General features: G+C 47.0%; 3 protein-coding genes and 1 non-coding gene across 4 annotated transcripts; 3 read left to right on the top strand and 1 right to left on the bottom strand.

The window, feature by feature from the left end:
- The first annotated feature begins 2,957 nt into the window (after window positions 1-2,957).
- On the top strand, window positions 2,958-24,819 carry CCDC62 (coiled-coil domain containing 62). The gene is made up of 12 exons (XM_056859092.1): window positions 2,958-3,027; window positions 3,352-3,544; window positions 5,153-5,319; window positions 7,843-7,944; window positions 8,814-8,985; window positions 11,745-11,846; window positions 13,299-13,387; window positions 14,884-14,984; window positions 17,471-18,187; window positions 21,950-22,127; window positions 23,154-23,285; window positions 24,748-24,819. Exons 1-12 carry the CDS (start codon window positions 2,992-2,994, stop codon window positions 24,817-24,819), a joined length of 2,061 nt encoding a protein of 686 aa, XP_056715070.1. The 5' UTR covers window positions 2,958-2,991.
- A 9,279-nt stretch (window positions 24,820-34,098) lies between these two features.
- On the top strand, window positions 34,099-102,788 carry HIP1R (huntingtin interacting protein 1 related). Its single transcript, XM_056859091.1, has 32 exons — window positions 34,099-34,197; window positions 62,448-62,511; window positions 64,684-64,826; window positions 65,573-65,629; window positions 66,217-66,297; window positions 67,220-67,296; window positions 68,607-68,668; window positions 71,356-71,496; window positions 74,387-74,444; window positions 75,273-75,348; window positions 76,339-76,476; window positions 78,540-78,598; window positions 79,280-79,352; window positions 80,259-80,442; window positions 81,260-81,348; window positions 82,915-83,031; window positions 83,421-83,522; window positions 84,420-84,614; window positions 85,721-85,868; window positions 87,355-87,441; window positions 88,002-88,109; window positions 90,205-90,341; window positions 91,282-91,392; window positions 94,033-94,091; window positions 94,648-94,678; window positions 95,387-95,449; window positions 98,198-98,298; window positions 98,480-98,585; window positions 100,535-100,658; window positions 100,805-100,866; window positions 101,736-101,933; window positions 102,741-102,788. Exons 1-32 carry the CDS (start codon window positions 34,105-34,107, stop codon window positions 102,786-102,788), a joined length of 3,192 nt encoding a protein of 1,063 aa, XP_056715069.1. The 5' UTR covers window positions 34,099-34,104.
- An 8,711-nt stretch (window positions 102,789-111,499) lies between these two features.
- Window positions 111,500-135,267, bottom strand: VPS37B (VPS37B subunit of ESCRT-I). Its single transcript, XM_056859674.1, has 4 exons — window positions 135,163-135,267; window positions 118,641-118,812; window positions 116,992-117,074; window positions 111,500-112,087 (listed from the first exon to the last, which is right to left on the bottom strand). Exons 1-4 carry the CDS (start codon window positions 135,265-135,267, stop codon window positions 111,596-111,598), a joined length of 852 nt encoding a protein of 283 aa, XP_056715652.1. The 3' UTR covers window positions 111,500-111,595.
- TRNAS-GGA (transfer RNA serine (anticodon GGA)) lies at window positions 130,624-130,698 on the top strand. The gene has a single exon. It is a non-coding gene; the product is annotated as a tRNA-Ser (tRNA).
- Window positions 135,268-142,604: the final 7,337 nt, after the last annotated feature.

The raw sequence follows: 142,604 nt of genomic DNA, 5'->3' as shown, positions 1-142,604 counted from the left end.
TCAGCAGATGACCCCGTGTTCTAGTATTATGAGAGAGGGAGAAAAGCTTCTCCCTGTCCTCTCTCTCCAAACCATGCATAATTTTATAGATCTCTATCATGTCTCCCCTTCGCCGCCTTCTTTCCAAGCTAAACAGCTCTAAGTGTTTTATCCACTCCTCATAGGGCAGTTGCTCCAGTCCCCTAATCGTTTTGGTTGCTCTTTTCTGCACCTTCTCAAGCTTTGTAATATCCTTATTTAGGTATACAAGCACTGGGGCTCCAGAGACTGTCCCCTGCAAGAAGACATTCAGTGGTGCCCGGTCCAAACACTGGTTGTGGCATCACTGGCTTCTTTTTGGGTCCGTCCCCCCCCCGAAGCCTGTATTTCAAAGAAGCGTTGAATAAGGAACTGGAGCAGTTGTGTGCCTTCTACACTCCCAAAATAAAGTTTGGACCACCACATATCATACGCCCCCACATTCAAGGGACTATGCCTTCTGAGGGGGCGCATGCTAGGTCCTGGTCCAAAGTCCAGTTTTTGTGCCAGCTGCTCCCAAGTAGGGTGCCCCCAAGACCAATGCACATACAGACACTGGGCCCCAGCTTGGCATTCAGAACTTGATTCCTAACAATTCTGAACCAATTTTCAGCATTAGCATTACTGGCTCTGGTTTGGGGGCACTGTTTGTCCTGCAGCATAACTCCACTCTATAATGGCAGTGTCCGAATGTATTTGGAGAGGAGTTTCTTCATTTCAGTGTTGTAGTAGACGTTGGGTTGTAAAGCACTGTTCAGTAACTAGGGTTGCCATGTCCCTCCTGGCAACCGGCGGGGGCTGAGAATGGCGATTTGTGCCGTGCTATGTCGACGTCACGTCGCACGCCTTGTCCTAGCACTCCCGGTAAAGCTGCCAGAAGGCTTGGGGGAAAGCTGCCATAGAAAGGAAGAAAGAGGTCCAGTCAGTACCTTCACAAGAAGTCAGCCTCAGTTGATCAATAGGTGATGTGAAAGACCTGTGCCCGAGCCACTGCCAGTCAGAGTAGACAATACCGATTTTGATGGACGAAAGGTCTGATTCAGTGTAAAGCAGCTTCCTGTGCGTCCTATGTGACGGAGAAAATGAAATACTTCTTCACACAGCAAGTGATTGAAATGTAGTGATGGCCACAGGCATATATGGCTTTAAAAGGGGATTTGATAGATTCATGGAGGACAGGTCTATCAGTGGCTGCTAGCCATGGTGACTAAAGTGAACCTCCACGTTCAGAGGCAGTCAACCCCTGAATCCCAGTGCCAGGAGGCAACATCAAGGGAAGGACTCAGCCTCTGTACCCTGTGGCTGGTCCTCCGGAGAGGCTAGCCGGCCACTGTGAAAGGCAAGATGCTGGACTAGATGGACCACTGGTCCAGCAGGGCTCTTATGTTCCTTCAGTTGGGTGATTAGTAAAAAGACTCCGTCCATTTAATGTCTGCTTTGTGGGGTGGGAAGGGGAGGGTGACACCCGAGCCCCCTTTGCTTCCCCCCTTCTCACAGGATGTAGGGATGGCCACTGGTTGGGTTGGCTGGGAAAGGGGGTTGGGTTAAATGATGGAAGAGTGGACCAGTGAGTGATCCTCCATGTTCAGTGGCAGAAAATTTCTGAGTATAATTTGCTGGGGGGGGCAACAATAGGGGATGACGTTGGTATTTGTAGCCTGCTTGTGGATCTTCGGTGGGGGGACAACTGTGTGAAATAGGATATTGGGTGGGATGAACCTTTGAACTGATTGAACACAGTTGTCTTTATATTACGTGCCTGTCTGTCTATCTGCTGTGTTTACTCAAAAGGAAGATGATTTTGAATGTAAAGCAACCCTCTAAAATGTTACACACACACAAATTATTAAACGTAACTGTAACTTGTTTGTCGGTGTAAGACAACCTCCTCTTTTTTGGGTGGATGTGAAAAAAAAAGTAGTCTTGCATTTATCTAATCTAACCCAGTGGGGACCAAAGCTGTTTACATTGTTCTTGTCTCCTCTTCTTTATACTCCGGCACAGTAACCACTATGTCATACTGGCTCAATCTATCCATGCACCCCCAAGGAATTTAGGGTAGCATGCATTGTCTCCCCCTCATTGTATGTTCACTACACCCAGGCAAGGTAGGCTGAGAGAGAGAGAGAGACTGGTTGATCCATCGTTACCCCCAGGAGCTTGATGGCTGGGGGAGGACGGGGTCTGATCCAGGGGATCTCCGTGATTCAGGACCTCTGCATCGCTCTAGCTTTCCTTGGTATAGGAATTATTTCATTCTTATCTCTCCCTTCCTCCAAGGAGCTCAGAGAGGCGTAATTTTATCCCCTACAACAGCCCTGTAAAGTAGGTTAGGCTGAGACAGAGCGAGTCACCCAGAGTTACCCAATAAGTTTCATGGTTCTGCAGGAATATGAATCTGGATCTTCTCTGACGCGCTAACTGCCGCTGCCCCCGTGCTGTTCTGTAGGTTTATCAATCTGTTGCCCACCCATCTTGTTTGCACCCAGGACTGTATGCATGTGTTTGCCCTATCTTAACATTACAACAACCCTGTAAGGTAGAATAGGCTAAGAGATGGCAATTCACTCAAGACCACCCAATGAGCGTCACTGCTGAATGCAAATTTGACTATGTGGTTGCCAAAGCTGGATAATACCTGCTAGTGAATTTCTCCCTCCCACCCTCGTCCCTTATGTATGTGAAGTCTATGAAATATCTGCCTTATTATGTTTTTGCCCTTTCCTTCCTGAGAGTTTAAGAATGTACATTTTCTCCAAGATCGTACTTCCCGCCTCCCAGGATGTGTGTGACCCCTTATTGCTGGCGGATTTTAGTTTTCCATATATTTTCCCCTCTCCTCTCTTATCCATACAGATGAGGTGAAGCGCCCAAGAATAGGATTTGTTACGTCAGTAGATAATGAAACTGAATCTTGAAAACTGCCTACTGTCTTTTTTAAAGCCTGAGTGGATACCTGATACGGGAGTCTCTATGAATTCATCACTGCCACCCTCCACTTCTCCCCAGGTAACAAAACAAAATAAAATCCTCTTTAGGATATAAATTGGGTTTTACCCAACTTTGTAAACTGATGGATCTAATGGATAGACATATTTTGGGAGACAAGGGCCAAGATTAAGTCCTTTCTTATGGTTTGTCTTAAACTTAATCGCGGCTCTTTTTGGGGGGGCTACTCCCAAGTACATGGGTTTGAAAATTCTGGTTTCTGAGGTTTTAACGGGAGTAGCTTACAGTTTTCAGAAGCGCTTTATATTTGATCCAGAGAATTCTGTAACAACTTTCTGCTTCCTGATCTGACAGACGCCTCATGTTCCCCTCCCCATCCTGTAGAATTTCCACTCCGAACCAGAGAGCATCACTATTCAGAAACAGAGGAAAGAACTGCAGCTGTTAATTGTGGAGCTGAAAGACCGTGATAAAGAGCTCAACGAAATGGTCGCTGTGCATCAGAGGCAGCTGCTGGCTTGGGAGGAAGACCGTCAAAAAATCCTGACTTTTGGGGAACGGTGTAGCAGGACAGAGAGTGAGTGCCACCCAGGCTGAGGAATCAAGCTGCTGGAATACTACTGTATTGTAGATTGAAGGTTTTGAGGTAGAGAATCACTTGCCTGCCTCTACCTAGTGAGCATGGCAGAGGCAAGATTGGAACCCTAGAGGTTCTGGTCCAAGATTAGTCATTATCCTACACTAGATGATATGATAAACCAGGGTTTGTTGGTTGGCACCAAACTAAGGTTTGTTAACCACATTGTTACTAACCATGGTTTGTTGGGACGTCAGGATTCATAAACGGTAGTTTGTTGAGTAGCACCCACCTGCTGTGGGTACTGAGCCACTGTGGAGAAAAGACTAAAGGGAAACAAGTGGAGATTTTATGTACAAAGCAGGATTTATTACTTACATGGGGTAGACTGACACAAACATTGGTTTAAACAAACACCAGTTGATCGCGATGTCTGAATGCAGCATGCTCTTTCCAGGAACTGTTTCAGGATGGAAGAGATAACAAATGTGAAAATAATTGCATCACCTTCAACAAGACAACATTAAATCTCTTCTTAAGTGGTTGGGTGCAATTTTTTAAATGTCTTCAGCAATCAGAAAGCTATTGTGGGTGAGGTGGGGAGTGGTCTCTTTGCTTAGCTGCACAAACGGTGGCTGACAACAGAATGGAGATTTCACCTGAATTGGAATGCCATGGCAATGCTGGAATGTTGTGGGTGACAGGAAACGTGGAATCTTTTGAAAGAGAGTTACCACGCTTCCTAAGATGACCAATATCATTGCTGGCCTTCAGCAACTATGGTCCATTTTAGCGCTAGAATAATTTAATATAATGTGTCTGTGTGTGAACCACTGGGTAAAAGGCCCCCGTGTTCCAGTAACCATTTGCAGATGACCAAACGGTGCAGTTGAGCGAGGAAGAAAAATGTCAGGTAACAGTCTAGAAGAGAGGGAAGGTGGCATGGTATAGCCCGATCTCATCAGATCTCAGAAGCTAAACAGGGTTGGTACTTGGAAGGGAGACCACCAAGGAAGGCTCTGCAGAGAAAGGCCCTGGCAAACAACCTCTGCTTCTCACATGCCTTGAAAACCCCTTGCTTTACACACAGCAGTTTCTAGAACTGCAGAAAGCTTCTGTTAGGCTTTCAAGGCATGTGAGAGCCAGGCATGTTAAGAGCAGTGGTTTGGAGCTGTGGACTCATCTGGAGAACCGGGTTTGATTCCTCACTCCTCCACATGAGGGGCGGACGCTACTCTGGTGAACCAGGTTGGTTTCCCCACTCCTCCACATGAAGGCTGCTGGGTGACCTTGGGCTAGAGCTCTCAGCCCCACCTACCTCACAGGGTGTCTGTTGTGGGGAGGGGAAGGGAAGATGATTATAAGCTGGTTTGATTCTCCCTTAAGTGGTAGAGAAAGTCGGCATATAAAAACCAACTGTTCTCCTCCTCCTCCTTTTTCTCCTTCCTCCTCCTCCTCCGCTTTCCCCAGGGCAGGGAAGCAGGTCTAAGGGAGCCAACCCAAGTTGTTTGGTTTTTTTAAAAAAGTTTGACACCTCAGCTTTGCATGATGCCTCTTTTACACCATTTGGGGCGCATCCAAGTTTAAGTCGCTGCTCTTTTCCCTCAGACGAGCTGCACAAAAGGAACGAGATGATAACGACGCTGACCAAAAGGCTGAAGCTCCTCGAATCTCAGCAGAGCGACAGGAAGATGACCCTGGAGACTACCCAGAGAGAGCTGCAGGAGCTCTCTCGGAAAGCGACCGACACGTCGCTTCACTGCCAGGCTCTTGAGGTAGGTTTCGACTTGCGGGCCCCGGTTCCAAACTCCTCCTCTAGTTTTGAATATGCCTGAGGCAGAAATCCCGTGCTCACCTTCTTAATCATCACTCGGGCGTCCTCCATTTCAGTTAAAAGTGGGTTATGGCTGTTTGTATGTTATGCTTCTCCCAAAAAGGAAGGCCGCCTGAGGGAAACCTGCCTCTCTTTCCTTGCTGTATTCTCCATTCTCACTTGCCCTTCCAAAGAGAAGGACTAGTCTATTTCAGGCAGATTTTCTCAGATCTCTAGGCCTAATTGTGGATCAGTTTCAAGCAGCTTTTTGAAGGATTTGTGAGTTCCTTACCACTTCACTGCAAGTACAATTCAGAATTGAAATTTGCAAGGAAAAGAAAGCTACAAGCTCAAGAGAGAAAAGAGGTTTAAAAAATGTGTAAATAGAAAAGAGTTTCAGATAGAACTTGTTTAATGCCCAAGCATAATTTTTCCAAGTCCCACACAAACTTGCAATATGCCCACCCCCTGTCCTAATAAATTACACCCACCCCCAGCTATGGGCTCTCTTGCTTGGGAAAGGTGGTTAATTGTTTCATCGTTGTCTTTCATCAGAAATTAATTGGTTTCTTAAATAAATAAAATCACAATAAGCTTGAAATCCAACTGCAAATTATTAAGCTTCTCTTCAGGTCTGTCAATTGATTTAGAAACCTGAAACAACCACCAGTAAAAGTTTGCCTTTAATCTATGCACTGAAGGAGTGGGAGAGAGACTGAAAAGCCCCCGCCCCCTTTCTTTTAAGCATTTATATCCCACCCCTGAAGCAGAAAAAATCTGTTTAAAAAATGTGAAACTGCACAGAAATAAAACTGCTAGCAACGAAAAGCTATTGGAACTGACAATTTAGTCATCAGAATTTAAAAACAGCAGAAATAAAATGCCAATTTAAAACCAATTTTTTAAAACCCGAAGCAGCAACAACCTCAGATAGATGCAATAAGCAAATTATACCACAGAGTTAGGGGCAGATGAGAATAAAACAAACCTTGAAAAGCCTTGGGGGACCAATAAGTAGGGTGGCCAACCTCCAGGTACTAGCTGGAGATCTCCTGCTGTTTCAACCGATCTCCAGCCGATAGAGATTAGTTCCCCTGGAGAAAATGGCCGCTTTGGCCATTGGACTCTGTGGTCCTTCACCTCCCCAAACCCCGCCCTCCTTAGGCTCTGCCCCAAAAACTTCCCGCCGGTGGCAAAGAGGGACCTGGCAACCTTACCCATAAGTCTTTACCTGATGCAATACTAGAAAGAAAACCAATTTTGCACCAGGAGCACTGGGCATCCACGAGGAGAGCTTTCGAAAACTGAGGCACCTCTGCAGACGATGCCCTCCGAAGAAGAGGCACATGCAAATTCAGACTAAGTAGCTAGGAGCCGACCTGAATTTCTTTATGGCTTCAAACAGAAACAAAGGTTCTCCGTGTTACAAAGATGCCTGTGTGTCACTGTTGGTGTATCGATACAAGGGGAGAACTCGAGTCCATTTCTGGTGTGTTAAGATCATAACCGTTCTTCTTGTACAATGGACTTTGTTTTTTGTTTTTTTAAACATTTTATTTATTCCAAAAAGGGGGATACAGAAGGGAAAAAGGAAAAGTGGGACATAGGACCATCTAAAAATAAAGTGTATATGAAAAGGAACGTTTCAGTATAAGAAATTGCATCTGTTTCTCCAGTTAAACAAATAATATGTCTAGTAGTATTATCTTTTAATTTTTCTGCTAGAAAATGATTGTACTGTACTTTAAATAGTGTTGACACCTTTTGTTCTGCTGCTATTAATATAATAAATTTTCAGCTGCTAGATTCTATATATCTGTAAAATAATTTCCATTTTTTAGTAAACTGTTCAAGAGTCTCCTTGTCAGTTGTATTCGTCATATGGGTCATTTTAGCCATTGTGGCGTACTCCCATTGTTTTATCTTTCCAATCTTCCAATCTTCCAGTCTTTCCAATCTTCTACATCTGGCAAAGCTGGATGTCTCCACCTTCTTATAGGGGAGTTTGCATTGAAACCTTAGTTCTATGACTTCCCTGTGGGCACAGGTTGTGTGGGGTTGTCATGCTCTTCTCATCCATAAGCAGTCTGAGCATGAATATTGGCTTCAAATGTGTTCATATGATTGGAAGGATAGAAAAGGAAAACATCCCCCATCAGGGTAGTGTAGTGGTTAAGAGCAGTGGTTTGGAGCGGTGGGCTCTGATCTGGAGAACCGGGTTGGATTCCCCACTCCTCCACATGAGCGGCAGAGGCTAATCTGGTGAACTGGAGTTGTTCCCCCACTCCTGCACATGAAGCCAGCTGGGTGACCTTGGGCCAGTCACAGTTCTCTGATAGAGTTCTCTCAGCCCCACCTACCTCACAGGGTGTCTGTTGTGGGGAGGAGAAGGGAAGGTGATTGTAAGCTGGTTTGATTCTTCCTTATGTGGTAGAGAAAGTCGGCATATAAAAACCAACTCTTCTTCTTACTTTCTGTGTGCCAGGAGAAGAATCAGGCTCTTAACTGCTCTGTGATGGATCTCTCTAACAAAGTGGGGCACCTGCAAGCCAGAGAACAGGAGCTGCTCACCATGCTACAGTTAAAGGTAATTTGACGTATCCCAGGGGTGTCAAACTCATTTGTTACGAGGGCCGGATATGACATAAATGTCACTTGGCTGGGTCGGGCCAGGCCTCGCCGGCCCAGCTCAAGAGTGGGAGGGGGTGGCTGCCTCAGCTGGCTCGCAGGCCGGATAAGAGCTCTCAAGGGGCCGGCTCCGGCTCGCGGGCTTTATGTTTGACACCCCTGACGTATCCCTTGGGAGCACCCTCGCTTTGCCTGCATCAAGAGACAGCGGTGCCAGTCCAAAACGCAGCTTGGGAAGGGGGAAACTGAACCCTTTCCTCCACCTTCATATCCCAAGCCTCTGGAAGAAAAACAGCTGAGAGGAAGCAGTCATTGGGGGTGGGTGGGTGTTCAGCTTCCATTCTGTGCTTTTAACACCTGCCCTGCTCTGCCTCGCAGCGCTGTGCTTTTGTAGGGATTTGGCGGCTGACCCAATTCTGCTCTCCCACCTGCTACCCTCCCATCTAGTCTTGCTCGCTTGCCCCTTACAAATAGATAATGTCCCATCGGCCAGATGAGCACTGTCAAGGTCTGAGCGAGGTAACTGCTGGGGAATCGGAGGTTGTCTGGAGTTTGATAAAACCATCCTGTTCTGCGTTGGGTGCCCCCACCCCCACCTCCACCACCCTGATTGACAGTATGATCACAGCCAGGCGGGCCTTGCGGAACTGTCCCTGCTGTGTGCCTTCCTCTGAACACTGGAGGATTGGTCCAAATAACAGTGCTGCTTTCCAGCTGGTAATTGATGCTGTCAGAAACCATAAGAGGAAGACTGAGAAGGCATAGACAGTGGGAGGTTAGGCTTCAGGAGGGTAAATGGTTTATTTTTATTTCACTTTCTCTGGTTAGGATGACGATATCCTTGAAGCGACCAATTCCATTACTGAATTTGCCTCTAAATTAAAAATGTTAGAAAGTGCTCTGCGGGCAGCAAGGATGGAAGAATCGAGCACTAGCAAGGAAAAGCAGGATATTAAACTCAGGCTGAAAGAACTGATGTTGGAAATTGGCAAGGTAAAAGGTAAGCGATGTGAGGGGATTAGAATTTGGCCCTGAATCTAGACTGGCTGGCAGCAGAGCACGGGGCTCATGTCCTTTTCCTGGAATTATCCTCAGGGCTGTCCGGTGATTAAAGACTGTTTAGTTTGCCTTCAAATAAACGAGACTGTAAAAGTTATTTATTTAAACAGTGCGTGTGATGCTGCCTTGTCGCAATGGGGGCTTGCAAGACAGCTTGCGGCACAGTCAAAAAGACAACACAATATAAAACCTTCTGAATGGCAGTAAAAAAGCAGTGACATGAAAAACAGCAGTAAAAACTAGAAGTTGATAATATCTATAGCCCCGGAGAAAATAAAATGAGTACCCATCTTGCTGGGGGTAAAGTGTAGATGACTAGGGAAGGCAATGGCAAACCGCCCCATAAACAGAGTCTTCCTAGTAAATGTTGGGATGTGACATCACCCCATGGGTCAGTAATGACCCGGTGCTTGCACAGGGGACTACCTTTAAAGAAAAATCCCCCAAATTTCCAAAGAGGTACCTATTTGAAACAGTTAGCATTTAACAATACAAAAAGAGACCAAGAAGAAGAAGAACTGCTCTGGATTGGAAGGGAAGTCTATCTTTAATTTTTTCTCAGTCCTTATTTTTCATATCTGTTGTTTTAATTTATATAGGGTATGTGTGCCCTGCTTTTTGATTGTAGTCCTAAAGTGGCTTGTGGCATTTGTAAAGCACAACATTCTAGTGAAAAAACTGGAGCGGAGTTTTTGAGAACATCCACACGCTGTTATCCTTTAATTGTCTACTTTCCACCTTTTCCTCTGCTGTGCTGCAGCCTTTTGCAAACCCAGTTGCGTATGATCTTTTTGCAAAGATCACAGGTAGGACCTTCTGCAGGTGCCAACCTGCAAATGGGCAAAATCAATAACTGCTGGTACACATGCCTTCTCTGTTGTGGCACTCACCTTGTGGAATGGCCTGCCTTGTGGAATCTCCTGGCTTTCCACAAACTATGCAAAACTGAATTATTCAAGAGGGCTTTTCCATGCTGGCAGTAAGGTAGGACTGTACAAAATGATTTATCCAAAGTTACTTGGATAAATTATCAGGGGCTGTGGTCCATACTGTGTATAGTTTGCTATAAGTAGGATCCTACTACCGGTATGTAGTTTTGCATCATTTAAAGTGCCACATTAACACTTATGCTTTGCTTCCGTTCTGTTTGTAGACTTCTGGTTGGTTCTATAACCCAAACCTTATTTAATTTTTTTTAACAACAATCTCCTTTATTGGCATAAAATCGAAACATGGGTGTCTGCATAGTAACATAGAATTATTGCAGTTGGACATTTCTGACAAGGATAAAACATAATAGCTAAAAGAATGGCGGAATTAATAAAAGTCCTCTACTTAACTTGCTGACGAACATTCATAGCAAGTCTCAGGAATTGTGCTACTATCTCCAGTTTAGCAGGAGAGTGATTATTCAGCAAGAAAAGACCTTTAAACAATCAGGAAAGTTTGACTTTTTTGTCAAAATAGGGCCTAAGAATTTGCTGCGAATTTCTGCATAAAATCTGCAGTGGGATAAGACATGTGCGATTGATTCAGTGCAATGATTACCACAGGGGGCAAAGTCTCTCTGAGAGGGGGATTTTACAAAATCTTCCTTCCAAAATCGCAGTTGGCATGACATTGAATCTGGCCAGGGAGAGGGCTCTGCATTGCTGAGGATCATAAAGGTGGTGCCTTATTTAATTGTTTATGGAATGCCCCATCTTGTTGATTGTCTTGACTCATTCTGTGTAATCCACCTTGAGTCCTAGTGAGAAAGGTGGACTATAAATGATGTAAACAAATAATAAAGTGTGTTTGGATGCCTTGTGGATGGTAAGGTGCCACCATTTCTCCCTGATAAAGGTAAAGGTAGTGCCCTGTGCAAGCACTGGGTTAATGCTGACATCACGACGTTTACTAGGCAGACTTTGTTTACGGGGTGGTTTGCCATTGCCTTCCCCGGTCATCTACACTTCACCCCCAGCAAGCCGGGTACTCCTTTTACCGGCCTCGGAAGGATGGAAGGCTGAGTCAACCTTGAAACTGACTTCCTGAAACTGACTTCCATTGGGATCGAACTCAGATCGTGATCAGAGCTTTGACTGCAGTACTGCAGCTTACACTTTGTGCCACGGGGCTCCTGTCCCCCCCTGATACTAGGAGGCTTTTACAGGTTTTTTAAAATTCAGCAGTTGACATATCATTATAATGTTATAACATTATAATGATCTGTCTCTTAGGTCCTCTGAATTCCCAGCTTTCATTAAATAAAGTTTCTAGCCCTTTGCAGGGATCTGCCTTTCCCCATATATCTCCACAATAAAAGGGGCTAGAGACTTACTGTTTTTTAAAAGAAAAGCTGGGGATTCAAAACACCTGGTACATAGATGCTTATAGCAACATGTCAATAGCCAATTTTTAAAAAAGAAACCAGAGAAAGCTCTCCATTGGTATGTGGGTGTGGAGAAATGCAGGGAAATACGAGCATATTAATTGTGTAGTGTGTAATTTTAATGGCAATACAATAACCTATAATAAATAATGAACTTGGGGTCAAATTTTAACTGAAATTGCATTCCCAGTTATTTATGCTATTGCTGTTTTGGATGTCATAACAAAGAAAATCCTGGCTGAAGATGGGAGCTGCCTTCCAATCTAAAGGCATGGTTTTCTGTGGTCAGGGTTTTCATCTTAGCAATGCTTCTCTTTGTTTTAAAGATGACCTCAGTGAAAAAACAAAAGAGAACAATGAACAGAGGGAGGATATCATACGGCTCAAACAAGAAAATAATTATTTAAAAAACGAATTGATGTTTTGTGGTGAGTAGGCCAAAAAACAAAAGCTTTTTGGACTGTGGCTGTCATGGGGGAGGGGGAAAGGGGGGCGCACCAAGAGAAAATCAAAGCAGAGAAGGAGAAACGGTGTAGTGGGGAAAATATTTTTATATTGTAATTTATTCAGAGATCCCTGTGTGTTTCACACAATGCCTCTTGCTCATGAACAATAGAAGAAGGGCAGTGGAGGGCCAAGGCCTCAGCCCCCCACCCCAGTGAAGTGCTTGTAGCAAATGCTTCTGTTGCAGATGCTGATGCCTTCATACCCCTCTTTTTGCCCCTGACTGGGCAGTTGCATGGGGTTCTGGACAGGAAATAGTCCTTACGGGCCACTGTTGGCCTTGAGACCACCAGTTGCTGACTCTTGTTACGGGAAAGTGTTTTTTGGACTGGGTAATCTCCTGTGTGAAGAGCTCTGGGAATCTTTCGGATCAGTTTGCATCTAATTCTGTCAGCTGAGAAATGCCATAAATGTAAGGATTGTTTCTCCCTGAACTTGTAGCATACTTTTGGCATTACATGCCTGTGCAGCCATGAAGGGTAGAAACTTGTGTTCCAGAACTGGAATATCATGATTGAAGATGAGCCCATCTGATTGTAATAAAAGGGTTTTGGTGCAGGCAGCAAATTATAACTTATTTATTTACTTACAAAATTTATATCCCGCCTTTCCGCCATCACAAGGGCCACTGAGGCACCTAACAATTTAAAATCACGCATGGTAAAATCACATTTTAAAACCATTAAAATCAGCCCCCAAAACAAGCACACACACCATTAAAACAATTAAAAACAGAGTTAAAATACATACAAAGCTGCAGTTACAACATTTCACATTCTTTGCTTCTATTTTTTATTAAAAGCTTTAAGAGTTGAGCCAGTGTGCAGTGATCAGCAGGTCCGTCTTGAACTGGGTTCAGATCCCCACTCTGCCAAGAGCCAGGCATACTTTCAGCCTAATCTACTTCGCAGGGTTGTTGTACGGATAAAAGAAGGAGGGGGAAAAACATGTGTGCTGCCCTGAGCTCCTTGGAGGAAAGACGTGTTTAAAATTGCTAGGGGTGTCTCCTCCAAAAACTGTGATTTAAATCAAGTTCCTGTCCCGATGATTCACGACAAGCCGCCACGAGTTTTCTCAAGCCATTAATGAGCTGAGGTTGTTTACTCCAAAGCCAGCGAAAGCTTTGGCCAGTCAACCAGCCCGGCTGCCAGTCACTGACATAAACAAGCCGGTTAGTGATGGACGAGCCCCTGTCAAGCTCTCATTAGTGAAATTAGCAGCCACTTTAAGGCTAAAGAGTGACACTTTTTGGCATCTCCCCGAGCAATTGGAAAGCAGCCTCAGCCCAGACAAGCGACAAGGTTAGCGTTTAGCTCTTCGGCGTCTGTTGCTTCTTAGCTGATTGTTTGCTTTGAACTGATTCCTCCGCCCAACAGCTGAAAGAGCAAACCGAAAAGATCACCTCCTTCAGTCTGCAAAATCCAAGCAACTAAGGACTGACACAGAGCTGAGCAATTTGCGACAGGTTTGACTCCAATTTCTGTTGTTGTTTTTTCTTCTTTTTGGGAGGGTGCTTTTTGTTTTGGACTTGGAGGCGGTTTATGTCAAAAGGGAACAGAATCTGAGGCGGACAAACAGCCGTCATAATGCTGGACTGAAAGGAAATGAGCCTGTGAGTGCGTGCACTAAACCGTATTTGAGCTTTCCATGCACAAATGGTTTGGAACCTATCTAAACTCTTGAGGATCACTCGGGACTTGGATAAAAAGGGGGAGCTGTTTTTTATATTGCTCTGGAAATTCTGTATGTTGCGTTCCATTTTTCTGTTTCTCCCTTTCTTTCGGTCTCTGTGAAAACAAAGCTGTAGGGGTGACAAATTGATTTGGGAGTCCATGTTTGCATGCTTTCTCCTTGCCTTGTGCACTTCAATTTAGTCGCTTCCAATTTGGTGCAAACCAGAAAACTGTGGCTTGTGCTTCTCCTTCCAACCAGAGTTAGGAGCCAACCTCAAACTGTACTGGGAAGGCCTGGGCTGGAAGGGAAGTCCATCTATTGTATGTATGCTGCCACGAACTCCCTAGAAGAAGGGGGGGGGGATGCATATGTACTAGAATGGCCAGAAGATCCGATCCTTAACTCTGAGGAGTTCAGGGTGACATACACTGTTCTCCACAATTTTATTCTCTCATCAACCTGGGAAGATAAGTTAGGCTGAGTGAGAGTTCACCTAAGGTTGTCCAGTGAGTTTTCATAGCAGAGTGAGAATCTGAACTTGGGTCTTCCCAATCTTTGTCTGACACTAATGGTGCTTTCACACATGCTAAATAATACACTTTGAATCCACTTTCAATGCACTTTGCCAACTGGGTTTTACTGTGTGAAATGGCAGAATCCACTTGCAAATGATCACTAAAGAGCCAGCGTGGTGGTTAAAAGTGGTGGTTTGGTGCCGTGGACTCTGATCTGGAGAACCAGGTTTGATTCCCCACTCCTCCACATGAGCGGCGGAGGCTAATCTGGTGCACTGGATTTGTTTCCCCCACTCCTACACGTGAAGCCAGCTGGGTGACCTTGGGCTAGTCACAGCTCTCTTCGAGCTCTCTCAGCCTCACCTATTTCACAGGGTGTCTGTTGTGGGGAGGGGAAGGGAAGGTGGTTATAAGCTGGTTTGAGTCTCCCTTAAGTGGTAGAGAAAGTCATACAAAAACCAACTCTTCTTCTTTTTCTTAACGTGGATTGGAAGTGCATTATTCAGCATGTGTGAAAATGGCATAAACCACACTGGCTGTCATTTAAACCGTAGTTTGCCAGTTCGGCACATTTTGGTTTGCTCTAATGCAGAAGGCTTGGAAGGCAGAGGAGGAAGGGTGTGAACATGAAGTCTTCTTTGTGTCACGATGAAACCCCATTTACCATTCCATCTTTTAAATAATGTCTGGGGGAAAAGAAATGCCCCAGAAAGGTTATAGTTCTTTGAGCTGCTGAAATTTGTCAGTTTTTTTCCTTCTCGCCCATCGCCAGATCTACATGAAGCAGCAGCAGGACCTGCAGTTTCTGCATTTCAGCATGGAAAGTTCTCAGGAAACCAAGCCAAAACCCAAGAAGGAGGCCCACAAAGCAAGGTAGGCCTGATGAGCGGGTTTCAAGTTATTATCAATAAAGGAGCCTGATGCGTAGAGCACAGCTGCGGGGCTGGAGAAATCTTTCCAGATGCACCATTAGAGGTGTTGGAGCCAGGGCTAGCTGGAAAAGAAGAGATCTGGATGCAGAGTGGATTAATCTGACACCTCAGAGCCTACCGGACATTTTCCCCCAGCCCTGCATGTGGCGTGATTGAAAAGTAAAGTCAAATACCTCCTAAAGCACAAGGCTTCTGAACACTTGAGCTGCAAGTATAGTGTCCAGATCATGCGAAGTGATGGCATCGCTTTACTCTGCTCTGGTTAGACCTCAACTAGAGTATTGTGTTCAGTTTTGGGCACCGCAATTTGTCCTGGGAGTGTAAGGTACTTCACCTAGGCAGAAACAACATAAGGCACAGGTACAGGATGGGAGAGAGTTGGCTTGACAACAGTACATGTGAAAGATCTGGGAGTCTTAGTGGACCACAAACTGAACATGAGTCAACAGTGTGATATGGCAGCTAAGAAGGCCAATGCAATTCTTTGCTGCATCAATAAGAGTATTGTGTCTAGATCAAGGAAAGTAATACTACCACTGTATTCTGCCTTGGTCAGACCTCACTTGGAATACTGTGTCCAGTTTTGGGCTCCACAATTGGAGCATATCCAGAGGAGGGCGACCAGAATGGTCAAAGGTCTGGAATCCATGCCTTATGAGGAGAGACTTAGGGAGTTGGGTTTGTTTAGTTTGGAGAAGAGAAGGTTGAGGGGAGACATGATAGCCATGTTTAAATATTTGAAGGGATGTCATGTTGATGAGGGAACTAGTTTGTTCTCTGTTGCTCCAGAGACTAGGACATGGAGTAATAGATTTAAACTAATAGAAAAGCAATTCCACCTAAACATTAGGAAGAACTTTCTGACGGTGAGTGCTGTTCGACGGTGGAATTTGCTGCCTCGGAGGGTGGTGGAGTCCCCGTCTTTGGAGGTCTTTAAGCAGAGGCTAGATGGCCATCTGTCGGGAGTGCTTTGAATGTGGGATCCTGCATGGCGGGGGGAGGGTTGAGGTCACTGGGGATGGGGGGGAGAGGTAGTTGTTAATTTCCTGCATTGTGCAGGGGGTTGGACTAGATGACCCTGGTGGTCCCTTCCAACTCTATGATTCTATGATTCTAAATCAGGGGTGGGGAACCTTTTTCCTGCCAAGGGCCATTTGCACATTTATGACATCATTCAGGAGCCATACCAGGTGTAGATCTCCCGGTGTGGGGGGAAGAGGCTAGGATTGCCAGGTCTCCAGCCACCACCTGGAGGTTGGCAACTCCAGGGGAGGCCACACAGAGAAGGCCCGCAGGGTGCCCCCACTCCCCCTCCCAGGCGGAAGGGCAGCCAGCAGTGGGCCCGAGCAAACGAGGTGCCAGGGGGGCGCAGCCCACAGTCGATCGGCAAGGGAGGAAGGAAAACAGAGAAAGAGGAGGAGGGAGGGAGAAAGGGAGAGAAAGGGAGAAAGAAAGAAAAGGACAAAGGGAGACAAAGAAAAGGACAGACAAAGAAAGAGACAGAAAAAGAGGGAGAAAGAGAGGGAGAGAAAGGAGAAAGAGTGACAGAAAAAGAGGAAGAAAAGAGAGAAAAGCCTTTCCCCCCACACACACATGCGCACGCTGGCCCCAGCCTCCCCTGCCCCCCCCCCCCCACACACACACACACACGGCGGCGCATAGAGCCCCGTGTGACCGGGCCCAGTCTCCATGCCCTCTCCTCCCCAGAATCCACAAAAGGGCCCCCCCGAAGCCCGATCAACTCCTGCATGCATGCTCTGCCTCCGGGAGCCACCAGCCTCTTTCCCCCTCCCTCTCGCTGCTCAACAGCCGACAGTCGGCGAGAGGAGGTCCAAAGGGCGCCGCAGCACCGCTGTAAGCCATGGCACCAGGAACACTCTCTGGGAGGGCCACCCTGCGCCCCGCCTCTGCAGCAGGGCCCCGGAGCTCCCGAGGGCCACAAAAAATGTCCTCGGGGGCCGCATATGGCCCCCGGGCCTGAGGTTCCCCACCCCTATTCTAAATGATTTCACGGGCCTTAAATGGCCCCTGGGCCTTACATTCCCCACCCCTGTGTTAGAAGTTTGTCACAGAGGCCTGCTTGGACAGAGAAGCAAATGGAGGTGTGGTCCCTTTGAAGATGTAAAGATCAGCAGAGGTCTGGTCCAGTGCTTCTAATTCATGGGGCCTGCATAAGGCAGAGGGTAACAGGGAAAAGATGTAAAAATATTGACAAAACTGGTTGCTTAATTTTAGAACCAGAATGGGCTCAACAGAAGCCAAATGGGGCAGAGTTCGGGGGCTGGGTGAGTGTACAAAAACCTGGAACTGGCTTCATCTTTGCCTGGCGACAACAGCTCAGGGATTGGCTTTTGTGATGATAGCTTATCGTTGTAAGTTGTTGAGTGCAGTCTTGATAACGTGAGCTCCTTATTCCGCCACGTCTAGCATGGAGATGGCTTTGTTAGATCTCGAAAACAGCAGCAACAGAGAGACAGTCTGTAGCGAAATCTGTCAGAAGACTCCTCCCCGGTCGGTGCGCATTCCCAAAAGCAGCTCGCAAAGTACGTGCCCCATTTGCAAAGCTAAGAATAGGCAGCAGGCACAGCCCTCAGGCTCCGAGGAACGACTCTCGGCAAACATGGATCTGTTTCAGGAAGGGACGTTTGGCGGTTCGGGAACTCTGCCCAGGCAAGAGCAGAAGCGGGAGAGCCCCTTGAGCGTGGGCAGAGCAGAGAGCAGACCTGCTTCGCAAGCAGACAGCACCTGGATGATGGACAGTGGTGAATTTGCTCGGGCGTCCGAGCGAAACCCTATCGCCTCCCTGCCTATCCACGAGCACTGGCTGGGCCTGGATTCCTTCACGGAGCCCACAAATGGCCACGGCCCCACGTCGAAGCTCTCTGACAAATTTGACCAGGGTCATCATGCCACAGAGGCAGATCCTGTTGGAATCTCGAGCGGGCAGAGTCCCCTGAACTCTCCCCGTCCGTCCGTGGTTCTGGATGCCTCCTGCTTCTGTTGCTGCTCTGTGAACAGAACCTTGCGGTACCAGCCCGTTACGGACCGAGAATGGATGCGGATTTTCAAGCCGGCCAAAGCAGGAGACATGCGGCACAGAGCACTTTTCAGCAATCCCCAGGCTAGTTGCACCAAGGCAGAAAGGTTAGGTATTTTTCTAAATATGCCAAGATTAAGTATTCTGCTGTTAGCTGTAATTGTCCTCCCCCAATGAAAATCATAAGAACATAAGAAAAGTAATGCTGGATCAGACCCAGGCCCATCAAGTCCAGCAGTCTGTTCACACAGTGGCCAACCAGGGGCCTCTAGGAAGCCCACAAACAAGATGACTGCAGCAGCATTGTCCTGCCTGTGTTCCTCAGCACCTAATATAATAGGCACGCTCCTCTGATCCTGGAGATAATAGGTATGCATCATGACTAGTATCCATTTTGACTAGCAGCCATGGATAGTCCTCTCCTCTGTGAACATGTCCACTTCCCTCTTAAAGCCTTCCAAGTTGGCAGCCATCACCACATCCTGGGGCAGAGAGTTCCACCATTTAACTATGAGTTGTGTGAAGAAATGCTTACTTTTATCAGTTTAGAATCTCTCACCCTCCAGCTTCAGCAGATGACCCCGCATTCTAGTATTATGAGAGAGGGAGAAAAGCTTCTCCCTGTCCACTCTGCCCATGCCAACATAAACCACGCAAAATCTTTTACAGAACCAGTGAGTAGTTTGAAACAGGGTACACTTTCAAACTATATATGTTTAATGAAAGCATTCAAAGCAAAATGTGGGGAACTGTAGAACACATGAACACATGTGACTCAGGGGAAGAACCTCTGCTTTGCATGCAGAAGGTCCCAGGTTCAATCCCCAGCATCGCCAGTTAAGGACCATGCAGTAGGTGATGTGAAAGACCTCCACCTGAGAACTTGGAGAGGCGCTGCCGGTCTGAGCAGACAATATTGACTTTGGTCGGCCGATGTTCTGATTCAGTATAAGGCAGCTACATGTGTTCAACCCTAGAAGGTGTTACGTGTCCAGGTTTATGGTTAGCTGGCTGGGTCTGTTGCAGCCTTTAGAACAAAGGAGATGAGAGCAGGTGTATTCATGAGATTTTAAAGAATTAGGCTTCATCCCAAGAGAGGTCAGAGGCCAGAATTTCCAGGGCTTGCAAAGCCGACACTGGGTGTTCATTGGATGACTTTTTCAGGAGATCTCACAGGCTCGTGAACACGGCAAGTTACGATTGGGTGATTAGCTGGGTCATTTTTCAGTGAACAGGAATCTAGAATCTTATTCTTGGCAATGATCCCCCAAAAAGAATCCTTCTGGCTTAGCCCAGCACCCCATCTAGTCGAGCACTATCTTTCCCGCAGATGCCCCAGAAGGTCCACTGGCGGGGGCCGGATGCCCAAGCCTCCCCCCTGTTGTTGTCCCGCAGAAATTAGTATTCAGAGGTAGACTGCCCCTGAACACAGAGGCTTGATTTTGCCTTCATGGCCATAATTGGATAGCCCTGTGCCACCAAAATCAAGCACCTTTTGCCCAGGCTGCTCTGTGTGCAGGATGTGTTCAGGCTGCCGAGAGAGAGGGATGGCTAGCAGCGTCATTAGAAAGGCTCTTCTCATTCTCTCCCTTTCGGCTTCGGCCCTTTTGTAAACCAGTGGCGACTCTGCAGTGGGAGTGCCCGGAGCTCCCACGTCCTGAGACTGCATTGATGGGATAATCCCTCTGCTGAGCCTTCGAATGTGGTGCTAGCAGCTTTTTTCCCCCCATGTCATGCCAGCAGGGTTCTTTGCCCGGTCATCTAGGTTTGATGACTTTTCGGATGGCGGAACAATGGCTGTCCTTTTCACGCCATTCTGTTGCTTTAGAAAATAAACCGGGTTGGAGTTTCCAGGCAGGCAACTCGCATGGGACTGTTCCACGAGGATTCGGGGTCTATGCTCTCCCAAGTATGTCCAGGCACACTCAGATGAAGCAAAGCAAGCCAGATTTTGCCCAGGAAGTAAGTTGTGGCTTGCAAGATTGGAACCACGCTAGCGGCATTCATGTGAAGCCAGGGCTGAGGACCTTGGGTAGTAGCAACTAGATCCTGCTCGGGTTCAGGATACGCTAATTAAAAAGAAACCAAACATAGCACTTTTTCTTATGGGAGCAATTCAAGTAGAAAATGGCTGCTGTGTTTTGTCCTAAAAGACAGGAATTATAAAGTTAGAGACAGTTTCAGAATTTCGTGGACCAACTTTTGAGGACACAAGCTTTCCAACAGAACTGTTCTTCAGACACACGCTGTCTCACAAAGAATCCATTCAAAGTTGAAAGCTTTCAGACTCCTGCTTGGATCTAGTGTCATTTCACCTGCTTTGTGTCTCCTGGATTCCCTGGAACAGTTTGTCGGTAGCTGCCTCCTTCACTTACTTTTGAGTTTCTAAAATAGGGAAGAACACACCCAAGACATGAAAGAGATAAACTTGCTTAGTGAGTGATAACAAAGAAGTTACAGCAGTGATAGAATCTGCGAGCAAAGCTGGCAAATAACCACGGCTAAACTTGGGAGGGTCAGCTTCTCTGTAACAAACCGGGGATTTGATTCATTGTTTGGAATCAATGCTAAAACGCTGGCTGGCAAATGCACACGCATGCACCCCTCTTTCAGCAGTTTGAAAGTTGCTAATAAGTTGCTTTGTTCTGAATAAAGCAAAAATTGACTGTGCATTTAAAAACTGTCTGAGCCCGACTTTCTTTGGTGCAGAATACTCAGCCACAGGGCGGCCTGAGTCAGATCTGGGACCCCAGTAGATTTGCATTTGAATCTGAACACAGGTGCTGTTGGGTTGGCTTCCCCAGATCCGTTCTGCTCACAGTGGTACTTTCCCCAGGGCAAGGAGTTCAGTGATGGGGTGGGGGGGACACCTCTGTTAGGCAAATCTTTGTGGGTCCCGATCGCACTGTTTGTGGGATGCAGGGATTCCAATGTATGCACGTCAGGGAGCTCTGTTTTTGCAAACGCCCAGAAGGGCTTGCAGCAGCCACCTCTGGTCATCCAGCGAAGTCTTGGCAGAGGGCAGGGGGTACCTTGCATGACACGACAACCTGCCTGTCAAGGTACTTAGCAGATCTGGCTTGAGAGAGTGCTGGGCTCCTCTGTTGTGGGCCAGGTTCCTAAGTTTTACACTATCTTGAGAACTAGGAACTTAAACACAACACAGGCATATAAAAAAAGGGAGAACATACATTAGGAGAAATCAGAGTACAAATAAATAAAATTGGATAAAACCATCCCAAATCAGCCGTTAAGGAAAGCTACACACCATTCACGATACCTGATTGCTGACTGTAAGAACCTTGCAACTGATTCAGTTATTTTGGGGGTTTGTGTGGTCATAAGATAGGGCGTCCTGATTTCACCAGAGAGCCATTCCATGTTTACAAACAGCGGGTCCATGAACTGGGATCGGCTGCAAGCATAAAAGAAACCATTGAAATGGACATGCACAAGGGATTCAATTTCACCATTCCCGCAAGGGCAAACTCCGCATATGGGATTTTATAAAATCTTCTGTATTACAAGGCGGAGGGTAGTGCGTTTCGCCTGGCAAGCATATATGCTCTATGCTGTTGCGGTGCAGTTAGACAAGTAAAGTATAGTGCTATATGTTGTCTGTTTGGCCAAGGCTCCCAACTCAAGGGGGAACCTCTACTACTTGTATGGCTTCTAAGTTAATTAGGAACTTGAAACTGAAGTTTCAACTGGGAGGCCTTGGGCTGAGAAGAATTCCCCTGTGGGCTGCACGTCCCAACTGCCTGTCATCCTGTGTCTAAGAAGCATCAGACCCTCACGCTTAGGCCTTTTTAAATAATGTATACTGGAGATTCCTGGAAAAGATGACATCTTTTAAAATTGTCGTGCAGCAGCCATGACGTGGAGCTGACTTTGTCGGACTTGGGCGCTCCCTGTTTGACGTCGACACAGAAGACAAGCAGGCCCAAGAGGCACGAGAAGCAATTTGAGTTGGATCTCTCCTCCAAGCTTGCGAGCGTCATGGATGTCCAGGCGATGAATGGATGCTACCATCTTGCCATCCACCACGTGAGGTTTTGCCTTTGTAAGATTGGCCCATTGCATTGAGCAGAGCCTGAGCACTGTGCCTTCCCTCATTCCCCTCCTGCTGGCTGTCCTCACTTGATCCAGGCATGGCTTCTGGAGCAGTCTCAGGGCTTACCTTAGCTACAGATCCAGTTTGGCTGGACCAGCCATTTTGGGACAGAGCAAGCGATGGCACAGATTGTTCTGCACCCTTCTTTGGGTCTATATCTTGGCCTGCCCCAAAGCTGGGTCCTGTTAGCTTCTCTGACATCAGTCCTGAGACCTGTTTTGAGGTCTCAGTCATGCCTCCCCGTTTCCCATCCTGAATTTCTAATCCCATCAGATCCCGATTCCACCATCACCTGCCTTTCCAGTACATCTTCATGCAGTCATGGAGAGCCAGCATGGTGTGGTGGTTAAGAGCGGTGGACTCTAATCTGGAGAACTGGATTGGTTTCCCCACTCCTCCACATGAGCGGCAGACTCTAATCTGGAGGATGGGGTTGGTTTCCCCCCTCCTCCACATGTAGCCTGCTGGGTGACTTTGGGCCAGTCACGGTTCTCTCTGAACTCTCTCAGCTTCACGTATCTCACAAGGTGTTTGTTGTGGGGAGAGGAAGGGTAGGAGATTGTAAACCAGATTGATACTCCTTTTAAAAAGGCAGAGAAAATTGGAATATAAAAACCAACTCTTCTTATGGAGCTAGATCACGATGGGTAGCCGTGTTAGTCTGTCACTAACAGTAGAAAAGAGTAGGAGCCCAGTAGCACCTTAAAGACTAACGAAATTTCTGGCAGGGTATGTGCCTTCGTGAGCCTCAGCTCACTTCTTCAGATATCTGAAGAAGTGAGCTGTGGTTCATGAAAGCTCATACCCTGCCAGGAATTTCGTTAGCCTTTAAGGTGCTACTGGGCTCCTGCTCTTTTCTTCTTACGGAGTGAGCTTGCGCCCCTTCCTCTTGCTGTCTCTTGACGGCACTGGACCTTTTCAGATAGTCCCTGAACCTCTTCTGTTCTGGTGCCTCCTAGGATTCCTGCTCACCCACCTGTAAGCTTCAAAGACTGCTGGCAGAATCCCGACAGATGGTGGCTGACCTGGAACACAGCAACCTTCTCCATGCCTCTCTTGGCTGCAGTCCAAAGGAGGGCAGCACCCAAGTGGTAGGTCTTGCCATTGGAGTGAGTTCAGCGATCGGGAGAGTTCACTTTTAAGGGTGTTACAAGCTCAGTGGCTTTGACTGTTGTATTGTGACTGAGAGTCATATACTTGATTTCAGTAAAGCCTTTGATAAAGTCCCCCATGCTCTTCTTGAAACAAAGCTAGTAAAATGTGGGCTGGACACTGCTGCTGTTAGGTGGATTGGTAATTGGTTGACCAACCAAACCCAAAGGGTGCTCATTAATGGCACAACTTCATCCTGGAGAGGAGTGACCAGTGGAGTACCACAGGGGTCTGTCCTGGGAGTGTAAGGTACTTCACCTAGGCAGAAACAACATAAGGCACAGGTACAGGATGGGAGAGATTTGGCTTGACAACAGTACATGTGAAAGATCTGGGAGACTTAGTGGACCACAAACCGAACATGAGTCAACAGTGTGATATGGCAGCTAAGAAGGCCAATGCAATTCTTTGCTGCATCAATAGGAGTATTGTGTCTAGATCAAGGAAAGTAATACTACCACTGTATTCTGCATTGGTCAGACCTCACTTGGAATACTGTGCCCAGTTTTGGGCTCCACAATTGGAGCGTGTCCAGAGGAGGGCGACCAGAATGGTCAAAGGTCTGGAATCCATGCCCTATGAGGAGAGACTTAGGGAGTTGGGTTTGTTTAGTTTGGAGAAGAGAAGGTTGAGGGGAGATAGTGCTTTGACTGTGGGATCCTGCATGGTGGGGGGACTCTGGTGGAGAATAACGCCTGTGCTTTTCTCCCAGCAAATATGTTAGTCTTTGCGGTGCTGTGTGAATCTTGTTTGTTTTCTCTGCGAATTTGCCTCAGGCTAACCTGTCAAGTAAAAGGACTGAGCCAGATTTTGTCATGTTCAAAGGTCTGAACAGGCCGGGCAAGAATGAACTTGCATTTCAGTCCTGGAAGAGATGGGGCAGAATCCTAAGCTCTTCTTGATAGAAATGTTGGGAATAAGTAAATGCAAGACTCGTACTGTGTTAATTAATGGTGAGAGTCTTGCATTTACTTATGTTTTGTGTCATGTTTAGTACTCAGAAATATGTAGTGTGATTTGAGCAGTCAGATGTATTTCGTGGCCATTTTGCAGGCAGGGGAAGCCCGAATTTGCCACTGAACCTCCCCCCTGGAGCTGCCACTTCCTAGTTCCCCCATCTGCAAGAGAACTGCAACCCACTTTTGTGTCCAGACTCATTTGAGAGTTATGAACCAGGAAGGCTCTGGGTTCGAGTCTTGTCTTGTTCCATGGCCTTAGGCACGTCTCTCTCATTCTCAGCCTTCCCTCTGGAATGTGGAAGCCGTGTTACTGGCCTGCCTTACAGCAAGACATGGACAGAGAAAGGCCCACATAAATGTCAAGTGTTTCTGTTGTTGCTATCAGTATTTCTTTTGACATGGTTGTTTTCTAAAGGTTCACTGTCTTCATGTCCTTTAGCAGGCTGGGGAGTATCCAGGGATGCTGCCGGCTGCCGAGGAAAGCCAGATGAAGCTTTCTCTCTTCTCCCTCTGACCTCAGGTGAGGACTCCTGTCTTCCCCATCAGGCTCCTTTACTTTGTTGCAGTACGTGCTGGTGGGCATTCTGATAGGTCTCATGCTTCCACTGCACCTTCTCTGAGGCAGCACCTGCAGACTGTGATGCTTAGGTGGACTTTGTCAGTTCTTGTCCGACAAATTGTTGTTTTCTGTTGCCCCAGAAGGTCGGACCAGAACCAACGGGTTGAAATTAAATCAAAAGAGTTTCCGTCTAGACATTAGGAAGAATTTTCTAACAGTTAGAGCGGTTCCTCAGTGGAACAGGCTTCCTTGGGAGGTGGTAAGCTCTCCTTCCCTGGAGGTTTTTAAGCAGAGGCTAGATGGCCATCTGTCAGCAATGCTGATTCTATGACCTTAGGCAGATCATGAGAGGGAGGGCACCTTTGCCATCTTCTGTGCATGGAGTAGGGGTCACTGGGTGTGTGTGGGGGAGGTAGTTGTGAATTTCCTGCATTGTGCAGGGGGTTGGACTAGATGACCCATGTGGTCCCTTCCAACTCTATGATTCTATGAAATGAATGTCCTTTGCCAGTGAACATGTACAATGCAGAGAGGCATCTGAATGGGCTGTGGCTCCTGCTGCTCAGCTCTGCCTCTCACCTTTTAATGCTGCCCTTCTGCCAAGCTGCTTTGGGTTGCAGACAAAGTTACCCCTTCCTCCTGTCTGCACAACAGCTGGACTGAAAGAGAGCGGATGACTTGTCCAAAGTCACTCACAGTGCATTCCTAAGGAGAGTTACTCCAGTCTAAGCCCATTGAAATGAATGGGCTTAGACTGGAGTAACTCTCCTTAGGAATGCACTGTTAGTGACTTTGCAGGGCTTGAACCTGGACCTGTCTGATTCATGTTCTCTACACTAAACCAGGTCTCCTGGGCATGCCATCTCTCTAGGATATTTGACTCTACTCTTACTCCATGGAGATAAGGGCAACAGAGGTGATTCTCTTCTGGGCTGTGGCTATAATTACCTATAGCCCCTTCTGGGCCATGGCTCAGTGGTAGAGCATCAGCTTGGCATACAGAAAATCCAAGGTTCAATCCCCAGCATTTCCAGTTAACGGGACTGGGCAAGCAGGTGATGTGAAAGACCTCTGCCTGAGACCCTGGAGAGCCATGGAGAGGGGCCGTGGCTCAGTGGTAGAGCCTCTGCTTGGCATGCAGAAGGTCCCATGTTCAATCCCCATCATCTTCATTTAAAGGAACTAGGCAAGTGGGTGATGTGAAAGACCTCAGCCTGAGACCCTGGAGAGCCACTGCTGGTCTGAGTAGACAATACTGACTTTGATGGACCAAGGGTCTGATTCAGTATAAGGCAGCTTCATGTGTTCATGTGTATTCATCCATTTCTTCCTAACCACAATTCTGTGAGAAAGGTTGAAAAAGAGAAAGAGAGAGGCCTGCTTTCTCGGTGAAGTCATCCAGCAGGCTTTCACAGCAGAATGGGGTTTTCGAATCCGGCTCTCCCTGGGCCTAGTCTGACACCCAAGCCACAACGCCGCACTGGCTGTTTGGGCATCATGCTGCAGAGGCCTTTGGCTCTGCCAGAGCCACAGAGGGGCATTTATATAACACCTCCCAGATGGGAACTGGTGTCAAGATCCATCACCCGAGCCCCAGCCCTTCTCTGCACCTGCCGGGGCCAAGGCTTCAGTTGCAGAGGGCTCCAGAAAAATGTGGAATAAATGCAGAAAATGTTACGTGGTGCCTTTGGCATTCCTGGCATGCCTCCTGGCTTGTAAATCCTGCTGTTGGCAGCCACCGAGAAGTGTCTCTGTCAACATGGAAACTCCTGAGCTGCCGGCTGTTTGCAAAGGAACGGAAAAACTTTTCTGGCAGCGGCACAAGTGTGGCTTTCAGGCAGGCAGCTGTTGGGCTAGCCTGTCCTCCATCCCATGCAGTAAATATCTCCTTTAATTGTTGAGGCATCCTGGAGGTTTGCTCTGGCAGCGTTTTTCCATAAGGGAAGAACAGGCTGGTCAGAAAACGGTACAGCCTGAAACTGAATTGCGGTGTGGAGTTTCAACACCTATATGTTTTAAGACCACTGCTTCTCTTCTCTGTTGAAAACCAGTTGTCCTGTTTTTCCTGCAAGGACTGCCTTTTGTGAGACGGAACCACCCGCTCCTGAAGATCATCAGTGTGCGGAAGCTCCACAGACCACCCTACATCAGTTGCTCTGATCGATCTTGGAACGCCTTGTGTACCAGTGGCCTGGGTCTAAATGCCGGGGCTTATTCCCCCTCCCTCTATATATACATATATATTTAAAACCTAGAATTATGGGACAGTTAATAAAGCAACTTTAGAGAACAGCCACCCTAAGATTAATTGGGTAGTATATTTTTGGAAGATAATTTTAAATATGCTGTTCTCATTTGGAGGCTTTTTAAAAAAATAGAAATGCATTTTCTCTGTTTTTGTACAAATATTTTGAATTTATAGTATTAAAAACAAATGGTTCTTTTCTGCCTGAGTTTTCTTTTTAACCACTAGAGGTTCTTTCCTTGTATCTGACTGGAACAGTAACGGAGGAGCGCTCCCTCTGTTGCTGCACTGGTTGTGACCTCTTTCCCACAAAGTGGAGAAAAGGTTTCGGACGCAGCTGCATCATGTGCCCTTTTGATGCAAAGCGCCCTTCTTAATTTCTGCGGGGCTTGCTTAGGCCTGATCTACTGATTCTAGTCAGGCTAAGATCATAATGTTGACTGTTCTGATTGACAGGCTGGGCTGATGGTGATACCTTTAGAACAGAGGCCTTCAATGTTGCAAAGATGCCCCGCTTATCTTTGTGCGCTTGCAAGTCTTCTGAGCATGGGGCACATGAGATAATAAATGCAACCTCCTTTCTTTTTCGACCTCTTTGCATATCTTATCGGAATCTAACGTTAATAATTAATCTGGGCTTTGAATTACTTATAGCCTCTTCTGCAGCGCGACTTGCACGGCTGGGATGGGTGTTGTAGCACGCCAGGGCTGGTGAACATCCGGTGCGCCTGATGCTTCTGGGGATGGTTGTCAGGCCAGGCTTGGCTGCTGGATTTCCACATGACCCCATGGGAGCCATGGGGAGCAACAGCAAACAGTTTAGGGATCTTGTCATCTTCTGGGCACGGAGCAGAGGTCACTGGGGGTGTGTGGGTGGGGGGAGGTAGTTGTGAATTTCCTGCATTGTGCAGGGGGTTGGACTAGATGACCCTGGAGATCCCTTCCAACTCTGTGTTTCTATTATTCTATTCTATGAAGAGTGGGATAGTTAATTTTCTTATCAATAGGAAATACTTTTTTATGCAACGAATGATTAAAATGTGGAATACGCTGCCAGAGGATGTAGTGATGGCCGCAGGGATAGACAGCTTTAAAAGGGGACGACAGATTAATGGAGGAGAGGTCTAGCAGAGGCTACTAGCCAGGGTGACTAAAGGGAACCTCCACATTCAGAGGCAGTAAACCTCTGAATATCTGGGCCAGAAGGCAGCATTGGGGAAAGGCCTCGGCCTCTATGCCCCATTGTTGTCCCTCCAGAGGAACTGGTTGGCCGCTGTGTGAGACAGGATGCTGGACTATATGGACTAACTATTGATCTGATACAGCATGGCTGTTCTTATAATTGGAAAGGTTCATCCATGAAGGAACTGTTTTCCATAAGCTGCTTTGGAGCCGGTCATTTGTGGCTCATGTGGTCGAGGGGTCCCAGCCCTCCAGTTTAGCATGGACAACACAGGAGCTTCTAACTGAATGTGGCTCTTTTGGGTGTGAGCTGAGGCCAGGCAACTGAGAGGTGCAGGGACAGATTCTCTCCCTCCATTTGCTCCTGATTCTGCCTCCCGAGAAGCAAGAGCTGTTTACTACGTGCTACTTGCATTTACCTCTGTCCAATTCAGTACTGTCAGTGCAGCCTACACCTCTTTTGGAGGGGGGGGTGTGTGTGTGTATGAGTGCCCCCAACGCATCCTGCATGTTTCAGCTAGCTAAGAACGGGGGTGTCCTCCTGGAAACTTAACAAAACGGGTAGGACTGCCTGCTTTGTAGGGACACACTTGGCTATTATTAAAGGACAACAAAGCTTCCATTGAACTTCTGCCTGCCCTTAGCTAGGGTTTGTAGGCTTTTCCCACCCCCTGTCTTGTTTTTAATTAAAGGGTCAAGAAACAAGGCAGAATAGGGCTATTCCTCCCCCGCTCTGCCACCGCCCTATCCAATTAAAAGACCTTTCTGTGGCAAAACGTTGGTGGTTAAAGATCAAGGGCAAGGAATGGCAATTACATTAGCAAAGATAGGAGGATGGGGAGGGGAAATGGTGTATGGTCTACCCTGCTCCTTTAAGGGGACTGAGCGAGCTGTCCGTCTACGGGTAAAATCACCAGTCTTAAAAGAAAATGTTCTTTCATCGGTGATAGTCTCAAGACAGGTGGGTAGCCGTGTCAGTCTGCAGCAGAAAAGCAAGATTTGACTCCAGTAGCACCTTTAGAGACCAAGCAAATGTCCTTGGCAGTCTCAAAAGCTTATACCCTGGAAATCTTCTGATGAAGGGAGTTTTGACTCTAAAGCTTAAGATCCTGGAAATCATGGTCTCTAGGGTGTTACTGACATGAAATCTTGCTCTTCCTTCATTGGATATATCTGAAGGTGTGGTCATGCCAATCTTTGCCAAAAACATTAGTAGTTTAGTTCTGGATCAACTTCAGTGTATGCAAATTACTTCACATCTGAAATGCTAGCCTGGCCAATTTGGTGGAGAGTCAGGGGGGCTCCTCCTTTGGAGTCCGTTTTCAAAAACAAATGAGATTCTAAATCCATTTTTTCACCTGTCATAAGGCTCACAACACTTCATTGTGCAACAGTTTTGAAACTTTGGAAGAAGTCGCTTTGCCCAGGACTGTTTCTGTGTGGATGTTTTTCTCTGCCTTGGCTTCCTTACAGCAATCCTGTTTTCTGGAGTGTCTACATGATGTCGCCCTTTGTCCTGCTTTTCTGTACCAACCACCTTTGATATACCCTTTGTTGTAGACACTAAGATGATCATCTTTAAGGTCCTGCCCACCGCAGAACCTCCTGCGGCCATTTCCCTCCTCCACCCAGGACAGCTTATAAAAATTGGCAATCAGCAGATTGTTATATTGTGTGATAACATTATAACAATCTGTTGCAATAATGTGCTACTTCCAAGTTTTCATGGTATTTTTTAAAAAGTGTTGCCTTTTTCCTTGCAGAGTTATAAGAGGGAAAGGTGTGGGCTGCAGATTACTGTCTTTGAGTGCTTGATCTGTGATGCATCGAAGTCCTAAAGGGATGGAACACGCATGTGTGTCTCAACACTTTTACAACCCACCTTGAGTCCTTAGGGCTGGGTAAATATTTGTACTTGAGCCTGAACCTCAGAAGAAATGTCCAGTGATTTCAGTGGGATTTAGTTCTGAGTAAACATGTTTTGAAATTTATTTTTCTAAATAAAACAAACCCTCTTTGTTTCGTTCAGAAAAATAAAACCTGTTTGCTCAGAACTAAGGCTGTGTTAGGTCCCGTCCCATTGAGCTCACTGGAGGTTCCTTCTGAGCAAACAGGTTTAGGATAAAACTGTAAATATTTGTTTTTGAGGGTTTTTAAACGCTTTTGTTTTCAGTTAAAAAAAATTAAAACAAAAAGTCGGGGGGGGGGGGAACAATTTAACAAAACACTGGCAATAAAGACCATGGCTACTTCCGGAATAAGGGTGGAAGCCAAATGAGCTAGAGAGGAAAGTGGAGGCAGCAGCCAGTGAAACAATTTCAGTTTAGAAACCAGTAGAAAAGAGCAAGAGTCCAGTAGCGCCTTAAAGACTAACAGCATTTCTGGCAGGGTAGGAGCTTTCGTGAGCCACAGCTGACATCTTCAGTTTAGAAACCAAGCTAGGATCTTCACTCAATAAATTGGGATGCATTTAAGATCCTCCTGTCAATTGCTCACAACTCCAAGCACCAGTTTGGTACCCTCTGCATAAAGCTTTCTCATGGCCAATGAGGATCCAGATCTGGCTGTATTCAAGAAGTCACTTGAGCAATTCTGGAGTCACGCTAGAGGGAACCTGCCACAACCAGCTTGTGTGGCCTAATAATGCATTCCATCGCCTTCTGGCCTAGTAGTCACAATGTCAAATGTTAAACCGAAAGACTGGCATGCGCAGCCCTGTGAGTTACACATGCCTCATCCGATGGAATTCTCAGCAGCTTAGACATTTGGTGGCTAATGCTAATCAGGAGCACAGATTTTGATCTGCAATTAAAACTTCCAGGGATTACTCACAGCTGATTAAATGACAACTTGCAGCCATAAAAATACATTTTTAAAAATAAATGTAAAAATAGAGAACCCATCAGTGGTGAAAAGAAGCAGATGCTGCCAGGGATGGAGGACAAACGGAAACTTTAGTTGTACTCCCATTTCCTCTCCACTCTGGAGTTATAAATATCATGATATATAATTAATAGTGTTAAATTGTTTCTCAAAAGGATGTGTCCATTAAGGAGGGGGAATCAGTGTGAAATAGGCATGGTTGCAGGAGGGAAGGGGATGGTAAAATGAATAAACCCTTGTTGTACAATTGGGGCTTGGGTTTATGTGCCATCTTATTTATTTTATTATTTGAAAACATTTCTATGCAGCCCTCTCCAAGGCAGCAAACACCAAACATTAAAATATTTAAGGTTAAAAGAGCATTTAAAAATAACATATATAAAATATTTTAATAAAAACATAAACACATATTACGCGAGGGAGGAGGGCCAATAGTTATTGGGGATATGCCAAACAAAACAAAAAAGGCTTATCCCGCCGGCAACAGAAGGAGATCTTATCTGAAAAGCCCCACACACCTTAGCCTTCCTTCTTAAGGAAGGTACTTTAGATTTCTTTTTGTACTTGTCCCATTTCCCCTGCTCACTACAACTACTTACAAAGGGATGTTTATATATTAGAGTGATAACTTATGCACACTTGGGAATTTTCCGCGTTATAATAAATGGGTCTTTTAAGTAAACATGTAGAATCTGCATGCCCAGCAATTAAATACAACAAGAAAAAGTTGCAGATTTGAAAGGGGGGGGAAGGAGCTGCGGGTTTATTAGGACTAATTAAAAGGTCATGTAGCAGAGAGCAAGCTTGTGAGCTCAGAACTCTTCTTCAGGATGGATGTTATGCAAAAATGGTGGAGAAAAAATTGCAGTTTATTAGATTCAGCTGCTAGACCTAATACTCACTTGATCCTCGTGAAAGTATTTAAAGAAATTATTGCTTTAAAATACAGTTTGCCTCCAGTTTCTTGAGTTCCAGACACTGTCCTACTGCGCTATTTACTCCAAGCACTTGGTGGGAGGGTACATACTCAAAAGAGAATTTTTTTAGGGAAGGGGGGATAGTGAAAAGCGGTCTATGAAACTCTGGGTGGGTTCGTTCTAGTTATCACAGATATACTGGTGGAACGTTCTGGAAGCAGAAAGACCAAAGGGAGCCCTGTGACACTTTGACAACAAGCAGGCTGCTACATTGCTATGCAAAGCTCGAGGTGACACCTGGGGAATCCCCTAGAGTTACAGTTCATCTCCAGACTACAGGGATCAGTTCCCCTGGAGAAAAGAGATGCTTTGGAGGGTGGGCTGTATGGCATTGTCCCCCACTGGGGTCCCTGTCCTCCCCAGGCTCCATCCCCAAATCTCCAGGAGTTTCCCTACCTGGATCTGGCAACCATACCCCCATCCCCTGCTGGTGGCCGGGGGCACCTGGCAACACCTTATTAGCTATTAGCGTTCACAACTGGTAGGGTTGCCAGCTCCAGGTTGGGAAAGACCTGGAGATTTTGAAGGTGGAGCCTGAGGAAGGCAGGTTTGGAGGAGAGGAGGGACTTCAACGGTATATAATGCAGTAGAGTCCACCGTCCAGTCCATTTTCTCCAGGTGAACAGATCTCTGTCACCTGGAGATCAGTTGTAATATCAGGAGATATTGCCAACCTGGAGGTTGGCAACCTTAACAGCCGGAAATGTTACCATTTCCCTAGATGGTGGTGGTTGTAGCTGTTTTAACACATCCATGCTGGTTGTGCAGTGACTGTTCCTTATTCATGCCTCGAGTAACACAATGCAAGAGCGTAGTGCCCACCCCCACCCCCGTCCTAAGGGAGTGCTTCCTAGCAGTTGGGTTTTAATTCAGTTTGGAAAAAGAGAATCCCACCCAAGGCCATTTTAACAGCATTATAGGCCTCTGGGCAAACCAGTACCCTGGGGCCCCTGCCTACACAAACACAGGAATAAAAATGGAAATGGACGATAAAATTAAAGTTATCTTCATTGCTGCTTCCATAACGAACAAGCCCTTTCTTAAATTATACTTCAGTGTTTATTCTTAATCCAAACCCGATCTCTATTGGCTGGAGATCGGTTGTATTAGCAGGAGATCTCCAGCTAGTACCTGGAGGTTCACCGGAAGAAAAGACTCTGTGCTGGATACTATGAGAAAAGCAAAGCAACAGCACAAATATTCAATGCAATTATATATATTGGGTGCAAAAATCTTTCGGCTGTTTATTTGTCTGCAATATATTTTGGGACAATTGCACTTACCTGGAAGCTTGAACGCTGTAAAAGGAAACTGACATTTCAGTGATTGCTATAACACTTATTACTTACCTTTATTAAGTGAATTTTTGTCTTCTTTTATGTATTGTTTGTTATTTATGTAGTCACTGTATATATATATATTGCACCCCATATATATAATTGCATTGAATATTTGTGCTGTTGCTTTGCTTTTCTCCTAGTACCTGGAGGTTGGCAACCCTACCTATACAACATACACAGATGAGCATGGGGGCCCCTAGGCTCGTTTCCCCCCCACCCCCGGGACCCTGGCCCCTGGCCCCGATCCCAACCCTTTCCAGCCGTCGGTGGCCCTGGGAGGGAGGGTGGAATGGAGCGTGTATGCGGGGGGCGGGAGGGACGGCGGCGATTGGCTGCCCGGCAGGGGGCGGGACGTCTCCCGCGGCCGGCGAATGGCTGCAGCGGCGGCGGCGGCGGCGGCGGCGGCGGGGAGAGAGGAGGGGCTGCAGTTCCCCCGGACGCCGGCCGGGGGCGCGCGCGCGTCCATTCGCCGAGCCTGCGCGGGCCGCCGGTCGCTGCTGGAGGAGAAGCGCAGAGGGATCGGGAGCGACGCCGGAGCAGCAGCAGCAGCAGCACCGGGCAGGCAGGCAGGCAGGCAGGCAGGCGGGCAGCCGGGCTCAGACTCCCCGGCGCCATGAACACCATCAAGAACGTGCCCTCCCGGGTGCTCAGCCGCAGGAGCGGACACAGCCTGGAGGCGGAGCGGGAGCAGTTTGACAAGACCCAGGCAAGCCCGGGGGGGGGGGTGCAACAGCAGCAGCAGAAGCAGCAACCGGGGAGGGGGCCGCACAGCAGGCGGGGAGAGGTGATTGTGGTCCAGATGCAAGGGCATGGAGGAAAGGGAGGGAAATGCATAGTGGGGGGGGGGCGCAGAGGAGACAGCCGACCCCCCCCCCTCTGCATGCATGCTCGCTCCAGTGTCTCGCCTCCCCGACCATGCTCGGTCCTTCATCCCTTCACGCCTTTCCTCGCCGGGGGTGCGTGCCTGACCCTCCCCTTTATAAAAAGCACCCCCCCTTCTCTCCCACCTTCTGCACGCTCTTGCTTCCTTATTGGGGGGGGGGTGTCAAGGCTTGTCATACCGGCCCCGCCTTCCGCACACACGCGCACCCGTCCCGCCGGGGGCATTGCTGTTAAGGAAGGTGATGGGGGGGGGGGGAGCTGGCACAAACAAACCAACCCACCCCATACAGGGAAATAAAGGAGATGGATCCTGCTTGTGGGGCAGGAAGGAGGAAATGAAAGAACGTGGGGTGTTTTTGTGGGGGGGGGAGTGGTCCTTAGTGCAGCTAGTGGGGGGGGGGATCAGTCTGATCTCAGCTAAGCGAGAGAGATTGGGAGGAGGAAGACCAGGTAAATATGGGGAGGGGGGGAAGAATCAAAGCGGGTTTATTTCCAGTGGGCAGTGCAAGCACATGGGGGATATTTGGGGTGGGTGGGCTGGAGTGGCCTGTAGGTTGGGGGTCATGTGTGGGGGTTGCATTAGTGGCTCAAAGTGCAAGCATGGTGCATGCAGGTATTTGGGGGGGCATGAATTCTCCCCTTGACCCCCTAGATCTGACACTCCTGTCTTGAGACTCTTCCCCGCACACATACCCATTCGTGCGCGCGCGCACAGAGGCACCTTGGAGCAGTATCACACCCCAAAGGGGGGGGGGACAAGTCTGAGGTTGCCTGTGAACTTCCCTGGAGTGGGGTTATGCTGTTGGGGGTCTAGGAGAACATGTGGGGGTCTCTTGTGGGTGTGCTGTCTTGCCTCTGGAATTGAAAAAGCTTCCCCTCCCCCCGGCCGCCAGATTTCTGTGCAAAAATGTGCTGATTAATTCTGCACTTGGTTGTGTTATCCTTGTGTGAAGTGCACACAATCCACGTTGCTTGGGAAGGGGTGGGGCTGACGTTTTTGCAAATCTTCCGACAGTTTTGCAGGGAGGAGAAAAACTGGCCTGTTGAATGTTTGTGATAGTATTCTGCCTTTCCTGCGTGTGTAACATTTCCTCTCTGGCCTGGCCTGTGCTACTCTACGTGTGGAGCAGGAGCACGTGTGGAGGTTACACACAGCCAGCAGAACTACCAGCAGCTGGGCCTGTTTAGCTTTCCAGTTACCTGTGATAGTTTAGAAAGGAGTGTACATGGGGGGGGGAGGGGGGTTCCAGCTTTTAAAGGGCGTTGGGGTCTGGTATCTGCTTGGAAGAACCCGCCCCACACACACACACATCATGACCTTGAATTCCTTTGCACGGACCGTTCCTGGGTGGGTCCGGATTGTGTTGACTTCAGCAGTGATTGTTAGAGTACTCTGTACATGCTCTTGTGGCTTTACTCATTCTGCTCTTTCAGGACTGAGCCCTGGCCTGGCAAGAAGAATAGCTTCTGGGGCCCACAGGCCCTAGGCGCACAGACTTCCCCCTGCTTCTGTTGTCCAGCTGAACTGCCGTATATACACAACTGGGTGTGTTTTGTGTATATTGGTGCTTAGTACAAATATCTGCAATACCTGTCCCGTTTCAGAGCTGAATCTTGTGGCGTGCACATGTGTACTTTGGGGGTGATCGTATTTTCCCATGGCGTGTAACGTCTGGGCTGGCTGTCGGTAAACACGTTTGCGTAAGGGAGGATTTGTGTACATTTTGCTGGTTTGTAGGGACGGCTGTGTGTGTAGAGGGTGAGCGGCTTTTGCTTTCTCAACACCTGATCTTCTTCCTACCAGCGGTGTGCGTTTCGAAAGGAATCTTTGGGAGAGCGTTGTAGTACCTGAAGGACCACCGGATCTATCACAGCTTGATCTTTCAGGGGCCGGAGCTAGGGTCGCCAACTCTGGATTGGGAAATACTGCAGATTTTGGGGGTGGAGTCTGAGAAGGGCAGGGTTTGGAGAAGGGAGAGACTTCAATGCCATAGAGTCCGATTGCCAAAGCGGCCATTTTCTCCAGGGGAACTGATCTCTATCGCCTGGAGATCAGCTGTAATAGTGGGAGATCTCCAGCCGCCATCTGGAGGTTAGCAAAAAGGAACAGCAATGTGGACCACACTATTTATTATGCGTATGTTCAAATTAACACGTTAAGAATCACCTGCAAGTCACATGAAGTTTATCTGAAGGTTGGATATACATTTAAAAAAATGAGACAATAAGATACAGCACGCTTATACAATCCAATACAGTCATACATGGTACTTACCACTTCTGGTTTATTTCCGATTATTCAAGTGATGAACCCTTCCAACTCTATGATTCTATAAATCAATCTGTATTGGATTGTATAAGCGTGTTGTGTTTTATTGTCTTGTTGTTTTTTTATGTATATCCAACCTTCAGATAAACTTCATGTGATTTGCAGGTGATTCTTAACCTGTTAATTTGAATATATGCATATAGTTAGTGTGGTCTACATTGCTGTTCCTTTTTTGCTCACCACCTGGAGGTTGGCAACCCTAGCCGGAGCCCACTTAGCTTCAGGAAGCATTATCCTCTGCTGTCCAAGTGTGCTCCGGTCACAATAAATGTGGTAGTTTTTAAAGATTGTGTGTTGTGCTGCCTGCAGCCGACTGATATGGCTCTGGCACCTTTCTGTATAAGACAGTCAGTCATCAAGAATTAAACTTGCTTCTGCCCTTATTCTTTAAAGCCCCCCCTTTCCTCCTTCACCCAGAGCCAGCATAATATAGTGGATAGTGTGGTGGACTAGGACCCTGGGCGACCCGGTTTTGAATCCCCTCTTCCACCGGGGAGCTCGCTAGGTGACCTTGGGGCCCTTCACAAATTCTCAGCCTGGCCTACCTCGCAGGGATGTTGCTGTGAGGATAAGGAAAAGGGGAGAAGGATGTTCTGAGCCGCTTTGTGTCCTGACTGGGGAGAATTGCGGGGTGTAAATAAATAAATGCACGAAATGCAAAATGCATCCATGCCTGTTTTGGGCATGCCCTGTCTTTAAAGATACAATGTGATAGCGTTTATGGTATATAGGCAACGGCCGTTACAACCGATCACAATGAAGATAAAACATAAATCATAAATCACAGCATTTAAATAACCAGATTTAAAAGTACTTATTTAAATAAACATATAGGAAATATGTTTTCGGAATACCTCTGAGTATGCACAGAGTGCCTCCCCGATAGTGACATCCTGTCTCTGGGACACTTGGAATGATTGATGGAGGGAGGCTTTCTCCTGAAGCATCTCTGAGCCCTGGCATCTTGCACTTGAATAGTTAAGGGCCGTCCCTACTTTCTCTCGCAGTGTTTTGAGAACAGAACTGAAAGGTCTTTTTATCTTGGAAACTATTTATAGCTTAGAGTGGCTCTCCTGTACAACCGCTGAGCTGAGCCGTTTGCAGGTCATTTGCTTTCGCTAATTGTTTTCAAGGGGCAGTTGGTTTTGGGTCCTTTAAAAACATATGCACAATCGCTGTTGTGAGTGTGAAACATCTTGTGTTTGTTGCCTCCCCGGTGTCCCAGGTGCTCAGTTGACGGGAGCGCAATATACCTCCAGGCCAGGTGGCACAAAGGTTTTGCCAGTGGAGGCCTGGTTGCCGGGGAAGAGGAACAGCCCACTATTTACTGGGGTGTGTCAGGAAGGGGCCTTCTTTAAAAAGGGCTTAATCTCCTTCTGCTAAAAAACGGAGCAAGGAACTTTTTACAAAAGTTGTTCTGTTGTCTTTCGTTTATGTGCTGTCGCTCTTACATAGGGTTGCCAACTTCCAGGTACTAGCTGGAGATCTCCTGCTATTACAACTGATCTCCAACCGATAGTGATCAGTTCACCTGGAAGAAATGGCCGCTTTGGCAATTGGACTCTATGGCATGGAAGTCCCTCCCCTCCCCAAACCCTGCCCTACTCAGGCTCCGCCCCACAAACCTGCTGCTGATGGCGAAGAGGGACCTGGCAACCCTACTCTTACAACCTCTCGAGGCCTAACAAACAGACCAGCGGCTGCACTTCCTAGCTGAGCTAGCCAGTCCAGTTTGGCACACCGAAAACAGGAGGCATAAAGTTTGGCCTAGTAATTGGGATCAGCTCCTTATTAGAATACCTAGCCTTATTTTGAAGACTTGGGTAGCACAGGTTTTTGTATTTCGTGTTACCCCCCTCCCATTAGCAGGGTTGTCTGAAAAAGGATGCCCCCCTTTTTCTAGTAAATGAAAAAGATCCATGTTTTGGACACGTTTTGCCCCTTTGGTATATGTGCACAAAAGGACCAGAACCAACGGGTTGAAATTAAATCAAAAGAGCTTCTTTCTAGACATCAGGAAGAACTTTCTAACCTTTAGAGCAGTTCCTCAGTGGGACAGGCTTCCTCGGGAGGTGGTGAGCTCTCCTTCCCAGGATGTTTTTAAGAAGAGGCTAGATGGCCATCTGTCAGCAAGGCTGATTCTATGACCTTAGGCAGATCATGAGAGGGAGGGCATCTTGGCCATCTTCTGGGCATGGAGTAGGGGTCACCTGGGGTGTGGGGGGGAGGTAGTTGTGAATTTCCTGCATTGTGCAGGGGGTTGGACTAGATGACCCTGGTGGTCCCTTCCAACTCGGGATTCTATGAAAGGGTACAGAAAGGTAGGCCCATCAGCTGGGCCTTGATGCTTGCCGTGTTTTAGCCAACGGCATACCTGGTATGCCGCTTATTAAAGCAGACACTTTATTGGCGACCCTACAGATTGCCAATTGTTTGTTTGCCCCCTGGTGCGTTTCTGGGTGCCAAGGCTGTGAAATCGCCATTCTAGTTTTCTGATGGGGGTGAAGCCTTTGGCGGTGATTGGCTGAACTGCTGTGATGTCAGAGAGAGAAAGAGAGTGAGGAGGGAGGGCTCAAGGGATTACCAAGCAGGGAACGGAATGGCTGACGAGAAGCGTGGGAATGGTCGCTGTAGTGGTGGTGAGGGAACGAAAGGGCAAAAAGGTTGGCTTTCATTCTCCGCTGTTGCAGACTTAGTTGGTGTGACCAGAGCCCTGTTATTATCGCCATAATGACAATCGCTGGCTGAACCGCTGTGAAGTCAGAGACGAGTCACAACCAAGGCAGCTCTTGTGAGGGAAGAGGCAATTGTCATTTGGCTGGGTGCAAAACTGCATATAGGGCATGAGGACTGCTCAAAGATGGAGCGGTTGCACCAGGCCTCTGGTTGAGGGCAGTTACGGTTTTCCATCAGTGCTGGCCTCCCCACTTTCAATTTGTTTTATGATTATTACCAGTATTCAAAATGGATACTAGTCACGATGCATTCCTATTCTCTCCAGGATCAGAGGAGCATGCCTGTTATACTAGGTGCTGAGGAACACAGGCAGGACGATGCTGCTGCGGTCGCCTTGTTTGGGGGCTTCCTACAGGCACCTGGTTGGCCACTGTGTGAACAGACTGCTGGACGATGGGCCTTGGACTGATCCAGCATGGCTTTTCTTATGGTCTTATGGTTGTTTATGGGGCCGGTTTTTATGTGATTGGAACTGTTTTGGTGTCATTTTATTGTACTTTTTATTGTATTTATGACGTGGCCATGCTGTGTGCCGCCCTGAGCCCAGCTTTGCCAGGGTGGGCGGGATATAAGAGTGAATCAATCCGTCAATATTAAAGTCGGGCTAAGGAAATGGGTACTTGAGAGGCAGAATACTTGGCATGGCCAGGGAGAAGAAAAGCCATAGGCAAGAGCCTTCGATGAGCGCCAGCAAGTGGGGGGCTTTGAGGAGTAGCCGCGCCCCCCACTGCTGCCAATCCATGGGAGTGAAATTGGTGGCAATGGCATTATGCACTGGGCACCAAAGGGTGGGGGCTTAGGACTGAAAAATACAAAGCTGTCACTGTCGGGAGTCAGAGCATCGGTCCACCTGAGTGGCAGCATCTCTTGTGATGGGATTGTACCCGTGACCTGCATCCGAAGCACATGTTCTGCCACTGCGCTGTGGCCTCGTGATGCTTCTCAGGGGACCAGGAAGAGCGTGATCTAAAATCTAGGGAGCTGTGTAATCAAAGGGGGATGGGGAATACTGGCGCAGGGGTGCAGGAATGGTTGGGGGGGCATAGAGATAACGAGAGCTGGATTTCACACATTGATTCTTAATAAATAAGCAGTTATCAATATTGTGGCGATGGAAAGGGCCGTCAAGTCGCAGCCAGCTTAGGGCGACCCTTTAGGGTTTTCAAAATAAGAGACTAACAGAGGTGCTTTGGCAATGCCTGCCTCTGTGTAGCAACCCTGGACTTCCTTGGTGGTCTCCCATCCAAGTTTGAGCCACAGCCGACCCTGCTTAGCTTCCGAAATCAGATGAGATCAGGCTAGCCTGAGCCATCCAGGTCAGAGCTATCAATATAGAGCTTCAACTTTTTAAAAATGTTCTGGGTGAGTTGGAGGTGGGAGGAGATGTTGGCCTTTTATTTCCCCACTGTCCCCCGTCACGGCTGCTTCGGGGCTTCCTTTTGATTATGCATGTCTTTTCTGCCTGTCAGAGGTCTCCTCGCTCTCCCCGCGCGTTTTGCCTGTGTTTTCTAGATGCCATTTTAGCCCAAATCTGGAAAATGCGAGCAAAACGCAGGGGGAGAGGGGGCGACCTCTGACGGGCGGAAAAGCCACGCATAATCCAAAGGAAGCCCCGAAGCAGTCAGTGCGGTTTGGGGTGACCGTGGGAAAACGTCCCTGCATAAAAGGCCTCTAATGGGAAAATCTCCTGAGGAAGACTGGCCGTGTGGATTTGAGAAAGGCAATTGAACAAGGCAGATCCCTGGATTTTGGCTGCATCTTAAATATCCTTCAGTGATGGCTGTGGACAAGAGCGGTGCAGTGGTTGGAGTGTGGGAACAGGATCTGAGAGACCCAGGATCGAATACTGAAGGCCGTGGAAGCTTGCTGGGTGACCTTGGCCAGTCGCTCTCTCTCTCAGCCTAACCTACTTTGCAGGGTTCTTGTGAGGATAAAATGTAGGAGAGAAGAATGGTATAAGCCACTTTGGGTCCCTTTTGGGGAGAAGAGCTGGGTATACATGAAGTAAATAATGTATAAAGCAGTTAGAATAATTTTGTTAATCCAGCTGTTGGCCTACTGTCAGACAATAAGGACTATCCAGTCGCACGTGACCTCTGAATAGTGAGGAAAATTCAAAAGTCATAATACTATGGAGAGAATCTCTCCCCCACCCCGCTTCCATGGGCTTACCTCCACACTTCAAGTATTGGGAAAGAAGGGAAGAGAAAGTTTTATTGCAGCGGGCGAAGGGGAGGGGGAATAGAGGATTGCCTTGGGGCGGAGGCAGCTTTGTGAAGGTGAAAGCGGACACGGCAGCAGGTAACGCTGCGGCGGCGTTTTGACTGCCACTTGCACAAAAGTGCATTTGGGCAAAACGGTGACCTCTTAACAACGTGTCTTTTGCAGTCTGTAACTCTGCTTGGGGAGGTGGGCGACCGGAACTGTTTTGGTTCTGGGGATATGATAAAAGGGTGGTTAGAACACTCAGCAGTCGTGGAGCAGGAAGCTCTCCTGAAATTAATGGGAGCGCGACATGAGCACAGGAGAGTTCCCAGCTTCTTCGCCCCTTTAAATAGGTTTGGGAACCTCCTTGCTTTCCCAGGTATCTCAGTATCTGTCCAGAGGACAAAGAGCAGCTGCGAGATTTCACTCCCTGCCATAAAAATCTGCAGCTGCTTCAGAGGTTTGGGCTGGAGTGAGATATAAAACCGTTAAATCGTTTCGGCGGAGGGATCTGCTTTTGGAGATCTACTAGGTCTCCTCTGCTCCTCTGAATCAGGATGTCAACGCAGGCCTGGTTTATTGTATTTATTTGTTTGTTTATTTTATCATTCTTCTAGCCCACCCTACCCCAGCAAAGCTGGGCTCAGAGCGGCTCACACAACAAGAAGTGTGTAATAAAACTACAAAAATCACATAAAATAGATTAAAAGAGCCCTAACAGATTAAAATCACATTTACTAAATGGCACATAGAGTGGTGATAAGAACATAAGAACATAAGAAAGGCCCTGCTGGATCAGACCCAGGCCCATCAAGTCCAGCAGTCTGTTCCCACAGTGGCCAACCAGGTGCCTCCAGGAAGCCCACAAGCAAGACGACTGCAGCAGCACCGTCCTGCCTGTGTTCCACCGCACCTAATATAACAGGCATGCTCCTCTGATCCTGGAGAGAATAGGCATGCATCATGACCAGTATCCATTTTGACTAGTAGCCATGGATAACCCCATCCTCCATAAGAACATAAGGAAAGCCATGCTGGATCAGACCCAGGCCCATCACGTCCAGCAGTCTGTTCACACAGTGGCCAACCAGGTGCCTCCAGGAAGCCACAAGCAAGACGAGTGCAGCAGCACCATCAGGCCCGTGTTCCACCGCACCCAAAATAATAGGCATGCTCCTCTGAGACTAGAGAGAATAGTGATATAAGGCCACAGCTGAGCCTGCAGGCAGTTTGAAACAGGTACATAACAATCGGCAGCAGTGGAGTAAAGGTAGGGAGGCCAGCAATTATAGGAAAACCGTAGCTGATCTCAACCATAGGCCTGGTGGAACAGTTCTGTTTTACAGGCTCTGCGGAACTCCATAAGGTCCCTCAGGGCCCTGGTCTCACCAGAAAGACTATTCCACATGGCCGGGGCCAGGGCAGAGAAGGCCCTGGTCGAGGCCAGCCGGACACTCTTCGGTTTGGGGACCACCAGTAAGTTGGCATTGGAGTATCGTAACCTTCTCTGAGGAGATGCTAAAATGGACTGTACCACTCAGTGCCAGCGTGAGAGCCAGCGTGGTGTAGTGGTTAAGAGAGGTAGTTTGGAGTGGTGGAGTCTGGAGAACCGGGTTTGATTCCCCACTCCTCCACATGAGCGGCGGAGGCTAATCTGGTGAACTGGATTCGTTTCCACACTCCTACACATTAAGCCAAGCAGGGTTGGGTGACCTTGGGCTAGTCACAGTTCTCTCAGCCCCACCTGCCTCACAGGGTCTCTGTTGTGGGGAGGGGAAGGGAAGGTGATTGTAAGCCGGGTTCAAGAATCATATGGGCGAAAAAATGGAGAATAGAAGAAGTACCAACATTGCATGAATGGCATCAGAAAGATATGGAGTTGGCCAAGATAGCCAAGTTAAGTAAATATATAGAAGATAGCTGGATTTCTGACTTTGATACAGACTGGATAGTATGGTCAATATATATAAATCAGCATTTTAGGGATAGAAAGATGACCTTAGGTTTTAGAACCTAAACTTATGAAACTGTAGACTAAGATGAAAATAACTAAATAATAATTAAAGTAAAAACATAAATTCAAAATTATTCACAAAAGAAATAATATATATAATATTCTGTTCTGTATGAGGAGAGTTGGAAGTCGGTCTCTGTATTGTTTTATATTTCACTTTTTCTTTTCGTTTCCCCCCCTTCACTTTCTTTCTTTTTTGTATAATATGTTCTTTTTTATATCTTGATATATTCTGTAATTTTTGTATACTTCAATAAAAAAATTTTTTTAAAGTAAGCAGGGTTGGTTCTTAAGTGGTAGACAAAGTCGGCATATAAAAACCAATTCTTCTTCTTCTTCAGAGTGCAGGGGGTGGGTTTCAGCTTGGCAGGTTCCTGTGCATCAAAATCTCCCTGCAAATTGTGGAGTGGCCCAATAGCAAAAAAGACTCCACCTGCTCTTTGCTTGCTGGTTTTCTATTTGCAGGGAGTGCTTAATATAAGTCACTGGTTCCCAACCAGGGGTCCGTGGACCCCCAGGGGTCTGCGAGAACTAAATTAAGGCCCGCAAAACAAAGTTATAAACCCATAATAAATTAATATTTTCAATTAAAAGTTCTCTATTATAAAATATTTATATTCAAATATTATTCTAAGTTTAATGTTTAACTAACAGTTATGATTAAAATTTATTTTCAAATTCTCTGAATTTTTATTTTGAACCTTGGGGTCCCTGAACCGAACAAAAAAGTCCTAGTGGTCCCTGGTCAAAAAAAGGTTGGGAACCCCTGATATAAGTAGTGCACATGCAAACTGTGATTCTGCTCACACTGTCCGAAGCGATGCTTAGGTCTCTAGCAAGTAATTCAGCTTCGGTTGGGGATTGAGGGCGGGGTATAAATCTAAACAAACAAACAAATAAATAAATATTGTCGAAGGCTTTCACGGTCAGAGTTCATTGGTTCTTGTGGGTTATCCGGGCTGTGTAACCGTGGTCTTGGTATTTTCTTTCCTGACGTTTCGCCACAGCTGCTGGCGAAACGTCAGGAAAGAAAATACCAAGACCACAGTTACACAGCCCGGATAACCTACAAGAACCAAATAAATAAATAAATTCCTCTGCATGTATGAACCAGGCCCTTGAAGCAGAGGAAAAGACGTGGCCACAGTCTATAGGCCAGGCTAAATGCTGGTGAGTGAGGTGCTCTGGAAGAAAATGCTCTGGAAGAAAATTATGTATGGAAATGCGCCAAGGGATTAGCATTATGCCAAACTTGCTTTGGAATCAGCATGTTGTTTGTCAGAAGCGACTAGAAAAACAAATCCAAGAATCTAATTCTATTCTAATATTTAAATGTCCGGATTTCATATGCATTATTTTTACGTGTCTTTCAAAAGTGGCGTTGTGTATAATTGTGATGTTTAAAATGTTTGTTTTCTAGTTAGTTTCAGAGGGTAGCCGTGTTGGTCTGCTGTAGAACAGCTAGATCCGAATCCATAACACCTTAGAGACCAACAAGATTTTGGGGATTTGGTGGGCATTTGGTGAAGGGAGCTTTGACTCTTGAAAGCTCATACCCCAAAACCTTGTTAGTCTCTGAGGTGCTCCTGGACTCGAATCTAGCTGTTTTCTGGCTATGTCTGGTGAAGATTATGTACGGAAGATGTGTTGAGGCATAACAACATTTGTTTGATGGCACAGTTTGGGCAGAAACGGGGAATATAAACATTGTAAACAAACAAACAAACAAACATTTATTCGCTCTTTTTGAGGTTTGCCTTGTTGCTCATTGGTTTGAAGATGAGAGCCCTTTGCGCCTTCCAAAGCGATCCTCCAGGAAAATTAGTTTCTGACCCGAAGCATAAATGAAGACTATTGTCATGGTCTCTGACATAATTATGGTATTTTGTGTACATGTGCAGAATTAATTCCATGTAGCGCTTGAACACAACATACAAACTGAACCACAAACTGCAGAGGTTTGTGTCATGAAATCCTGGCAACAGCTTGCAAAATGCAAATGTCCTTAGAACAGGCTGACTGAATTCTCTCAAGGTCTGAATTCTTTCAAGAGCTAACTAACTTACCCTGGTCTTGTCCTTGAAGGGAGAAGAACAGAGTCATTCTTCACTATCTGCCAGAAAGGTGTATCTGAAATTACCCTTCCTGATTCAGCTGCCAGCTGTCAGCTGCTTATATCTCAAGAGCAGAAAAGTCCTGCTATCCTCAAACCTTAAGAAAGTCTACTCAAAGACCTCAAGGCTATAAGTTCAGTAAGCTTCTTGCTTATAGGCTATGTTTCCTACTGTCCAGATGGTTACATGTTTCAATGTGAGCAATAATTGTGTTTTATGATTTATATAGTTATATATTGTATTGTAGATTTCTAAATAGTCTCATTTAATGCATATTGTACTGAAGATGAGAATTATGAAAATTGAGTATATGGAGTGATCATGGAGCTCAGAAATGATTGTTTATATTTTAAGCAAAATAGACTGAAAGGAAAGGAAGCCCGTATTTGGTCATGGGGAGAAGCTAATAACCTGAACAGCTGCAACTGTACATTATTGCACTGCTCATGTTATCTGAAAGTGGGGAGGAAGATATCCCTCCTGGTGGTAAAATCAACACTCTTAATGAGTCTGAAACAGTATAAATACAGCCACAGTAAGCCCAGAGAATCAGAACCTTCCAAAGGCTCTCAAGAAAAGGCTGACTGGTATGTATGGCTTAAATACATTACTCTAGACTTTATGAATTAGATACTTTGAACTGAATCAGAATAATTTGACTGTTATATTTTAGAAGTTGGATTTTGAAACTGAATAGTATGTAAGACTTGCTTGCTTTTACTTCATACATTGTAAATACATACATTGTACTTTGACAAGAGTTTTTATAGAAGCGTTAAAGACTTGATAATCTGCATTTACACATATTTTACTAGAAGTATATCAATAAAAAGACTTGCTTTTTAAAAGTAGGTAAAGTTGTTGAGTCCTGTTTACTCGATGACTGGCTGATTAAGATAACTTCACTTCTCAGTAAGTGATACATTCTAAGAGCCTGTCATCTGAACAGCACGACCCGCTTCACTATATTCGTTGGCGAGCCACCGGCAGCGTCTTTTGTGAATCAGAAGCAGAGGTTGTCAGCACTGCACGAGGGACAGCTCCTAATCGAAAAGCCCAGATTGGAATCCTCACTTTAAACATGTCGCTGAAGTTGCTTTATTGTAGGCCTAATGAAAGCCTGGGGGTGGAAAGGCGCAGCTGACTGGTGGTAATCCTGTCGGGTTTTCTGCCGTGGCCTGACTCTGCGTAGAAACCCTGGACTTCCTTGGTAGTCTCCCATCTAGGTAATAACCACGACCAACCCTGCTTAGCTTCTGAGATCTGACAAGATCATAGAACCATAGAGTTAGAAGGGGCCATACAGGCCATCTAGTCCAAACCCCTGCTCAATGCAGGATCAGCCTATAGCAGGGGTGTCCAATCCTTTGGCTTCCCTAGGCCACATTGGAAGAAGAAGGATTGTCTTGGGCCGCACATAAAATACCCTAACGCTAACTTGGGCCGCACATAAAACACACTAACACTAACGATAGCTGATTCATAATGTTTTAAGTAAGTTCATGATTTTGTGTTGGGCCGCATTCATAGCTGTCCTGGGCCGCATGTGGCCCAGGGGCCGGTTTGGACAAGCCTGGCCTAGAGCATCCCTGACAAGTGCTTGTCCAGCCTCTGCTTAAAGACTGCCAGTGAGGGGGAGCTCACTGCCTCCCTAGGGAGCTGATTCCACCGTCGAATGACTCTTACTGTAAAAACATTTTTCCTAATATCCAGCAGGTACCTTTATGCCCTTAATTTAAACCCATTACTGCAAGTCCTATCCTTTGCTGCCAACAGGATCGGGCTAGTCTGGGCCATCCAGGGCCTATTAAAATGTGAAACCAGAATATCTGTTCCATGGATGGGGAAGTCTGTCTGAGCTGGGGAAAGCACCCCTGTTAGCAGACCAGATCAACAGGATCTGATCCTTTGTCTCTACACCTGTTACCCGGGTCTCTTTCAAGAGTGGGAGCAGTGCCACAAACTGAAGCTGTGCTCCCTTACCACAGTGGAAACAGCATGGCTTATTGAATGTCTGAAGCTGTCAAGACTTCCTCAGGCTGAAGCAGGGAGCAATTTCTTTCTTTCCAGGAATACAAACACTTCTGGGAGAGGGAGGCAATTCGGTCTGGTTTTCAATTCTGGTTTGGTTGGTGCTCTGCTTTTGAAAAAGTGTCCCAATAAAGCACAAAACAGACCCGAATTATAGAATCATCAAATCATAGAGTTGGAAGGGACCACCAGGGTCATCTAGTCCAACTCCCTGCACAATGCAGGAAATTCACAACTTCCTCCCCCATATATGCCCAGTGACCGCTACTCCATGCCCAGAAGATGGCCAAGATGCCCTCCCTCTCATGAACTGCCTAAGGTCATAGAATCAGCATTGCTGACAGATGGCCATCTAGCCTCTGCTGAATCATTGAATCATTCGAATCAGAACCATCTCTCTTGGGCCCGAACTAAGTTGCTGCTCCTGTTTTGTGTGGCTTCCCCACCTCCTCAGTTATGACCATGAAGGTTGAAGCTTGAACTTGGAAAAGAAAAAAATGGAGTGGGATGTTGGATTCTGGTGATTTTTTTAATGTTGCATTGTCTATGTGGCAGTGCTTAGACATGTGAAAATAAGCAGGTACAAGGGCTAAAAATGCGGTGAAAATGGTGCGCTTCCCTCCCCCAACGGACTTTACAATTTGGATTCTATGGAATAATAACTTTTTTGCTATATTTGCAATTTTTTAAAAGAAAGAAAATTATCCCTGATGTCTCCAGGAATCCAAGGGGAGAGGCTGTGGCTAGGTCCTAGGTTCAATCCCGGGCATCTCCAGTTAAAAGGGGCTAGGCAAGTAGGGGATGTGAAAGTCCTCTGCCTGAGACTTTGGAGAGCCGCTGCCTGTCTGATTAGACAATACTGACTTTGATGGACTAAGGGTCTGATTCAGTATAAGGCAGCTTCATGTGTTCATGTGTGTCTCAGCTGGAAGGATTCTGGGTACAGGTGACATCCTGGCACCCTCTGCAAGCTGCTCCCAGCCCAAGTGAAGCACACTGGGCGAAATGAATCAGGCCTTTGATTCAGTGTCAGGCAGCTTTATGTCTTCATGACTGATTCCGTTTGATGAAGAGCCTTGTTCAGAGCATTTCACCTTCCACACTTGCATGCACGCCTGATGCGGCCTTCCATGTAGTAGTATTACTTGGAAATGGAAATGCTGATGTAAGCTTTGCTCACTGGGAGGTTTCTCGCTGTCCTGCGGCTTGGCTAACACACCCAATGTGATTCTCTCTAATCACAGGTCTACTGAAGGGTAATTGTTTCTGGTGTATAGGCAGGAAGGTGGGTTGGTGGTTGGAAGCAGATCGACTCTGAAGATCAGCACGGGGAGGGGCATATTGTAGTGGGGAAGCGCACCCTGGCGTTGTGCTGCTGCTGGCCTTCCTTCATTCCAAGCCTCACCCATCTTAGAGCGGAGTTTTGTGCATGTCACAAATGGCCGCGCAACTGTCAATGGGAGCAGGCCAACTGTCAATGGGAGCAGGCCAAACTTTCTTTTGCACCTTCTTTCCTTAGCCTGTGTATCACACACGGATTCCTGGGGCTTTGAACTGGGAGGTGGGCATTTCTGCTGGTTGACTGAAATACAGAGCTGTTTCAGGCAGATCAAGAACTTGGACGGGGTCTTCCTTGAGGGGTTGTTCTCTGGTGCTTATTTCCTTTCCCCTAGATTTTAACAGCCACTGGCTATCCATCCACCCCTTCACACTTCAAAAAGGGGAAATGAAATTTAATTTTTCCTTGACACTATAAAGAGAAAAGTTGCCACATCTCTCATGCAATTGACTGGTCTGTTTGACAGCAGATAATGCAGTATTCGCTTCTCAGAAAGCGCCTTTAGCTGCTTTATCCAGGGAGCGATCTATTTATTTCGTGCAATATTATTTTGTGGACATGCTGAAACAATGTGGGCTAGGGAGTCTATATGATCCGGACAAAATGGGCAGTTTCGTTCTTCTGCAGGTGCTTATTTCTCTGCAGCTTTCCAGTGCTCTTGAAAAACCTGAGTGGTAATGAGATCGGGGGGGGGGGGACTCTTTCAGACAAACCCCACCCCAAAGCCTCCTAATTCTCAGAGGGTTTGCTCTTTCCGTTTCAGTCCGAAAGAGAACAGGTGTTAAAGGGGAAATGAGTACATGTCAGAGGAAGTGACCTTTGCAACAGGAACTTTGCAACTAGTTCTGTCGCTGAACTAGAAACACCGGCTGGCTTCAAAACAGAGCAATTACTGGCTTGGGTTTGCGATTACGTCTCAGTGGCTCTGAGCAGTTTCTTCTGACTCACTTCCTTTTCCCCCCACTTGGCTCGGGAGAACGAGGAAAGCTAAATGGATGTCTCGGAAGTGGTCCTCGCTTGGTGGGAGAACCACGGCTGGCGGGCGATGCTCTAGTTGGAAGAGGTTACTCAGAACCCTTTTGGCCAAGACATGGGCTGGCGTTCGAAGGAGGATTGGGGTCCGGTCCCTTTGTTGACCAGGGTGGTGTTATTGAGGGGTACATTAGTTTTAAAATGAGGAGGCGAAAGGGCTGAGTTCACTTGAGTGTTGCTGCCCTGTGGCTTTTCAGGGTGTGGCTCTTTGGGGTGTGCTGGGGTGTGGGGAAGGGTGTGAGGCGTACTGTTGTTGCTTTTAATTTTTATTTATTTATTTATTTAGTAGAAGAAGAGGAGGAGTTGGTTTTTATACCCTGATTTTCTCTAACCGGCTTACAATTGCCTTCCCCTTCTCTCCCCACAACAGGCACTTTTATTTACTTTATTTACACTCCGCCTTTCTCCCCAATGGGGGCCCAAAGTAGCTCTCTCCTCCACTTTATCATCACAACAACCCTGTGGGGTAGGTTAGGGTGAGAATGTGACTGGCCTACGGTCATAGAATCATAGAGTTGGAAGGGACCTCCAGGGTCATCTAGTCCACCCCCCCCTGCACAATGCAGGAAATTCACAACTACCTCACTCAACAATAGTCCACGGTCACTCAACAGTATTCCATGGTAGAGTGGGGATTTGAATCTGGGTTTCCCTGATGCTAGGCCAACACTTTAACCACTACGCCACACTGTCTCACTATGGTGTATGGTGCTCCTGCAGCAGAATCTCTAAACTTAAAAAAAAACTGCATTATATTACATTCTTTTTTTCCTCAGCCCTTCATGGGTATTCTGCAATCACGGAATATTGTTAGTCTACCAGCAGAATGAGAAGCACCATAGGTTCTACTCAGCCCGGCCAACTGCCCTCACTAAGCCTCGGGGTGAACCTGAATTGTGTCTTGCAAACTCACAAGTCTTTGTCCACTGTGTGCCTTTTCTGCGTTGTACCCAGGACTTCGCTCACCCTGCACCACTGATGCTACCTGTTGCGTCAATACAGAGGTGTGGAATGTGTTGTAATGCAATGACAGGACCTCCTTGGGGTTTGTACCGTGTTGAAAGCAGAACTACGTAATCCTTCCCCAGGATGCCAGACCGCTGGATGTCTTCCTCCTTTCCCCTCCTTAATCTTCCACCCACATCTGCAGACAGAGGAAGTTGCTATGAGGGCACTGGTTTCTGCCTTCTGACTCAGATGGGTACATCTTGTGGCATGCAACTTTCCTCTTCCATATCCAATTGGCCGCCTCTCTATTCTTCGCTGGGATAAATATCTGATCTCTTTTTCAAGTTTATGAGCCTCCCCGCTTTCAGAAGTTTAGGAAACAACAGAATGCCTGCCCAAGCAACCAATAATACATGGCAATGACTGGCGGGGCGGATGTGCTAAGCTATGAGGCAGAGTGCATGAGTGTGCGGCGAGAAATAAATTGATTAATGAAAGGCCTCCAAGAGGCTCTGGGTGTGCCTCTGTCATCTTTCTCTGAGGGCCGGTAATTCTATTGTGTTTCTGCACCAGGAGGAATCTGCCCAGTGTGTCTCTGCATGTATTGTTGCTTGGGGCATACTCTTCCAATCAACAGACAGACCTAGATCAGTAACTCACACTGAGTGGGAAAGAGTTTGTTTGAGGGTGGATAAATGGGTACATCGGGGAGAGCGAGGGTCCAAGGAGAATTATCTGCACAAAGGTGAGGCCAAGGGCAGGGGGGAGACCAATGTGGGGAAAGTACGGGGGAAAATAGTGATAGCAGATGTTCCCATAGATTTGTTGCTTGAGGCTAGGGTTGCCAACCTCCAGGTACTAGCTGGAGATCTCCTGTTATTACAACTGATCTTCAGCCGATAGAGATCAGTTCACCAGGAGAAAATGGCTGTTGTGGCAATTGGACTCTATGGCATTGATGTCCCTCCCCTCCCCAAACCCCACCCTCAGGCTCTGCCCTAAAAATCTCCCGCCGGTGGCGGACCTGGCAACCCTACTTGAGGCTGCTGCCACACTTTGCCTTATTATAGAGCCAGGCCTGCCTTTAGGAACACAAGAACATAAGAAAAGCCATACTGGATCAGACCCAGGCCCATGAAGTCCAGCAGTCTGTTCACACAGTGGCCAACCAGGTGCCTCTAGGAAGTCCACAAACAAGACGGCTGCAGCAGCATTGTCCTGCCTGTGTTCCACAGCACCTGATACAATAGGGATGCTCCTCTGATACTGGAGGGAATAGGTATGCATCATGACTAGGGTTGCCTACCGCTAGGTACTAGCTGGAGATCTCCAGCTATTACAACTGCTCTCCAGCCGATAGAGATCAGTTCACCTGGTGAAAATTGCCACTTTGGCAATTGGACTCTATGGTATTGAGGTCCCTCCCCAAACCCAGCCCTCCTCAGGCTCTGCCCCAAAAATCTCCCAAAGGTGGCAAAGAGGAACCTGGCAATCCTAATCATGACTAGTATTCATTTTGACGTATTCATTTTGACCAGTTGCTGCTGTACGAAAACGTGCTTTTTCTTATTGCAAAGCAAGGTTTGCAAGTGATGGAATGCCAGGTATGCTGCTGGACCAATTAAGAGGGAGTGTCCATCAGACGCGCCCTGTGTTGCGCATTAAATCACCTGTGGTCTGACTAAGCCACTTCCATGTAGGTAGGCGGTGCAACTCACAACAAGCAAATCAGGGCCATTTTTGCCTGTATAATGGGGAGGAGGAATCACAGGTGTGGATAATGCTTGCCTTCCAAGGCCTTTCCCAGTTTCGTTACTGTGCCCCATAACCAACCTTCTTGACATCTGGGAGCCTGAGAAAATGCAGTGGATTTCTAACAGAAATAACTACGTAGGTTATCCGGGCTGTGTAACCGTGGTCTTGGTATTTTCTTTCCTGATGTTTCGCCAGCAGCTGTGGCCGGCATCTTCAGAGGAGTAACACTGAAGGACTGAAGATGCCTGCCACTCCTCTGAAGATGCCTGCCACAGCTGCTGGCGAAACGTCAGGAAAGAAAATACCAAGACCACGGTTACACAGCCCGGATAACCCACAAGAACCAATGAACTCTGACCGTGAAAGCCTTTGACAATATTTAGAAATAACTACATTTCCCAGGATGCCTGTAGTCTGATACCTAGTCTAGTTGGCAGTTGCATTTTTATTCATTTCTATTCAGCCACAGAGATGAGTGGTTCGAAACATTTGTACTCTATGAATCCATAAGGGCTGTCTGGGATAATAATTTTTTTGGGGTGGGGGAATAATAAATTTTGTTTATTTGGTTTAAAACTGCATCCTACAAATTACAATAAACATACTAATGATAAATACAAAAACTTTCTCACTAACTATACATTTCTCTTAAATAACAAATAACTTCAGCAATTTAACAATTCAGCAGTTTAACAGTTCAACCAAACAATTTACACCGTTTTTTATTTGGAAGAAGAAGAGTTGGTTTTTATATGCTGACTTTACCACTTTAGGAAGGATCAAACCGATTTACAATCGCCTTTCCTTCCCCTCCCCACTACAGACACCCTGTGAGGTCGGTGGGGTGGAGAGAGCTGAGAGTAGCCCAAGGTCACCCAGCTGGCATCACGTGTAAGAGTGGGGAAACCAACCCAGTTCACCAGATTAGTCCGCCGCTCATGTGGAAGAGTGGGGAATCGAACCCGGTTCTCCAGATCAGAATCCACTGCTCCAAACCACCGCTCTTAACCACTACACCACGCTGGCTCAACACATGAAGTCTCTGAAGCCTCTCCTTGAGTCTGTTCTTCTGGCCTTTAGAAATGAGTGGTTGTCAATGTGAGCTGTGAAAATACCTAAAGGGTATTTATATTAATAAGACACCCTAATGATACAGTATGAGAGATCAAAGTCACACTGAGCTGGTTTGGACTGACCTGTACACTTTGCCCTACCGCCCCAGGCAGGGAGTGCCCTCGGATCTTGATCAGCAACTGCTTAAATCCCATTTTGTTCTCTCCATTGTGTTGATTAACCAGCAGGGCTTTTTTCAGCCTTTTAAATTTTCATTGGGTGTGTAAAGTGCCGTCAAGTCGCAGCCGACTTATGGCATAAGAACATAGGAAAGGCTATGCTGGATCGGATCCAGGCCCATCAAGTCCAGCAGTCTGTTCACACAGTGGCCAACCAGGTGCCTCTAGGAAGCCCACAAACAAGACGACTGCAGCAGCACCATCCTGCCTGTGTTACACAGCACCTAATATAATAGGCATGCTCCTCTGGTCCTGGAGAGAATAGATATGCATCATGACTAGCATCCATTTTTACTAGTAGCCATGACTACCCCTCTCCTCCATGAACATGTCCACTCCCCTCTTAAAGCCTTCCAAGTTGGCAGTCATTACCACATCCTGGGGCAGGGAGTTCCACAATTTAACTATGCGTTATGTGAAGTATGGCAACCCAAGAGGGTTTGAATTATACAACAGAAAAAGTTTCCACAGTTGAGTATTTTCACACAGTGACCCGAGCCAACTTCCCCAGTCCCAAATCCTTAAGGATGTTACAGCTTATTGACTTCATACTTGGTATGTTGTCACACTTTTATCCTCACCTTCTGTCTTCCAGTTATGCTTCAAAGTGGCCAATAATGAGGTATGAAAACAATAAGATATCAAACATTTACGTACAACGGGGTACCTTATCAAACCAATAAGCAACAACGAAAATTCCTTTTGGGAACATGGCATGGTATAGGCCGGTCTCATCAGATCTTAGAAGCTAAGCAGGGTCAGTATCTGGATGGGAGACCACCAAGGAAGACTCTGCAGAGGAAGGCAATGGCAGACCACCTCTGCTTCTCACTTGCCTTGAAAGCCCCTTGCTGGGGTTGCCATAAGTTAGCTGTGATTTGCCGGCCGTTATGTATACATGTAAAATTCCTTCAGCAAGGCCACAGCTAATCTGTTCCAGGTCCCAAATGGCAGGTGGAGGATCCTGGCCTACCTCAGTAGGGTTGCTAGGTTGGGAAATACCTGGAGATTTTGGGGACGGAGCCTGAGGAGGGCGGAGTTTGGAGAGGGGAGTGACTTCAATGCCGTAGAGTCCAATTGCCAAAGCGGCTATTTTCTCCAGGGGAACTGATCTCTATCGGCTGGAGATCAGTTATACTAGCGGGAGATCTCCAGCCACCACCTGGAGGTTGGCAACCCAATATCTCAGGCATAGACTAACCATGGCCATGGGTTCTCTGTTTCATGTCCGGCGGTTCTTTGAATTGTAAGGCAAACATATCAAGTCTCACACTGGCAAATGAAATATTTCTTCCCTCTTCCTGAAACCGCTAGCTCCCAATATCCCTTGTGACAGGAAAACACGTAGCTAATTTGCAATTTTGCAGTCTGGTGTTAAATTAATCTGAAGTTCAGAATTGACATGAAGTGTTTCTGTAAACTTTGCTCTAACTCTACCTAAGATGATGCCGGAAGGAAAAGCGTTTCTATCTGTCCCTGTAGGAACAGATAGAGAAGGAAACGGCAGTTTCCCCAAGCAGCATGCAACAGCAAATCCAGGAGGATGGAATGCCTTGGAGTCGAGCAATTGTATATATACAGTGAGGGAATAAAGTATTTGATCCCCTGCTGAACTTGCCCGTTTGCACTCTGACGAAGAAATGACCAGTCCATAATTTTAATGGTAGGTCTATTGTAGCTGTGAGAGACAGAATAACATCAGGAAAACCCCCAGAAACCCAGAAGACAAAAGTCAGAGATTGATGTGCATTATAATGAGTGAAATAAGTATTTGATCCCTTTGCAAAAGATGACTTAGTACTTGGTGGCAAAACCCTTGTTGGCAATTACAGAGGTCAGACGTTTCTTGTAGGTGGCCACCAGGTTTGCACACATCTCAGGAGGTATTTTGCAGATCCTCTTTGCACTCCTCTTTGCAGATCCTCTCCAAGTCAGTAAGATTTCGAGGCTGATGTGTAGCTACTCGAACCTTCAGCTCCCTCCACAGATTTTCGATGGGATTAAGGTCTCCCACTCCAGGACCTTAATGTGCTTCTTCTTGAGCCACTCCTTTGTTGCCTTGGCCGTGGATTTTGGGTCATTGTCATGCTGGAATACCCATCCTCGACCCATTTTCAATGCCCTGGCTGGGGGAAGGAGGTGCTCACTCAAGATTTGACGATACATGGTCCCGTCCATCGTCCCTTCGATGCGGTGAAGGTGTCCTGTCCCCTTAGCAGAAAAACACCCCAAAGCATAATATGTCTCCCTCCATGTTTGACGGTGGGGATGGTGTTCTTGGGGTCATAGGCAGCATTACTCCTCCTCCAAACACTGCGAGTGGAGTTGATGCCAAAGAACTCGATTTTGGTCTCATCTGACCACAACACTTTCACCCAGTTCTCCTCTGGGTCATTCAGATGTGCATTGGCAAACTGCAGACGTGCCTGTACATGTGCTGTCTTGAGCAAGAGGTCCTTGCAGGCTCTGCAAGATCTCAGTCCTTCACGGCGTAGTGTGTTACCAACGGTTTTCATGGTGACTATGATCCCAGCTGCCCTGAGATCATTGACAAGTTCCCCCCGTGTAGTTCTGGGCTGCTTCATCCCCGTTCTCATGATCATTGCAACTCCACGAGATGAGATCTTGTGTGGAGCCCCAGACCGAGGGAGGTTGACAGTTAGGGTTAGGGTTGTCACCTTCTCACCAAGCTGCTTGGCAATAGTCTTGTAGCCCAGTCCAGCCTTGTGCAGGTCTACAATCTTGTCCCTGACATTCTTGGACAGCTCTTTGGTCTTGGTCATGGTAGCTAGTTTGGAATCTGATGGATTGATTGCTTCTGTCGACAGCAGAACCCTAACCCTAATCTGGCTGGTTGATAGGGGATCAAATACTTATTTCACTCATTATAATGCACATAAATCTCTGATTTTTGTCTTCTGGGTTTCTGGGGTTTTTCCTGTTGTTATTCTGTCTCTCACAGCTACAATAGACCTACCATTAAAATTATGGTCTGGTCATTTCTTCGTCAGAGGGCAAATGGGCAAATTTAGCAGGGGATCAAATACTTTCCCCCCTCACTGTATATATATTCGTTTTGCATGTGGCTATCTTGCAGATGAAGGCGACGGGACAATTAGTCGTATATCACTCTGAAAAGAGACGTCTTCGTTCATTGATGGAGTTCAGCTGCAGGGCTGGCTCTCGGAATCTAAATGAATTGACACCACAAAGGACTTCTGTATGAAATGAGGTCAGGCACGGAGGGGATGAATGAGAGCTCCTTTTGGCTGGTCCTGTCCCCGATGGGGTGTCTGTAGAGGCAATAACTTGTCGGAGGCTTGAATTGCGCTTTCCTTAAAATTAACAAAAAAAATGAGCGGGGAACTAAAATGGGAGCGATTGAAGCCCAAGCAAAGCAAAGCAAATCAGCCACTCTGGCCAGACCAAAATAATTTATATGGGTCATAGTATCAGGATTACATGGGTGTCCAGTTTTCATTTTTAAGCACCTTGTCTAGCTAGCCATAACACTGACCCTGGCTTTTGAGGTTAAGCCGGTCTTGGAGACGATCGTGCCGTATCTATTACTCCTGGCGTGTCCTTAATTCATTAATCTTTTAAGACCACCGCAATTGTTTCTTTCCCCCCATTCAGCATAGTGTGAAAAGCACTGTAGTTGGCTGAAAACAGGATCCGGCATCTTGAAGACAGTGGTGTGGGAGAGTAGGATGAGGGAGTCCTGGATTCAAATCCCCCTCCAGCGGTGGGTAATGTTAGGCTGAAAGAAGAAGGGTGGTTGTGAAGTGAAATTGAGAAAGGTCTGGTTTCCAGCTGATTGCACGTGGAACGTGGTCATAGCTGGTTCAGGAGACAACAAGCCTGTGTCTGTTCAGTAGTGCCATGATCCCAAAGCGGGATCTTATATCTGGCACAGAATCCAAGAACCTCTCTTAGAGAACACTTCCCCCTTGCTCTGTATTTTCTATGTCAGTGGCTGGCTGTTGTGTGAGCCAGGGCCTCCTCAGTGGTGGTGCCTAGATTTTGGAACTTGCATCGGCCTTAATGCTATTCAGACATTCATAGAATCATAGAGTTGGAAGAGACCACTAGGGTCATCTAGTCCAACCCCCTGCACAATGCAGGACATTCACAACTACCTCCCCCCCCACACACCTCCAGTGACCCCTATTCCAAGCCCAGAAGATGGGATAGGGTTGCCAGCTCTGGATTAGGAAATACCTGGAGATTTTTGGGGTGGAGCCTGAGGAGGGCGGGGCTTGGGGAGGGACTTCAATACCATAGAGTCCAATTGCCAAAGCGGCCATTTTCTCCAGGTGAACTGATCTCTGTCGGCTGGAGATCAGTTGTAATAGCAGGAGATCTCCAGCTAGTACCTGGAGGCTGGCAACCCTAACGTGAAGGGGAAAACCCTCCAAATCCCTGGCCAATCTGGCCTGGAGGAATATTGCTTCCTGACTCCAAAGTGGCGATCAGCATTACCCTGGGTGTGTAAGAAAGGGCCATGAGAGCCAAACGCTGACGCAACCCTTCCTGCCCTCCCTCCTGTTTCTGAAGAACATTGGGCTAACTAGCTGGTGCATTCCTTTTGTGACCTTTAGCTGTGCCTTTTTTTACTGGTGTTGTAACTATATTCTTATGCTTTTGTTAGGTTGTAATTTTTATATTGCTGTGCTAAGGATCTACTGGGATAGGAGGGAGGGAAAGAAGTCTTTTGAAAGCAGGCTTCTCAATCTTGCAAAGTACAAAGAGAGTTTAGTATGGTCCAAGACCAGCATAAAAACATACCAGATATACATACATAACACACATAAAAGTGCATCAGGTGTGAGCCCCTATAACATCTTACAATCTCTCACTCATAGAAGCCGTTAAGCGCTTAATTAAAAAATATTACATGTTTGGAATTAGTATAAACATAAATATAAAATCGCTCAACCATTAAGTTCGACCCATGCACGCCTGATCCTCATTGCTTGCCACCCAAATTTGGCCACTTTAAAAGTTATCTCCATATCCTTGTCTGAGAGCATGTTAGAAAGACTAAACGCTGTGGATCGCCCTGGGAGGTCCGATAATACAGAAAGAATGGCTTCTCGTATCTTGTAGATTTTGCATTCAAACACAACGTGCTCAAGGGTCTCAGTGCTCCCATCAGAGCAGGGGCATAATCGTCCTGCATATGGTATCTTTTTGTATCTCCCTTCCAAGACGGCTGAAGGGAGTGCGTTACAACGCATCAGGGTGAAGGCCCTCCTGTAGTCTGGACTATCTAAGTGGGAAAGGTAAGACATCGGGACCACGTTGGTAAGAGTGCTGCCTTTCCACGCCCAGAACTCTTTGCCTGATTAGGGCTCTGGCCTGTGGATAGTCCATTGATAGGAGCAGATGTTGTGAGAGACCATAGTAGCCTAGTTTATTCATCAGATTTCTCAACCAGGGAAAATTAAGTTAACAAGTCCTTTGGGACGTGAAGCTATTTTGAGCCAATAGGAGATCGAGACAATCCATATCCTTGCTTCAATCGTTACTTCCCCTGTCTCCATTCGAATTGCAGCATTGGATCTTGCAGGTGAAATGGGACACTTGAACTCCACCAGTTCAGTTGCTGGCGTAACAGATGCCAGAGAGATTGTTAGTAAAAACGTCCAGCAGCCACAGAGTGATGTCTTGCGCAGTAGAGAAAATAAATAAAACCTGCGTCACTTTCAATTCTGGAAGTTTGATTTTTCTTTTGCCAAGTTCTGGGAAGAGGATATTCTTGTTGCTAGGCAGCCGTGATGCTTTCACTCTCCTCTTTGGCTTTGTTGAAATGATCAGCAGGCTGGGGCTTTTGGGTGGGAATCAAAGATAACAGGAGAAGTGGCTGAAATATGTGGGGCAGAGATGGTCGAGGCCTGGGTGCTACATCCGGCTCTGGGGGAGCCAACTACCTACGCCTCGAGGCAGTTAACAATTTGTTTGGCTCATTATTCCGTCAGACTGCAGCTCAGGACCCAGTGGGATGAACCCACATGAAGCTGCCTTCTACTGAATCAGACCCTCGGTCCATCAAAGTCAGCATTATCTACTCAGACCGGCAGCGGCTCTCCAGGGTCTCAGGCAGAGGTCTTTCACATCACCTGCTTGCCTGGTCCCTTTAACTGGAGGCGCCAGGGATTGGACCTGGGACCTTCTGCATGCCAAGCAGATGCTCTACCACTGACCCATAGGATCTCCCCTGACTATAAATAACATAAATAAAAATAAATAAAATAATTGGCTTTCAGTGTACACATGAACACATGAATCTGCTTTATACTGAATCGGACCCTCGGTCCATCAAAGTCAGTATTGACTACTCAGACCGGCAGCAGCTCTCCAGGGTCTCAGGCAGAGGTCTTTCACATCACCTACTTGCCTAGTCCCTTTTAACTGGAGATGCTGGGGATTGAACCTGGGACCTTCTGCATGCCAGGCAGATGCTGTACCACTGAGCTACGGCCCTGAGGGGTCAGAAATATGGGTGCTTAGGAATGTTTTTACCTCTTAATATGCGATAGTCTGAAAAGGGAGGGGAAGAAATCTCTCCCCCCTGGTAAGTGGCATGTCTTTTCGTAGGACTTTTTGGTGGAAAATCTGGGGATGTTGCCAAGTCCAGTTTCTGGCTGGAAGAAACTTTTTATCTTTCTAATGACAGGTTAGGCAAATGCCTGCTCATCTCAGGACAGCTTAGGTGGTAATTAATTCTGTCTCACTGTAGGAATCACGAGATAAACTTGAGAAGATAGGGTTGAATAATGCTTTCACACAGAGACTTGTAGAAGAGTTTCCAAAGTAGTGGCCACATTGACTTTCTCCTCTGATCGAACCTCCGTGGTTGGGGTGAGAAAGTGCGCTTTATTGTGTGAGTCTACAACCCAACAAACCAGTAATGTCAGAAGGACAGCAAAGCCAATAATTCTGGAATGATTATTCAATCCACTAACATTCGATGTCTGCCGCAATAGGAGCAGAACAACAACAGAAGGCCAAAGACCTGGGCATTTTTAAAAACTCTTTATTTTAAGTTTATTTTATAACAACAACAACAAAATAAAAATACAATAGTAGGTTAAACACTGTACAGTTGATATATGTTTCAATATTCGGTTCCAATACATGTTCCAATATTATCCATCAGAACTTTTTACAGAAATCGTACCATTTGTGGTAATCACTTAGCAGAACTTAATAAATGCAAATCATATGATAGTTTTGTGGGCATCGGTTACTTCGTGATGCCCCCTTTTCCACATATTCTAGAAAAGGCAGCCATCTATTAAAAAAGTTTGTAGAGTAAGATAAGTTATTTATTGCTTTGAGTTGTGAAGATACCTTATCTAAAATCCCTGGGCATTTTTTTAAAGTCTTGCTTGATACATGGCAAATTGTTATTCTGGAGGCCAAAAATAAGGTGCCACGACAGAAAGGCCCTGCTCCTAGCGACCACCCACCTAGCTTCACATATCAGGGCTTCAAAATATTGATTGGTGGGCAAGGTTTGTAGGAGCAGGAATGGCCCTTCAAGCACCCTGGAGCCAAGCCATTAGGGACTTACAAATAATAACGGGATTGTGCTTAGAAGTTTGTAAACAACAAACAACATTCTGAATTATGCCATACTTTTAGAAAGCTGTTCCAAATTTTGCTGGTTGCTCTCCAGGTGGTTCTCAGAGGTGAGGTGGCACAGCAGGGTGGACAAATGATCAATTGTTCTCTTCCTTCCAGGCATTGAGCTAAGACATTATTGTTTTTTTGTTAAACCATTTTGAACAGGATGTCCTTTTAGAGTATTACCGAAAAGTGCTTTCTGTCCAGGGAGTTCTCATTGTGAAGTCCAGAACGGTACCTCCTGCCTTTCAGCTGAGCCAGCATAACTATTTGAATTTTACAATTGATGCCTGGGGTTTGAAATGTTGCCATTTGTAAGACATTCAGGGAGTTCTGACAGACAAATTCTGACTTCCCTGAAGGTAGGAAACTTGATGACCGCTAAGCCTGGCAGTTTGCATGTTTGTATGTTGCTGATACTTTTGCCGTAGACGTTACAGGGATGTATTGACAGAACCTCTGGAAGTTTATTCAGTGTTCAAATGCAACTTTCGTTGTTGAATGTAGGAAACCCTGTTAAATGTAAACGGTTTTGTATGTTTGGGCCGTGGCTTTTCACATGCAGGTGACTGTAGGGTATAGCTGGACATAACGAAGTCTGTGTCAACACTGTTTTTCATATCTATCTTTTCTTTTTCCCCTCCCAGGCAATGAGCATCAGCAAAGCCATCAACACACAAGAAGCACCAGTGAAAGAGAAACACGCCCGCAGTATCCTTTTCCCGGCGGCCTTTGCTTGTGTAGGCAGGGTCTGCGCATCACTGAATTTTGTGCTGTCGTTGTACTATATTGAGCATTCACCTCCTGGATTGTCTTGTCAATGCAGAAAGATCCTGTTGCAGAGGAGCTCTAGAGCATCACAATACTACCATATCCAACGTTAAGTGAGAGCCGGTGTGGTGTAGTGGTTAAGAGCTGTGGTTTGGAGCAGTGGACTCTGATCTGGAGAACCGGGTTTGTTTCCCCTCCCCTCCACATGAAGCCAGCTGGGTGACCTTGGGCTAGTCACAGCTCTGTTAGAGCTCTCTCAGCTCCACCTACCTCACAGGGTGTCTGTTGTGGGGAGGGGAAGGCGATTGTAAGGCGGTTTGAATCTCCCTTATGTGGTAGAGAAAGTCGGCATATAAAAACCAACTCTTTTTTTCCTTCTTCTTCATGGGCACGGGTGATGCTGTGCTTAGGGCTAGGTTAGCACTCAGAAGACCTGAGTCTAAATCCCTGCTCTGCTGTAGTTTGTGGGAAACCACGTTGGTGCATGCTGGCACGAAGCTGAACAGGTGGGGTTGCCAGCTCTGGGTTGGGAAATACCTGGAGATTTTTGGGGCGGAGCCTGGGGAGGGGAGGGACTTCAATGCCATAGAGTCCATTTGCCAAAGTGGCCATTTTCTCCAGGGGAGCTGATCTCTATTGGCTGGAGATCAGTTGTAATAGCAGGCGATCTCCAGCTACTCCCTGGAGGTTGGCAGCCCTATGAATAGGTGACCTTAAGGCAGTCACCTGCCTTCCAAGGTTATTGTGAGAATAAAAGGGGATTTGTAGGATTGCCAGCCTCCAGGTGGAGGCTGGAGATCTCCCGCTATTACAACGGATCTCCGAGCGACAAAGATCAGTTTGTTTGAAGAAAATGGCCACTTTGGAAGGTAGACTCTATGGCCTTGTACCCCATTGATGTCTCTCCCCAAACCCCACCCTCCCTAGGCTCCACCCCCAAAATCTCCAGGTATTTCCCAACCTGGAGCTGGCAACCTTAGGGATTGGGGAGTGATTGACAAAGGCCTGCAAACGCAAATGTGTTTCAGCTGGGAAGATGTGAGGCTGAGAGATTAAGCCAGAAGGTGGGGTTCGAAGAGGGATTGGAAAGGGGAGAAAACTGGCATCCTGTAAGTGTTTTGGGTGAGAGGGGAAAAAACTCGTCATACTGTGGACAGAATTGCGTGCTCTTTTGCTACACCCAGGAACGCTGGAAAATACATTAAAATCATTCATTTTGTAGAAATGAATTCATGACCACATCCTGGCATTAATATGGGATCATGGGCTCCCCTCTGGAAAATATTCTTCAGACCATCAGTTTTGTGATAACATTTCTATGTCTGTGCATTCATTTATTGCTCACTGGACAAACATAAGGTCATGCTGCTAGGCCTTCCTTTTCATTGCCACACTATTCTTAATTGAGGTTAGGCCCTAAAGCCTCATTTTCCTATTGTAGCAAGTAAACTGTCTCAGGTAAAAAGTTAGGGTTGCCAACCTCCAGGTACTAGCTAGAGATCTCCTGCTATTACAGCTGATCTCCAGCCGATAGAGATAACTTCTCCTAGAGAAAATGGCTGCTTTGGCAATTGGACTCTATGACATTGAAGTCCCTCCCCTCCCCAAACCCTGCCCTCCTTAGGCTCCGCTCCCAAAAAACCCTGCCAGTGGCAAAGAGGGGCCTGGCAACCCTATAAAAAGTACATGTTATCAATTATTATTATTATTGTTTCAATTTAATACCCAACTCTCCCCGGCCAAGACCAGACTCAGAGCGGCTAGCACAGGCCTGCCTCAAAATGACAGACCTGTGTCTTGTTTTCCCATTATGCATAGTCCAGCTTCCCTAGCATCATTATAATGTACGTTTCCCCCTCACTTCCCAACTTCCCATCACTGGCAGAGAAAAATTCAGCATAATTCTAGTTATTTAGATTATTTAGATTAGAAACTCAAAACTGAGGTAATTGGACTTGCGTATTACAAATAGGAATAGAAGAATTCGACAAAGTGCTGCCATTTTGGGCAGCAGCCCTGAGTTTATGATGTTGTACCCTGGGATTAAAACCGACTAAGGTAAACATATATGCGTTACATCGATAGATGTGTTTTTCCTTGACTTCTGTGAAGGAATTATCCTGGGCACCCACCATGAGAAAGGAGCGTTCACTTTTTGGTCCTACGCAATTGGTCTCCCCTTGCCCAGTAGTGCCATTCTCAGCTGGAAGTTCTGCCACGTTCTCCACAAAGTCCTCCGGGATGGGCACCCAAACGTAAGTCGTTTAGCCGATGGATGCAAGCTTTTGATGAAAGGGATTGTGTGTCCCAGTTAAAGGGACTAGGCAAGTAGGTGATGTGAAAGACCTCTGCCTGAGACCCTGGAGAGCCATGAAGAGGGGCCGTGGCTCAGTGGTAGAGCCTCTGCTTGGCATGCAGAAGGTCCCAGGTTCAAACCCCAGCATCTCCAGTTAAAGGGACTAGGCAGGTAGGTGATGTGAAAAACCTCTGCCTGAGACCCTGGAGATCCTATGGGTCAGTGGTAGAGCATATGCTTGGCATGCAGAAGGTCCCAGGTCCAATCCCTGGCACCTCCAGTTAAAGGGACTAGGCGAGCAGGTGATGTGAAAGACCTGACCCTGGAGAGCCATGGAGAGGGGCCGTGGCTCAGTGGTAAAGCATCTGCTTGGCATGCAGAAGGTTCCAGGTTCAATCCCCGGCATCTCCAGTTAAAGGGACTAGGCAGGTAGGTGATGTGAAAGGCCTCTGCCTTGAGACCCTGGAGAGCTGCTGCCGGTCTGAGGGGAGAATACTGACTTTGATGGACCGAGGGTCTGGTTCAGTATAAGGCAGCTTCATGTGTGTTCATGTGATGAGGGGTGGGGCTGTCTGCCTAGTTAGACTTGGGAAACCCTGTGGAGGGGGGAGGGAAGAAATTACAACTGGGCTTAATTTGTGTTTGGGACGTGACGGTCCAGAATATGCCGTATTTCTGAAGCTTCCTCACTTGCTGACTTCTCAGGTTCTTCAAGATTGCCAGAGGTATCGAAGTAACATTCGAGAAACCGGAGACCTTTGGGTAAGTTCCAGAATATACCACACCATCTTTTTCAGGGCCCTCTACGTTTGAAATGGATTTAGAACAGTTTAAAATAATAATGTTAATTGTCCTGGATTAAGGTTGCCAACCTCCAGGTAGTAGCTGGAGATCTCCCGCTATTACAACTGATCTCCAGCCGACAGAGATCAGTTCGCCTGGAGAAAATGGCTGCTTGGGCCACTGGGCTCTATGGCATTGAAGTCCCTCCCCTCCCCAAACCCCACCTTCCTCAGGCCCCGCCCCCAAAATCTCCAGGTATTTCCCTACCCAGAGCTGGCAACCCTATCGTGGCTGCAACATGAGTGCTGTGTGTGTCCAGTCGGCAGCAGCCCTGGTCTGGCCACTTTGAGCAAGGAATGTGGGATGTGATAGGCGAGGGGCCTTCATTCGAATTTCCCAAAAGGCTTGCCACTATGCCCAGAAATCCCCACACCTGTCTTTTTCCTCTAGAATTGGGAATGACGGGGCCAGATTGCATGCATGGAAGGGACTGCTTTGGCCCGGGGCTGCAGGTGGTTGATCCAAACTTCTTTTGAAACCCAGCGTATGTTGTTTTTCCTTGTCAGGGCCACCTGCATGACCGTTACGGCCAGCTCGTGAACATTTATACCAAACTTTTGCTCACGAAAATCTCCTTCCACGTCAAGGTAACTTTGTTCATACAACTCTTTCTCATACAACAGTTTCTGTCAAGATTTGTTATTTTCCCGCCTTTGGGGGGAGGGAGATGAGGGGGATACCTGGGCTTTGGTGTGTGAGTGCCAGACTGAGCTGTACTAAAGCATTCATAGGACAAAAAATTCTCACAACTGTTTGCTCCACACCCCATCCCCCCCCCCCAATTGGAGACTGTTCTTGTAGCCAGCTACAGTGGAGATCTGTAAGGGAGTTGATCTGGTTTATTAGGTGGGGGAGATAATAATTGGCATGTTCAAGTGTTTAAAGGACTTCGCAGTTAACTTTTTATAATCTTTACAACAACCCTGTTAGGTGGGTCAGTAAGGATGTTCCATTTGAGTTTAATAATTTGTAGTATTTGTGCTTGGTTAACTGGCTTACTATGTTGTATTTGCTAAAAGATGTCGCTTGACCATATAAGAAAGACTATTAAGTATTCTCCCTGTAACTTTGCCTCTGCCAGTACCCTACTGGAATCTGGCTTAGCTTGACTTCCTCCACTCGCACCTTTCTCCTGGGGACAGTGTGAACGACAGTGGTCAACTCCAGCCTTCAACTGAATCCTCCCAACCTGGCCATGTGACCTCCCCCAAACTGCCCACTCCAAAGGGTGCATCACAACTAGGGTGCCCCGTAAAAATATGTTGCTGGCGTGTGTATTAATCCAATGTGTGAATGTGCCAGACCTGTTGGCAAAGAAAAGTGGATTTAGACAGCCACTCATTATGGATCTGTCCCTGGGTTTTCCTTAGGGCTGGGCTGGAATCTGCTAAACAAAAACCCTGAAATGTTTTTTTTTTTTTAATTTTACACAATTTATATCCTGCCTTTCGGCCATTACATGATAAAATATGTTATGATGATGTCTTCATGTTGAATTTCTCCCCAAAGCATCATGAATTTCCCCCAGGCCTTGAAGTGACAGATGAGGTGCTAGAAAAAGCCGCTGGGACAGATGTGAATAACATGTAAGTTTCCCCCGGCCCCTTTCCTGGTCACTTGAAATCTTTGACAATGCATAATAGACCTCTTTGTTCCCTGGGTGTCAACGGAGTGTCCCGAAAGCTAAACGCACCTCATTAAGCAGGCTTTGGGCAGGAGCCCAAGATCCTTGACCAGCGAGCTCTGAAATTAACCGATCCTACCAGGTTAATGTTCCTCAAACCTTTGAAACCCGGAGCACGTTTTTCCGTATTAAAACTGGAGATGTGTCATTTTCTTTAATCAATTTCAAACATTTTATTATCCTAATAGCATTTACACAGGGAGAAGAATGTGTGAGTTTATCTAGGAAGGTTTCGTTGGAAAACATCACAGATAAAAGCCAAAGGGGCTTTCACTTTTTAGACGCATGAAGCTGCGTTGTTCCAAGCTGGACAGTTGAGTTACGTACTGTTGTCTGTGATGGGCAGCAGCATTCCAGTGTCTCTGGTCAAGAAAGATTCTTTCCCAGACCTTTGAAAGGGAGATGTTGGGAACTGAAGTGGAGTCCTTTTCCTTGTACCACTGAGCTATGCCTGTCCCCCAACTTAGGCAGCTAAATGGAACCCCCATTTTCTGAGGCAGAAGTCTCACCTGGAAACCGTAGCCTGGAAACAAAAAGAGATGTCCCCTTTCACTTCTTCAAAAATTGAATGGGTGGTCCTGAGATGCAGGTCCTTTTCTTTGGTGGCTCCTCCTCTGTCCAACTCCGTCCCTACAGCTGCTCCCCTGGTCTGCCCAGTTTGAGGCACCAGGTTAAAACTTTTAGCCCAGACTTTGACTGATCAAGCTGGTCTGGGGGCATTTTCCTCTCCCTCCCCTCAGACTGCTTTATCAATCAGCTGTGACTCAGTGGTAGAGCATCTGCTTGGCATGCATAAGGTCCCAGGTTCAATCCCCGGCATCTCCAGATAAAGGGACCAGGCAAGTAGGTGATGTGAAAGACCCCTGCCTGAGACCCTGGAGAGCCGCTGCCGGTCTGAGTAGACAATAGTGACTCTAATGGACCAAGGGTCTGATTCAGTATAAGGCAGCTTCATGTGTTCATGCTCACGTGTTCATGGTTTCTTAAAACGTTTTGAGTATTGATGCGCTTTTGTTCTTTTATTGCTGGGAGCCATCTTGAGAGTCATTCCACAGAGAGTTTTGAGAGATAAATATCTTTTTAAAATAATGAAATAAAGTCAGAGGCGTATACTCGGTCTGGAAATGGAAGTTAATGGCGGCATGTTTGCACTAGACTGTCTAATCTTGCTTTATCCTCTTTTGCTTTGTCCTCTTCCCCCCCCCCCCACAGTTTTCAGCTGACGGTGGAGATGTTTGATTACATGGATTGTGAGCTCAAACTGGCAGAGTCGGGTGAGTGGCCATCTGTCAACACTGACTCCCTTAATGTCCTTCCAATGCCTAACATCCCATTAATGTTCTCTCCAATTATTTTTGTGTGTGAGTGCTGAATGTTCTCTAAGGTTGCCAACTGATCAGTGAAAAAAACCACCATGGTCTGCTCTGGTGCTTTTAACAGCAATTTGATCTGCAGAAATCAGTAGGCAACTCTGTTAAAAGCACAGGGGAAGGCTGGTCTGGTTCTTTTTTCTGGTAATCTTGCATTCTGTCCCCAAATCATATTGTGTGTATAAAGCTGCCCTCATTATGATGTGGATTCAGCAGCCTGTATTGATGTATGCAAGCGATGACTAATCATTTCTGCTTGTGGAGAGTGTTAAGGAGGTATGCTGGGTGTTTCTGAGATTTCACGAGACAACCCCCCAAACACAGAGGCCAACCTTCCAAGACACAAAGGTTAGAAATTTGGGATTTTGTAAGAGAGAACTGAGTTTCTCAGGAAGCCGAACAGCAAAGAAATGCCTGCATAAAACTGTGCATGACATTGAGATAAGGACATAAGGAAAGCCCTGTGGATCAGACCAAGGCCCATCATGTCCAGGAGTCCGTTCACACAGTGGCCAACCAGGGGCCTCTAGGAAGTCCACAAATGCAGCAGCATTATCTTGCCTGTGTTCCACAGCACCTCCTGCCTGGTCCTTACTGGAGATGCCGGGGATTGAACCTGGGACCTTCTGCATGCCAAACAGACCCTCTGTCCCCTAGCCACTTCCCTCCCAATATCAAAACCTCCTTTTGCAAAAACAAAACCTCCTTTTGCTTGAGGTCTTGGGGAGATGCTGTCGTTCTGAGAAGGCAGTGCTGAGCTACAGGGCCCAGTGGTCTGTGTCGGCTTAAGGCAGCTTCCCGTGAGTTTGGACACTGGGGGGGAGGGATGGGGGGGATTGTGATTAGGTTGTTGCCCGCCCTTCCCCCTTGCACCTGTTCAACTCAGTCCATCCCCGGCATTCCTTCTGCCTGCTGCGAGGCTTGTGTACACTTCTGGTTAATTATGAAGCTTCCGTAATCTCTGTCGAATGCTCTGGGTCCGACTCAGCGGCCGCCTGAGTCAACAAAGCTAGTGGCAACCAGTACCACCGGCTGGGTCATGAGGAAATCAGTCGCCTGCTGTGCTCTGATTCCTTCACTCCTCGGCTGGCCCGTGCCTCCTGTGATGCTAAAGCAGAAGAACCTGGGAGCGGCTTTGCTGTCTCAGACACAAAGGCCATTTATTCATGGAAGGTTTTGCATTGGATTTGCCACTCTTTAGATGCGCTTTTTCCCCATTCATATTCTCAAAACTCAACAATAAGTTGCCATGCAGTTTTGAGAATTCAGATGGGGAAAATGTGCATCTATAGAGAGACAAATCCAATGCAAAACCTTCCATGAATAAATGGCCAAAGCCTCTTGGTCTGCCCCTCTGTCTCCACCTGAGAAACTGACCAGCAAGGTGTGATAAAGAGCGCCATCTGCTGGTAGGGGTGGGTGGTTGTTGCTTTTTTGCTCCCACCCAGCATTTAGTTAATTGTAGGTAGACAATCTCTGATCATGGAAGTTCTGTTGTTCAGTTTTCATAGTAATCACACCTAGTACTTTGCATGTGACAGTGCAAAGGACTTCCCACCCATTATCACAGTAATATTTACAAGCACACTGTGAGGAAGACGATTATGTTCCTCATAGTGCCGTGGGGGGGTATAAAAAAACAGCTTGCTTAATGCCACCTAGTTAGTTTGTGAAAGATGTAAAATTTGAATTTGAGATTACATAAGAACATAAGAAAGGCCATGCTGGATCTGACGAAGGCCCATCAAGTCCAGCAGTCTGTTCACATAGTGGCCAACCAGGGGCCTCTAGGAAGCCCACAAACAAGACGCCTACAGCAGCACCATCCTGCCTGTGTTCCACCGCACCTAATATAATAGGCACGCTCATCTGATCCTGGAGATAATGGGTATGCATCATGACTAGTATCTGTTTCGACTAGTAGCCATGAATAGCCCTCTCCTCCATGAACATGTCCACTCCCCTCTTAAAGCCTTCCAAGTTGGCAGCCATCACCACATCCTGGGGCAGGGAGTTCCACAATTTAACTATGATTACATTATAATCATTACATTACCTTACACTAGCATGTGATGTCAAGTTGCAGCCATCTTATGGAAACCCCATAGGCTTTTCAAGCCAAGGGATTAAGCTGAGGTGGTTGTCCATTGCCTTCCTCTGCAGAGTCTTCCTTGGTGTTCTCCCATGGAAGTACTGACCCTGCTTAGCTTCTGAGATCTGAAGATCTCAGAGGCTATTCTCATGTTACAGGCCACTTATGTACCGGTACATGCAATCTAAATTGCCTGATATAAATTAAGGTACCAGTCCCTGGTTTTCTTTATAAAGTGAAGACTTGTTGGCTCTCTTTTACAGACAGAGGTATGCGAGTAGATGCAGGACGTGCATTCATTCACTGTAATGTGAATGGAACTTTTTTTAAAATAAAGGTTGTATGCAAAGTTATTGCACAAATTAGCACTTTTGGACTCGACTGCCAAACGGAGTTTCTCCGGGCAGCCTAGAACCTTGAGGTGTGCACTTCCTTTTCTTTTGGGGCAGAGTTTCTTCTCCCCTGCCCCAAACCCACCCACCTACTTTCCCGCGTTCAGTTTTCAGGCAGCTGAACACCTCCATGGCCGTGTCCCAGATGTCCGCAGTTCAGTGCCGTCTGGCTCCCCTCATCCAGGTGATTCAAGATTGCAGCCACCTCTACCATTACACCGTCAAGCTGATGTTCAAGCTTCACTCGTGTAAGTAGCTCTTGGAGGAGTGGTGGTGGTGTGGAGCTTGGGAAAATTCAGGCTAAGTCCTGAGCGGCTTTGTGAACTGTCCTGTATCCAGAGCTAGTGTTATGTATAGTGGTTAGAGTCTCAGGCTAACCTGGGGGAGGGGGCTGGGTTCAAATTCCCACCATGAAGCTTCCTGGATGACCTTGGGACAGTCTCTCTCCTTCTCCCCCCCTAACCCATCTAACAGGGCAGGCTGGGTTTTTTGTATTTGTTACGATATCCTGCTTTTGACAAATGAATCCCGAAAGGGTGGCAACAGATTCAATTAAAAAAGCCATCAATTTTTAATTTAACCATTCAAGCTGTAAAATAGAGGGGTCTGTGAAAAGTCATGTGAGTGCGGAGAGAGGGAAGCACAATAAACAGAATTTGGAAATACTGAAATCCTAACACCATTGTAAGAGCCAGCTTAGCAGGGCAGGAAGGACTCTGAGACGAAGTCCCGCATCCTCACCCTCACAGTAGGCTAGCTCATGCCCATGCAAAGATTGCAAGCAGGGCAGAGAGGTGGGTTTTCCCCTGTTGTTACACCCATTTGGAGGTACACTGCCTCTGAATGTGGGGGCTCCATTTTAGACACAGTGGCCAGTAGGCACTAATGGGTTGTCTAATCCCCTTTTAAATCTATCTGAGCTACTGGTTAACACTACTCCCTGGAGCAATCATTGCTACAACTGGGAAACAAAACCCGGAAACAAAATCTAAGTACACCCACCCACCTCAGTATACAGTGTTTATGTGTCAGGGCATTTATAATAGCTGCTGTAATTGAGAAGCTATGCTCTTCCTCCTACTTGACCCGTCTAGCTTCCTCCTTAGCAGTGACCTGATTTTTGCCATTTCAGATAGGATAATTTCGACAAGCCAATGAGGGAACAGCATTCACTGGCTTCAGTTTGACTGAGGGATCCTCCTCGTCTTTGGCTTTTCCAGGGAAATCTGAGTCCTACGGCAATGCCTCCCCCTAAAATGTACTTATAATTTTGGGGGTTGCTGAGCAGGCATTGAGAATGTTACGGGCTGGTTTGTGAAGGGCTCTGGGCTAAGAAGAGCTACATGCTGAAACCTGAGGAGAAGATCGAATATATTTCTGGATACCAAGCCTATTTTTAATCCATTTTGTCCAAAGAAAGCACAGTTTAGCCCCGCACCGTGCCCACTTTGTCTTTGGGCAGGGTTGCCAGGTCCCTCTTTGCCACTGGCGGGAGATTTTTGGGGCGGAGCCTGGGGAGAGACTTCAATGCCATAGAGTCCAATTGCCAAAGCGGACATTTTCTCCAGGTGTACTGATCTCCATCGGCTGGAGATCAGTTGTAATAGCGGGAGATCTTGCAATAATACCTGGAGGTTCAAAAGAGGTTTCGGAAGGCGGGTTTCATCCCTCCCCTGCTCGGGATTTGGACTGCTATTTTGTCAGCAAAAGAATTGATTTGTTACCTTTGCAACCCTGATGAAATGCTAGTTGTTCAAGTTTATGGAAACAAAGGATCTGTATGGACTTATTTCTTCTGTTTTGTATTGTTGTAAGAGTAGGTTTTCTTATGTGTATAGTATGTTTATAGGTTGTATGTTGTAAGTGTGCACATTGTAAGTGAAGATATACAATACATGTTGAGAGTTTTAGTCTAGTGCTGGTTTATTTTTGTTGCAATACCTGGAGGTTGGTAACCCTATCTGTGGGCCGGGTGAACTTGTACCCACGACAGCTTCAGCATCCAGAAAACTGCTTTTAAAAATGCCTGACTACAGGCACAGCCAACATTTTGTTGCCTTGTTATTGGTATGCATCGCTCCTGTGGCCGTTCTTCAGGGCTCAGGATTCCCCGGGTTTCTAGACGTTTTGAGTCTCAGAGCAGGTTTGTGGGTGCCTCCTGTCCCCCCTCCATAGACGCATCAAACGCAGGTGCCATGCAAAGCGGAGTCTGCTGTTTTGCAGGCTGGTGGCCTTGATGGGAGTGAGACTGGTCTGTCTGTTTAGTGGGTCTGTAAACAGAAGAATGGCCTTCGTATTCGCTTGCAAACATAGGATCACAGAGTTGGGAGGGGCCATACAGGCCATCTAGTCCAAACCCTTGCTTAATGCAGGATCAGCCTAAAGCAGTTGTTCCCAAACTTTTCAGGCCATCGCCCCCTTGGTCCCACAAACTCAACCCCAGCGCCCCCTACTCTATCCAACAACACAGTTGAAGGGGCCCACCTCTAGCGCTTCCCTGCTGCCCCCTTGCCTCTTAGTGCCCCCCTAGGTAATCCCACCGCCCCCTAGAGGGTGGTACTGCCCACTTTGGGCACCACTGGCCTAGAGCATCCCTGACAAGTTCTTGTCCAGCCTCTGCTTAAAGACTGCCAGTGAGGTGGAGCTCACAGCCTCTCTAGGCAGCTGATTCCACTGTCGAACAACTCTTACTGTAAAAAAATGTTTCCTAATACCCAGTCGGTACCTTTCGCCTGCAATTTAAACCCATTCTTGTGAGTCCTATCCTCTGCTGCCAACAGGAACTGCTCCCTGCCCTCCTCTAAGTGAAAGCCCTTCAAATACTTAAAGAGAGCAATCCTGTCCCCCCTCAACCTCTTCTCCTCTAGACTAAACATTCCCAGCTCCCTAAGCCTGTCCTCGTAGGGATTGGTCTCCAGGCCCCTGATCATCCTCATCTCTCTCCTCTGTACCCTCTTGATTCTGTCCACATCCTTTTTGAAGCGAGGCCTCCAGAACTGCACGCAGTACTCCATGTATTACCCAAACCCAGAATAGGGTCCTCAGCAGTGTGTGCGAGGATGTGGATGCTGTCTTGGCGTGTGACATCTTAAGGGCTCTGACCTCCTCCTCCTCTTTTCTCCTCTGTGGCTATTTTAGGCCTGCCAGCAGATACGCTACAAGGACATCGAGACCGGTTCCATGAGCAGTTCCGCAGGTAACAGCCCCGACCTTCAGGAAACTCGTGTCTGAGTTTTACCACTTGAACCTGCAGGAGGGACTAAATGTTCTTCCGTTTAGAAACCAAAAAAACTCTGCACCAGCAAATCTGGCATAGTAGACTGTGGGCTAGCCTTCTCCTTGATATGCTAGATTTCTAGTTGCGGGCAAATGTGTGTTTGTGTGTGTGATTTCACATCTAGGCAGTCTGAACTGATACAATCAGAACTAAGCTTGAATAACCCCCCCGTTGAACAAAATTAAAAAGAACATTTAAAATTATAAAACAATTCAATAAAAACATATCAGCAAACAACACCAGAACCAGGGAGGAGGGCCAAGCGAAACTTTTCTGTTTGCGAATTCCTTTTGCGTCCTCTGCCTCTTCCAGGTGAAGCCCCATTCTGGAGCCCCACACTGTTCGTTGTTTGACTAGTTGTTTACCATTTAAGCAGTGCTTTGTTCACCCATCTTAAAAAACACTGAGGTCTAGGGTTGCCAGCTCCAGGTTGGGAAATACCTGGAGATTTTGAGGGTGGAGCCTGAGGAGGGCGGGGTTTGGGGAGGGGAGGGACTTCAGTGGGGTATAACGCCATACAGTCCACCTTCCAAAGTGGCCGTTTTCTCCAGGGGAACTGATCTTTGTCACCAGGAGATCAGTTGTAATAGCAGGAGATCTCCAGCCACCACCTGGAGGTTGGCAACCCTGCTGAGGTGTGACATTGTTGCCTTGGCCCAGAAAATCAGAGCCCCAGATCTGCTGTAGGACTTGCCTTCTTTCTCTTTGCCCAGTTATGGACAGTTCTCCTTGTTTTTCTCCTTTTAGCCTCAAAAACTTTTTCAACAGAGCTTCAGATATGCTGTATTTCAAGCGTCTCATCCAGATCCCACGGCTGCCCGAGGTACCCTCTCTTTTTCTGTGTGTGACTGTGTTGTAAAACTTGTATTCCCACGATCTGTGTGTACAAGGGTGTGTGTATGCCCTAGAGCTGAGGGTCACGTAAACCCCCAAACCTGCCTACAAAACGAAAGCTTAGTCCTGGAACATGAGAAGAATAACAAGAGTGTCCCGGAGCATATACCAAGTTACGTCGGTGTCTGTGGAAAGTAGCCTCTGCCAGCCTGCCTATATTCAGAATTAGAATGCAGGGATTTGTAGTCCCCAAAAATGGCTTTTGATCCCTTGAGCTTTACAAAATATTCTGTGTGTGTTTCTGGGATTTCTACAGCAAATAAGAGTTTCGTACACATGAGATTTTCAGCCCCCAAATGGCTGATTTCCATCTTAGCTGAGCCACTGTGATGTCATGGAACATTCGCAAACATTACCATTGTGAAGCAGAAAGGATCGGTAATGGCATCTTATACAAGGATAGAAGGGGCTGGGCATGACATGGTGCAGAGGGGAAAGGGAAATTGGAGTTTCACTGTTGGGAGAGAAAAAAATCCAACCCAAATTTTCAGTTTGCAGGGCGTGTTTGCTTTTGTTTTTGCGGGTGGGAAAGATGAGGGTGTAGAGGCAGGTCTTGTGATCTGGCATGGGCTGACCCAATTATGGCGGTGGAAGCAAGAGTTTTTTTTAAAGTTATTACATTTTTCATTTTACAAAGTTAGATTTGTTTTTTGGTTTTTTTTTGCAAAACCAAGGTAAAGAGAAGTTCAGGAGGAGGAGTCTTCCAATGTACTGTTGCAGTATTTGGGGGAGCAGTTTTAACTTTTGTTCCCCCCCAATTTGTTTGTGTGTGTGTTTGACTTTACCCAGTCCTAGCAGCGCTGCATGGGCAACCAGTCCAGATAGTTATGAAACAGTACTTTTGGATGAGCAATGCTCCTGTTCCTTTCTCCACACAAACAAGAAATGAGTCTGATCCTTTTTTGTGTTCCTCCGATAGAACCCCCCCAACTTCCTGCGGGCCTCGGCCCTGGCAGAACACGTGAAGCCCGTGGTGGTTATTCCTGAGGAAGCCCCCGAGGATGAAGAACCAGAGAACTTGATTGAGATCAGCACAGCCCCAATTGTGGAGCAACCGGTGAGAGATTGACAAGCGTTTTAGAAGTCTTTCAATCTAGGTTGGAAGGAGAGCAGTTCCCTTCCCACAAGATGTGGAACTGTCTTCTTCCCCAGAGATTTATGTTTCACTAGGGCGGAGCCCTGGGGCTATCTTTCAGTTGCCCCATCCCAGCCCTGGACACTTCAGAGGGGTCTGAGGGCGCCTGGACATGGACAAGAGTCCCTTTCCCCTCTCTTCTGAACCAACAGACTTCCTACACATTTGCACATAACTTGGTCTTGCAAACCCACACCCACAGGTGACCCTGTTTTATTGATTAAAACATAGCTGGCTGATGGACTTCAGTTGTGGGTTGCAAGAAAGCGCAACCAACTTCAATCCACAATATATATGTGTGTTAAGTTCCAGGTCGCTTCCGACTCATGGCGACCCTATGAATCAAAGTACTCCAAAACGTCCTGTCTTTGACAGCCTTGCTCAGATCTTGCAAATTGAGGGCTGTGGCTTCCTTCATTGAGTCAATCCATCTCTTGTTGGGTCTTCCTCTTTTCCTGCTGCCTTCAACTTTTCTTAGCATCATTGTTTTTTCCAGTGAGTTTTGTTTTCTCAAAATGTGACCAAAGTACTACAATAGCCTCAGTCATTTTAACTTCTAGGGTCAGTTCAGGCTTGATTTGATCTAGAACCCACTTATTTGTCTTTTTGGTGGTCCATGGTAGCCGTAAAACTCTCCTCCAACACCACATTTCAGAGGAGTCGACTTTCTTCCTGTCCGCTTTCTTCATATATAGTAATGATCTAAAAACCAATAATTAAAAAAACCCAAACAATTTAAAACCGATAGATTCCAGCTGATTAAAACAAGTCAGCATCTTGAAACTGCAACTCCACAATTCAGTAACAGATAGACTTGCAAGGCCCCCAAAAGAGGATCTTGTTTTCCACAATCCGCAGCAAATGAGTAAGGGTGGTGCCCAGGCGGGCCTCCTTTTGGAAGGTCTGGTTCTGAGACAAAGAAAAGCCCTCAAAGGGCAGGATTCGAAGAGGAGGAGCTGATGGATGAATTTGTGCAACGCACACAGAAGGTGGAATCCAGGCTTTTGTGCTGTGGAACGTGTTCTCCTGGCAAAGCAGCTCAAAATGGGAAGTACCGAATACATCAGATGGTGTATGCATCATGCCTACGTACCTGAAGGACCACCTACTCCCATAAGAACCTACCTAACCACTACAATCATTATCCAAGGCTGTGCTTCAGGTGCCCCCTCCTTCTGAGATTAGCTGAGTGGCAACCCAGGAGAGGGCCTTCTTGGGTGTGGCACTAGAACTCTGAAATTCTCTCTCCAGGGAGACTTGTCTGTCCCCTTCCATTGCCGTCTTCCACTAGCAGGTGAAGACTTTTTTGTTTTGTTTGGCGTCCCTCAGTGATTCCTCCTCCTTTCCCTATGTTTTAATTACTGCTTTTAATGTACAGTGGGTAGCCGTGTTAGTCTGTTTGCAGTAGTAAAAAAGGGCAAGAGTCCAGTAGCACCTTAAAGACTAACAAAAATATTTTCTGGTAGGGTATGAGCTTTCAGAAGAAGTGAGCTGTGGCTCACGAAAGCTCATACCCTACCAGAAAATATTTTTGTTAGTCTTTAAGGTGCTACTGGACTCTTGCCCTTTTTGACTACTGCTTTTAATGTGTATTTTAATTTTGGTTTTAATGATGTATTTTGGTTTGGTTTTAATGGTTATTTTATGTGTGGTTTTTGATCTGTTAGCCACCTTGGTGGCCCAGATGAAGGCGGTAAGGCGGAGTGTAGAGTTTGTAAATAAATATATAATAGCCATTGTTGCCAGTCACAGAAACGTTCCTGAATTGTTGCTGTACCATCATGGCAATATTCAAAGCCGTGTTTCTCATTGTGAGTTGTTCCCCACATGTGCCTGCAGCATGCCAAAGAAGAGCAATCCCACCAGGAAAGCATTTGTGAAAGTTTAAGGGCTTCTTCTACTGCTAGAATTTGGATCTGCTATGTGAGAATACATTCAGGAGAATGTGGATTATTTGATAATTTTTTCTCCTGTCTTTTTTGCAGGTCGTTTGTGACATATTTGAGCAAACCTTCGGACCTCCAAATGGCATCAGAGACGACAGGTCGCGATTTTTACTTTCTCTTATACTTCACTTTCTGACAGGTGCCAGGCTTTTAATTAGGGGCTTTACCTTTTCACCTTTTTCGTAGTCTGTTCCTGTTTTCTGGATAGTTTTTATGCTATTGTCGAAGGCTTTCATGGTCAGAGTTAATTGGTTCTTGAAGGTTGTCCAGGCTGTGTAACTGTGGCCAAGACCACGATTACACAGCCCGGACAACCTACAAGAACCAGTTTTTATGCTGTTTGTGTTTTAATATTGTGGTTGTTAATTGTAAGCCTCCTCAAGCAGCCCTCTGAAGAGGCAGCACTGAAATATTTGAAATCCATCAGTCTCTAAATTGGCTCAGCAGACACCAAGCTTTTAGCCAACATCGGAATAATAAAGCTTAGCATTTTATATAGCACTTTTTAGTGTTAAAAAAAACACAGTCTGTTATTTCAGCAACCTTTATAACAACCCTATAAGGAAGGCTAGTGTTGGTGTTACCCTTGTCATGACAATTGGGGTTATAAGTGAGGGGATTGCCTGAACCCACTTAGTAAGTTTGCTGCCAACACCAGATACAACCTGGTAACTTTGAACTGACCTCCACTCTTCTCCGTCATGACATGTGCCAGTTTTCTTTGAGAGGTTAAGCCTAGCACCACCTCATTAAAAAAAAGATTATGTTTGAATCCACAGGGATCTCCAAATAGAGAACTTAAAGAAAGAAATTGATCTGCTTCGAGGAGAGCTGGAGAAGATAAAACTTGAGGTAAGATCAGGGGAGCAGGATTCCCCCCGCCCTGGGAATGCACAGTTGCAGAGATGAGGTCTAGAGAACTATGTCGGGGTCCCCGACATGGTGCCTATGGGCCCCATGGCACCCATCAACACCTTTCCTTGTGCCTGAGAAGTGTTTTTAGAAAGTTGGTGGGGCCAGGTGGGGGTTTTGCCCTGCAAGCCTTCTGACTGACTAATGGGGATTTGATCAGCTGTGCAGATTTTTTTAAATGTTGCTTTGGCAGCAGCTGCCACCACAGCACAAGGATCTGCACTGTGTGACTGAAGGTCAACTGCCGCAGCCATTTTGCCGCTGCCTCTGGTGTAGGACAGGGATCCCCACCCTTTTTGAGCCTGCGGGCACCTTTGGGATCCTGACATCGTGGTGGGCACAGCCGCAAAATGGCTGTAATAAATTGGCTGCCACAGCTTACCTCCAATCACACGGTGAAGATCCTTGTGCGGTGGTGGCAGCTGCTGCCAAGGCAACAGAGGGGGGAAACTGTGCAGCCAATCAGATACCTTGCTGAGCAAAAGCCAAACCTGGCTCCACCCACATTCTAAAAACATTTGGTGTTAGGGTTGGCAGGTCCCTCTTCACCACCGGCGGGAGGTTCTTGGGGCGGAGCCTGAGGGCGGGGTTTGGGGAGGCGAGGGACTTCAGTGCCATAGAGTCCAATTGGCAAAGCGGCTGTTTTCTCCAGGGGAACTGATCTCGATCGGCTGGAGATCAGTTGTAATAGCAGGAGATCTCCAGCTAGTACCTGGAGGTTGGCAACCCTATTTGGCAGGCCCCAGAAAAGGTCTTAGTAGGCGCCCGGGCACCCACCAGCACCACATTGGGGGCCCCTGGTATAAGAAAACGCACCTTCTTCCTCTCCGTGTGTCCTCACTCCAGGCTCAAAGGTACATCACTCAGCTGAAGGCCCAGATCAATGGCCTGGAGGCGGAGGTGGAGGAGCAGCGGAAGCAGAAGCAGAAGGCCCTGGTGGACAACGAGCAGCTCCGGGATGAGCTGGAGAGGTTGCAGAAGGCCAAGCTGGAGAGTGACAAGAGCAGGGGCCTCTGCCTGGAGGCCGAAAGTAGGTGGCGCTCTTGGGCTGCGGAAGGGCTCCCTGCATCTTTCTGCAGGCTCTGTCCTGTAGGAGGAAAAAGGAAAGTCTGTGCTGCTGTATCTGAAACAATATCCGGCCACCCTTAGCAGAATACCTGACGTGGATAGCCCCAGGCTAGCCCGATCTTGTCAGATCTTGGTAGCTAAGCAGGGTTGTCCCTGGTCAGGATTTGGATGGGAGACCTCCAAGCACTACCAGGGGCGTGTCGCAGAGGCAGGCAATGGCAAACCACCTCTGAATGTCTCTTGTCTTGAAAACCCTATGGGTAGGATTGCCAGGTTGCTGGTTCCAGCAGGCAATTGCCCACCAATTCCCCGGGCTGCTCTGAGTGGCGATTGCACGCGTGACACAATTCCGTCGCTTCCAAGTTTACATCACTTCTGGAAGCGCTAGCGTTTTGGGGGTTTGAGTGCTAAAGTGTCCCGTCGGGATGCGGCGCTTCTGAGGGTAAACCCGAAAATGACATAATCATGTCACAGGTGGCTATGCGCGTGGGATCGCCGCCCCAGCCCTGCCCCACCCCCAAAACCTCCCACTGGTGGAGAGGGGGGACCTGCAACCCTATCTATAGATCCCCATAAGTCAGCTGTGACTTGAAGGCACACACACACACACATACACACACGCACTTAGTGGAATGGATCTGCAGAATCCTTCTTGTGTCACACAATCCAGGGGCTGTTGAGAGGGTGCCATTTAGACTCCATGTTACCCTCTCTCGGGAGCATCAGTTTCACTGCTAGAAAAAGAGGCTAAACTCTGATTGTTGTTTTTCCTGTGCCAGAAAAGGCCAGCGCCACAGAACTCCGCTACACCAAGCTGAAAGAGAAGCACAGCGAACTGATCAACACTCATGCAGAGCTCTTGAGGAAGGTAAGGCCTCTCCCGCCTTTCCCCGTGTTTTCATTTTGCCCATTAATTTTCAAAACCAGGGACAGAGACTTGGTATACTCTTCTTGTTGATGACACGAGCGCTGTCCAAGAGGTGCCAGTGACTCGCCACAACCTTCCCTACAGAAACATATGATACGGTCACTTGAAGAATTGCTCTTTACCAGCAACTTTTGGTTGCATTTTATGTGCTAGCCAACAGCCACCCCTCCGTGACTCCCATCACTGCATAACAAGAAAGAGACAACTATTAAAGAGGGGCAGATAAGAGGGGTGCGCAGGTAGTGATTGTAGGGAGTTCTCAAAATGGCACTAATTGTATGATTTAGGCCCCCGTCAAAAGTAGGAAAAGCATTTTGCATTCACTGTGTTGGAAATCCTCAGACTTTCTGGAAGGCGGTAAGTTTAAGAGGAAAGTTGATTCCTCGCCATTTGAAAAAGCAGTCCAGGGAACGCCTCCTTCCTGAAGCCATCAGCCCTGGCAGTGATGCCCCCCCCCTCGAATCAGGAGCTAACGCCGTAGTTATCCCACTGAACTCAAACCTACATGATTGTTTTCAGAGCATGTATCACAAACACAGGGAGTTCCAGGGGGTTGAATAGGTGGGTCCAGTCATGGCTGCGTCTGGGATAACTGGACAAAACAGAGGAGGGGAGGGAAAACCCAACCTAAAGACAAGGCTGGGTACCCAGAGGTTGGGTGGAAAGGAACTCAATTATACTGTGAAATTTATTTATTATAAAGCGCTCATTCAGATATTAAAAACAAGCCTGTATGGCAACAAATACAAGGTTGATAGTTTAAAACCACATGCTGAACACTGATGGCCTAAGGGCCGAAATGCGTTTGGTTTTTCACCTGGAGAAAATGGCCACTTTGGAAGGTGGACTCTATGGCACTGTTCCCCATTAAAGTTCCTTCCCTCCCCCAACCCACCCTACTCAGGCTCCACTCCCCAAAATCTCCAGGTATTTCCTGACCTGGAGCTGGCAACCCTACTTCTGTCTCTGGAGCCCATTTTTATTGTGCTCTTTCTCCAAGAACTCAGAGATTTCTTTTCTTGCCGCTGCCAGTCAGAGTAGACAATACTGACTTTGATGGACCAAAGGTCTGATTCAGTAGAAGGCAGCTTCGTGTGGGTTCATGTATGTGGCACGTGGCCTTACACTATCAACCTTGTATTTGTTGCCTTATAGGCTTGTTTTTAATATCTGCACGAGCGCTTTATAATAAATATATTTAATAGTACAATTGAGTTCCTTTCCACCCAACCTTTGGATACCCAGCTATGTCTAGGATAACCCCAGCATCATCTGCAGAGTGTCTCAAGTCTAGAAAGGCATTGGATGACCAAGCAGGACAGAGGTGGGAGAGAATGTGACAGTGGGGGTGTTGGGCATTGGACGGAGGGGGGGATATTTTCTTGCCTGCTCTCTGCATCTCTGATAGGAGGAGGCACGATGATATCCCTCTGCAGAAAAGGAGTCTGCTTTCTAGGTCCCGATTTTTTTCTTTCTTAGTATGTTTGGTTAATTTTTAACCCCCAGAACGCAGACACGGCCAAGCAGCTGACTGTCACCCAGCAAAGCCAAGGGGAAGTGGCTCGGGTGAAGGAACAGATGACCTTCCAGATGGAGCAGGTGAAACGGGAGTCGGAAATGAAGGTGTGTCTTCTGCTCGCGGCACGCTCCTTGAACCCGGAGGCTTTCCTGTCCCTCCTTTCTTCCAGGCCAAAACTGCCCTGTCCTGTAATGTTGTCCCCTTTCAAAGCCTGTTGGTAGAGCCCTATTTGGTGGATAGCTTTGACCCAGTGGAGGGTTGGCCTTAAATATGCTTGATGCAAGAAAGAGGGGCTGTGGAGGGGCCTGATGCCACGGCTAGAGGGTTTGGATGCATACATAAATAAATAAATTGTGTTGGTTATGAAAGGCTCATGGGTATTTTTCATAAGGGGCCTTTTCCTTTTAAAACACCCAGGAGCCATAGTTAGCAGTGGATCTGGTTCCCTCCTTGCATGTATTTAAATGTGGCTTTCTTTTTGGTCTTTGTGCAGTTAGAAGACCAGGTGTTGCAGATGGAGCAGGTGAAGCGAGATCTGGAAGCTAAGAAAGAGGAGCTGGCTCAGCTCCAGCAGTCTCTCAGCCAGTCCAAGCAGGTATGCACAGACAGCCTGGTGGGAAAGCTGGGGCTGTGGGGCTGCCCCATGGAATCTTGGATCCTTGGCATCTCCGGTGTATAAAGGGAACAGGTGATGTGAAAGACCTGAGACCCTGGAGAGCCATTGCCTATCAGAGCAGACAAGAGTGTCCAGGATAGACCAAAGGTCTGGTTCAGGAGAAGGCATAAGAAATGGGTTTCAATACTCGATTCCAATATATGTTCCAATATTATCCATCAGTACTTTTTACAGAAATCGTACCATTTGTTGTATTCACTTAGCAGAACTTAAATGCAAATCATACGATAGTTTCGTGGGCATTGCTTACTTTGTGATGCCCCCTTTTCCACATATTCTAGAAAAGGCAGCCATCTGTTTAAATTGTTTGTGGGGTAAGATAAGTTATTTATTACTTTGAGTTGTGAAGATACCTTATCTAAAATTAAAAGGAAGGAAGCTCATACCAAAGCTCTCCACCAAATCTAAAGTTGTCTCCTCCTCCACAAAATGATTTTGCAACGAGGGTGCCGAGAGAGCGAAAATTAATCATCAGGGCCAGTTCTCCAGCCAAGCCACCCACACAGGCACTTGGGGCAGCGTGTTAGGGAAGGTGCCAATGCACCATAGTGGCTTGGTTTGCTCCTGTCCCTTGATGGCGTGGGAGGAGGCAACTGGCATTGCCTCCTAGACCTGCATTGCTGCCACGGGGGCTTGGCTTGGCCCCAGTCGGCAGAGGCTTCTCGTTCTTGGGCTACGAAATACCTTGAGCCAGGCCTAGCTCCGAAGGCAGGGAAAGTGCTTGGGAAAGTGATGAAGGCAGGCCAGAGTTGGAGCCTGAGCATGTTCCATGATGAAGCAGGAAGTGGATGTTTCTCCCCACCACACTGCTTGCAGGTTGGTTCAGACCTCAGCTCCCAGATGGAAGCCCTCCAGGCTGAGAAGGATGCGCTGAGGAAATCGGTTAGCGAAAAGGAATGCGAGCTCATCTCAGCCAAGGGCCTGATCCAAGAAAAGGAGCTGCTGTTGACTCAGGAAGTGGAGAGGCGGGCCAAGGAAGTCCAGGAGCTGCAGGGGAAGCTCACGGGCAAGGTATGTCTCAGGATCTGTGGGAACCCATCTTGTGAGAGACCATCTTGGTTCATAATAGCAGGAACTGAGGTCTTTGGACATTGGTCAGTGGGCTGGCTAAAAAGATCTTGGGTTACCTGGTGCCCGGCAAAGCGTGAACATTTGGTAAGTTGTAGAGAGAGAGCTGGTGTGACATAGTGGTTAATGTTGAGTTACGACTGGGGAGACTGACGTTGAAATCCAAAATTAGCCAGGAAACTCTGGGTGGCCTTGGGTCATTCTCTCTCTTTCAGTCTCCACCTACCTCACAGGTTTATTGTGAGAATAGGGCAGAGGAGGGGAACCGCCCCCCCGTTCCCCTTGGAGGATGGTGGGATAAAAATGAAGCAGTAAGAAAATGTAATGTAGTGGATGAGATTGGGGCCATGGCTCAGTGGGAGAGCATCTTCTTGGCATGCTGAAGGTCCCCCGGGTTCAGTCCCCAGCATCTCCAGATTAATTCTCAAAATGTAAAAGCCAGCTAGGGTGGAGATCTGATAGAATGGTGGAGCAGGATCGGGGAGACCTGGGTTCCAATCCTAGTTTGCCGTGAAACTTGCTGAGTGACTTTGGACCAGTCATTCTCTATCTCAGCCTAATCTACCTCACAGGGAGGATAAAATGGAGAAGATGAGATCCACATATTCTGCTCCGAGCTCCTTGTAGGGAAGGAAGGATAAAAATGCACATCAATCAAAGAAACAAATATGTAATGATTTAGCCAGAGCCCTCCCAACCCAGAAATATTGGATGAAATTGGTGTGAAATATTGAATTAGATGTCTGAAATTAATAATAGGAGCTGACGTCCCCACAAGGTGCTTTCACGCAAACGGAATAATTGCACTTTTAATCTGCTTTCAATGCACTTTGCAACTGGATTTTCCTGTGTGAAACAGCAAAATCCACTTGCAAACGATCCCTAAAGTGCATTGAAAGCATGTTGAAACTGCATTATTCAGCGTCTGTCATGAAGCTTGCTAGGGGATGGGGGTACAGGTGCATGGCAATTTCCAGGCTGCCCTGTACCCAGGGTGGCTCACAAAGGTCCGAAGGGGCGAGATTCAAGCCAGCTCTTTGCCTCAACAGAAAAGTCAGGAACATGCCCTGCAGCAGAAGCTCCTGGACGACCAGTTCAGCATCTTGCAAGCGACGGTGAAGGAGGCGGAAAGCATCATCCAGGACGCTGTCGCCAAGGTGGACGATCCCCTCCACATCCGCTGCACCAGTTCGCCAGGTAGGTTGCGCTCTTTGCCATTCAAGTGAATCACTTTCATTGTTCTTCTTTCTGGCGGGGGGGGGGGTGTTCTGGCTGCCTGCCGGCTGCCAGTGTCAAGTCTCAGGCTCAAGAATAACAAGCCAAAGGAATGTCCGGAAGTGAAGTCAAACGTTCAAAAGTCAAGGAAGCCAGAGAGATTGCAGCAAGTCAGTGGGCAGTCCAAGGTCAGGTTTCTGGGAATCAATCATTGGAGTGTCGGCAAGTCCAGCACTCGTTGCGTCCACACCCAACAACTCCTTTCCGGTGGCTTTACAGCCACACCTGGGACGTGATGCCTGCCACTCAGGGATAGTCCTGCAAAGACTCATCCTTGCTCCCCTTGTGCAGTTGACGCTGAGCAGCCAGGCGTGCACTACGCCTTCGGGCCTGTAGTTCGGACCTCAGTCTCTGGCGAGATTCAAAGGGGGCTGGTAACCCTGTAGAGCTGGGGCCCGGCAGCTGGGCTACAGCCTCAGGGTCAGGGGGTGGAGGTGCCTCTGAGCCGGCTATCGGCTGCATGTCTGGGATGCCCGCACTTGGCCTCCCTGCTGGTCGTCTGCTGTCAGCTGTGGGCTGGCTGCACGGGGTGCCTCCTCCGAGGAGTCCTCACTGTCACTGAGCCCAGTAAGAGTTGTTCGACAGTGGAATCAGCTGCCTAGGGAGGTGGTGAGCTCCCCCCTCACTGGCAGTCTTCAAGCAGAGGCTGGACAAACACTGGTCAGGGATGCTCTAGGCTGATCCTGCATTGAGCAGAGGGTTGGACTAGATGGCCAGTATGGCCCCTTCCAACTCTATGATTCGATGACAGTGTGCACGTTATCAACAAAAAAAAAAGGGGGGGACCCCTTAACCCTAAAAAACTAGAATAAGGTACCCTAAAGGTAAAGAATCAACATGAAATCATGGGCTAATATTGATACAAGTGATTTTGTGAATAATATAAAAATAAATTTAACACAAACACAAAATTAATGTAAATATAAACAACTTGTATGTATCCCTGTTCTAGCCTCTATGGATCTGTGCTGAACATGCCAAATAAACATAAAAACACAAAATTACAACGGTGTGACAATATACCCGAACAATATCACAGCTCTGACCATACACGTATATTGTCACATATTGTAATTTTGTGTTTTTATGTTTAGCATAGATAACATAGAGGCTAGAACCAGGCTACGTACAAGTGTGCATGTTAGATCACCCAAGTTAGCCCTGATTAAGTAAAGGAAGCCAGGACCTCCAGACTGCAAGACCTGAGTGAGGCTGTCAACGATAGAACGTTTTGGGGCTCCTTCGTCCATAAGGTTGCCGGGCGTCGGAAGCAACTGGATGGCACAGAACAACAGAGCCCTTCTAGGCGAACAAAGAACCTTTCAGGTTGGCAAGAGTTCAGGAGAGAGATGTGCGTCTCTCTTTCTCATTGATCTTTTTCCCACCCCTGTCTTTGCTCTCCTGGCAGATTACCTCATCAGCCGCGCCCAGGCAGCTCTGCAGTCGGTGAATGCCGTGGAGGGCGGGCACAGCCGTTACCTGGCCAACATGGCAGGCAAGTGCTGGGTGTCGTGAGCATCAGAAGGGGGGGTGGGAGGCTGGGGACGGGCAGAGAGAGAGACTCTTTGGTCTGCTGCTGCCCCAAATGATGGCATTATCCAACGCAAAGAGAAGCCAACCTCCTGCTGCACTTGGCCACAGTTTTAAAGTGGCGGAGTTTGCCTCTGTAAGGGGGGCCAGAGGCAGATGGTCAGGAAGTCGCCCAGTGGGTGTGCCCTTGTTGGGTGGGTGGAAGTGGGAAGGGCACCAGCGTAAACTGAGCTGTGGGGCCCTGGTTGGAGCCGAACCTTCTAGCCCAGGGGTGTCAAACATAAGGCCTGCGAGCCGGATGTGGCCTGCGAGCCAGCTGAGGCAGCCGCTTTCCCCCCCACACACACACACTCTCAATCTGGGCTGGCACGGTATGGCCCGGCCCAACTAAGTGACATTTATGTCCTATCCAGCCCTTGTAACAGTTGACTTCGACACCCCTGTTCTAGCCCCTCCTCTGGAATGGGACGATTACCCTGAGACCTCCGGTGGGTTTGTCTTGACTCCCTCTCTTTGTTGGTGCAGATGCCACTGGATTGGTGGGCGCTCTGGCCCAGTTTGCCCATCTGACTGCTGACACCATCGTCAATGGCAGCGCCACGTCCCACCTGGCACCCACGGACCACGCAGACAGTGAGTACCTCGCCAAACATCGTAGGCGTGGTGGCACACCACACCACCCTTGCGCTGATGGGTGAACAGCATGCATCACCCACCAGTGCTGGCCCTGCCCACCAGGTTCTGCCAGTTTTGTTTTTTTTTGGTAGTCAAGTCAGTAGCCCTGGGCACCGGCATCGGCTCCTGAGGAACTGAATGCCCAGTCCGATTCTGTGCTCGGAAGACTTTTTTGTTCACTACCAACTGAAGCCACGACCCTGTACCCACAGCTGATACGGATGCCTTTTCAACACCACTGAATCTCCCCGTTGGACAAAACGTTGGGGTGGGGGGAGGCACAAAGCAGCGCCTTCCTTCCTGTTACTGTTCCTGAGAGCCAGCATGGTGTAGTGGTCAAGAGCGGTGGTTTGGAGCGGTGGACTCTAATCTGGAGAACTGAGTTTGATTCCCCACTCCTCCACATGAGCGGCGGACGCTAATCTGGAGAACCGGGTTGGTTTCCTCACTCCTCCACATGAAGCCAGCTGGGTAACCTTGGGCTAGTCACAGTTCTCTTAGAGCTCTCTCAGCCCCACCTACCTCACAGGGTGTCTGTTGTGGGGAGGGGAAGGTAATTGTAAGCCAGTTTGAGTCTCCCTTAAGTGGTAGAGAAAGTCAGCATATAAAAACCAACTTTTCTCCTCCTCCTCCTCCTCTTAAACTTGTCCAATAGCTGATCTGAACAAAACGGTGAAATCAGATCTCATATCAAAACCATTCTTGTTTAGCAGCCACCCGATCTAAAGGAAGAGTTAGAACAAAAATTCTCGAATCAAATCAGGTTGGCCTTTGCATTCCCCCCAAAACCCATGAGAGTCAGCGTGGTGTAGTGGCTAGAGTATATGGACTAGGATCTGGGAGACCCAAGTTCAAATCCTCACTCTACCATGGAAGCTCCCTAGGTGACCTTAGACGCTAGCATACATTCTCAGACTAACCTACCTCACAGGGTTGCTGTTGCGAGGATAAAATAGAAGAGGGGAGAATAAAGTAAGCTGTTATGGATTCCTGTTGGGAAGAAAGTCAAGGCATAAATGAAGTAAATAATATGTTTGCATTCCTGCTCAAAAAAACCCAACACCACAATTTTCACCAGTCTTCTGGAAATGGCAAGGAAGTTTTGCATCCTTGGCACTGGGTTGTTGCATTGTTAACCACCTGGCGGTTAGGAAGATAAGGTGGGATAGCAATACTGTAAATATATAAATAAATCACCAAAAGGTCAGACCAGAACCCACGGGTTGAAATTAGGGCTGTGCAAATCGATAAACCCGAACTGAAAATAAGCCCCAAAAAGCCATTTTGGTAAATTTCGGGTTTGGGTTTACTGAATTCCAAAACCTGGGGGGAAAGCCAAAGCCAAATTGGCTATTCCCGAAAAAAGGGTAATTTTTTGGCTTTTTCGGGTTCTCCCCAGGCTTTGCGAAGCTCCTGGGGGGCATTTTTGAGGTAGAGCTCCCAAACTTGCAGGGTAGCTTGCAGGGACTCCTTGCAAGAACCCCCAAGTTTGGTGAAGATTGGGTTGGGGGGTCCGAAGTTATGGGGTCTGGAAGAGGTCACCCCCTCCCACCTCCATACACAAGCAGGAAGGTAAGAGTCAGATTCTCTGTTTGTTTGCTAATCGGCTAATGCTTGTCTATGGAGGAGGGAGGGGGCGAGCTCTCCAGAGCCCATAACACTGGACCCCCTGACCCAATCTTCACCAAACTTTGGGGTTCGTGCAAGGAGAGTCCCTGAAAGCTACCATGAAATTTTGGGACCTCTACCCCAAAAAATGCCCCCACAGGAGCTTTGCAAAAAATTCCCTTTGTTTGCAATTGTGAGAACTTTCAATCAGCCTACTTTCGCTACATAGATGCAATCCTGCAGAAGTAGGCTGATTTAAAATGTTTTTTCGAAGACCGTTTATTCCCTGGCATCCAAGGGCTCCGCATTCTCCCACCCCTCATACCTGTATACTGTTTTAGTCTGTGGCTTCTAGGAACTGAACTCAGGATAAACTTGCTCCTAGGTTTTACTTGTGGGCCACAAATTGTATTTCCGGTGTGTTGTTTCCCCCCCCTACTGCTAGAATTGACCGAAACTTGCCGGGATTGTGGACGGCAGGGCCTGAGCTATCTGAACAAGCTGAAAGACAAACAGTCTCTCCGGCAGGCAGATCCAGCTGATGTGAGGAGGACCCTGCAGGAGCTTCTACACCTGGGACAGGTAAAGTCAGAGCCAGCGTGGCGGAGGGGTTAGAGGGTCGGACGAGGATATCTCGAAGAGGCCGGTCTGAATCTGTGCTCTGCCGTTAATCACTCTGGGTGTCCTTGCATCACTCAGCCTTGCCTACCTCAAAAGGGCTGTTGTGAAGCTAAAACAGGGATAGGAGGACCATATTTACCATCTGCAGCTCCTTGGAGAAGGGGCAGGATAAAAATGTGCTGGATAGAGGTGAGGTGTGGGTTCACAGAGAGCAATCCATGAGGAACACAACTTCCTCCTTAGAGCGGTTCCTCAGTGGAACAGGCTTCCTCAGGAGGTGACAAGCTCTCCTTCTTTGGAGGTTTTTAAGCAGAGGCTAGATGGCCACCTGTCAGCAATGCTGATTCTGTGAATTCAGGCAGATCATGAGAGGGAGGGCAAAAAGGGATGAGCCAGTGCTCGGCTCTCATGGTCCGTTCTTACATGCCCAGAGTAATCCCGTTCGCCACTTTGGGGTAAGGAAGGGATTTTCCTCCAGGTCAGATTGGCCAGGGATCCTGGGTGTTTTTTTGCCTTCCTCTGGGCACAGAGCAGGGGTCACTGGAGGAGTGTGGAGGGGCAGGTAGCTGTTAATTTCCTGCGTTGTGCAGAAGGTTGGACTGGATGACCCTTGAGGTCCCTCTATGTTTCTAACTGCGGTGTTTTGTTGGGTCCAGGGTACTTAGTTGAATGCTTGTCACATCTCCTTGGCAAGAGGCAGATGGGAGGCTGGGGAGAAGTGTAAAGCTGGTCTGTGCAACAGAACAGCTTGAGTCATAACACTTGTATGTGAGCTTTGTCTTTGTCTGAGCCTCTGGCTGCTGGAGAAAGCCCACTGTTAGTAGAACAGATCCACAGGGTCTGACTCTTTATTTTCCTTGTGAGGCCCTGCTCAATATTTCCCTTTTTTTGGGGTGGGCAGGAACTGAGGCCCAAAAGCTTAGACATCCGTCAAGAAGAGCTGGGCGACATGGTCGACAAAGAGATGGCTTCCACCTCAGCAGCGATTGAGGACGCGGTCAGAAGGATAGAGGTGAGACGGGCAGTTCCCCCCTAACCTTGTGGAGACAAAAGGAAGTACTTTTTTTCTCATAAGGCATATTACCGTATATACTCGTGTATAAGCCGAGTTTTTCAGCCCAAAAAAAGGGCTGAAAAAGCCGGCCTCGGCTTATACACGGGTCAATACGGTAGAAGGGGGAAGGAGGGAGGAGGGAGGGGGGAACTTACCTCTGCTGCCGAGCCACCGCCATTTTCTCCCGCCGGGAGGGGCCCTGGGCAGCCTCTCTGCAGCCGCAGAGACTGCCCTGGCCCCCCCCCCGGCCCCTGCCGCCATTTTCCCCTGCCGGGAGGGGCCCTGGGCAGCCTCTCTGCAGCCGCAGGGAAGCTGCCCTGGCCCCCTCCGGCCCCCGCCGACATTTTCTCCCGCCGGGAGGGGCCCTGGGCAGCCTCTCTGCAGCCGCAGGGAAGCTGCCCTGGCCCCCTCCGGCCCCCGCCGCCATTTTCCCCGGCCGGGAGGGGCCCTGGGCAGCCTCTCTGCAGCCGCAGGGAAGCTGCCCTGGCCCCCCCTGGCCCCCGCCGACATTTTCTCCCGCCGGGAGGGGCCCTGGGCAGCCTCTCTGCAGCCGCAGGGAAGCTGCCCTGGCCCCCTCCGGCCCCCGCCGCCATTTTCCCCGGCCGGGAGGGGCCCTGGGCAGCCTCTCTGCAGCCGCAGAGACTGCCCTGGCCCCCCCCCGGCCCCTGCCGCCATTTTCCCCTGCCGGGAGGGGCCCTGGGCAGCCTCTCTGCAGCCGCAGGGAAGCTGCCCTGGCCCCCCCCGGCCCCCGCCGACATTTTCTCAGGCCGGGAGGGGCCCTGGGCAGCCTCTCTGCAGCCGCAGGGAAGCTGCCCTGGCCCCCCCTGGCCCCCGCCGACATTTTCTCCCGCCGGGAGGGGCCCTGGGCAGCCTCTCTGCAGCCGCAGGGAAGCTGCCCTGGCCCCCTCCGGCCCCCGCCGCCATTTTCCCCGGCCGGGAGGGGCCCTGGGCAGCCTCTCTGCAGCCGCAGGGAAGCTGCCCTGGCCCCCCCTGGCCCCCGCCGACATTTTCTCCCGCCGGGAGGGGCCCTGGGCAGCCTCTCTGCAGCCGCAGAGAGGCTTCCCCGGCCCTCCCGGCCCCCGCCGCATTTTCCCCGCCGGGAGGGGCCATGGGAGGCCCCTGCCCGTCGCGCCGCTACCGCCCACGCGCCTGGGCGCCTTCCTCCGGCCGGCAGCGGCCTGGAGGGGCCTCCTGCCAGCCCAGGAAGGACGCTTCGCCGCCGCTTCGCCGCCTCTCCAGGTAAGGAGTGGGTTCAGGGTCTTTTCCCCCTCCCCCCTTGGATGGGACTGGGGTCGGGGTGGGTCGGGAGGGCCTGGGAGGCGGCGGGAGGGCGACCTGGGGCAGGGGCCCTGCGCTCTAAAATGGCGGCCGCCATTTTAGAGCGCAGCATTGCTGGTAAAGGAAATTTCTTATTGCCCCTCGGCTTATACGCGGGTCAATAAGAAATTCCCTTTTCTGGCCTCTAATTTGGGGGGTCGGCTTATACTCGGGTCGGCTTATACCCGAGTATATACGGTATGAACGGCCTTGCTGAGAGATAGGGCAGTGGACGCTGTTATTCTTCACACTAATCTGTGTAAAATTCATACTGGGGATAATTTGCACTCTATTGATGCTCAGAAGGCAGCCTGAACTTGCCGCTTCAGGGAGTACAGGGCTGTGAAATTGTGGCATTCTCTTCCGTCAGAGAATGCCACAGTTGTATTCCTTCCTGGCTGGAAGGTTCTGGAAGGCTGCGTCTTGATGGAGAGGAGAGAGGGATAAAATGAGAAATTCCATGTAAGGGAGAACAATTTTTAAGAATACAGCAGGTGATGGGTTGATTTACTTATGATGTTTGTGACCTGGGCTTAATCTGCATGGCCACCAGGGGTTGTGGCCACACAAATCGGGTAAAGGAATCCGGCTGGAAAGGGGAAACCTCCTTACTGAGGTCTGGTAACTGAGTACCTTGGCCAGTGGTTTAAATTTGGGTAAACCTTGGGAAGCTTTTTTTGGAGGCTGTCAAGTCACAGCTAACTCATGGTGACCCCTCATGGGGTTTTCAAGGCAAGAGATGAACAGAGGTGGTTTGCCATTTGCCTTTCTCTGCATAGTGACCCTGGTATTCCTTGGTGGTCTCCTATCCAAGTACTAACCAGGGCTGACCCTGCTTAGCTTCTAAGATATGATGAGATTAGCCTAGCCTCGACCATGCAGAGACAAACAGAGGTGATTTGCCATTTCCTGACTCTGCGCAACAACCCTGGAATTCCTTGGTGGTCTGCCATCTAAATACCAATCAGGGTAGACCCCGCCAAGGTCGGGCTAGCCTGGGCTATCCAGGTCAGGGAAGCTTCTAGAGATTATTTTACCTCAAAAAGGATTAACCAGGAGGTGATGGATGTTAACCATGATAGCTCAATGAGACATTTGGATTGCATTGCTAGGAGTCATCTGAGGAAGACTTTTGTGGGCTATTGGAAAGCATCTGGCTGGCCCATGCTGGATATGGGGCCTGCAGGGGTGCTGAATATAATCTGACAGTGCAGTTCTTAGTTGCATTTAGACATTACCAGACTGACCCACAATGAGCTTCTATCACCCATTCTTTTGCAGGAAATGATGAACCAGGCCAGGATAGAGAGTTCCGGTGTTAAACTGGAAGTGAATGAAAGGTGAGTGGCAAGGGGAAGTGAAATGGGAAAGAGGGTGGGTTTTGCATGGTCTAAGCTATTTTTGGATTTCTGGACTTTTCCTATTTAATATAAGGGGGCTAGAGAGAGAGGGGCATTGCTTTATATAGGGCTGCTGCTTTGGGGGCCTGCGTTGTGTGGGATGGTTCTAGGCTAAACACCTCGCCAGCTCTGAGTAAGACAGTTCCCATCATCATATATTTCTTGTTAAATTACCCAGTTGTTTTCTTTTTAAAAACACGTTTTACAGTATAGTTGCATTTCAAATCCCTGCTTAGCCTTTAGTGTCTTGTGGCCTAAGCTGCCTACCTTGCAGGATTGTTTTAAGGATAGAAAGTAGCTGCCCCCTGCCCTTTTTAGAGGAAAGGAGGGGTACAACTATGGTCTGTAAAAAAATCGGCTTCTTTCTGCACTATGCATTATTAGGCAACTTCTTGGCATGTCATTGTTCCATTTGCAATAATTTTTTTTAAGTTAAAATTTTGTTATACTCAGTTGCGCCAAAACCATTAATTGCCACATTTCTTGTTTCCAAAAGAATTTTGAAGTCGTGCACAGACTTGATGAAGGTGAGTCCTTTTTTAATTAACAACCCCCCCCCCCCGCTAAGTACAGAAAAAGCCCATCTGCAGGCAGATATCCAGGGCAGAAGCGTGTTGGGAACTGATTGGCTAACCTGCTCTTCAGCTGACCAGGACAACCTGCAGAAGGTTAACTTCTCAGTTATTCAAGAGGGCTTTTCTACGCAGGCAATAGGGTCGCACTATACAAAATGCTTCATAGAGTTACTTGGATAAATTTTTAGGGACCGTGGTCTCTGCTACTGGGTGTATTTTAATAGTTGGTGTTTAATTGTATTTTTCTATGATTGGAACTGTTGTAAGCCACTCCGAGCCCAACCTAGTTGGGGAGAGGTGGGGTAGAAATTAAATAAATATATAAATAAAGTTTGTGTAAGATGGATTTTGCGTCGTGCTAATACCTGTGCTTTGCTTCGGTTTCTGCCTTTTAGCTTTCTGGTTGGTTCTACAGCCCTAATCCTTTTCACGGTTTACTGAACGTCCCATCTTGTGGATGGTGTCAACTCACTCTGTGTAGTCCGCTTTGAGTCCCAGTGAGAAAGGTGGACTATAAACAATGTAAATAAAAAAATAGAATAAAATAAACTTTGCCACCAAGAGAATTGTCTCCCGGGGATGTCAGCAAGGAGACTTTACTATTCTGGAAATCTAAAGCATACGTTGTTGACTAATGGCGCATTGCTGTTGTGGTTTCAGGCCATCAGGCTTCTTGTCCGGACATCTACACACTTGCAGAAGGAGATTGTAGAAAGTGGAAGGGTAAGGTTTTGTGCGTAGATTTATTGTGTGTTCTCACTACTTTTTCAGGAGCCTGGAAAATTGGCCAGTGCCAGGTCTTGAGTAACCCTTGGCCAGACGCCTTCCAGTGGCTTCCCCCACTGAGCATGCTACCCCCAGAGAGTGTGTGTTTGCGCACATACATGTATACACATGCACCTCCTGCAGAAGGGAACTGACCTGTTCCCATTTCTTCCCTCACCTAGAGTATTGTGTTCAGTTTTGGGCACCACAATTTAAGAAAGATGTAGATAAGCTGGAACATGTCCAGAGGAGGGCAACAAAGATGGTGAGGGGTCTGGAGACGATCCTATGAGGAAAGGTTGAAGGAGCTGGGTATGTTTAACTTAAAGAGAAGACTGAGAGGGGATATGATCACCATCTTCAAGTACTTGAAGGGCTGTCATATAGAGGATGGTGCCGAGTTGTTTTCTGTTGCCCCAGAAGGTTGGACCAGAACCAATGGGTTGAATTAAATCAGAAGAGTTTCCATCTAGACATTAGAAAGAATTTTCTAACCGTTAGAGCAGTTCCTCAGTGGAACAGCTTCTTCTGGAGGTGGTAAGCTCTCCTTCCCTGGAGGTTTTTAAGCAGAGGCTAGATGGCCATCTGTCAGCAATGCTGATTCTATGAACTTAGACAGTTCATGAGAGGGAGGGTATCTTGGCCATCTTCTGGGCACTGGATGTGTGTGGGGGAGGTAGTTATGAATTTCCTGCATTGTGTAGGGGGTTGGATTAGATGATCCTGGTGGTCCCTTCCAACTCTATGATTCTATGGTGCTGCCAAAACTCAAAAGGTTTGTGAAGGATTTGTGTTTGGCTCACTCCCCAGGAACACATGAAGCTGCCCCATACTGACTCAGACCCTTGGGCCAACAAAGTCAGTATCGTCTACTCAGACTGGCAGCGGCTCTCCAGGGTCTTAGGCGGAGGTCTTTCACATCACCTACTTGCCTAGTCCCTTTAACTGGAGATGCCGGGGATTGAACCTGCAGCCTTCTGCATGGCAAGCAGATGCTCTACCACTGAGCCACAGCCCCCCATCAGCAAAAAGGGGCAGTCTCCCTGTTCCTTGTGGATCTTGAGGATCCAACTGTCTCTGGTTGAAAGGAGCCAGGATCCGGGCCTTGCCCTTTGTGTTGGCCCTGCCTGGGAACTCCGGCCACAGCAGCTGTCAGGTCCCTGCCTCACTGCCCCCCTTTTCCTTTATGCCTTAAGCTTGTGAGCCTTTGAACAGGGATTTGTCTTTTTTTTTTTAAGTCTCTGCAGAGCACTTCTGTTTATAGAATCACAGAGTTGGAAGGGGCCACACAGGCCATCTAATCCAACCCCCTGCTCAATGCAGGATCAGCCTAGAGCATCCCTGTCAAGTGCTTGTCTAGCCTCTGCTTAAAGACTGCCAGTGAGGGGGAGCTCACCACCTCCCGAGGTAGCTGATTCCACTGTCTAACAACTCTTACTGTAAAAAATATTTTCCTAATATCCAGCCGGTACTTTTCCTCCCACAGTTTAAGCCCATTATTGCGAGTCCTCTCCTCTGCTGCCAACAGGAACAGCTCACTGCCCTCCTCTAAGTACAGCCCTTCAAATGCTTAAAGAGAGCAATCATGTCCCCCCTCAACCTCCTCTTCTCCAGACTAAACATTCCCAGCTCCCTCAGCTTTTCCTCGCAGGGCTTGGTCTCCAGGCCCTTGATCATCCTCGTCGCTAAGTTGACAGCCCTTCAAATGCTTCAAGAGAGCAATCCTGTCCCCCTCAACCTCCTCTTTTCCTCTTTATGTACAAATAATGATCTCCAGGGTGCTGCAGGATGGGTGGCAGAATCCTTATGCTGCATGCAGAAGTCTCCTGGTCCAGTCTCCCAGGTTCTTGAAATAGGTTTCAGGGAGTTGGGCTCTGGAGGATCCCTGCCTCTGACCCTGGAGAGTTGCTAGTTGGGGGTGACGATAGGGAATTTGCAGGACCAGGCATCGAGTTCAGAAGGTGGCTCACTGCTTTACATGCCGACTGTCAAGGGCCCGGGTTCATTCCCTTGACATCTCCAGTGAAAAAGAACTTGGGCAGTAGAAGGGTTGGACTAGATGACCCTGGTGGTACCTTCCAACTCTATGATTCTAAGGGCCTCTTCCTGAGACAGTGGAGAGCTGCATCTGTTTGGAACGGTTGGACCCCTGCTGTGACTTGGTAATTGGTTCACTCCAGTCATCTTCGGCAGCCCTGCTTTGGGTGCCCCCCACCATCTGAGGCTGGGGGTGGGACGGACCCAAGAAAGGGCCTTCTCGGTTGTGGTGCCAAAATGTTGGAACTCCCTTCATAGGGAGATTCGTCTGTCTCCTGCTATTGTTGTCTTCTGCCAACGAGTAAAGACTTTTTTGTTTCGTTTGTGTTCAGATGTTTAATGTTCTCCACCTTGGGGATCCTAACTGGGTGGAAAGACAGCATAAAAATGTTTTAAAAAGAAATAAAAACTTTGTATGTTATTAATGTTTTTATTCTGCCCTCCAAGGAGCTTGGGGCAGTATCTGTATTGTTCCACAGTCACAGATATTCTCTAAGAAGCCAGGTCCAGCCCTGCCTAGACGCCTCTCCAAATAAGGGGCATGGTATTCTGGGTTGGAAGGTGTAGTTTCCAGGCAGAACAGCCGTTCGGTATCTTGGTCTGTTTTGCAGCATAGTCTTTGTCCGCTGGGTGAAACATAACTGAATTTTGTCTCTCCTGTGACGCTAGGGGGCAGCAACCACCCAGGAATTTTATGCGAAGAACTCCCGCTGGACGGAGGGTCTGATCTCCGCTTCTAAGGCCGTGGGATGGGGAGCGACCCAACTTGTGTAGGTATCTGGCCTGCTGCCGCCTTGCTGCCTACACCATCAATCATTTTCTCTCTGAAAGCATTTTCCTCCACCAGAGCACTAATGCAGCTGGTGAGGGCATGCAAAGCCACATTTAATCACCGGGCAAAGGATTGCGTTTGATCTCTCACTTACTTTTTTTTTTGTTATGCCACTGCAGAGAATCCGCAGACCGAGTCGTCCTGCACACGGGGAAGTACGAGGAGCTGATTGTCTGTTCGCATGAGATCGCGGCCAGCACGGCTCAGCTGGTAGCTGCTTCCAAGGTAAATCTCTTGAGCAGAAAAGCAGGCCGGCTCCTGGGACTGGCTGGGAAACACCTTGGCAAACGCCAGTGAAATCTTGGGTGACAGGAGGGAGATGAGGTGGACTTATTTTTCCAATGGTCAAAGTTTAGATTGCGGTGATCTGCAGAGTACCTCCCTGTTTGTCCCTGTGGTTTGCAGAAACAAAACTGCCACATCTATGCAAATGCATTTAGTTTTCATAACTTGGTTCACTTTTGCGGAACTTGAATGGCCTTTGGTGGAAAGGGCGCTGAGCAGTGAATCACTCTTAGGTGTGTGTTTAGAAGAAGTCCTTACAGGACTCTTCTCTCACCTGGCCCCTTGAGTATTTGCAGCTCATGTATAATTACTTATATTCTGCACCCCCAGTCATGATGAATACCTGTTATCTCCAGGATCAGAGGAGCATGCCTAATATATTAGGTGCTGTGGAAGACAGGCAGGATAATGCTGCTGCAGTTGTCTTGTTTGTGGGCTTCCTAGAGGCACCTGGTTGGCCCCTGCGTGAACAGACTCCTGGACTTGATGGGCCTGGGTCTGATCCAGCAGGGCTTTTCTTATGTTCTTATGTTCCCCTCCATTGGCAGCATTTGACAGTGCCGGGGACTTAAGAAACAACCCCATTCCACCCTCGTTTTGACTTTCCTGGATTCCTCATTCTAAATGGGGACCCCCAAAGTGAATCAGCCCGATCTGGGTAGTCCAGGCTAATTTGATCTTGGAAGCTAAGCAGGGTCAGCCCTGGTTAGTATATTGAATGGTTTTATTTGCATTTAGCCATAGGCCATTACAAACATGTCAAGGATACCACAGATATATAATAAAGGAAATATAAGGTTAATAAAATTCTAGATTGATAATAAATATAATAAAATGATGCTAAAATATACATTTCTAGTAGCTAGAAAATATTTTGAAGTGTAAGGATGTGTCACTGGCCACCAAGACTAGATTAATTCATGCCATCATATTCCCTATTACTATGTATGGGTGTGAAAGCTGGCAGTGAAGAAAGCTGATAGGAAGAAAATAGATTCCTTTGAAATGTGGTGTTGGAGGAGAGTGTTACGGATTCCGTGGACTGCCAAAAAAACAAATCAGTGGGTTATAGATCAAATCAAGCATGAACTGACCCTAGAAGCTAAAATGACTAAACTGAGGCTATCGTATTTTGGTCACGTCATAAGACGACAAGTGTCACTGGAAAAGACAGTCATGCTAGGAAAAGTTGAGGGCAGCAGGAAAAGAGGAAGACCCAACAAGAGATGGATTGACTCAATAAAGGAAGCCACAGCCTTTAATTTGCAAGATCTGAGCGAGGCTGTCAAAGATGTAACATTTTGGAGGACTTTCATTCATAGGGTCGCCATGAGTCGGAAGCGACATGATGGCACTTAACACACACACACACACACAAAATATGCATAATAAAACTGCTAAACTCGATGCATTCAGAGAAATAATAACTAAAAATTGTGGTGGTGTCCCAATCAGCCAATGTGACCTAACCACCATTAAAATCCACCCAAAGGTTCAGCTCTCTTAGCAACTATATTGGACCTTATTTTCTTTGCCGCCAGAGCATATAGGGAAGTCCTATAAGGAACAAACCCATCGGTGTCGCCCTGGTTAGTAGGCAGATGGGAGACCACCAAGGAAGTCCAGGGTCGCTACACAGAGGCAGGAAATAGCAAAACACCTCTCAATGTCTCTTGCCTGGGAAACCCTGCAGGACCACTCTAGATCAGGCTGTGACTTGACAACAAATGAAAAAAAAAGTGAATCTGGGAAACTGGTCAAGGAAAGCCTCATTTGCTTCTGCTGAAAGCGCAGAACCTGCAAACCGGTTTTTGGCTCTATGTGAAAGACCTGACGTGTGCATTTCCCCCATGCTGAGAAACGCTCAGAGTCTCTCTGTCTGGTGCCAGGTGAAAGCGGATAAGAACAGCAGAAACCTGAGCAAGCTGCAGGAGTGTTCGCGCAGCGTCAACGAGAAGGCTGCCAACGTTGTGGCTTCCACCAAGTCAGGCCAAGATCAGGTTGAAGAACGAGGTGAGGGGGTGATCCTTCATTGAGCAGGGGGTTGGACTAGATGGCCTATATGGCCCCTTCCAACTCTATGATTCTTGGAGGTAACACTTCTCTCCTCTGCCACAGAATGCATGTGTAACTTCTCTCCTATTTTCCACTCCTACCAGACACCATGGATTTCTCTGGGATGTCCTTGATAAAACTCAAGAAGGAGGAGATGGAGTCACAGGTACTGCAGGCCTTTGCAACAGGGTCATGGGGAGATGTGGAAAGGCAGAAGCAAGTATGTCTAAGTTCATAATCCTTGAAGCGGTCCTGTGTTTAAGAGGCGTGGCCACTGCCATGGGGAGATGAGTGGTCCTCTGGGACTTTTAACTGTGTTCTTGGCTGAAGACACTGAAAGGGCTGGAGGGGGAAACATCAGCTACACCAGGCTGTGACTCGGTGATAGAGCCTCTGCTTGGCATGCAGAAGGTCCCAGGTTCTATCCCTGGCATCTCCAGTTAAAGGGACTAGGCAAGTAGGTGATGTGAAAGACCTCTGCCTGAGACCCTGGAGAGCCGCTGGCGGTCAGATTCAGTATAAGGCAGCTTCATGTGCTCAGGCTTCTTCCCCCGACAACGGATGCAAATTGAGGGCCAGTGGGGCCTCTCTTCTGTTGCTCTCCAAACCTAATCCTTACTTTCCCCCAACAAAGCTTCCCCATCTTGAACTGCTCTTGAGGGTGGCGGTCCCACGGCTATGTCAGACGAGGGCAGGTGTACTGGCAGGCTTAAAAAATGTGACTGGCACAAGCTCTCAAAGTTGTGTGAACCGGCCTTCAGTGGAGCTGCATTGTTGCTTAGTTGGAAACCAGCTTGAGACTCCATTTGGTGAAGGGGATAGTCAGCCATTTCTCATGCCTTATTTGATGACTGAAGCGGGCTAGAGGTGGGGGAGTCAATAAAAACAAAGTGCCTATTAGCATAATACTTTTTCTGGGTACCTGGGAATGTTTCTCACCATACCTAGGTGAGATCCAGCGTGGTGTAGTGGTTAAGAGTTAGCCAGTGTTCCACCTCTCTCTGGTAACTGACGAGAAACATTTGTCCTTTGCAGGTGAAGGTGCTGGAGCTGGAGAAGACACTGGAGAATGAGCGGCTTCGCCTTGGGGAGCTCAGGCGGCAGCATTACGCCCTGGCTGGCATCTGCACTGAGAACACCGACGTGGCAAAACCCGCTGTGGCCCAGAAGCCGGGCATCTTGAAAAAGCCACCTGTGGCCCAGAAGCCTGCCCACCCCAGGCAAGACCATGAGGTATGCTCTCTGCCACGCAGCAGCTGGTGATCCTGAGTTAGCAGTAGGGTTGCCAACTTCCCGGTGGTAGCTGGGGATCTCCTGGGATTACAACTGATCTCCTGGTGACAGAGATCAGTTCATCTGGAGAAAATGGCCACTTTGGTGGACTCTGTGGCATTATACCCTGCTGAGGTCCCTCTCCAAACCCCACCCTCCTCAGACGCCACCCCCAAAATCCCCATGTATTTCCCAACCCAGCACTGGCAACCCTAGTTCGCAGGGCTCAGTCTTATGAGGTTTTTCGCAGAGGGAAAAGAACGGCCTGGGACTTCCATCAGGGCGCTGCACAGCCACCTGAACTGCTTATCCCAGCGCCACGGGAGGGGCCATGGCTCAGTGGTAGAGCCTCTGCTTGGCATGCAGAAGGTCCCAGGTTCAATCTCCAGTTAAAGGAACTAGGTGATGTAAAAGACCTCTCCCTGAGACCCTGGAGAGCCACTGCCAGCCTGAGTAGACAATACTGACTATGATGGACCAAGGGCCTGATTCAGTATAAGGCAGCTTTATATGTTCATCGTGCTTGTGGGCTTCCCAGAGGCAGCTGGGTGGCGGCCACTGTGTGAACAGACCACTGGACTTGATGAGCCTTTGGTCTGCTCCACCGTGGCTCTACTTATGTTCTTATGTGTGTGCGGCCTCCTGTGGCAGCAATTTCATAGTTGCACCTACAACCCCGTATCAGAATACCAAATGTGCCCACAGGTTCAAAAAGGTTGGGGACTCCTGCTCTGCTGTGTACCAATATAATTTTTTTCTCTTTTCTAGCTAGAAGAGGAAGATGGTGTATACCAGGCCCAGCTAGTCAATTTCTAAGGGAGTGGTAGCATTCCCTGGCACCTGGAAGGAGGACAGCAACAAGACGACAAGCAGGACTGTTGTAGGATTCATCTTCTACCCATCTTGATACGTCCTGCTGGCCTTGGGGGTTCAGGGACTGCGTCCCTTGTGCAGCTCGTGGTACCTTAATTCATAGATATCTGGTGGAGGGCAAAGACTTCTCAGGCACCAATTTGCCTCTTGGAGGGGGAGTGCGCTCAGGAAAGCACCCCCCCCTGCGGTGTAGACATTCCAAAGCCATTACATGTCTGTGTTTTAAACAGATACTGACTGGATTAACCCTCAAGCTGCCTTCTGTCTGGCATTGCCTTTATGCTGAAATTTCTCTGTCCTCTGCCCGAGTGAGACAAGAGGGCATCCTTGACTGTGTACGGCTGACTCATCTCTAGTCTGAGATTATCTTTCTTACAGTGGTGCCGGGCTGCTGGTTAGCTGAGGGGGTCTTAAGTGGAAAGGGAGGGGGACCTTTGCCTTCACCATATCCGTTCTCTTATTTATAAGCAATAGGAAATTTTTGGAGTAAATGTTGGTGTATCTATTACTTGTAGTACAAAGATGTTTTTAAAGAAATGTGAATTTTTTTTAAGTAGGCAGTTTTCTTTTGTAGTGTTTGTGCTGCAGGCTAAAAGGAGAATTTGCAAAAGACAGAGATGTTCTTTCCCAATCGTCAGTTTTATATATGTTTTAAAGAAATTGGGTTTATATGGAGAGGACGAAACAGAGTAAGAAGGCAGCACTGCAATTGGGGGTTGTTGACTTACAGGGAAAAACTACACTGTTTTAAATATGAATTTAGGGTATGAAAGCTGGCTTGTCAGAGTTGTTAAATATATCCGGGCTGTGTGACTGTGGTCTTGGTATTTTCTTTCCTGACGTTTTGCCAGCAGCTGTGGCAGGCATCTTCAGAGGAGTAACACTGAAGGACAGTGTTACTCCTCTGAAGATGCCTGCCACAGCTGCTGGTGAAATGTCAGGAAAGAAAATACCAAGACCACGGTCACACAGCCCGGATAATCAACAAGAACCAATGAACTCTGACCGTGAAAGCCTTCGACAATATTTTGTTAAAAATATTTGTAGCAATATGCATTTGAGGGGAGGGTGGGAAGAGAACCGGCAACTTATAGGACAGGGAAATGGTTTTGAATCTTGAGGACAGTTCTCATTCCTAAACTGTAATAAACCCATGTAGCTTATTAAAATGGAGTAGTTACCTCAAACTTGTCTTTCACCATTCCATTTTGTTTGTGACACTGAATCATGGGAGCCAGTGTGGTATAGTGGTTAAGAGCGGTGGTTTGGAGCGGTGGCCTCTGATCTGGAGAACCGGGTTTGATTCTCCACTCCTCCACATGAGTGGCGGAGGCTAATCTGGTGAACTGGATTTGTTTCCCCACTCCTACACACAAAATCAGCTGGGTGACCTTGGGCTAGTCACAGCTCTCTCAGCCTCACCTACCTCCCAGGGTATCTGTTGTGGGGAGGAGAAGGGAAGGTGATTGTAAGCTGGTTTGAGTCTCCCTTAAGTGGTAGAGAAAGTCAGCATATAAAAAACAACTCTTCTTCATCTCAGGCATTGGCTTTCTGATGTGGATTGTCATGCTGGGTGCGTAAACTCACTGGTGTAGGGCCAAGACGGGAATATAGCCGGGGGGGGGGGGGGCTCTTCTCTTTTAACCAACCTGCTGGGTTTCACATGAGTTGTGCATTTCTTGCAGGCTGATCAAGGGCCCAGCCTGGCCAGAATTTGAAATGAGATGCCCAGCTCCTCCACTGTTTCTAAAACTGAGAAGGGATTTTCAATACAACAAAATTTGCAGTGGGGGAGGTAATGTTAAGGGAAAAAAATAAAACTCCCCAATCCGTTACATTTTGAATATCAGAAAATCAGCATTTGTTTTGTTCTTATAGAATCAGAGAGTTGGAAGGCACTCCCAGGGTCATCTAGTCCAACCCCCTGCACAATGCAGGAAATTCACAACTACCCCCCCACACACCCCCAGTGACTCCATGCCCAGAAGATGGCCAGGATGCCCTCCCTCTCATGATCTGCCTAAGGTCATAGCATTGCTGACAGATGGCCATCTAGGCTCTGCTTAAAAACCTCCAGGGAAGGAGCGCTCACCCCCTCCCGAGGAAGCCTGTTCTACTGAGGAACCGCTCTGTTAGAAAGTTCTTCCTAATGTTTATTGTTGGTACGTTTCAAGCAATGGAGAAGTACTGAGAACTGCTGCAACATTTGGGGAAACAGAAGAGCTAGATTTGCATCCAGCAGCACCGTAGAGACCAACAAGTTTTTTGAGGGTAGAAGCTTTCGAGAGTAAATGTTCCTTTCGTTAGACACACAGACTCCATGCGTTAAAAAAAAATCTCAATGGAAACCATGTGTACAAAATCTAGGATTTTATTCCATAATCACTGCAAATCTTAAAACAGCCAATTCTACAAGAAAAGTGAGCAGCCTTTGACTTGAAGATATTCAACCACATTCCCATCAGTTATACAAGCACAAAGAAAGCCGAAGTCTTTCGTTACACGTGGGGAATAGCCCTGCCACCCACAAATGACATTCTCGTGTAGGCCTTCTTGAAGTAGTTTCTCTGTGTTTTGGGGCTGGCAGCAGAGGGTCTACTGAGGAAACGCAGACCAACAACACATCCAGAACTGTCAAGGAACTGGCCGAGGGCAGGAGGAGTCACAGGATTAATGCCCCAGAATGCTACCCAATTCTCTACTCAGGACTATTATCCCACTGGACCTAACCAAAGAGATCATGCTTCACGGACATCTCCCCCCTCCCCACACACACCCCAATCTGACTTACAACACAGCTCACTCACAGCTGTGCTTAAACACAGTCCCTTTCCTTATAACCCCATGTCACAAAAGAGTTGGTGTGAGAGGCCTTCCCGTACGCCTGCCGCTCGCACTGGAGGCTGAAGCTATAAGCCAGCAACGTTCACTCACTTTTTCCACAATATGTACAAGTCAAGAAATGGGTTAAGGGGTTGTGTCACACTAACATATTGTGCAATCCTGTTTTGCCACAAGGACAATTAAGACAGTTGTATTTTACAAAGTGGCTCTTTCTTCCCCCTCAGAAAACCTGGTTAAGGGTCCATGGCTTCCTTCTCTCACCTCAAGATTTTTTTTTCTTTTTAAAAAAAGGAATAAATTTTAACCACCACTAAACTGCACGTTACGGGTATACTGAACACACACATACTTGCAAAGTTCCATATAAACGTCAGCAAAAGAAGAGCAACAACCCAAACCTGACACCAAAATCATCACTCTATACTCTAACACCAGGTTAACGTCTGAGCTCTGCGATCATTGTGTCAATTCCACCCCCCCAAAAGCACAAATTCCTTTTAGGCAGAGTATTTGCTATCTGTAGGTGTTTGAAACCCATGATGCATTTTTTTTAAACTGCATCTTAGCACAAGATTGTGACCTTACTGCTCCTGTAAACTTGCTCGGCAATTCTGGTTTCAGAAGATAATCTGTAAAACAAGAAGAGCTTCTCCCTCTGGCCCTGTCCTCTGCGTATGCACCTCTCCTCCGTGCTGGTGGCTACTGTGCTAATCTTATCTGCAACTTTTCCTTATCATTAACCATACTTAACATCTGCAGATTAAGGAAAGAGGACAAGAACTTTAGCTGTGTAAAGAGAAAATGGCAACCAGAGGTGTAGCCTGGTGCTATCTTGTGTTCGCAAAACATCAGTCACTTTACAGCTTGACTTGGGCGTCCCCCTTTCCACCGGTAGTGAATCACCTACATTGGTCCAGCACCCCTCTCTATCTGCACCTAAACATGCACTGTGTAAAACTGGGAGGTTCTAAAAATAAAGGACTGAAGAGGCAGATAAAGATGTCCTCATTCCAAATATATGTGCATTTTTAACACTTTTTTTTTTTAAAAAAGCATACCGGCTTAATGATATTCTCTTCTGCAAGCAGCTCAACTGCAGCAACACTTAAGTCACTCCGCTGGGGCCCAGATGGGTACCACCTGCCTCGTGTCCACCACAGAGCGACGCGGGAAGAGTTCTACGCAATAGGCCCAGTACCTGGCTACTCAGAGAAAGGTAGCCCAGGCTGACCACGCCTAAAGCTATTTGCTGACTGTGCATCCAATTCCTTGGTGCTCAGCAGCAAACGAATACCAGATGCTGGCGTAGGTTTGTGTCCAAACACCCCGACATAAAAAAGAACTTACAGAACAGGAAACGATACCTCTGAACAACCACGGAGTTACGGATGTGCACTTGCCCCTCCTCACCTAGTCACCAGCAGTGATCCTAAGGCACTCGTCCGCCACCTCTCCCCCCACCCCCACCTTGCATTGCTTCTGGATAGAAAAATTGCTGTTTGTAATGTGAGTCTCTTCTGCGCAATTAATCCCTGAACGGTTCAGCAATTTGCAAAAAAGTTTTTATTTTTAAAAAAGCGTATTTTTAAAAAAAAAGAATCAGTAAAAAATATTTTGGACTGTCTCCTGATAGAAACGGTTGGGCAATGTCAGCCCCCAAAAGTTTCCAGACAGTATAGAAATATGCAGTGCAAAAGTACACAAGTGAGCCCCTCACATTCTGTCTTTTATGCTTGAGATGCTGTTTTGGAACCCAGGATATGTATGGGTGGGCTGCATATGAAAGTGTCCCTGGTTGTACAGACTTAAGGCGGTGTCTACCCAATAAACATAAGTGGTTTAAAACCTGTTCAATCATAGCTCCTCAAAAAATCCTTGGACGCTACAAGTCGCTTCCCCCCCCCCCTCGCCCCAGCCTCCCTGGCCTACAATTCTCAGCATTCTTTAGAGAAGCCCTCCAAGAATCCAGTGCCTTAATATTCAGCTGTACTGCACCCAGCTTAGGCAGCCGGTATTTCTACCTTCGTTTCAACAAAACCTAACCTAGAAGTTTTGGTTTTTTTGGACGGGGAATTGCTTGAAAGGAAAAGAAAAATGACAGTGGAGATTACCTGGTGACTACATCTCCTGTGTGAAAGGAAAGGTATTTTTCCAAAAAGGCAGGAAGACATAATTGGTATCCCTATTAAGGATTCTGAACAGCAGATAAGATTATAGCACCAAAGAGGGTCCTTTGTGCCACACAGGGATAGAAACTCTGAAGGGAGAGTAAAAAATAGGTATGTTAGTGCCATTTTTCAAAGAAGGAGAGGAGGCTGCCTCGTCACACTGAATGAGTAACATACATAACTGGCTTGCGCTGAATGAGCCACATTCATACCTGGCTCAGCTTTTACTGAGCTTCCAGAACAAATTTTAACATCTTCAACACACAATGGCAGAAGCAGCCTTAGTTCCAAGTTAGCTTTCACAAGTAGTCTTCCCACCCCAAATGCATCTGAATGAAACCTTTGGAAAAGTCCAATGTAACTAAAATCTGTTGCTGGCTCTGCCTCTAACCAAGTCATGCATCTTATTCATTCAGCCAAACATCTTTCTGGAGGCAGGAGTGACTCATAGGGATCGTCCCCATATCTCTGAGTAGTCATGCAAGAAGCATCCTTTTTAAATAACAATTATAGCCAGATCTCAGTTCTTTGTAGAAACCAGATCCTTGCAAAGTCATCTCACCAAGCTGTGACCTCCGAGTGCTTTACACTCAAGAGTACAATTAGCAGCACAGAAAATCGTAAGGACAAAACAAGTCACAGTTCACCATGCCAGAATCAAGCTGTAATGGATACACAGTGCTAAGCAAAATAGAGGGACACCTTTGTTTGGGGAAGGAGGGAGGAAGGAAGGAAAGAATCATGTGCCATCCATGAAGTATTGAAATATCCCAGGTTTCATCAGTCAATGAGTTTTTAGGAGCTAGCTTTCCTTCTTCTAGCTCAGCTTTGGTAACAGGGAAGGATTCATTCACACATACGGATCCAACCAACCACCACTTTCTGGTCTTGGCATGGTTAGCTTCAGAGTCCCATCTCCACATGGGAGGATATCCTGTTCCAAAAGAAACCTGATTAGCCTCTGAGAGACAAATGGCAGCTCGGTGACGCGCTAAGTCCAACTGATTACAAGAATAGTTTCAAATTTTCCTCCAACACACAAGATTATGGCTTCAAGAAAGGGGCCTACAGGCCTAAGTGGTTTGCATTTTTCACCCCTGCAATGTCAAAAAGGGATTACAGATCAGAAGGTCCAATATGACGCAATACAAATGGAGCGTGTCTGTGCTAAGTAGACAAAAGCTTCAGTGGCACACAAAAAATGTGTCAGCAACAGGTTAGGAGGAGGAGGAGGGTGGCAGAGAGGAATAAAACTTGCGAGTGTGAAAACCGAGGCTGGCAACAAGGTGGTTTTTATAACAAATGAAAGAAGGCAGCGTGCTGAAAATAGGTTAACTTGAAACTTCCACGCTAAAACAATAAGGCAGGCTGATAATTCATGCACTGATCCAACAGCTTCACACACTTGCACTTGAGCTCTGGGAGCTTTCAAAAATACAGCACTTGTTAACACCTGATTAGAGAAGCATTTCTCCCGTACCTGGCTGCCCATTTCACACCTCAACCTACTGAACGGAGGGAGGCTGCGTGGCTTTAAAGGAAGCGGTGGTACTGACTAAGTTTTACCTCCACCATTTCCTCGCACTCAAGTGCTACTGGGATCAGCATCATTCACCATTGCTGAGGGGTGATACTTCAACAGAATAAGGCTGCCCCTAACATCTTTAAGGAGGTATCCTTGCCACAATTAGTGACGCTTCCCCACATGAATCGGCTTTCCCATGCAATGTTCTAAGACCAGCATTCAGAGACTGACGCATCACCTCAGCACTGTGGCGTTAACTAGGCGTGGCTGAACTTTTACTTCCTTCCCACTTCTACCATCAACTAAGCTTTCCTGCACCAGTATCTCACCCAAGTTTGGATTTTGTGCATCTGCTTTAAAAGCCTTCACAGAAGCAACAGATCACAATTCCAAAGACTCGTTTTCCTAGCCAGAGAGGGGAAAGAAGACCGCAGCACAATGCTGGGTGCTCTTCTTCTCACATTCTTTAGGTCTGTGTGTAGAAGGCAAGAATTCCACAGTGCTGCAGCTGAAATTACCACAGGAACACTGAATTATGAAATGCTGATCAAGTCTCCCTGCATGAGGTTCTCCATTTTCTGGGTGCTTCTCCTTAACCTGTTCTGAACAGAAGGCAGCAAGAATTTACACTCACCCATCAACAAGGTTTCCTTGGCCTGGGTGGTCTGCTCTAAAGATGATGGCTGAGCTCCCAAAAAATCTTCAGATCCAGCACTAAAACAACTGCTTCCTTCCAAAATTCTTCTGAACGACGGGCAATAACCCAAACACACAGATAAATAATGGCGTGAAATGGCCGTGCTGATCCTCTAAACTAACCTTCCCTTTACCAAACTCTCTGAAGGATCTCCTATGCAATGAAAAAATGTTTCTGTGCATGTTATTTAGCAGCTTAAACCCAACATCACAATTTCAGACTAGGAAGCTGCCGTGAGTACAACAAGTTATTTTTTTAAAAAAAAAATCCAGCCAACAGAATTTTTACAGAGAAGGGGAAACAACCGGCATGATCTTTAAAAGGATGCAGGTCGTCAGTATCAGGAAACTAACAAATTTTGGAAGAACAGAGAAGTCTGAAAAGAAGCTCTCTCCTGGCACAAAAGGAGGCAGATTGGAGGTTCCACACACACAAATTAGTACTCCTGGGGATGGGGGAGCTCCTTTGGCCAGGGTCTGGAAATGGTAGGGACACAGGGAATGATGATCGGCCAATTTCACTAAGGTCTCACAAGAATAAACTAGAGAAGCTACCCCTTAAGACATAAGAAATGGTGAACTTTTTTTTTTTTAAAGTCTATTGCCTTCATGCTGTGGTGGGGAATCTTAGGCACAAAACTAAGGCAGATCCTCTGCCACTACATCACAAACAAGAAGGCAATATTAAAGATAGGGCTAGTAAAAGGGGTGGGCAGGAAGCAGAAGGGGGTGATTGCAGGGAGTCCTCAAAATGGCACTAATTGTATAATTCAGTCACCTTTCAAAAGTAGGAAAAGTATTTTGCATTCACTGTGTTGGAAATCCTGAGACTTTCTGGAGGTTGGTAAGTTTAAGAGGAAAGTTGATTTCTCATCATTCGAGAAAGCAGTCCAGGGAACCCCCCACCCTGAAACCAAAGGTATTACATCAGCATTGGCAGTGATGTGCCCCGGCCCCCCAATCAGATGCCAACTGAACTCAAACCTACGCAATAATTTTCAGAGCATGTATGACAAGCACCAGGCACAGAGAGGACCAGGCTAACAGCCTGTTTCAAAGAAAGGTTTTCCACTGCAGTTTCACTGTCAGAATGCTTTTGCAATGGCTGATGTGTTGCATATCAGAACAGAGGTTTCCTTGAGGAATTGGTGGCTTGCAGTTCACTATGCTCGAAGTCGTAAAGCAAACAAGACCCCAACAGAACAGGCAGGCATCATTCCAGATTGGCTGAAATAATTGCTCAAGACGCCAATTGTAATGGAAACATCTCACCAGAGTGGCAAAATTCAGTTGGCCCAACCACCTTCCATTCACAAGTTATGTAGATGCTGATTCTTTACGAGAAGAAAAGTACGGTCATATTTGTCAAGCACGTTGATGCATCATCAGTTGTCACCCTAAACGCCTTCTGAAATCATGTGCGAAGAATGGGAGGTCAGCCACTTCTTCAGGTGAGTCTCAGAGTTAGGGAATAAGGAGAAGAGCACCGATACGTGAGTCTGGCTCCAATGGCATATTCACTGTAAGATAAAGCCAGGGTTGGGCGGGAGGCGAGGTGGCGGTCTTTGGGGCAACGCTGGTGGGAACTGTGATGCAAACTGAGCTGGGTATCCTGGTGGCATTTGACTCGTAGGAGGAACTCCCGTTCGCGGGGGAAGTGGAGGGTATGGAATATTTGGATAGGGGAGGGCTGGTCCAGCATTCATTGCTGCCGTAAACGGAGTAGGAAAGCGTCCTGCTGGGGCCACAGAAGTGGGAGGTGGTGGAGGTGGATTCCGACGAGGCATAACGGAGGGAGGGGTATTTGCCTCCACAGTCTGAAGCACTGGTGGGGTTTCTGTGGCTCTCGGCTGAGGTGGCACTGGGGGGAGTCTCGGCCCCTTCAGCACCATCTCTTGAAGTTTTTCGATTTTTACGCGCCGCAGGTGAGCCAGTTTCCTCTGGCTCTGGTACTCATCAATGAAGGTGTCCAACGGCACTTCACCATCCAGAAACTTCTCGGCCATGTTCTGTCACAAAGATGGAAAGAATGATTAGGGTTGCCCTCTGCTGAAGTTGCCCTCTAGCTGAAGTCGAACATTCCTGGCTGGTAACACAGACCAGTAAATAAAAAAAGGGGGGAAGAAACCCAACCTTAAAAAACCAAACACTGGGCACCCAAGGTTGTGTAAAAAAGGTAAAATTATGTATTAAAAAGCATTTTTATTTTAAGGAGCTTATATCAGGGTTAAAAACATTAAAAATGATAAAACAAGGCACAATGGCAACTCATAAGGTCAGAGATTTAAACCACGCACCATACGTATTTCGGCCTACAGGCCTTCATCAGTGGTCAAATAAAAAACAGTATAATGCACACACAAGTAATACACAAATGTATCACCATATATAGATAAATTGATATAAGCCCAGGCATGCATGTATAATAAATTTCAAATTATGCATGCGTGTATAATAAATTTCAAATTAGAAATCCTTCTAGGTAGAATACCTGTAAGTTGTTCTACACTGGGTTGTATTAGTCTCTCATACAGAGTGGGCTTGGTAAAGCAATACCCAGCTTTTGGAAACAAACGCAGACCAACAATACACTGAGGTGCCTTGATCCTGAGGGTGGCTCGTCTTGCAGCGGCATGAACTGTGTTCACATCAATAAGGGCATGGTGGTCTTTAGTTGGGAAACTGAGATTGGTCCACCCAGTGCTTTTTTATCCCTCCTTCCCTCACCCCACCCAAAGAGCTCAGGGGAGCATACAGATCCTATGCCCGTGTTGGCGAATGCATGGCACGCATGTCGGATTGGGCATGCGGAGCCCTCTCTGTGGGCACGCGCGGGGAGCCGTCGCCATGGACGGGGTGGGCGGGGCGCTCCTCCGCTTGCAGCAGCCGGAGCCTTTCTGCGTGGCGGCCGTGCTGCGCTCTCTTCGGAAAAGGCGCCCTCTCCAACGCCTCCCTCCACAGGCCGGGCCGGGCGCAATAGAAGGGGCGAGGGCCCCTCTCCCGGGGGCAGGGCCAGGGGAGCCGGGCCGGGGGCGAGGGGCTAGGCGGCACTCTCCTGGCCAAAGCCTCCTTCTGACAGCGGCTGCAGCAGCCTGGAGCTGGACTTCTGGGAGCCGCCTGAGGGGGACGAGGAGGAGGAAGGCAGCGAGGAGGAGCTGCTGCTGGAGCCCCAGCATCGTTGCCTCTGGCCTCGCCGCCCCCGCTGTCATCCCCCCAGGCTGGCCTCGGTGCCGCTGCCACTGGCGGGGGGCTCTGAGGGGGGGCTCTGAGGGGGGCCAGCAGGGAAGAGCGCCCAACACACCGCCTTTCTCCCCCCACCTGCGTGCGCACACGCATCATCAGGGCTGAAGGCTTCGTGCCTCACACGCACGCACGCGGCTGGCTTCTTCCTCTTCCCCCCCTCCTGCCCCCCAACAGCTGACAGGCAGTGGGGAGGCCAGCGGCAAGGAGGCCGGGCCTCCTCCTCCAGCAGCAGCTCCTCGCCGCCTTCCTCCTCCTCGTCCCTTTCAGGCAGCTCCCGAAAGACCAGCTCCAGGCCACAGCCGCTGCCATCGTCCTCCTCCTCAGGCGCCTCTCCCCGGCGGTTTTCGCCCGCTGTCTCCTCCTCAGGGCGCTTGCGGAGGGCCAGGCGGCCCCTCAACAGCCATGCGTCTGCCAGAGAAGGGCCTGCCATCTCCCTTCGTCCTTTCTTTCTCCCCTCCCCCCTCTCCTTTCTTCCTTCCTCCCTTTCATCCTTTCTTCCCCAGTTCCTTCCTTCTCTTTCCTTTCCAAGTTCCTTCCTTCCTCTTTCTTTCTCTCTGTCCCTCCCTCCACTCTTTCTTCCTTCCTTTCATCCTTTCTTCCTTCTCTTTCCTTTCCCAGTTCCTTCCTTCCTTTCTTTCTCCGTCCCTCCCCCTTCCTTCCTTTGTTCTCTTTGCTTTCCCAGTTCCTTCCTTTCTCCATCCCTCCCCCCTCCCTTCCTCTACTAGGGTTGCCAACTTCCAGGTGGTGGCTGGAGACCTGGCAACCCTAGCATCTCCCACCCCCGCCGCTGGGAGAGCTACACCTGGTATGGCCCCCGAATTATGCTATAAATATGCAAATGGCCCTTTGAAGGAAAAAGGTTCCCCACCCCTGCGGTAGATGCTTTAAGCCGTGTTGGCTTAAATTGCCATGTTTAAATTGCCGTGTTGGCACTTGGCGGTAAATAATTGGGTTTTGGGTTGCAGTTTGGGCACTCGGTCTCTAAAAGGTTTGCCATCACTGTAATATGCCAGGGATCCCTAACCTTTTTGAGCCTGGGGGGACCTTTGGAATTTTGACACAGCATGGTTTAAACTATAATAAATACTAATAAGTATATTTACAAATGCAGCTTTATAGTTTATAGAATAAACACTAACAGATATAAGATTTAGAGTTGAAGAGGGCACACTTGATTTTATGTTAGGTTTTTATGTTAGATTTTAGATTAGGAGTCTATGTTAGACTTTGTATTTACGTTTTGTGTTATATGTTAGGTCTTTGTTCATATAACTTTAAAAGTTGAAATAAAAGTTTATAAAAAATAAAACCAGAAATTGCTTTCCAGTGCACCTCGCCAGCAGGGTTAGTTTGGTGCTTCAGTGTCTACGGGAGACAGGAATGTGCCATGACGTAATTTCCCACACAGCCAGCCAAGCCGTTCTTAGGGCTGGCTACAGGCTATGCTAACCAGGGAAATATTTAATAGGGAACTCCTCAGGCAAACCTCCAAAATTCACTGCAAAGCAGGAAGTCGGGGTTCTTCGGCTGCTTGGCCTGGCATGGGGCTGCTTCAGCAACCTCTTCCAAAACCTCAAGGGAGGTCAAACGGACAACCCAGCACAAGTCAGGGCACTGGGCAGTGTCCTACCACTCCGCTCGGTTAGTGGCAGCACGATCCTCTGGCACAGAGAGCAACTGCCAACGCAAGAGCCCATTTCACCAGCGGAACGGGCAACTGTGTCAGTGCAGGTTCCTTGCACCAGAGGAAAGCTGAGTAGTAGGATAAGCCCACACTTTGCAGAAAATCCTCCCAACTCCACAGTGTGAACTTAGAATAAATTGTGCACACCAGGCAAGCGGGGTGAGGACAGGTGCTTGAATATGCCTGGCTTCACCAGGGCAGGCTGGAAGAGGGGACAAGCTACCATTCCGGTGGGGGCCTTGAACAGCTGACCAGTTTAATGGGATTTTGTGCTCTAATCATATCCCACCCACACCAAGATATGATGACAGTGCACACCACAAAGCATGATGAAGAAACAAGTGTGCATGTAATCATCCTACACAATTTATTTGTGTGCCAGAATTAGGGCTCAAACACACACACACACACACCCATTTTCTTTTATCCCTTTCGCCTCTCTTTTTTGCTTTCCCTTGGGGATTTCTTCCTCTGAGACTTCCCCCTCTGCAATATTTGGTTTTTCCTGTGTGGATTAAAAAAAAAAGGATTTAGGTCTTTTCAAGTTTTGGGAAAGCTCTAGGACAAGGATGACACAGAACCCCTGCTGCTTCTCCACTCCCGCTAACTCCAAAAGGAAGCCTCCATCAGGCGCTTTCTGATTAAAGCCTTCAGCAAGCAACACCTACAGATTTGCAAAGTTTTCAGCAACTGCAATTAGGCTTTTTTACAAATTTGAGACTCTCAGGGTGTTGAATATTGAGCACATGAGAGCCAGCAGTTAATACTTCACGTGCATATGATAAATACTCACAAAAATTACTGAACTCACGCCAAATTGCAATCCCCAAGCATTGCTGGCAAACTCAAGCGGAGGAATGTGCTCAGTTGCAACAGTGAGTAGGAGGATGCTGAAAGAGGAAGAGCCCACTGAGCCCCAGAGACCGGAGGGGTGACTGAGCCCACGCATAAGTAATCCAGCTCTTAAAGCAAACCCAGGCCGAGGAATGAAGGAAAGTGCTTAAAGCAGGACGCTGCCATTTTTATTGAAGGTAGAGGCTTCCGAGAACAGAATAGTTGTGCCTTTGTAAGCCAGGGGAACTGGAGTCTATAGAGCATGTTTTGTTCAGGTACTCTTTTTATGAGGAAGCTTGCTGTAAACTAATCATTCTCCTGCTCAGTCAATTCAGAAGAAGGGAGAATTAAGAGTCTCCTTTGGGAAGGAAATGTCCAGACGGTAAAACAGGTAGATAAATTCTGTGCAGCTGCATACAAAGTCCGCCGCTTTAAGCTGGGTCACGGCAATTAGATTAAATCTATAAAATCTTTTAATATTTGGTGAATTTCAGTTTATTATATATTATTCAAGAATTTTAACTAGGTACTGTTTTTGTAAAATCTATGTATGTAATCTTTTATTTCATGTATAAATGACGTAAGTGTTCGACTGGCGTATGCCGTATTAATAAATTTGATTCTGATGCTGCCATTTGTAGCAAGAGCAGCATCTTGAGAAACAAGAGTCTTGATTGCCATGGTTGCATCTGGGGAAGGGGACAGTTTTTATGGCTTTCTTTGTGATGATCTTACGGCACTGTTTTTATCATTTTATTGTATTGTTTTACCTTGTAAGCCAAAGTCTCTGGAGAGGGCAGCATATATATTTGCTAAAGTAACTAAACAAGCAGCTAGCTCTGGGAGAGCCTTCATGAACCTTGCTCTCCTGGACAAACTACAGTCAGGGTTCTGGATTGAGTAGGGCTCAAGAAGAGCTCTTGCACCATGGAGACTGATCATTCTCCCCACCCACTCCCAGATGAGCCGTTGCTCACGCCCTCCTGTGACCAGAGGCATGTGCAGACAAGTAGGCGATGCACCTGTGGGTTGGTAAAATGCCCTGTTCTCATCTACAAATCTTCTTTTTCGCAGAAGAGCTGCAGACTGTGAACAGCGCTCAGAGGAAGCCCGATGTTAGAAATTTGAATCCTGCAGGCTTCTTCCACTTACCTCAGTGTCTTCTTCGATCTTCGCCCCTTCTGTCTGAAGAAGTGCTAACAGGGTCTCCAGGGAAGCGTGGCTAGATTGTCGGTCTGGAAAATGGAGCAAAAGCGGCAAGAATCACAAATCAGAACACAGCTGTTAAGTGCAATATTAGTTAAGCTAAAACTTTAGTTATTCACTTAAGTGGAAGATTTAAAATCTAGCAAGAGGAGTAATGAAAAATAAATACACTGCACGATTAGTCAAGACAGTATTAATGTCAATTAGATGAACTTTCCAAATGGCCATCTTTTTAGTCAGAAGCTGATTTGGGGTTGGCAGGGAGAGACCTATGCAAGGGACTGAAGGCCTCCCTCGCCCTCACTGGCCCTGTTCCCATGCAGCCATCGCTGTCCCAACTGAGCTATCACAAAAACAGCTCCTCCCTCCAAGCTATCCACTTGCTTCTTTTTCCCTGTTACTTTCTTCCTAGTGAAGCCCTGTCCCAGCTGATTTGGATTTGTGGGGGTTTCAGAACTGGAAACCCAAGCAGTAAATGGCAACAGGGTGGGTGTGATCCCATCGACAAATTACCTGACACATCTATCCTATACATACTGATGTGGAACGCCCTTTTGATTCAAGTGCTTTTGGGTCTCCAGCTTGAACTAAAAACGCTATGCTTCGGTTTAAGTGCACTGCTAGCAAGCCAGTCACTACACAGCACTAAGAAAGTGGTCAACTGCCATGAATTTAACTAGGTGGACTCAGGCAAGCCAATTATCACCTCGGCCCTGCCTCTCATCTAAAATATGGGGATAACGCCATAGACCTGCCTTATGGACAAACTGCACGGACATGTTTTTAACAAGTCGGGGCCGAGTTCCCTGGAGCCACGCAGCAGCTGTGGGGAATGGGTATTAAAAATTAAGCATTTCGGCTTGGAATGTCGCCACACAGGGAGGAAGGGCTCTTGCCTTCTCCCCCAAGCCATTTTCCTGCATGGAAACTGTGGGGGGGGGGCTATTTCTCTATTTTTTGCAGCTCCACATGTACAGAATATTCCACCTGGAGCAGCAAAATCAGGGAAATAACCCCCTAGCATACTTTCTGCAAGGGAAAATGGCTTGGGGGGATGCAGGACCACCACCACCACCCCGTGGTGTTCTGAGCTATTCTGGGCTCTCGTTTATTTATTTATTTTAATGCCCCGCAGCTGCTGTGTGACTGCAGGGAACCCAGACCCAATTTGTTAAAAACCTGAATGTATAATTTGGCCCTTAGAGATCGATTGTAAGAATAAATAACAAGAAGCGCTTTGAACACTCCAAAGCTGTATATAAATGCTAAAATTTACTAGTCCACTATTCAATCCATGAAGACTTAAGAGGACTGGACGATGGAAAGCTGCTCTTTCAACTTCATGAAAAAGTCTGGCAATCTCCAGGGATAAGATGACCAGCGTATGGGGACACGTCTGCTTCAATCCGTTTTACTTCTCAAATATAAACAGTGTCGTTTTCACCCTCAACAGCCTGTTAGGTATATTCAGAGCAGTATTTCTAAAAATGCTAACACTCAAAAATGCAATCTCTCTCTGACACATTCCTCTTTTTCTGCCAGACGCTTCAGAGAGAAAGACACAGAAAGGCAAGGATTCGTCAAAGGGACATTACCTAGCTTTGTTTTCTTTATCTGATAAGCTTCAAAAAGAACCTGCAGCTCCTGGTACTTTTGTGTCAAAGTGGCCTTCAGAGCATCCAGCTTCGGCTGGTACAGGAGGTTGCCCTCGGCAAGGCTACGGTTGCTGGCAAGAGTCATGTCCTTGCTAAGTTGAACATTTTGGGCCTGTAAAAGAAAAATGCAGAGTTAAGCAAGTGCTTCCATGAATTCCATTCAGGAGCAGACACTATCGTTTGAAGAGGTAGAGCATCTGCTTGGTATGCAGAAGGTTCCAGGTTCAATCCCTGGCATCTCCAGTTAAAGGGACTGGGCAAGTAGTCTGCCTGAGACCCTGGAGAGCTGCTGACGATCTGAGTAGACAATACTGACTTTGATGGACCAAGCATCTGATTCAGTATAAGGCAGCTTCATGAGTTCATGTGAAGAACTTCCTACGCTCCTACAGTGGCCAGTCTTTGATTTGGGACATGTTTCAGCTAGTGCGTGAACTCCACGTGGTCTTCAGGTCACTATCAGCCTCAGACCAAACAGGAAACACTGTGAGTGGGGGAGTAGTACAAATCTTTGAATATGACTGCATATTTTTGCATGCAGACTTCTCCAGAGAAGGTTCTGCCAAGAAGAGTTCAAATGTCAAACTAAACTGAGGACACCCACGTTCGAATCCCCATTCTTCTATGAAGTTCACTGGGTGACTCTGGGCCAGCCTTCGGCCGGTCTACCTCACAGGTTGTTGTTAGGATAAATGGTAGGGGGAAGTCCTATGAGTAAAGGTTGAAGGAGCAGGGTATGTTTAGCCTGAAGAGGAGAAGACTGAGAGGTGATATGATAACCATCTTCAAGTACTTGAAGGGCTGTCATATACAGGAGGGTACCGAATTGTTTTCTGTTGCCCCAGAAGGTCGGATCAGAACCAACGGGTTGAAATTAAATCAAAAGAGTTTCCATCTTGACATTAGGAAGAATTTTCTAACAGTCAGAACGATTCCTCAATGGAACAGGCTTCCTCCGGAGGTGGTAAGCTGGAGGTTTTTAAGCAAAGGCTAGATGGCCAACTGTCAGCACTAGGGTTGTGGAAATCTAGAACCAACCTGAAATCTAAAAGATAGAACTGAACCATAGCATGACACATTAAGTAGTGCAAAAATTACATAATAGGATCCTACTTACAGTAAGCTATACAAACCAACATAGACCACAATCCCTAATCATTTATCCAAGTACGTTTGTAGACAGACAGACAACCTTTATTTGGTATATAACCAGCAAAGTTACAAAAAGTCCCAAATCCTAATACACTGGTAAAACGTTTGTAAATAAATTACTCTCATGCCCAGCTAGTGAGGTTCCTCAATTGAAGGAGGAATTGTAAAGGCTAAACTCAGTCATGCAGCTACAATCAACAGCATGTTACTGTTTTCCCTACTGGGGTAAGAAGAACAAGGCCCTGTTTCCTTGATTACACCAATCTGATAAGAGGTCTTCATAGCTTTCTGAGATTAACACAGTGCCAACAATTCTCTGCTTGTTCTCAAAAGAGACTGGATTCCTTTTTAATTCATTGCCATTCACTTACTAACAATTATTCGCTGCTTTTTTGCCAATACAACCAGGCAGTTTGTGGTTCGAGATAATGGCTCACAGTTTAGTACAAATATGAAAGAGAGATTGGAGAAGGAAGAAAAATAATCAAAAATATGCAGATTCTTTTATAATATTATCTAACCACCAAGTAGGACAACCGCCGAAGGGGACACCGTTCCGCATTCTTCTCCATTCCCACGGCACCCTACGACACCCCAGAATGATTTCTGGGGTTGTGGGACTAACACAGAGGAACAGCTGTGCGAGCTGGGCTGGAGTTCGCATGGTCAAGGGATTGAGATCACCCCCTGCAAACACAGCTCCAGGGATGGGGTCATTTCATCGCCTTGACCCTCCTGACCCCAGCCTCCCAAACTGCACTGGCTATTCCTCTGTGGAAGTTCCACAGCTCTGGAAATTATCTGTGGAGAGAATGAAGGGGCTGTAGGCATGAAGAATGCAGAAAAAAACTCTATAGATCTTCCCTGCACAAGCTGCTCTCCTTCGGTTTGTGGCTTGGCTCACTCTGCAGAGTCGTTAGGAGCCACTGCTCAGTCTACCCCTCTCTGCTCAGTCTAATGCAACAACCCTGTGAAGTGCATTAGGCTGAAAAAGAGGCTTGAGGTCAAGCCATGAGCTTTCACGACTACTAGGCGATCTGAATCTGGTCCCTCTTTGACATTCTAACCACTAAATATTCCCGCTCACTGATCTTTGGTATAGCATTTATATAAGGATGCAACCCCACTTTAGGTGAAATTATCAGAGGCAAATTTGAGGAGAGGGCCATTCATGGCTACTAGTAAAAATGGATACTAGTCATGATGCATTCCTACCCTCTCCAGGATCAGAGGACCATGCCTAGTATATTAGGTGCTGTGGTACCCAGGCAGGACAATGCTGCTGGAGTCATCTTGCTTGTGGGCTTCCTGGAGGCACCTGGTTGGCCACTGTGTGAACAGACTGCTGGACTTGATGGGCCTTGGTCTGATCCAGCATGGCCTTTCTTATGTTCTTATGCAGCGCACACAACAGAAATGAGTTATCAGAGGACACCCCAACCTCTCATACCTTGCTCTGTTGACCTGCCTCTTTCTTAGAGAAAAAAAATACAACCCGTGCAGCCACGTACTTAGCACTCCGCTGAAGGGTTTTATTATCACACGCCATGTTGAAACACCATCTTCTAGGATAGGATGATGAGTCTTAGCAAGTACCCACTTAATGTGGTGCTGTCATTAGGCACGCCTAGCAATGGCTAGCGCCCACCCACCCCCCACCCGGAGGCCTCTTCACTGATGGGAAGCTCCTGGAGGAATCTGGCTGGCCACTGGCAAAAGGATGCTAGAGTCGATGGCCTCTTTGTCTGAGCCAACCAGACCCTTCTAATGCCGCCCCTCGATCTTAAGGTCTTCAGCCTAGCTCTCCAAAATCCCCGCCACACAACAGTCCAGAGCCACGCATTTCCTACAGTACAAAGTTTAAGATTGTGGTCAGTTATTACCTTAAGAAAAACTGGAAAGCCTATGCTCCATAAAGTGAACTGGTTTTCTGCATCGTTAATTGCCAGTTCTTTTCCACATGATTCATTGCAATGTCCCCTTCAATAAGCCTTCCTTGTGATCTACTTTTAATCTCTTTCCAATTCATCTATGCACTGCCTCCACAATCTATTTTTACATTTAGAACAGTGTGCATCTCTCTCCTTCTCTCTCTCTCACACACACACACACTCTTCCAGCCATATCTGTGATATAATGCAAGAATCCCAGCTGCTGAGCACAAGAGAAGCCAGCATGCAGACTGCTTACAACTGAGCGTATTGAGTTAAATATTTCTGTTCTTGATTAGCAGCGTGCATCACCACATTTACAAAACCAGCACAAGATTACATTCCATGCTATAAATTAACTAAGCCAAAGTGCTCCTGCCAGTGGCAGTTTCCACATAACAAGGCAGCGATCATTAGCATTTACTAGATTTTCCCAAACCAATTACATTAAAAGGGGTTAAAGGTAATTCCAGAACAGTAAAAGACACTATCATGTTGTTTTTTCCTTGACATTATTCCGTAAGGTTTTGTCATCTGCTTTTAAAAAATGTAAACACAGGTGAGTATATAGTCACAATCGGCATCTCCAGTTAAAAGGATTAGGCAAGTAGGTGATGTGAAAGACCTCTGCCTGAGACCCTGGAGAGCTGCTTCCGGTATGAGTAAAGAAGACTGACTGATGGACCAAGGGTCTGATTCAGTATAAGTAAGCTCTTTTTGTCAGACTTCTCATACATTACCAGGAAGTGAGGAGAAGGGACCAAAGAGGGCTGCTGCTGAACATAAATTCTTAAGCCCCAGCACCGCCAGCAGAAGCCACAGCTACTGCACCTGAAAGCATCTCACCAGCATAAAGAAGTTTTATAGATTAAAATTTAGAACTAGGATCATGCAAGCACAAAGGAAATGCGTTACTATAACACGATATTTATATGCTTCTTTTCTCTTAGCAAGTTGTATGACCCATAGCATGACCTATTTCATGGTAACTGAATGCTGAAGTTTAGAGTCAAACTTTAGTCTATGCAATCCTTGAATTTGTTTTAAAAAGCAAAATACCCTATCCTTAATGCAATACCACATAGAATCATAGAATTGGAAGGGACCACCAGGGTCATCTAGTCCAACCCCCTGCCCAATGCAGGAAATTCACAACTACCTCCCCCACACACACCCAGTGCCGAGAAGATGGCCAAGATGCCCTCCCTCTCATGAACTGCTTAGGTTCATAAAATCAGCATTGCTGACAGATGACCATCTAGCCTCTGCTTAAAAAACTCCAGGGAAGGAGAGCTTACCCCATCGAGGAAGCCTGCAACAAACCAAGACAATATAAAATAATGTTCAGCTTTACCAATAGTTCTTCTAAAGCCATGGTACAGTCTTGATACACAACTCAACCTATGCATGATGTCTGACCGTTTGCACCTATACAACATCCCCCATATTTCAAACCCTATTTGTCTTATACACGAGCTGAAAAGCTTTTTATTACTCATAAACCCTTTGTCAAGTCCTGCCTCCCTTTCTGCCACTTATAAAGAACTTTCCAAACCAAGTGTTTTTAAGCCTGCCTTTCTCTTTCAGCCTTTCAACTGAATGGAGATGTCCATTGGCTCACCTGGAACTGACAGTCCAATGCTATGTACATTGGTTCTTGTGGGTTATCCGGGCTGTGTAACCGTGGTCTTGGTATTTTCTTTCCTGACGTTTTGCCAGCAGCTGTGGCAGGCATCTTCAGAGGAGTAACACAGTGTTACTCCTCTGAAGATGCCTGCCACAGCTGCTGGCGAAACGTCAGGAAAGAAAATACCAAGACCACGGTTACACAGCCCGGATAACCCACAAGAACCAATGAACTCTGACCGTGAAAGCCTTCGACAATATTTTGCTATGTACATTCATTTGAATTATAAACTATTTATATGCATGAGGACACAAGACAGAAAATAAATCTGCACAACAAACACCATACAAAGGCATTTTATCTGCTAGCACAATGGAAACAACATAACATGGAATGCAAACTAACAACCAAGTCCAAACATGCCCACTGTGCATGTGTGTGTGTCATCAAGTCACAGCTGACTCATGGCAACCCCATAGGGTTCAAGGTGAAAGACTCAGAGCCATCATAATGTATTTTTTGCATTTCCCAGTTACTGCACAGAACACATCATTTACTGGTTAACACAAACTACCCCTATATGTGTGTATTATATTTACAACCACCCTAGAGGGTCATATTGCAAATAGGAAGTGAAGCCTGAAAGAGAGAGCCCATCATGTCCTATAAGGTTGCTAACAATCTGGGCCAGATTTCAGCCGGGACCCTCGCTCAAAGGCCACTCCCCAGCCACTAGACCAGAAAAGTACTGAATGAAATCATTCAAGATGAGGCGCATGCATCCCAGGCAACTGGGAAGAGATACATATTAGATGGAGAATTTCACGGTTATTAGAAAAGGCTCTGTTTAACAATCTGCATAGCATCAGTTACTCCTCCATGTCCAGGAGCAAAAAAAAAACTTTACAGGTACTATCCCAGTAACCTTTGGTCATATAAAACCTATCTACAACACAAGGTCACACAAAAGCAGCAGGGCGGGGACAGACCCCAAAGGTACGGTCTCATATCTGAAAAATCTTCTACCGCTTTCCTCCCTTGCAGCTCTCAGTTCTTGATAAAAAAAATAATTGCCACTTTCATTTCCCTGCTTGTGCTTTTGAATATTCTGAAAACCACAAACCGAAACCTCTTAGAAACTTAACAGTTTTCAGAGCTGAAGGAAGTTAAATTGACTATGAGTAATATTTCTGCTTTTGTGGGTTTTGAGGGCACGTTTCTGGGGCTAGTGGAGACTGACATACATTGATGCTATAGTTCACTGTAATTAACAGTAACATGTGAATATAGGGGCAAACCTGAAGAACGAACATGGACTATATGATGAGAACTACAGCCAAAACTCATGAATAAGTAAATGCAAAAGTTAACAGCAGTCTTGTAGGTTATCCGGGCTGTGTAACCGTGGTCTTGGAATTTTCTTTCCTGACGTTTCGCCAGCAACTGTGGCAGGCATCTTCAGAGTAGTAACACTGAAGGACAGTCCTTCAGTGTTACTACTCTGAAGATGCCTGCCACAGTTGCTGGCGAAACGTCAGGAAAGAAAATTCCAAGACCACGGTTACACAGCCCGGATAACCTACAAGAACCAATGAACTCTGACCGTGAAAGCCTTCGACAATATTTTTAACAGCAGTCTGTTTAACATGTTTAGTTGTGAATTAATCTCCATTAACCTACATCAGGAAAAATCTCTTTCCTTTTCGCAACTCCAAATGCATTTAATTTTTCAAAGTTAAGGCTGAATTCTTCTAATCTTTTATCCTAAACAAAGGGGTAAACAATCCCACTTGCTTTGCTAACTGAGTAATAGCTAGACTGCTCAGTACACTGGCAGTAAACAAAAAGATAAATACCCACCCCCCAAAAAAATCCTTTAGCAAATTCTCGCTGAACCGTTTCCAGATAGAAGGGGAACATTTGTACCATTTATGGCCCCATTAATTTTATTCTAGAGCTTTGATAATTGTATTTATATAACATTCACATCACAGTTCAGAGGGAAAGATTAAACACGTCAGAGGAAGCACCCAGCAATCAAAACAAATTACAAACAAAACGGCAGTCCACGTCACAAAACTCCAATAAAAGAGGCAATTCCATAAGCTCCAGGGATACATGGAGCAAACAGTGGGTATGCACTCAAGAAAAACATGGCTTTACATCAAAGAAGTGAGCCCAGTACAACAAGTTAGCAACCTCACCAACCACCAATCCATCATGAGTTTCTTGAACATGGCCAACAAACTGGAAAGGAGATAAGGACCGGGTGAAGTGGGACTTGATTTCGAAACAGACTGAACCAAGGTATTGCTCATACTGCACAAAACAAAAGGGACAGGCGCACATTGCGAAATCCAATTACCAGAAATATTAAAAAACTGAAACACAAGGCTCTGAGTTTATTGCTTTAAACTAAGCCTGAGTCCAAAATGACGAAGGGGCAGTTTTATGCCGACCAGATCACTCCGGAGTTACAACTTCCAATGGCACATAACTTGTGAACTGCAGAGACTCTATCAATGAGGTACCAGAAATGTAAGCCAGCTCCAGCCTCCCTCCAAGGCATGTGCTTACAGCTTTCCAACCACGGTTCATGTATTCCACTGGTTCCCAACCGGTGGTCCGCGGACCACCAGGGGTCGGCGAAACAAAGTTATAAAGTAAACCCATAATAAAATAATATTTACGCGGGTGCGCACGGATTGCGTGATCCCGCACGCGGAGCGAGCGTGTGAAGGAGGGAAGGAAGGAAGGGAGCAGAGGGGATCCAGGCGCTGCCGGTGCGCGTTGCGTGAGCGCCAAAAGACAGTGGAGGAGTCCGACGCCCGGTTAGCGGGTTGGCGGTGAGTAGCATGCGGGTGGCGGTGGCGACCCGGGCGCGCGTGGTGAGTGGCTTCTGGGCGTCCGGGGGATCTGGCGAGCGACCCGCCGCCTGTTGAGAGGGGCAGGGGGTGAAGGGGGAGGGCGGCCACCCCATCAGAGCAAAAATGCACCCCCAGGTCCTACCCCAGTTCCCGGGCTCCTTTTGTTGGGAGGCACTGTGAGTGCGGTGCCGCTTTCCGCGGCACCAGTCCGCATCGGTCTCTCGGGGCAGGAGCGCCACCTCCCCCCTTCTCCTCCTCGGAGCCTTTCTCTGCTCCTCTGTTTCGAACAGTTGCATGGTAGGGCATGCATATCTCTCCCCCCCCCCCCTCACGTCGGGATTTGTACTTGGGAATCGTGTTTATGGCAGACAATAAGAAAAGACTCTTTATTTTTTTTAATCGAAGGGCGGCGTTGGTTGCAGCCGCTCATAACAAAACAAAAAAATACATTAAAAGGTTGTGGAAACCCTTTTTTCCAGTTGTGTGGTAAAAGGTGTTAATGTTGTAAAAACCTGGTATGCGGTGGATACAAACGAGAGGCATCAAGTGCCCAAAAAATCTTGCAGCTTAAAAAGAAGAAATGCATTTCCATATTAGTGAAAGTAGCCCGTGTATCTCTGTACGTGTAGCTCTGAGCAACAGTATTAGCCCCAGAATTGCCCAGCTTGTAAAAAGGATGCAAGCTCAAAAATCACATTGATTTTCAATTAAAAGTTCTCTATTATAACAAATATATTCATATAGTATTCTAAGTTTAATGTTTAACTAACAGTTATGATTAAAGTTTATTTTTCAAATTCTCTGAATTTTTATTTTGAACCTTGGGGTCCCTGCACCGAACAAAAAAGTCCTAGTGGTCCCTGGTCAAAAAAAGGTTGGGAACCACTGATGTATTCAAAGCCTTGCCAACATAATAGTAGGGAATGGAACAAAGGGATAAGAATCAGAATGCAAAATCCCATTGAGCACACCAACAACAACCACACTTCCTTTCTCAAGGCCATGTAGGGTTGCCAGGTCCCTCTTCGCCATTGGCGGGAGGTTTGTGGGGTGGAGCATACGGAGGGTGGGGTTTGGGGAGAGGAGGGACTTCAACGCCATAGAGTCCAATTGCCAAAGCAGCCATTTTCTCCAGGGGAACTGATCTCTATCGGCTGGGTATCAGTTGTAACAGGAGATCTCCAGCTAGTACCTGGAGGTTGGCAACCTTAAGGCAGTGAGGCAACTGACCTGTCTGAATGCTGGTTTACTTCAAAACTATCTGCACTGAATTACAACACACAGTAGTAAGAAAAACCAAACAAATTGGGAATGCTGACTTTTCTTCTCCAGCTTTGAAAACTATACTTACCCAAAGCTTTGTGAGTGTGTTTAAATATGTATGTGCTTAGATAGCAGGCTTAGACGTAGTTTAGAACAGGATGGGAGTCTGGTTATTGACATGATTAAGTAATAACCCTATTAAATAGCTAACAGCTGCCAGGAGGAGCTCTGACCATCCCCCCTCTCTCACCAACACACACTTTCTTCTGTGTTTTGAAGGAGAATGTGAAGGAAGGATGGGAGAGGAAAGAGCTGATGTGAAATAACAGCCTTCCCATCACAAAATGACCAGATATCCACAAAATAGTGACTCATATGCACAATTCGCCAAGTTGAGGGGTGGAAAACAATGCGGGGCTACAGAGAATGGCTCAGCGTATGGCTGCGTATACCTTCCGAAATGCGATATCTGAATGAGACTAACCCCAGCTGCTCCCCACAGTCTGGCAAATCTAGTCATAATTATAAACTTGCTTTGGCAGATGCTACGGCAAGGAATTCTGTCAACATTTCCATTAGATTTTTTTTAAGGGGATTCACAAAAGCATTAACTTTTGACTAAGATTAATATAACTAAGTTTTAAAGGTCTTTCCCTCCAGTCCCAATATACTAGAGCCATAAGATTTAATTAACATACCTGCAAGTAATTATAAAAAATAAACTGGACAAAAATGTGAGAAGCATGAATCCTTTTGCTTAACATACTTATTCCTCCTGATCAAGGTTATTCACCTGTCCACATGGACATCTCTGTTAAGTGCAAATGGCAAGGGGCACAGGGATACGCACGCATCTAATACTGCATGCTTCATCTCTGGTTTGAATGAGGAAGTCCAGTCACAAGTACAAAGATTCTCTGGACTAGGGCTAGAAAGTGGCAAAAGATTTATTACCCATCAGCCCTATAAATTCAAGACATCATATAAAAGCTATTGCAAATTAGGTTTTCATAAGTGACATTCAAACCCAATAAAACAAGTCAGGTTTTATGTAGCTTTTTATTTGCATTGCAGCCAGTGTTATAAATTCAACCCCTCACCAGTAAAAACAGAAGTGGGCAAAACTTTGTATTTGGGGAAGGAATGGATTTAACATAGAGATTGTAACATAAATTTTACGCCCCTCCTCCTTATTGGGCTGTATGTATGTACAGAGATCTCTATTTTAACTCTGTTTTTGATTTTTTTAATGTGTGTTGGAGGTGATTTTAATGGTTTTAAAATGTGATTTTTTCATGTATGTTTTCATCTGTAAACTGCCTTCATAGCTATCTTTGAGGGTAGAAAGGAAAGACAATTTTTGTAACTAAATAAATAATATTTAAGGAATGGCATTATTTCATGATGCCATGTTTAAAAGGTGTGGGATTAGGATCTTGAAAACTCGGGTTCAAATCCTCCATTAGAAAGCTCACTGGGTCATCTAGTCATACAATATTAGCCTGGCATACTTTTGCAGGGTTGTTGTCAAATAAAACTGGGAAAGGGAGGACCATGGATACCACCCTCATCTTCTTGGAAGAAGGGCAGGATAAAAATGTGCTAGACAGAAGCATATGCTTTCATCAGCTAGAGCTGGGTTCGTTAAACACTTGAAACTTGTTGGTGATAAACACACAGGGGGCTTTTATGAGAAAAGCTGCTTTTGCTCTTACGGATATATACCACTCAGTGAGGTTTTAATTCATAAGCTTTAATAAACGTATAAGAACTTAAGGTGTCACAGGATTACATTTTGGCGATTAAAATATTATCTTGTAGAGTCACCCTACAAAAGGGGAAAAAACACACACCTGTTGACACAGGTGGTTTCCATATATTTGCCCAGCTTCACAATTCATTTCCTGCAAGCGCCAGCCATTCTGCAGCACCCAGTGCCAGCTAGCCTTTTATACTTGGAATCAACATCCTGTGTCTGCCACTTCCTTTCCAGCAGTATTCAGATAAACCTGTGTTGGTACAAGACTAAGCCGTTGTAATATCCTCTGACTGGCCCTAGCGCCCCACTCTCATCCTAGGCCCTGCTCTGGGAAGCCCCAGGGCTGACCTTGGAGCAGTATGATTGGTATTGTCATGCCAGAATGTCAGAAAAGAAGTCCGCTTGTTAGAAACCGGATTTCTCTAATTGACAAATAAAAGAGAAAAGAAAACCGGCCTGTAGTTATAGACATGTTTAATTAGTAGCCTTAAAACCTAATTTCATGTTGGCTAGCAAAACATGACCACATTTATAGTGGGGTTAAAGAACAGTACTTTGGAGCCATGGAATCTGGACAAATTACCGTAACGTGCTCGGCTTCTCCTCCCTCCTTCCCTGCCTCGAAAGAGAACACCAACAACTGTCCGTGGAAGCCCCCTTATCTTCCAGGGAGTCAACCCACTGATTTAGATGCTCAGCATTAAGAACCTAGCAAACCAACAGTGCTGACAATATATAAGTATAACATATTTCTGGTACCTTTGTCAATGTATGAGGCACAAAAAGGATATATTTTTCAACCAGCCTGTGATGGTGAAATGGAATTTAAAAGTGTGCATGTTTTGCCTGGGTGCACCACAATATGTGGAGACCACAGTGAAGCTGAAATTCTAAATGCTGTGGTTTTACTAAGAAACCCCGCCCAGAAAATCAAGGTTCACACAAATAAGGGTTATATTGTGCACTGTTTATAAGAGGCAACAGTAACCTGGGGGTGGGGGCGCCACTGGCATGATCATATGATGTTCTTAAAACGTTTAAAGATCCTATTCTGCTACTTTACAAGCTCTTCAACCTAAGGAAAACTTAAAAATTAACTAGTCGTGAAGAAACAAACGCTTATGTTCCCAGAAAAGGTAGGCAAAGGAACTACAAAATCAAGTTAAGTTTCAAAATTATAGTCAATTCCAAGGCTTCTTTCCAATTAGGTGGGTGCAGACTTGTCACCAGTGAATCCTAATCTTACAGAGCAAACTATTACTACTGTGGAGCACCAGTACAGGGGTTAATTTATTCCTTTGTTACAGGATGATGGCTTCAGTGGGGAGGGGCTGTGGCTCAGTGGTAGAGCATCTGCTTGGAATGCAGAAGGTCCCAGGTTCAATCCCCGGCTTCTCCAGTTAAAGGGACTAGGCAAGTAGGTGATGTGAAAGACCTCCGCCTGAGACCCTGGAGAGCCGCTGCCAGTCTGAGTAGACAATACTGACTTTGATGGACCAAGGGTCTGATTCAGTAGAAGGCAGCTTTATGTGTTCATGGGTTTAGTGCAGGTCTTTATGCTTAAAAGACAGTTAGAGATCGCGAAACGGCTTATCATTTTTGGATAAGGGGAAGAAAGTTACTGTCTTGCTTGTGCTAAGAAAAACTACCTTATCATTCAAACGACTCCATACCATGCTCTGAATTCTGTTTTCACTGGTGTGACTTGAGAAATGTGTTACACATGTAGTATAATTTACTGGGGTGGTTTTTTTTCTATTTCTCGCATATAATTTAGTAAGACATTCCATGAAGAATCTTTAGGACATCTCTGCAAATGCTTGCTAAGCGAGAGAGAGAAAGAATGGCCAAGGTCACTGAAAAAACAGAAAAGAAATGGCTGGAGGTCCCGACCAGTCCTCCATACAGACGTTAACATCAGTCGTGGCGATAGGTTATATAAATGGTGCTATTCCTTCAGCATCAGTGTATTTGCATTCTTGGTCATAGAAACACTTTCTCAAAGTAGTGATAAGGACTTCCAATTGCTGAAGTGCTCCACCGTACTGGAAATCTGCTGCTGGTATTTGAAATATCTGTTTGCCCCTGACCAAAACTGACACAAAGAATTCAAACCGGCTTCTGGGCAATCGATGCCACTGCCAAAGAATCTGAAGTATTTTGCTTGCCTCACGTACGCACCCAAAAGGCAGCGCCATCAATGGAACACCCTCAGTGCTCATGTCAAAACCAGGATAGGTATGACTCCATCACCAAATTACAGAGCAATGGAGCCTTAAGGAACCTACCTGATTAATTTGACATCCTTAATTAAAATGACTTTAACGAGACCAGAAGTGTGTGTTGAATGACCTACACCGCATGGGTGGAATGCAGAGTTGCAAAACTCTGCACCCGCACCTGGGAGTAGGCCCTATTAAACTCAAAGGGACCTGCTTCTCACTAAAAATGCAGGGGGGTTAAGGATTCAAGTGGCCATTCAAAAGGAAATTGGTTTTAATTGAAGGAAACTTACGAGCCACTCATTCCAAAGCTGCCACCTGCTACCCCTCACCAATATGCAAAAAAGAAAAAAACCTTGTAAGCATGAACAATCTTGTAAAGTAACCACAAAGCATGCCCAACAAACTGACTGTAGCCCCAAGAATGACGTTAGTTACATCCGAGGTAAGAGTGGACCAAGATCTACTAAATTAAGATTTCTGTTCACAAAAAGAACAAAAAAAAGTTTTTTAAAGGGCAGGCTCCATCTTTCAGCCACTTCATTTTTTCATTTTCGCATGAACTGAGAACTATGAACAGAACTTTGTTCCATTCCATGGCAAAGTTTTCCTTATAGCCTTGGAAACAAGGAGAGCATTATCAGAAAGCTCGATACAATCTTAGCTACAGTTGGGATTTCTATAGCTTGGTACAATGATCTTGCTGAGAACTTTTCAGCTATTCAGACCTGTAGCCTAGGCATCCCCCAAATGATAGGCTGGCTTTCGAGGTTTTATATTAGCCTGTTACCAAGGAGGAACTGGAAACCAGAGACCCTCTCTCTCTTTATAAATTCCAGACAAACAAAAGAGCCCAGAGCAAAGCTGCAAAGATTTCTAAAGACTCACAAGTCCTTTATTTGACTGGTTGCTACACTAACAAGTTCCAAAAAAAATTCAGGCATGGGTGGGAAAGACTGTCTTCACCTGAGAACTGCATGGGGGGGGGGGGGACTAGCAACGCAAAGAGAAGAAGTCACAAGTCTGAAAGGTGTAGATTTGGTTAATTAACACAGCTTATATTTTGCTAAAATAGCAGGGGAGGGGAAACAGAAAAATGTCTCCAAGGAGGAGAAAAAGGGGCTGGTTTTTAAAGGAGGAACAGCTAGATTCATATTCCAAATAAATGGGCACTGAATACATTTTTGCCCAATTGTGTGGACCGCACAAGACATCACCTCCAAATGAGGAAACAGCTTTTGATCCTAGGAAAAGGTGGGGAGGAGGGAAAGAGGAGATGCATACATCTGCGACTCAAGCAAAGCTAAAATGAACAATGAATCCAAGCTACCCCATGGGATCGGGGGTACCAGATGTCCTTCCTTTTAAGGAAGTGCCCCTTATGCCAAGAACATCACCGCTCCACAAAATCATGAACAGTCCCTTGCTTATGTCAGGAAAAGAAACAAAGATCCAGCAATAGCTTCCATTTTTTTAAAATGTTTTGATCAGAGCGTAAGACCTTGACTGTAGTACGGATCTGAATGCTTGTCTGTGCCCTTCAAGGGTCATTAAAATGAATTATCTGGGGACAGGTGGTGGGCAGAGGGTAGGTCTCCATGCATTTTTATTTAAACTTGAATCTTCTCATGGGCTTACAAGAGGACTGGACAGGAACCCTCCCATTCCCTGCTTCTTACGCCCTCATTCCCACAATGAGGCACAGACTTCCCAGCTCCGGACTGAGACACTTCCCATTCTGCCAACAGACCACAACCTCCTAACCTTAGTATCCACTAAGTCCATACTTGAAGTGAAAGAGCCATTCTGGAAAACAGGGGTGTGCCCTAAAGCTACAGGGACATTCACACAGAGTCCACAAACCCTAAAATAAACAGGAGCCCTGCAGCACCTGACAGACTAACAGCATTTTTATTCTAATGACTCCCCAACAGGGTGGAAATAATGCTAAACCCAAGCCCAGCTAGATCCACTCTGAACAGAGACCCACTAAAATCACATAGGTCTTAAGATTTCAGCAGATGGGGTTAATATCAGAGCCCTTACAGTGTTGGGGGGGAGGGGCACAACAAAGAAAGGGCTAGCCAGCCATCAGGGACACCCACGCTCACTTGCTCCCCAAACCAAAAGGCACAGCATTTCAGCTGTGAAGTAAGGGTAGGTCAACCAGTAGATCCTGGCTTTTAAGAAAGCAATCTAAAAACGGGAAAGGGCCCTTGATCTAGCTTGGTTCCTACCCCATAACATACAGAGGAAGGGGAAAATTTCTCTAGCAAGTTTCCCAGGCAACAAAGACAAGCAAGAACATATTTAGGGTGGGTGGGACAGTTAAGCTTAGAGCCCCTTCTCCACCCACACTGCCAGAATAGCTAGCCAGCGGTAATACACATACACAGCAAGATTTGCTTACAAGTAAGCCTGTGTCGCATCAAACAGGAAACACTGAAAATAAACCCTTTTTTAACTCTTTATTTTAAGTTTATTTTATAATAACAACAACAAAATAAAAATACAACAGTAGGTTAAACATCGTACAGTCAAGATATGTTTCAGTATTTGGTTCCAACATTATACACCAGTACTTTTTACAGAAATCGTACCATTTGTTGTATTCCCTTAGCAGAACTTAATAAATGCAAATCATAAGACATCGGAAAATAAACCCATTTTAATTGTATCGTTCAATATTACGCTAGCACAGTATTGGGGGGGGCAAAGCTATCTTTTAAACACTGAAAACAAATCCAAGTGTTTTTCAATATTATACTAACATAGAAGAGTGGGGAGGGGGAGAGAAACCTGTCATTTAAACAAAGACACAATAAAAAAAACCTGCAACAGTTCATAAAACTGCAAGCACAGGAGAGAGCCAACGCAGTGCAATCCTAAAGAGAGTTACTCCAGTCTAAGCACATTCATTTCAACGGGCTTAGACTTGACCAATCCTGCATAGGATTGCACTGGCAGTCATAACCACTCTAGCGCCTTTGATCTGAGTTTGTTAGAATCATAGAGTTGGAAGGGACCACCAGGGTCATCTAGTCCAACCCCCTGCACGATGCAGGAAATTCACAACTACCTCCCCCCACACACACGCCCAGTGACCCCTACCCCATGCCAAGGTGGCCAAGGTGCCCTCCCTCTCACCTAACGCAGGCATGAAAGTCAACTCACAGGGATCCGGCAGCCTTAGCATTTGGGGGACGGGGATAAAGAGACACTAAGAGACTTCCTAATCCAGTGGTTCTCAACCTTTTTTGCTCCACTCCCCTCTTTAACCATTGTTCAGAATATAACTCCCCCCCTCCCAAAATAGTCTAACTCAAAAAAAAAACCAAACTACAATTTTACAGATTGCACATAATCTACAGGACATCACACTTTGCTGAACAGTGGTCCAAATTTTCCCCCCCTGAAATCCCCCCCCGGGGGGGGAATCCCCTCTTGTTGAGAATCCCTGTCCTAATCACTATCATTAATAGAAACATTAATGTCCAAGAAGAGCAGAGGCAACGGGGGAGGGCAAGGTGTTATGGGGGGTAGGAAAGCTCTCCTAAGCGCTGGTTTCCTAGGCAACAGGGACAAGGGCTGCCCCCCCCCTGCACCGACTCTCACCAACTACCCCCCCTCCCGGGATCTACCTCCTCCATCTCACGGGCCATGCTCTGGAGTTGCTCCTCGTCGTCCAGCAGCTCGTTCAGCTGCTGCAGGCTCAGGCCCTCCAGCCGCTTCGCGTCCACCGCCATTGCGGGCCGGGGGTCGGCAGGAGGGGGGGGGAGAGAGAGAGAGAGAGAAGCGAGCGAGCCCCCGCCTCCGGCCGCCACCTCTCCTCCGCCTCCCTCAGTCGACGGCTCCTGCCGCGGAGGCTGTTCCGGCCCCTCCCGCCGCCCCCGGGCGTCCCACCGGAAGTACCGCCGCGGCCGCTCTTCCCAGCTCCCTCCCTCTGACCTCACCGCCAAGACGACGACTGAGAACGAGGAAGAGGGGAGGGCGGCGCCGCCACGGCCACGCCCCCTCCATCCTCCCCCCTGACGTCAGCAGCGGCCACCCTGTTGGCAGAGGGGGAAGGAAAGAGGCGGGAAAAAGGGCTGAGGCGTCGCGCGCCGTGCGGGGGAGGGGCAAAAAAAAGCGCGGGAAGCCGCGCCTGAGGGGCCAACGGGCCAGTCAGTGTCACCTCAGGGCCATTTATGCACGGGAGGTTTTGCTTGTACAATCACCTTCCCTACAACAGACACCCTGTGAGGTAGATGGGGCTGAGAGAGCTCTAAGAGAGCTGTGACTAGCCCAAGGTCACCCAGCTGGCTTCGTGTGTAGGGACGGGGAATCAAACCCTGTTCTCCAGATCGAAGCCCACTGCTCCAAACCACTGCTCTTAACCACTACACCACGCTGGCTCTCAGAGCCAAGCCACCACAACCCTGCTAGCCCTTCAGAGGCCACTCGGCTCAGATCACTGGCAGTAGTCAGGGTCAGTACACCCAATGCCATCTGGAGCCCACCTGCCAAAGCAGCCGTTTATTTCCAGAGCAACTGATCTCTGTAGTCTGGAGATCAGTTGTAATGCTGGAAGAGCTCCAGGCCCCCACCTGGAGGTTGGCAACCCTACGTGTGGTTGTTTGGCGCATACTTGCTTCACAAAGGGAGCAACCCGAATTAAATTAGTACGGCTTTCTTGTTTCAGCAGTGTCACGGTTAAATCCAGCGTTATGGTCTTTATGGTGCCTCTTATGTTGCTGTTGCTGGCACGTGGCTCTCTGTACTGGAGCGGGAGGGTCAAGGGCTTGGTGCCATTAAGTGCAGTTATATAACCGTATAGGTTGTGACTAGGGACGGACACTCAGCATACCTTTAACAACCTGTGGCAAACTCCCAATGCCGAACCCATAAGTAGCGACAAGCCACCCAACCCTCACCCAACAGCAAAGAAGCACCCCTGAGAAGATGGCTCTCCCTATGTTTCAGCAGTAAAGTGGGACCCTTTCACAGGAGCCAGAGAAGCCAACCTGCCCCTGGGGATTTTTGACCCCTTTTTTTAACCCGTGTGGGATGGGCTGCCAAGTGATCGTGGTGAAACCTTTGCAGCTACTGCTAAGGCACAGCCCATCCCTGTTATGTAAAAACACAGCAGAAAAGTCACCCGTGCCAACATGGGTATCACTTGGCACTCCTGCATGCGCCCCACTCTAGCTTTTCAGCAATTTCTTGCAGCGCTTAAGACAGTGGTTCCCAAACTTTTTGGGCCACCACCCCCTTGGTTCCATAAACCCAACCCCAGTGCCCCTACCCTATCCAATAACACAGTTGAAGGGGCTCACCTCTAGTGCCCCCTCCTGCCCCCTTGCCTCTTAGTGCCCCCCTAGGTAATCCCACCGCCTCCCAGGGGGTGGTACTGCCCACTTTGGGAACCACTGGCTTAAGAGCTTCCACTGGTGCTGTCCTATGACACATCCATGTGCTTTCCAGTATGAGAAAGAAGTTTAGGGTTGCCTGGAGATCGCCAAGAATTTCAACCGGTCTCCAGGCTATAGAGATCAGTTCCTCTGGAGGAAATGGCTGCTTTGGAGGCTGGACTCTATATGAAGAAGAAGAGTTGTTTGTTGTATGCCCACTTTCTCTGCCACTTAAGGAAGAAACAAACCGACATACAATCACCTTCCCCTCCCCACAACAGACACCTTGGGAGGAAGGTGAGGCTAAGAGAGTTCAGAGAGAACTGTGAGTAGCCCAAGGTCACCCAGTTAGCTTCATGTGTAGGAGTGGGGAAACCAACCCGGTTCTGCCACTCCTAACCACCGCCGTTAACCACTACACCATGCTGGAATTGGGTGAGCTGCCATTGATTATGATTGCCGATGATCTGAGCCAAGTGGTTTCCGAGGCACTAGCAAAGATGCAGAGCCTGATATGGGCGGGGTTTTGGGAGGGGAGGGACTTCAATGCCATAGAGTCCAATTGCCAAAGCAGCCATTTTCTCCAGGTGAACTGATCTCTATCATCTGGAGATCAGTTGTAATAGCAGGAGATCTCCAGCTAGTACCTGGAGGTTGAGAAAACCAGTACAGGAGCAATGCTGCTCCTGGTCAGGAGTGGAAGGAACTCAGCATCTTACCCCTCTGGGGAAGTATTATGCATTTTATTCTGGAAAAGGTTATTCTTTTAAACCTGATATCATGGATGTTGATATAGGATTGCATGCATTGCATCTTTTGAAGAACTGATGAAGAACTGAGCCCTTGTGCTCCGAAACGATCGTATTCTCCTTGACTGTTCATCTTGCAGCATCTGTTTTGAGAAAAGACTAAGATAATTACTTCAAAGGACTTATTTGATACTTACCAGATGGAATTCAAATGAGCTGTGGAAATTTTGTACATCCACTGTTGTACTGAATGTATGTGTTGTTGGTGGTTTCATTACCACATACTGTAAAGTGTACATGTAGCTATAATATATTGGCATTGTTAGCAGCATTGCTACTGTACTGGTTTTCTCCTGTACAGAGGTGTCCTTTTTCTCCTTCAGTACCTGGAGGTTGGCAACCCTACCTTCTGTACACCCACACACTTTGGCTCTGTGCACACTTTGGCTCTGTGTGCAGAGCTGAGTAACCTCCATGCATAGGAATGTTCCTGTCCTGGAAAAGAATTACCTGCTTTTTGCAGGGATGCTTTTGCTCCAGGCAAAAAGCGTTCTCCCTAATTATTCAGATGCGGCTGAGTTTTAGGATCCCAGGGTGGAGTAACTGGGTGGCCTCTTGCTACTGACATTCAAGTTGTGTTAAAAGTCCTACCTTTGTGTGCAGATACTACTCATAACTCAAGTTTTCTTGTTGGGTAAGAACGATAATTAAAAGTGGGTAAGAGTGCACCAAGGCAATTCAAGTGCTCTCTCAGAGGCATTACCTGTTCCTCCCTGACCTCAGTAGGTAATTCCACGCAACATCTTGAGAGATAAAATTTAAATACAGCATGAGAAAGCATGATTGTCCAGGCATTAGTATATCACTTGGCCTTACTGTATTTTAAAGGAAACATCTTTCAAGAAATCAAAACAGTATTGAATTTAGTCATGTCAATACGTACCTCTATAAAAATAAGAAAATATAACAGAAAATGAGACAAAATTAAATGTTAACAATACCTAAGGCCGCTTTGAGTCCCCATTGTGTGGAAAGGTGGTGTATATTAAGTAAATAAACAAATAAATAAACGCTAGTACTAAGACATTTTTATCCTGACATAGTTTCTCCTACATCCGATTTTTCCACTCTTGAAGATTGGGAAGAATCTGACAAGAAGAAAAAAAGTATTCCACATTAGTGTTGAGTGAGGATAAGTCTTATACTCTGAAAATTTTATAGCAAGATCCTTTTGCAGCAATAAATATTAAAATGCTAAGATTTCCCTACTGATTTCTCTAAGTCTGCAACATCTGCTAACACTTATTTTTAAGTTATCATATATAACACCTTTCTTTTGAAGAGCTGAAGGTGATACAGATAAGAATTGCTCCCATTTTCAGGCAGAGAAATTATGACAGACTTAATGGATGAGCCAGTATTTGAACACAAATCTCTGTTATGGCACTTTTCTGTTGATATTAATGGAAATTTTGTGATATTTTACTTTGAATAGTTTTATTTTTTTTAATGTCACCTTGGAACTTTTTTCAAAGCCAAAAAGCAGGATTTATTTTAAATAAATAAAATCCAAAACCTTGTTACACCTCATAGCTTCTTCTTGATGTGTCTTGTAAATCCTACTGTTGTTAGCTTTACCTGGGACCTTCCGCATGCCAAGCAGATGCTCTACCACTGAGCCACGGCCCCTCTCCATAGCTCTCCAGGGTCCCAGGCAGAGGTCTTTCACATCACCTACTTTAACTGGAGATGCCAGGGATTGAACCTGGGACCTTCTGCATGCCAAGCACCTGCTCTACCACTGAGCCATGGCCCCTCCCCAGACAGGTTCATGTGTTTGGCAAACAGAAGATGTAGATAGACAGACAGACAGATAATTTATTTACGGCCCTTAGCCAGATAAAACAAGATACAACAGAAAACACGGGCTAATAAATTCTTACAAAGAATTACAGTCCGAGACTTATAACACTTAACAAGGAAATTACAGCTGGGACACATCTGTCAATTGCGCTAAGAGGCTGTTCTATGGCGTCGAATTTTAATTGCTGCCATGGAAAATTTCACAACCTGAAGAGTGATTGAAGGATATCCCCTTGTAGGAGCATCTCAATCCTTTCTCCTGCCCTGTCAGGTCCCATTCTCGATAAGAGAGGCTCAATAAACTTTGAACGGGGTAATGTATACAAATTGCAGTTCAGGAGGGCATGCTCAACAGTATCAAAGTCCCCTGATTTGCAAGGGCAGAATCTCTCCTCCCAGGGTGTCTTCTTAAATTTCCCCTCTAGCATAGCAGAAGGTTAGGCTGCACATCTGGCCAGGGTAAAGGCCCTTCTATAATTATTTATCTCTAAATAGTGGAGATAGGCTTCTGGTGCTAGGATGTATTTAGAATGGAGGGGTGCCATGAATAGAGGCGCCCTTGCTAAATCTGCTTGTCTCTCAATGTCTTTAATCCTTTGGGATATAATTAACTTAGCTTGTTCCCACCCTAACTGAAGTAGTGCTAGGGGTGTAAAACCCAAGTTATTTAATTTGTCTTCTATGGCTATCACCCATTTTGACCTAAAGGTGTCACAAAGGATCAGTGGGAGAAGACCATTAGGGTTAAAGTTAATTTTTAGCCAGAGATAAATCGAGGACAGGACAATCCTTACCTCCACCTTCACCATGCCAGTTTCTAAACTGATCAAAGTATTTGGAACACATCTTGGCAATTGTAGGGCAGCTCTAAGGAACTTGGATTGCACACGCTCAATGGGAGCAAGACAAGAGGGTGGAGAATCGAGTTGTGTTCCGTATAGCATTTGTGCTAGGGTTTTCGCCTGATAAAGTTTAAGTGCTGCTGGACTGTAATGTGCCCCTTTGGTCCAGAGGAAACTGATTATTAATCGAGCTGATCTTTCCCCCAAATTGGCTACATGGGCATTATGGGCCAACTTGGAGCCAGATGCCTGGATTGTCGTTCTGAGATATTTATATTGGCTTACCTGTTCCAGCCTGTGGCCATTAATGCTCCACCTCCTTTATTTAGGACGTCTACCAAAGGCCATGATTTTTGTTTTATCGTAGTTGATCATCAAGCGTTCCTTCTTGCAAAACGTTGCCACTCTCATAAGCGCCCTCCTTAGACCAACTGGAGTTCTTGAAAGAATTACCGTGTCATCGGCGTAGAGCAGTATATGCCTGTCCGCCAGTTTAGGAAGATGCAAACCCGTTGCTTTCAACGAGCTAACTAGATTGTTTATATAGTTGGCAAAGAGCTGGGGGGCGAGAAGACAACCCTGCCAAACTCCTCTATAGGTGTTTATGGGGGCAATAAGATGTCCTCCTCTATTACACCTGACTCTCAGTGCTGTAGGTTCATGTAGGGCTCGCAGAAACATCAGGAGCCTTTTGTCTATAATATTGTTGAAGGCTTTCACGGTCAGAGTTCATTGGTTCTTGTAGGTTATCCGGGCTGTGTGACCGTGGTCTTGGTATTTTCTTTCCTGACATTTCGCCAGCAGCTGTGGCAGGCATCTTCAGAGGATTAACACTGAAGGACAGTGTCTCTCAGTGTCAAGTGTGTAGGAAGAGTAATATATAGTCAGAAAGGGGTTGGGTTTGAGCTGAATCATTGCCCTGCAAAAAGTATTAGCACATTACCTTTGATACTTTTTGCAGGGCAATGATTCAGCTCAAACCCAACCCCTTTCTGACTATATATTACTCTTCCTACACACTTGACACTGAGAGACACTGTCCTTCAGTGTTAATCCTCTGAAGATGCCTGCCACAGCTGCTGGCAAAACGTCAGGAAAGAAAATACCAAGACCACGGTCACACAGCCCGGATAACCTACAAGAACCTTTTGTCTATGTGGCTTCAAGCTTGTCCCAAAGTAAAGGTCTACAGATCAAATCAAAATGCTGCCCTGAAATCAATGAATGCCGCGTATAAAGAGGATTTCCCCTTATTAAAGTATTTCTCTGCTAGATGTTGGAAGTCAAGGCAGTGCTCTATTGTTGCTCTCCCTTCCCTAAAGCCTGCCTGTTAACAGAAGATGCAGTTTGCAGACTTTTACAGGAAAAGTTCAAGGACGAGGCGGTGGCCTGACCCAGTTGCACAACGGACGGACAGGGTGGGGCTTCTTTGGCTCGGAATAATTTGTGTAAACAGCGCAGCGTGAACACCAGCTTGCAGGATATAAACAATTGAACACCTGATCATTTTCAGGCAGGACTTCCTGGTTGGGTATCTAAGCAGGGTAGTCTCAGTTCTCGGAAAAAAACCACATGGAATAATTTCGGTACTATAGAACAAGGTCCAAAGGGCCTTGCTACCCTTGCAAGGACCTTGAGGCCGAAATGGTGGAGAACAGGGGGTGGGGTGGAGTCCTTGAAAATGGGCCATACAGTGACAAAATAAAACTACAGAACTATTAAGCCATGCACCAACGAAGGATTTGAAGATCCAGCAGCCAAAATGTAGGCTGTGAGTAGATTCTGGCGAGCTCAGTGAGCCGTTACAGCTGGGGGTTCGAGCCCCCGAGAAAATTTTGAAATTTGACCACAGGGACATTTTCAGGCCATATGGGTATTTGAGCATATTCTAAAGTCAATATTAAGTACTTCAACCCATTGGCTTATGATACGATCACTAAAAAATTCCATCGATTTTGTTGAGAAATTCACTCATTAAAAAAAGTTGCTCCAGGATTGGGGGCCCTGAAGCTTAAGCTTCATTAGTTTCACAGTAGATCCGCCTCTGGTTACAACTGATCTCCAGCTGATAAAGATCAGTTCACCTGGAGAAAATGGCTACTTTGGCAATTGGACTTTATAGTATTGAAGTCCCTCCTCTCTCCAAACCCCACCCTCCTCAGGCTCCACCCCAAAAACCTGCAAAGAGGGACCTGGCAACCCCAATTACACCCCACTGAAATCCCTCCCCAAACCCTAC

This window comes from Euleptes europaea, chromosome 13 (genome assembly GCF_029931775.1).
Source record: "Euleptes europaea isolate rEulEur1 chromosome 13, rEulEur1.hap1, whole genome shotgun sequence".
Lineage (NCBI taxonomy): Eukaryota > Metazoa > Chordata > Lepidosauria > Squamata > Sphaerodactylidae > Euleptes > Euleptes europaea.
Note: the sequence above shows the minus strand (reverse complement) of the source record. Positions and strands in the feature narration are given on the sequence as shown.

Excerpts from the sequence above, each read along its gene's own strand:
- CCDC62 (XM_056859092.1), top strand. The coding sequence starts at position 2,992 with ATGAATTCATCACTGCCACCCTCCACTTCTCCCCAG. Across the intron at positions 3,545-5,152 it reads ACGGTGTAGCAGGACAGAGA|ACGAGCTGCACAAAAGGAAC; the intron begins GTGAGTGCCACC and ends CTTTTCCCTCAG. Across the intron at positions 8,986-11,744 it reads GGAAATTGGCAAGGTAAAAG|ATGACCTCAGTGAAAAAACA; the intron begins GTAAGCGATGTG and ends TTTGTTTTAAAG.
- HIP1R (XM_056859091.1), top strand. The coding sequence starts at position 34,105 with ATGAACACCATCAAGAACGTGCCCTCCCGGGTGCTCAGCCGCAGGAGC. Across the intron at positions 74,445-75,272 it reads TTCCATGAGCAGTTCCGCAG|CCTCAAAAACTTTTTCAACA; the intron begins GTAACAGCCCCG and ends TTCTCCTTTTAG. Across the intron at positions 79,353-80,258 it reads TGGAGAAGATAAAACTTGAG|GCTCAAAGGTACATCACTCA; the intron begins GTAAGATCAGGG and ends TCCTCACTCCAG.
- VPS37B (XM_056859674.1), bottom strand. The coding sequence starts at position 135,267 with ATGGCGGTGGACGCGAAGCGGCTGGAGGGCCTGAGCCTGCAGCAGCTG. Across the intron at positions 118,813-135,162 it reads TGGCCCGTGAGATGGAGGAG|GCCCAAAATGTTCAACTTAG; the intron begins GTAGATCCCGGG and ends TTTCTTTTACAG. Across the intron at positions 112,088-116,991 it reads AGATCGAAGAAGACACTGAG|AACATGGCCGAGAAGTTTCT; the intron begins GTAAGTGGAAGA and ends TCTTTGTGACAG.